General features: G+C 40.2%; 3 protein-coding genes, 1 non-coding gene and 1 pseudogene across 4 annotated transcripts; 1 reads left to right on the top strand and 4 right to left on the bottom strand.

Moving 5' to 3' along the window:
• Positions 1 to 42,464: 42,464 nt before the first annotated feature.
• Positions 42,465 to 42,570, bottom strand: LOC133833733 (small nucleolar RNA R71). Its single transcript, XR_009893098.1, has one exon. It is a non-coding gene; the product is annotated as a small nucleolar RNA R71 (small nucleolar RNA).
• A 10,862-nt stretch (positions 42,571 to 53,432) lies between these two features.
• On the bottom strand, positions 53,433 to 57,758 carry LOC133830394 (HIPL1 protein-like). Its single transcript, XM_062260367.1, has 7 exons — positions 56,909 to 57,758; positions 56,642 to 56,799; positions 55,402 to 56,199; positions 55,100 to 55,316; positions 54,711 to 54,889; positions 54,366 to 54,607; positions 53,433 to 53,961 (listed from the first exon to the last, which is right to left on the bottom strand). Exons 1-7 carry the CDS (start codon positions 56,997 to 56,999, stop codon positions 53,553 to 53,555), a joined length of 2,094 nt encoding a protein of 697 aa, XP_062116351.1. The 5' UTR covers positions 57,000 to 57,758; the 3' UTR covers positions 53,433 to 53,552.
• Positions 57,455 to 74,397, top strand: LOC133832148 (protein FAR-RED IMPAIRED RESPONSE 1-like; annotated as a pseudogene).
• Positions 74,398 to 92,805: 18,408 nt separating this feature from the next.
• LOC133828947 (HIPL1 protein-like) lies at positions 92,806 to 95,285 on the bottom strand. The gene is made up of 5 exons (XM_062258970.1): positions 94,721 to 95,285; positions 94,458 to 94,652; positions 94,179 to 94,357; positions 93,393 to 93,634; positions 92,806 to 93,258 (listed from the first exon to the last, which is right to left on the bottom strand). The coding sequence occupies exons 1-5, from the start codon at positions 95,277 to 95,279 to the stop codon at positions 92,844 to 92,846; spliced, it is 1,590 nt and encodes a 529-aa protein (XP_062114954.1). The 5' UTR covers positions 95,280 to 95,285; the 3' UTR covers positions 92,806 to 92,843.
• A 789-nt stretch (positions 95,286 to 96,074) lies between these two features.
• On the bottom strand, positions 96,075 to 101,667 carry LOC133830393 (protein EARLY FLOWERING 5). Its single transcript, XM_062260366.1, has 9 exons — positions 101,398 to 101,667; positions 100,106 to 100,199; positions 98,936 to 99,021; positions 98,388 to 98,437; positions 98,213 to 98,282; positions 98,050 to 98,131; positions 97,540 to 97,946; positions 96,900 to 97,427; positions 96,075 to 96,616 (listed from the first exon to the last, which is right to left on the bottom strand). The coding sequence occupies exons 1-9, from the start codon at positions 101,476 to 101,478 to the stop codon at positions 96,401 to 96,403; spliced, it is 1,614 nt and encodes a 537-aa protein (XP_062116350.1). The 5' UTR covers positions 101,479 to 101,667; the 3' UTR covers positions 96,075 to 96,400.
• Between the last annotated feature and the right edge of the window lie 42,512 nt (positions 101,668 to 144,179).

Genomic DNA, 144,179 nt, shown 5'->3' with positions numbered 1-144,179 from the left:
TTTGGGCTTCCTAAAAAGATCGTGTCAGATAATTGTAACGCCCTGGTTACCCCAGAACAGTTACGGTGAACCAGAAATTTGACCCATTGCCTGAGTCCTTTGGTTAAAAACGTGTTCTAAGTGTTACTAACAGGCTAAGGTGAAAACCAATTAAAAGGAAAGGATATGTTTTATTTAATACATAAAATTGTTCATGGGCCGACAAGAACATTTACAAGTTATTTATAACTCAAAAAGGTCATTACAGTTCCAAAATTTCAAACCCCGCCGACCTAAGTAACAAAAATAGGGTAAACCCCCTAGTTTCTATGAGAACTCCTTGGCCATGGTGGTCAAGCGGCCGCATATGTACACATCACCACCTAAGCTCTCCACTCAAGGCTGGGTGAGCTTTTCTTTCCCTTTACCTGCACCACATAGCACCCATGAGCCAAAGCCCAGCAAGAAAACATAGCATTATATGTAAACATCATCAAATGATTATCATTATAATCACACAGAGCTCATAGCTTTCAAACAAATGAGTGAATATCACTTGAGGTTCTGGTAAACTATACTAAGTGACTGACAAACAGGTCACTAATTCAAATGGAAGAGTGGCTAATAGGTAAGCCACTAGCCTTCAACAAATGAGTGACTGATGGGTAAGCCACACAAGCTCTTATAATATTCATCGAACTTGAGGTCGGTCCGGCATTAATACTCTTTGAGTCATTCAATGCAGAAATTCAATTAGATCTAATCTTTATTGGCTTGCGTTGAACACGCTAAGACCGTCCTGACTAATGAGTCAGCGCAATGTGACCAGTGCCCAGTACCACTGCCGAACCTGACTAATGAGTCACAGCTTCATAGTTGATACTAGCACCTTTGCCAAATCTGACTAATGAGTCAGTACCATGCACAAGTGAGCAACATTTGCTAAGTATTCCACAATCGATTCATGTCCACATTCTTACAACCATCATGCCTCATGAATAACCATACATGTCACATTTGGGGTGCAGTTTTCTTACCTCTGGTTCGAGCTAGAATGAATAAAAGAACGACCCTTGAGAACGATCAACCTTTTGGTCATTTAGCGGTTACCTGGTCATAACCAATTATGGGATTCCATCAATAAAATGAATAACAAAGGGTTCCCAAACCAAACCTAGCCTCCAAGACATCAAACACTACTAAACTGGGTAGTAGGATCGACCCCGAGGCCTAAGGCTTAAATCCCCAAGCTAAAAATCCATTTCTGGCCAAAAATGCCCTATGGGCCGGGGCCTTCCCTAGCTGCGCCGCGACTCGCCCCTCAAACAGATGCGGCCTTTCCCTGTCAAGCATCGTGGGCCGCAGCTCACCATTGCCATGCCACAACTCATTACGCAAATCAGCAAAAAAACTAGAATTTCTCCCCTGCGTTTTTCCTTGAAACCAACCCTTCAAACCAATCCCAAACACCAACCTAACACCCAATTCAACCCCTAAACTTCATCTACAACTCACCCTCATCAAAACCCAAGTTAAACATCAACCTAGCTTCCATTAATTCCAACTATCCACCAAAGAATTACAAGCTGAAAACTTAAACCAAAATAGAGTAAAACCATAAAGTTAATGTCTGAAACTCACCTCAAACTTGAAATTAAACCCCCTTCAATGGATGAACCAACCCTATGAACTCAGCTCCTTGATTTCCTAGCTTGATTCCTCACTTTGAGCACAAAAACTCCAAAGGGAAAATGAGAGACAATGATGTACGGGAAGGAGAAAAACCTTGCTCTGTTTTGTTCTGTTTTTTACAGCCAACTAAAGCATCATATAAATCCAAACCAAATGACCTAAATGCCCCTAGGTCATTTAAGGTTTCTAAAGTCATCCCAAGGGTAAAATTGGTATTTTCCACCTATCTTGTTAATCATAATTAACGCTCTCCAATTCCTGCTAATCTCGATAATCTCAAACACCAATAATTCATATCCTGTTACCCTATAATTCCCGGTAACACTCTAATCATTAAAATCACCTCGAGACTCCTCCCGAGCCTCGAACTTAAACCTGTCATGACCAGACCGCTAATTAACATACCATGGTCGTCTCATGCCGAATGGCTCGAACAAACCCACATTATAATGTGGTCTCAACATATATCACCGACATGCATACAAATATACAATTTACCCTCAACGGGCCAAATTACCATCACACCCCTGTAATTAGAAATATGGACTCACATGCATGCATTTCACATCATATTATAATATAAGCCACATATACATGCATTTTATCAATTAATGGCTTAATTAAACAAGTATGGCCCTCACGGCCTACTATTCCCGCCATTAAACCATAACGGAGAATTCGGGGCATTACAACTATCCCCTCCTTATTGAAATTTCGTCCTCGAAATTTACCTGAACAGCTCAGGATACTGACTTTGCATATCTGACTCCAGCTCCCAGGTCGCTTCCTCGACCTTGCTGTTCCTCCACAATACCTTAACCAAAGGTATCGTCTTGTTCTTGAGGACCTTATCTTTTCTGTCAAGTATCTGAACTGGCTGCTCCTTAAAGGAGAGATCTGGTTCAAGCTCCAGATCTTCGTAACTCAAAATATGGCTCACGTCAGATACATACCTCCGAAGGGCTGATACATGGAACACATTATACACGGCAGACAACGCCGGAGGCAAGGCCAATCTGTAAGCCACCTGACCAATCCTCTCCAGGATCTCAAATGGACCTACAAATCTAGGACTCAGCTTGCCTTTCTTCCCAAACCTTCTCACCCCTTTCCATGGCGAGACTCTAAGGAAAACATAGTCTCTTACCTGGAACTCCACGTTCTTGCGCTTGGGATCTGCATAGCTCTTCTGTCTACTCTGAGAAGCAAGCATCCGAGCTCTAATCTTCTCAATAGCCTCACTGGTCCTCTGAACTGCCTCAGGACCTAAGTATCTCCTTTCACCTGTCTCATCCCAATGAATGGGAGATCTGCACTTCCTACCATACAGCATCTCATAAGGTGCAACTCCAATGGTAGACTGGTAACTGTTATTATAGGAGAATTCTATCAAAGGCAGATACTTACTCCAAGATCCACCGAAGTCCAGCACACATGCTCTCAGCATGTCCTCCAAAATCTGGATCGTCCTCTCAGATTGTCCATCTGTCTGAGGATGATAAGCTGTACTGAACTTCAACTGTGTCCCCATGGCTTTCTGCAAACTCCCCCAAAACTTGGAAGTAAAAGTGGGGTCCCGATCTGACACGATCCACCTAGGTGCTCCATGGAGGCGCACGATCTCTCTCACATAGAGATCTGCATACTGATCAACTGTATATGTAGTCCTCACTGGCAGAAAGTGAGCTGACTTGGTGTAGCGATCCACTATCACCCAAATAGAATCATGCTGACCAACAGTCCTAGGTAAGCCCACCACAAAATCCATTGTGATGTCTTCCCACTTCCACTCTGGGATATCCAGAGGCTGAAATAACCCTGCCAGCCTCTGATGCTCAGCCTTGACCTGTTGACATGTCAAGCACTTAGCCATGTACTCTACTACATCTCTCTTCATCCCCGACCACCAATATAACGATCTCACATCCTGATACATCTTCGTGGTGCCTGGATGCAAAGAGTAAGGTGTAGTATGAGATTCATCCAGAATCTCTCACCTCAATGCAGTGTCTAACGGAACACATATTCGCCCCTTATATCTCAAAAAGCCTAACTCAGACACTGTATAATCCCTGGATGCTCCAGCCAGAACATCCTCTCTAATCTTGATCAACTGTGGATCACTCAACTGACCTTCTTTGATTCTCTCCAATAGCGTATACTATAGCGTACTGTTAGCCAACTGGCCCACCAGTAACTCTATACCAGCTCTGGTCATATCATCTGCTAACTCTCTAGCTATCAGCCTCATACTGTGAATCTGTCCCGGACCCTTCCGGCTCAAAGCATCAGCTACCACGTTAGCTTTTCCTGGATGATATAGAATCTCACAATCATAATCTTTTACTAACTCCAGCCAACGCCTTTGTCTCATATTCAGATCTTTCTGGGTGAAGAAGTATTTCAGGCTCTTGTGGTCTGTATAAATCTCACACTTCTCTCCATAAAGATAATGTCTCCATATCTTCAAAGCAAAAACCACAGCCGCCAACTATAAATCATGAGTGGGATATCTCTTTTCATACTCCTTCAGCTGATGGGAAGCATAAGCAATTACATTCTCTGATTGCATCAAAACATAGCCCAAACCCTGATGAGAAGCATCGCAGTAAATCACAAACTTCTTCTGATCTGTCGGAAGACTCAGAATCGGAGCTGTAATCAATCTCTGCTTCAGTTCCTGAAAGTTGTTCTCGCACTTATCTAACCACACAAATTTTTGGCTCTTGCGTGTCAGCTCAGTCAAAGCGGTAGCAATCTTCGAGAACCCTTCCACAAAATGCCTGTAATAACCTGCCAACCCAAGGAAACTTCTAACCTCAGAAGCATTCTTTGGCCTTGGCCAATCTCTGACCGCTTCGATCTTTGCTGGATCTACCTTAATCCCCTCCTTACTGACAATGTGTCCAAGAAAGGATACCTGAGCATACCAAACTTCCCACAGGACCTCCACAGGGCACACTCTTTTTTCCCTGACTTTCGGAAGTGAGGCCACCCTTCCCGTTAAAGCAAAGGTAGCCACGCACAGGTTACAGACATTCAGCCAGGAGTAGAATGATGAGTTGCTTAATGTGTCTCTCAACCTGATTGATGAGAAACGAGAGGATTCACAACTACAGCTCGCATATTACCAACATAAAATCACTCATTATTTTAATTCCAAGGTCAAAAGACGTAATTTTTGTTTGGGCGATCTAGTTCTCCGAAGGGTCTTTTTGGCGAACAAGGACCCTAAAGACGGTGCTTTAGGTCTGAACTGGGAAGGACCCTATTAGATCGTGGAAATTTTGCGTGAGGGAACTTTCAAGTTAGCTTGGCTTAGTGGAGAAACAGTCCCACGGACCTAGAACGCGATGCACTTAAAGAAGTATTATCAATAGTATTACCAACCATCTATGTAAGGCTTAGTTATAAAAGCAATTTAATAAATAATGAGGGATTGTTATATAATGTTTCCTGTTCATATGGTTTTAAATATTTTTCCCTTATAAGGTTATTCATAAATTAGTTCGTGTATTAATATTTGTAAAAGCAACCAAGAAAGTCTTCACATTCTGGTTACTTGGGGGGCATATAACCCGAGATTAATCAGAGCAAGGTTGCTGATTTAAAATCCTAGATGCAACCAGGTACAAAAATATCCTGGATATAACCAGGTCGGAATCTTAGAAGCTTGGAAAATTGATTATCCGACGGCTTCTCAAGAGCACAAGGTGTCAATAAACCTACCACAAACTAAGCTCAAATTACTTAAAACCCTGGATACAACCAGGCCCAAAACTTAGAAGTTAGCAAAAAATGAATATTCGATGGCTTTCACTAAAGCTCGAGATGTCAATAAACCTAACGCGAACTAAGTTTGAAATATTTAAAACCCCAGATGTAACCAGGTTCAAGGCCTGCCATATAACAGGTACGATATAAATCAACACATTTAATTTGGAAATAACCAAACTCAAAATATCTATCCCGATCTAATGATCGATTCCTAAAATCCCGAATGTGCAAGTATAAGAAAGCATAAACATGAGGGATAATCAAGGAAAAGACAAATAGATTAAAAATTAGGTATATGAATTAAAATTCAAGTTGTCCCGAGAAAAAAAAAACCTCGAACTGGCCCAAGGGAAATTTTTTACAAACACATAAAAATAAAAAACATAAATAAAAAAAGGCTTCATCAAGCCCCTCTAGGGCGTTCTGAGGACGTGACCTCTTCAATATCCTGCTCGCCCGCAGTGGAAGCGTCCCTAGTCTCTGACTGCTCTTGCAAGATCTGGACTTTGAATTTCTTGAGGTATGGATCCCACAGCTCGGGAGCCATGAAAGAGAAGTTTCCATCCTGGTTAAATGCCCAGCAATGGTACAACATGACTTCAATGGAGGACAGTGAGGTCGCGTTCTCCTCCTTAACAATGACCTCAACCTCTAGCTGCTTGGCTTTGGCCTCAGGAACCTCGACCTGAAGAGCAGCCAAGGCAACCTTTGTGGCCTGCTCATTTTCTTAAGACGATGCAAGGGCAGCCTTGGCATCGTGCTCGCCTTTTTGAGCAGCTATGTGGGCAGCTTTGGCAGTTCGCTCGCCTTCTTGAGCAGCGGTCAGGGCGGTCTTGGCAGCCTGGAGTTCAGTTTGGAGTTCATCATTCCTAGCCCTAGCCTGAGCTATACTGCGGTGATGAGCCGAGGCCGACTACAAAATAAAGAGACAGGTTAGACGCATACTTGGGCAAAATGAAAAGAAGAAATTCACTAAGGAACGATATCTTACTGTGAGAGTCATCCCCAAGGCGGACTCCAGGACATTCTCTGGGCTCCTCTCTTCTATCATCCTCAAATCCCTTGGGTTGGCTTTATATACGTGCTCCACCATGTGGTTCGTCGTCTCATAGAGAGTTCCCAAAAAAGTGTCGGGGATCTTCTCCAGATCCTAAGGATTGACTAGGATGCACACAGTAGTGGTGGGGACAAAAGGAGCTGGGGGATCAACTTGTATAACTTGATCCCAAGCAATCAAGGAGGAGGCGGAGGAGGAGGAATCCTTTTCTCCATCACGATGGAAGTCAGAGCTACTGAGCTCATACCTTTCCCCTTAGCAGGAGATTTGGAGGTGTTTCCTGCCGCAGGAGGCATTTTCTTTGTAAACCGGGGCTTCTTTATGGCAGAACCCGAGCTGTTTCTTCCCCCCTGGAATGTTGTGCAGAGGTCGGGAGCTCCTAATCGTTCCATCTCTTCACCTGAAAAGAACAAGAAGGGAGTTAATACACAAGTAAAGTCATAAATTTACATGAAAGAAGTAAATGAAAGTCCTACCCTCCGGGCTGGGGGAGGAGTCTATTATCACGACCTCCTGCCTTAGGATTACTGGAGGAGATGGGGAGTCTAAGTCTACAATTTCTTGGATTATAGGAGGTTCGGGTTCAAGTTCTACCTCGGGGCTAGACTCATCTACATATTGCCTAAATCCAGGGCAAAGGCGCCCTAGAGCAAAGAAGGCCACAACCTACGATTGGTTGCATACTCCTCAAAAATGGATGACCTAAAGGTTGAGGTGTTATCTACAACAAAAGTGCCCTTAGGATAACCCATATCATGATGCAATACTAGATGGTCCACACACTGGAGCAGGGTTATGTTACGGTCTGGATTGCTAGGGTGGCGGTGGACGAGCTGGTTTGGGTTAAATCTAACTAGCCAAAATTCAGCGACAGCCCTATCTAATTCCCTATAAGGGTATGGGTTACCTTGGCCGGAGGGGCCGGCTGCTGCCCCTGATGTAGCTCGTTCTAGGTCAGGGTCCCGAGCAGCCTCAGGAGCCCGCCTCTTTCTCACAAGAGGCACTTCATCTTCTTCTTGTTCCACCTCTTCAGCAGCCTCAGGGTCTCCTTCTTGGGGAGGCGGGAGCTCATGGACTACCGGAAGGGTAGCGCGTGTCCTTCTTAAGGCCAAAGTCTGGCCTTCACCGATCAATTTGCACGCCAGCATCGTGACGTCAGTCATGAGCTGGCAGTAATCCTTCTCGCGGGTCGGAAGCCCAGATAATGTGTCATACTGATCCCCGAGTGTTGCAGACTTCCCCGTCCTCGCGAATAAGGCTGCATAAAAAAATAGGAAACTCAATTAGTATAAATACAAGGAGTATTTCTATTAAAAAGAGAGAATGATTTCACGAGCTGGGAAAAGGAAGAAGACTTACAAGGACGGTTGAAGTATCGATGCTCGTAGTTATGGAACCCATTCGACATAAAGAATTGATCCTTGTAGTGGTTGGGGTGGCTGGGGAGCTCAATAACCGAGGCTGAGTTTAGAAATCTGGTGAGGTAGTAGAACCCGTCACCTCGCCCTCTTTGCTCCGGATTGGCCTTAAGACAGAAGAAGCAGAGGAAATCTGCCGAAGTGGGGACCTCCCACTGGTGTTTTAAAAAGAGGTATTTCAGTCCCGCCAGAAGTCGGTATGAGTTTGGGGGGAGCTGAAACGGTGCCAACTTCACGTAGTTGAGGAAGTCAACAAAATATTTATCTAGGGGAAGGAAGGCCCCCTCCTTTAAGTGCTCATCACTCCAGGCCACGAAGTCGTCCTGGAGGGGCGCGCAGCACCGTTCCCCTTTGAACGGAGGTTGAGCAACGAGGATGCCAGACCTGACCTCTATATTGTGACTTAGCATTATTTTATTGACCCTTCCTTGGGTCATGATCTTGGAGACAATTTTCTCTACCTCGAAGAACGTGTTAGGGTCAATCACGATCTCCTTCTCCACCATAGGTCCGAAATGAGGAAGAGGAGATTCGGAGGCGATCTCTTTTCCCTTGTTGTTTTGTTGAGCCGATGGGCCAGGTGCATTTTTTTGGGTACGCTCTTCTTGGGTGCCATTAGATCGCCTAATGAACAAGAATGACGAGTCACTTAGTAGGCGACATAAGATTTTGTAAAGGTAAAGACACGGAAGTACGGAGGAAATACGAGCTGAGTTAGTCTCAACCCGTTGCGTGATGTCACGCACTATCCTACGCTACGCACCTCAATTTCCCCAACAAACCCCTGATGTTTAGGGATCCGTGTGTCAGAAAATCCGGCCACTACTATCCTTGGGGGCGGTTTAGAGAAAAACCACCCAAGAAACGTGTTCCCTAAGCAATCTGGTTTTTGAACCCTAACCTTTCATCTTCTATACCCTGAATGGGTATTTCCTAAAATTTACCCAGAAAATACCCAGTTTCGTGAATGTCATAGTTTTTAAGAGATATTCAAAACCATCTCAGTAAACCTAAAGTTGAAACCTAAGTGCCAAAAACATCGAGAAAACACCCTAATATCAACTACAGCAAAGCATGGATGAGCATGGTAAATAAAACATAGAAATCCATAAAGAAAGAGTTTATTTGAAATTACAAGACACTCAGTGTGTTCGTCGGTTGAAGAAGTATATTTCGCAAGGCCTAGAAGACTCACTCCTGAGTAATGGAACAACTAAATGTCGGAGAGATCTTGCAACGAAGAGTTTTTGGGTTTCTTTTCTCTGAGAAAGAAGAAGGTTTGAAAAGCACAGAAGAGAGAAGATAGAGAAAGTTTTCGAATAAAAGGTGATGAATTGTGATAATTGTCTATCCTATTTATCGTAAACGCCATAAATCAATGTGAGCCATCCAATTTGGTCAGTGCAAGATCTGAGGGCTATGTTTCAAAGGACAAAACGGCAACAAAAAGTTGACAAGACCATTATTGCAGTCCTCGAAACCCGAACAGAAGCCAATGGTAGTGTTCCACGTGTCCAGTACTCGAGTAGTGGACAAGTATGGGAAATTGCAATAGAAGTCTACAAGTCCCTACTGTGTAGATTAGAAGATGATGTCGTAAACCACAAGCAGGGACTTCGGGGGCAAATGTGTATCCTAATTTCAGCACGAGTCTTTTACTCAGATCATGTACAGCTGGCAGGTAACTGCAGGTAAGGAATAGCCTATAAGTCCAGGTATCCTCCACGTTGATAGCACGGTTCTCATGACGATTGCACGAGCTAGGGATGCATAAATTGAAAAGTGCGAGCTTGTAATATTTATAAGGCACGACCTCCATGATACGAGCTCGATGGTGCATCCAGCTCGTGGTAACTTAGAGATATGGCGTGTCCTTGAATCCCCGAAGTCTCGGATAATTTATACAAGCATTTATGGTCAGCCTGTGATAGTTAATGTCCCAGATATTAGGAGATTATTTATTTTATGATCAGATCATATCCTAGTATAAATAGGAATATTCCATAATAAATGTAATATATACGCAAATCCGTGATTGACTCACACGGTTACCCAAACCTGTCCAAGGAATTTCTCTATAAATGTTGAGAATATTGGACAGAAAAAAGAGGAGGATTATTCTGAAATACCAAGACTCTATCCAAATAGAGAGAGAAAAACAGTAATAATATAGACTCGTGGACTAGGTGGATTTTAACCACTGAACCACATAAAAAGACCAGTGTTCTTGAGAGTAATTTTCTTACTTCGGTTTATCATCAAGCACTAATTCAACCTTGTTATTTTCTTGATTCACTGTTGGCGAAAAATCGCGTCAACAATTACCATTAACACCATTAAAGCATGACATTGTCTGGGTGATTGTCGCTCATTTGACCAAATCCGCTCATTTCATTCCAATTAGGAATGATTATAAGGTTTCTAGACTAGCTCAACTTTATGTGGGTAATATACTTTGACTGCATGGGTTGCCTTCCAGCATTGTTTCTAATAGAGATCCTCGATTTACATCAAGGTTTTGGCGAGCATTGCAAAAAGCATTAGGAACTGAACTTAACTTGAGCACCGCTCACCACCCTCAGACAGATGGACAGTATGAGAGGACTATCCAAACTTTGGAGGACATGCTTCATTCTTGTATTTTGGATTTTGGGGTTAGCTGGGGAGTACGCTTGTCATTGGTGGAATTCACTTATTATAATAGCTACCAGGCCAGTATAGGCATGGCTCCTTATGAGGCCTTATATGGGAGACCATGCAGATCACCTTTGTGTTGGGCAGAACCAAATGAGCATGTCACAATTGGACCTCAAATTATCGCTAGTACCACCAAGAAGATCAAAGACATCCAAGAGAGACTTAAGGTTGTTCAAAGTCATCAGAAAAGTTATGTTGATCTCACCAACGAGAATTTGAGTATGAGGTTGGTGACTATATCTTCTTCAAAAAGTACTCCTATGCGTGGTGTGATAAGATTTGGAGTGAAGGGTAAGCTAGCCCTGAGGTATATTGGACCTTTCAAGGTTATCGAGAAAGTTGGGGAGGTCGTAATCGATTGAACTTACCATCACAATAGGGGCATGTTCACGATGTGTTTCATGTGTTGATGCTGAGTAAGTATACTCCAAACCCGTCGCACATCATTGTGTATCAGGCTATCCCTCTTCAAGAGGACGTGGCATATGAAGAACAACCTATCAGAATCCTAGCGAGAGAGTTAAAGGTGCTAAGGAATAGAGAAATTCCCATAGTCAAGGTCTTATGGTGGAACCATAGAGAAGACGAGGCTACTTGGGAGTTAGAGTCGAAGATGGATTAGAAGTATCCTCATTTGTTTGATTTTCAGCTTGAGGTTGTACTTTGAAAATTTCGGGACGAAATTTCTTTAAGGATGGAAGAATGTAAACCTGATGACTTTTTCAGGTTGAAAAGTCAAAAAAAAAAAATTATTAAATTATATATATAAGTGGCGGGACCCACTTACTTTTTTATTTAATATTCAGATTTTTCTTTCCTTTCTTTTTCTTTCTCTCTCCCCAACACTCTTCTCTTCTTCTTCTTCCTTTCTTTTTTTCTTTTCTTTTTCCTTGGCTTCTTCTTCTTCTCTCGGCAAGCCATGGCAAGGCACCAGGCCCAACCACCATCGGCCACCATATTCGGTACACGGTAGCTCATCGGTTTCGCCTTGCTCCGGCGACCTCAACTACCAAGCGGCACCGCCCAAATCGTCGTCAATCGTTCGAAATCGCCATTCAAAGTTTTGGTCCATCAACTTTGACTGTGTTTTCTGGCCAACTCTGACCACCTCTCGATGAGTGGTTGGTACCATTGGAACCAACATGGAGAGAGGAACAAAACCCACTAAACCATTCCAAACAACTCACTGTTTTTCTCCGGCGAGATTTTGGGTATCTTCACCCCTTTATAAGCATTTTTCGATGACACCCGAGGTCATTTGGCCGAAGGAGCTATACTTTCGTGATGTACTCATTGAGAGGATCATTTTGATATATGCGATGCATATATTCATCGACGTTTCTGGTGCACCGCTCACTATTACCACCAACCGCTATTGTGCACTGCTTGAGTGAGGTTCTATAACTTGAAATTTTGAATATGGTCATATTATATGTCGTTGGACACGATTTTGAATAAGGAATGCAATGATGATAATCATTTGCTCATTTGATACACGTGGGGAAAACGTGATATTAAAATCGCACTAAATCACTCTAGGATCATCGTTAAATCTTAAGAGCGTCGTTTTGGGCTCGGATTTAAAATTCTAAGAAGGTAGGGACCCAACTTGACTATTGAACTTATTTTACTCGTATTGAATTGCATTAAACATATTCCAATTTGGATATTTATAAAATGTTTGAAAAATTGAAAACTTAATCTTCATGTTTTCTGTTTAGTTCAAAGGGCACTGAGTGCCAAATATATTTTTGTTCACTTATTTATGCAGGTTATGATTTTTTGGTTTTATTCAAATGCAGCTTCTATGCTGCCCAATTTTCTAAAATATAAAGGGAATATGTTTCTTTCTTTTCATGTGTACCTACATTTGGTTATATCGATGAGGGCCATAGTGATCATGATTTGTTCATGTTGTTGTTTCACGACCTAGTCTCTGTGTCATCATAGGTAGATCAGGTGTCCACTCACCTGTAGGTGTAAAGACCTAGCATCTGTATACAGAAAGTGTTTTAAGCCTCCCCTTGTGGTGGTTATCAGGTCTGGCTACCTAGTTTAGGATGTAGGTTTTTCTATGGTGGGTAACGGGAACTAGGGATGTAGTGGACGGTGTGATGTGCACTTGTAGCTATGCTCTTATGATTATTTTTGGTTTCTCTCTATTTTGGTTTATACATGATGATATATGTTTTGTTTTCAAAGCTAACCATGCAGGGGTTTTATTAAAATTTTGGGTCCATGATATTAGTTGCTTTCCTACTAAGCTTTATAAGCTCACCTCCTATATCTCTCCCATTCCAGGAACCCAGTGATGCGAATGTGGAAGGTGAATTATTAGTGGAGCCAAGGTGTTTAGCCTATTTCTATTTAGTGGCATTGTCTTATCTTTTGAACATTATATATGTATTTGATTTTAGAACCTAACGATCGGTATATCTGAATTAGCTATGTAATAGTTAGCAATGAGGAATGGTGGAGCTAAGTATTATTTTGGGTGTTTATGACTTATTAAATTTAACTGTTTGGTGACTACATAACTGTGAGAATATTATTTTTCTATATATCATGATAAATGATCATGCATTTATCACTAATATTTTTATATATAATTATAGGAGTTATTTCATTATTTTAACTTATAATTATAGTACTATTTAATATAAACTAAATGATCATTTATAAAGACTATTTTCGAACAAGGGTCAAAGTTTGACCTTTGACCACCTAAATTATGGATATTACAAATCTGTCACGGCCTAGAGCTCGGGTCGTGACAATGGCAATGGAAGAAAAAGGAAAAAGAAAATATATTTCAGTTAATCTCAACCGAATGGGAAAATGGATGGAAAATCATGCTGAAAGTAGTAGTAGTAGTAGTAGTAGTGATAATAATAATAATAATAATAAGGGATAATCGCGGCAAAACTACTCAAGTAGTTACAAATCTTGTAGTTAAATACCTATGTAAAAATTTTGACAACAAAAACTACTTAAGTAGTGGATTTCTTGCACTTAACTCATTGTTGTTAAGTCGACAGTTAAAATTAACTTCGTGAGACACGTGGCAACCTCCAATTCGTCCAAAAAAATTAATTTTAAAAATTCAGAAAAAATAAAATAAAATATTTTAAATTCCAAATGTGTTTAATTATCTACATTTGAAATATAGATTTGTTCTACGTAGAGCAGGCATTGACCCTATTGTATCTAGAAACAGTTATAACTGTATAACATTGAAAAATCTAAATAAAATTATAAAAATTTCATTTTGAATTTGATTAAAATCTAAATACAATCTAATTTCCTTTTGATTAAAAATGAAATTTTTATGATTTTTATTTAGATTTTTCATTAAATTAATGTTATTTTTTTTATTTTTTAAATATTTGTGTTTAATTTTTTATGAATTTAAAATATATTATTTATTTTTTAAAGAATTAAAATTTTTACTTTTATTTTTTTCTTGAATTTTTAATTAATTTTAAAATATTTAAAAATTAAAAAAAAAAATAGATGAATTAGAGGCTGCCACATGTCCCATGGGGTTAGTTTTAACAACTAACTCAACGGCAGGGAGTTAAGTGTAAGAAAATCCACTACTTAAGTAGTTTTATCATCAAAAAATTTACATAGTTATTTAACTGCAAGATTTGTAACTACTTGAGTAGTTTTGTCGCTATTATCCCCAATAATAATAATATTTTTATTAAAGACCAAATAACAAAAAGTGTTTTGAGGTATTTTGCTACTATTTAAAAAATATTGGTATTTTATTTTTCTTATTAGATACTTTGAGATCATTTTACTCCAAAGCCCGCTTAATATATTGTTCTACACACATCACTAATCCAACATGTGGCCCAATCCAATCTTTCATCCAACATTAAAAAGTAGGTTTATACATTTTTGGACCTTGTGTTTTATCTCATTATCTGTTTGGACCCCAAGTTTTGACAAATTAATTTTCGAACTATGTGTTTTGTAAAATAGTTCAAATGGACCCCTAAACCCAATTTTGGTCAAAGTGTTTTGAACTAAAATCACAAATAATTCACCAAACTAACAACTCTAAATAAAAATACAATCATTATACCTAACAATTGTGTTGCTATATTCAATTTTTTTCATGAAAATCGAGTTTACGGGTCTATATGAACTATTTTACAAAACATAAGGTCCAAAAAATAATTTGTCAATACACAGGGTTTAAAAATGTATAAACCCTTAAAAAGTACATACAATAACACTAAGCATTTTTGTGAAACCCTAGTCTAGGTATGTTGATGCACAACTTTATGGCATATCTTTATACGAATTTTATGTTTGATTTTTAAGTAGGGTTTTGTTCATCAATATAACCATAATTCATTGATTTGAACATAAGAATATAGAACAAACCCCCCCCCCCCCCCCCCGCGGAACTATAGCACTTGTAGATTTTTGCCCCCATAATTTTTTTTGCATAGCAAAAATACTCCCCGAACTATAACATTTGTAGACTTTTGCCCCTTCCGTCCAAAATAGTAATAGTTTGTTGACGTGGAAATTAAAAAAATATTTCAAAAATATTTTTTATTAATTAATTGATTTTAAATTAGAAAAAATAAATAAAAATTATTTTAAAAATAAAAAATTATCTTTGAATTGATTAAATTATATAAATCCAATGAATAAAAATCACTAAACATAAATAATTTTTAATCCAAATACAATTTAAAAAAAAAAATTCAATATCTCCAAACTAAATTATACTTTGAACTAAACTAAATTAAAATCTTTAATTTTTTTTTTACTTGATTATTTTCTAAATGTGTTTAATTATCTACATTTGAAATTTAGATTTTTTTGAGTTTTTAATTTAATTTAGTTTAGAAATATTGATTTTAGTTTTTTTTAAATTATATTTAGATTAATATTTTTTATTTCTATTGATTTTTTATTTATTGGATTTTATATAATTTAATAAATTTAAAAATAGGTTTTTATAAATTTTTTTATTTTTTAAAATGATTTTATTTATTTTTTCTAATTTAAAATCAATTAAATATTTTTTAACTGTCACATCAACAAACTGTTACTATTTTGGACGAAATGAGCAAAAGTCTACAAGTGTTATAGTTTATGGGGTATTTTTGCCAAGCAAAAAAATTCAGGGGGCAAAAGTCTACAAGTGCTATAGTTTAGGAGGGGAAGTACTTTGTCCAAGAATATATAAATGAAACATTTGTTTTAATTTGTTTTCATATTTTAAAGAAATTATAAAAATTTATATTGTTTTCTTCTCAAAGCCGGTTTTTGTAATGAAAATGGAAAAAGAATACCATAGAAATGATAAAGTAAATGTATTGTTTGTTAAAGTCAAATAATTAATCGTCGTAACTACACGATGTTGACTATGAGCCAGTTCGATACAGTTGTGTTGTGGAAAAAAACACATGTAGCTATGTTGTGGGGAAAAGTTGTTGAGTGTTTGGTAAATTATAGATTTTAAAGTGATGTGAATTGGAAAACGTGTATCAAAGTGTTTGGTAAACTATATGATTAAAGTGTTGTTAAATTATTAAAAGGTAAATACCATTTTGGACCTCGTGTTGTGCAAAAGTTACTGATCGGACCCTCTATTTTGTTAAATGACAATTTGGACCCTACGTTTTGCAAAATGGAACAAAATAATACATTGAACTCAATTTTGGTCAAACAATATTTTTAATATGACAATAATACCCTTGGGTTTCATCATTTAATAATTAAAAATATATATTAATAGATTTTAAAATAAAAACTAATTAAAATATAATTTTAATTAATTTAAAGTTTTAAAAATATTAATAAAAAATATATTTATTTCTCATCTCTCTCTCTCCTTCCACTCTTTCTTCATCCCGTTCTTCTTTACCCAGCTGGCCCTAAGAAAGGAGATCAAAACCAGGGGACAATTCCCAACCACAGCCAAGGGACGAATCTCCATATCCTCTCTCTCTCTCTCTCTCTCTCTCTCTCTCTCTCTCTCTCTCTCTCTTCGGTAGAAACCCAACCAACCTTAAGAAAGGAGATCGAAGCCAATGATAGTTCCCAACCCCAGCCAAGGAGACGAATTCTCATATCGTCTAAGCCTGGTGGTCAGACGCGGAAGAAAGGCGAGGGTCTAGAGCTTCGGGTGCAAGGGATGCACAGGCGATTAGATATTTTAAATCACATACAATCAGATTAGATATTACCTCTTGTAGCCTATCTAGTGTCCTCGAATTTTTTGTGTGTAAAATCAATGATCTTCCTATCCAAGTCCTGAAAGCTCACACATTGATCTTTCAGACCAATTCTCAAACACACAAAGACGTGTGTGGACACGTAGGATTCAAAAGGTTAATTTATGACTCTCTAGATGTAACACATGAGATCTACAGAGGTTTGATAGAGAGAAAAGGAATTGAATAGTTTTCAGGTTTATGAAAAACTATCACTTCTGTTTCTGAGAGAGAGTCTATCTCCAATAATAATTTCTTCTTAGGTTTATAAAGATAATTAACTAATTTAATTCATCTTTATTTTTATTAAATTAAATCTGATTAGTTATAACCTATTTAATTATTTAATTTAAATCATATTTAAAAAAGAATAATTAAATAAACAAATTATTTCAAATTCAAAATTCAAATCATAGGGATAAGAAATATCCATGTGTGGTGCCATTCACAGTGCAGTACAGTGAGTGGCGTGAGCCACGTTAGGGTTTTCTCTAATTTTCTCATTTGTTTATTTAATTAATATTTAAGATAATATATTTATCACAAAATAAATATCAGTTAATTTAAAATTAACTTTATCTGAAAATATCAGTTTTAAATGAATAAAAAAATATTTTATTCTAATTAAGATAATTATTAATCTCTCTTTATATATTAATCCAAACAAGATTAATATTTATTTTAACCTATAGTTTTGAAAAACTATATAGTTAAATAATTAATTAATTCATAATTAATCAATTGCCCATAACTATCACATAGTTATTTCATTGCCCTTGAAAATTAATTCATTTGCAATTAGGGCCTTCTCTCTACAAATCTTTCTTTTGACATCCTTACCCTTGACAGTGTAGGACAAAGGTGATATGGGGATCATGGACATATAATACGAAACTCCAATAAACTAGATTATTGATCAAACTCGTTATTCCAATAATCTTATTATTAATTCCATGATTACTCCACTATAAATATTGAATTTCACTCTAAGTAATTATAGAATTATATTTATAGAGTTTTCTCTTGTAGTCCATTGATATAATCAATAAATGTAGCTCTGTCCTCCATTTATTTGTTCGTTAATTAGAGGTTGTCAAGATTATCATTTTACCATTCTAATTACCTCTTGACCCTTAAGTACCATTTATTCACTAGCGAATAATTAATCTATAATCAAATTATAGATTTGAGCTCAATAACTATTCAGTTCCAGAATTAACCCTTAGGGATCCAATATTCAATCCGTTAGGAAAGTATGGATTCCATTATTGTAAATCATGTTCTCATCCATTCATGATATTGAATCTCCAAAATAAAAGCCATTAGCCTCATTATATTAAGAAACCTTAACGAGTGAATCAAGAGATCTAATAAACACAAATAGGAGTTCATGAATACTCAGGATTTAGACTGATCTACAAATGATCATCTATTATGATAAGAATCAAATCTTTATGTCAAACAGTAAGTTTATAAAGATAATTAACTCTTATCAGTCCTGTCATATATAATCTCTATTATATACAACACATTTACAAAGATGTCTATCCACATCAATAATCTGAATCTAGATCACTTGCCTCCCTTATGCTTTGTAAACCGCACTGGTAACCATTCATTAAAGATTCATTACTTTAATATGTTACTGAATATTTTATTCATTATATATGATCTTAATTCTCTTGTACTAATACAAGATCATATTCTCATGAATGAATAAGGAATTTTTTTGATATTATCATATAATTATTTCAAACAATAATTATAATATTCAAATATAATAAAATTATTCTTTTTATTTAATTCAATAAAATGTCTTTAGATGCTTTTAGGGCATTAGTCCTAACAGTTTGGAGCTAGGGGGTGCAAGGGATGCGCAGGCAAACATATTGTAGTGTTTAAACAAATGAGAGTGAGCTTCGTTCGAATCTAACGGAGTTTGAAGCTCCAATGGCAGACACCATTGCAAGGTTCTCTAAAGAAAATAAAAATGAAATTAAGCAGCAACTTACAAAGAGTACACGAACCAGATCTAAGGGATACATATTTTATTTATTTGTTGTGTAGCTACCTAATGTGGAATGTGTATTATGTTTATCATGGATGCAACAGAGGATAAGTGTGATGGGTGGGTGTGAGGTCTCAAATCTGACGATTACAATTTTTTTTATTTCATTTTGTAAATCTTATGAGTTTGAACTTCAGATCTGGTATTCTTGATGAAGATATTTTGTTGAACTAGATTAGTTATCTAGTTCAATCATGTGTCATTGGAATGGTGGTTTGAATTTTCTAATTGAAATTTTTGTTTTGATGTTGAATCTGGGTTTGAAGAATGAACTCAAGAACATGTTTTGAGTTTTGAATCTGGGTTTTGAATTATTTCGTTTGATTTTGAATAATTGTATTAATTTTTATTTATTGTGATGAATTTGGTTAATGTTATAATTTAAGGATTAAATTAAAGTTTTAAGTTTGGTGTTTAAGTTTAAATTTTACTATTTATTTATTATAATTATTTTAAAATTTAAATTAATCAAGATATGATTTTTTTTCTTACTTTTTTAAATTTTATATCAATTTCTTTATTAATTTTTAATTTATTAAATTAACTAACTTTAAAATCTAAGGGCATTTAATTTATATTGAAAAATAGTTTGACCAAAATAGGGCTCAGGGTATCATTTCGTTCCATTTTGCAAAACACAGGGTCTAAATTGTCATTTAACAAAACAGAGGGTCCAATCGATAAATTTTGCACAACACGGGGGCTGTAATAACCAAGGTTATTATTTTCATATAAGCTCCTTAAATATGACCATAGGTTAGTTTTTATTATAGTTTATAGTTTCACTTAAGTGGTGGAATTTTAAAAAAAAATTGCTGCAAGTTTAAATTTTTTATTTTTAGGTATGATCTTATGACTTAGAAATAAATATAATTTAGATAATTATAATTATTATAGCTAGTAATTTATGGGATTTTAGTATATGATTAAATTAGAGTATGGTATTAAGCTTTTGTTAAGAATAATGTACACATGTTTAATGGTAGCTTAAGAAGTATACATGTGGCATTAAGTCCCAAATATTTCAAATTAGCTAGTATAGCCAAATTTCCCTATGATATTATTAGGTGGAATTTTTTGAATTTATTTATTAAATATTAGAGTTATTTTAAAGAACCAAGTAAAGCCTTGTTTAGTCATAGGTGAGTAACCCTTAATTAGGAAGGGTTTGTATTTTTAAAATTTTAAAAGGTTATGTGTCACAATAAGCTTGATAAGTTGGAGATAGATTAAAGCTTGTTGAAATATTTGAATTTTAAAAAATCTTAGTCTTGGGCGTGTGGCATAGTAGTAGGATGGGTTTTGACTCATTTTTTAATTTAGATAATGAGGTGTCACACTAGACTTGAATCAAGTGAGTCTGTTGAAGATGGTTGAAACCATTTGAACTAAGAATTTGAATTTGAAATGGTCTTCATGGGCGTGTAGGCTATGTAGAGGAACAAGAATGGACTTTGACTGATTTTGAATCAAGTGAAGACTATGTGGCATGATGGGAGATGATGTAGCAACAAGGAATGAGCAATTTAGGGCTGGCTGAAACTACCTAAGGGAAGACTAAGTTTGTTGAATAGAGTTAGAGAGAATCAAGGAAAGGAGTTGGGGTTGGAGACTATAAATAAAGTCTTTCACCACTTCATTTTTCACACTCAAAACAAAGCTTTCAAGCCTCTCATTTTCGATATTACCCTCTCCCGAAAGCTCTCATCTTTTTGCCCCATAAACACACCATATATAGCCGAACCACTATAACATTTATAGTGCTCAGGAATTCATTTTTTCTTCTATTTTTCTATTAAGCCTCAAACATTATTTCCTTTATAAACCCTATAGTCGAAACACTAAACCATATCAATCCAATATATAGCCAAAATATTAAAGCTCTTGGCGTCGTTGTTGGAAGATAGGCATTAAGTACAGCATGAAGAGCACCTGCTACTGACATTGAAACGCCTCAAAAATCATCAAATATACGCTAAGTTTAAGAAATGTGAATTCTAGCTAGAGAATGTGGCATTTCTAGGAAACATTGTGTCTAAAAATGGCGTAGAAGTAGATTTATAGTGCTCAGGAATTCATTTTTTCTTCTATTTTTCTATTAAGCCTCAAACATTATTGCCCTTATAAACCCTATAGTCAAAACACTAAACCCTATCAATCCAATATATAGCCAAAATATTAAAGCTCTTGGTGTTGTTGTTGGAAGATAGGCATTAAGTAAAGCATGAAGAGCACCTGCGACTGACATTGAAACGCCTCCAAAATCATCAAATATACACTAAGTTTAAGAAATGTGAATTCTAGCTAGAGAATGTGGCATTTCTAGGACACATTGTGTCTAAAAATGGGGTAGAAGTAGATCCATCCAAGATTGAAGCAGTGAAGGACTGGCCCAAACTCGAGAGCGCCATTGAGGTGAGGAGTTTCCTGGGCTTGGTGAGATACTATAGATGATTTGTTGAAGGGTTCTCCAAAATAGCTACACCCTTAAAAAATTTAACAAGGAAGCAGCAGAAGTTCACATGGACGGAGAATTATTAAGAAAGCTTTCAACTTTAAAGGACAAGCTCATATCAGCCCTAGTTCTATGCATCCCAAATGATAAGGGCAAGTTTGTAGTATAATGTGTCGTGTCGAAATAGGTTTGGAGGCGTTTTGATGCAAGACGGAAAGGTGGTCGCATATTGTTTGGTTTTACGCCCTTATAAAACCATGTCGGACATGTAACGCGATTTTATATTGTCTATAAAATTAGTAGAGATCATTTAGTTTGAAAACCGTGTTCCTTGCTTGTTTTATTACATGATTATTGAAATAATACAAACATTTATAAAATCCTAAACATATGGATAGTTACAATTATAGTGACTAGGTCACAGTGGATTATAGTTGTAATTATTTGTTCAAAAGAACGAGTCCTAAGATTAGATCAGTGCATTGGATTTTCACTGATTAGGCAATCTACGATATGATCTACTTACACATTCAAGGTGTGGTGTCTTGTCCAAGGCATTAACCAAGTAGATAAGATCGGATGTATTTGGTTACATCAGACTAGGACCAATATTGATTATTGATTGATAAATAAGTATCGTTGTTATCGAATCTAATCAATGTCGCAACGTTGACCATAGGTTAAGTCAATCTTAATTCTGAGTGATAATTTCTACTAATTATATTATTTAAATCTTTTGACTTGTCCGTTACCAACTTACCCTACTTTCTAGCCCATACTTGCATCTTGGAGATTTAGTAGTGTAATTGAGTGGGAGTATTATTCATAGATATGAAATCTATAACTTATGTATGAAAAGTGAAAAGAAGATTTCCTTAATTTCTTTGTTCAAAAGGTTAAATGATTGAGATCTCATTTATGTGATTAAGTTCACGGAAATATCATTTATAAGGAACTTAGTGGGAGTTAAGGATAAAATACTGAAGAGGGGTAAAACGGCAATTTGCACCCAGCTCGTTAGTAAGTCATCGATAGAGGATTGAGTGACTGTAATGATTATAACAATGGATAACGTATTTATGGTTTTGAAAATACTTTCAATGAATTTAAGAGTTCAATTCCGAGTCTATAGTGGAGTCACGAGGAATTAATAAGGTAGTGAAATTATTCGTAAATAAATTCATGGTAACTTATTGGAGCTTGATTTCATGGGTCCATGGTCCCTGCATCACCTTTGAGTAAATCATCTAGAATGTCTCAATTAATTGATTTAATTATCAATTAGGATTTTTAAAGTTGACTAGGACAATTTTGGAAAATTTACAAAGATATGAGATTTAGAGAATAAAAGAGAATCTTTGGGTAAATTTATTAATATTGATAAATTGGTGTCAATATAAATAAATAATATTAAATCAAGTTTCAAATTATAATTAGTTCATTTGAATAAGGATTTAATTAATTAATTGAAAATAAATAAATAATAGGTTTTGAATTTAGGCCCGATTGGGATTTAAGTTCAAAACAAAGAGATTGGGCCCAAGTCCATTTGTGGGAGCCCAAGTCCATTTGTGGGAGCCCAAGGCTTTTATCTTTTTGTTTATTATTTTAATTAATTTAAATTTAAATTTAAATAAAGCCCATTAAGTTGCCTATATAAGGAATATGATATCTAGAGTTTTTATAAGGAAGTCTAAGTTGATTCATTGGGTAAGTGAAAATCTAGACAGTCTAATTCTTTCTTGGTCACTCATTATCTTCTGCTTCTCTTCAAGATCTATATCTCATGTGTTGAGAACCATCCCACACTAGTTCTAAGTTGATCAAAGGCTTTGTGAGGAAGACTGTGTTGCTGATCTAGTTCAATCTCTTTATATACTCTGCTACAGAAATGAATCAAGGGTTAGAGACATTGAATGATTGAGTTGTTCCAGTTCCGCTGCGTAATGTAAGTTTTTACTTTACTCTGTATTTGTATCAATTTCATAGGAACATGTTCTAGGAAATTTCATGTTTCTTTGATAATATGTAAATTTCATAAAAATAAATAAAGATCCTGAAATATGTATATCCTACACATATGCCTCGAGATAGCTAAAGGAGTACGATCAGCAGCGGTACCCGACCCGTGACTTGGAATTAGCAATGGTGGTTTTCTCTCTAAAGATTTGGAGGCACTATCTGTAAGGAGAAAATGTGAAATTTATACGGACCACAAGAGTTTAATGTACTTTTTTACACAAAAGGATATCAATGTAAGGTAATAGAGGTGGCTGAAGCTTGTAAAGGACTATGATTGTGAGATTTTGTATCATCGAGGAAAGGCTAATGTTGTGGCAGACGCGCTTAGTAGACAGAGTTGCAAAAGAATATCAACACTTAAGGGGATATCTCAACACTTACAAGATGATATTAAGAAATCTAGAATTGAGTTAATAACTAGCAACTAGCTGACCTCACGATCATGTCAACACTGATAGAGGATGTTGTACGTGTTTAAGGTCAACCGACACGTGTCAATTAGGAGTAATTAACAACAGGCCACGAAATCCTCGGGGTGCAAGTTCCTCGATGTAGTCCAGTCTAGCCGAGTCGGGGATGTCTCCAGGTGAGGCCATGCCCTGAGGTCTTCTCTCAAGCGATGATGTCTCTCAGTGAGACCACGTTCTGAGCCAGTCTTCGAAGCATGGATACCCTCGGGTGAGGCCATGACCCGAGATCTTCCCTCGGGGAGAGGATGTCTCTAGGTGAGGTCATGCCCTGAGGGGCCCTTCTCACTCAGCCATTCTCCAAGTCTAGGACTCCAGTCCTCAGATTCTAGTCTTCGGAACTCGATTTGGTGCTAGGTATCAGCCAATGCAGGTGTGGATTTTGAGATGATTGTCTGACAGCTTTTAGTGAGCCTCGATTAGTGGTGTTGAGTTCGTACACTCGACAATTGATATTTCCCACAACGCCGCCTAACATGGGAAAACGTGTGTCGCACCCTGACAGTTAGAAATATGTTCCCCATAAAGTTGGTGTGACTTTCTGCAATGGGCCCCATAGAATCCACGTGGGCCAAAGTCTTTATTGTAACAAAGCCATTTATGTATTAACTTAACATTAATACCCTGATATTTATGAGAGATGATTAACATTAATAACCCCACCCTCTATAAATAGGTCTGGGGTATATCCTTGTAAAGGGTTCAGATTTTTAGAGAGAGAAACTCTGTGCTCAGTGCAATATATACGCTGCCTAAGAATCACCATTGATGCTTGCCACTGCAAGCTTTAAGCTCACTAAATAAGAAAGACTCGTCGACTATGGCTCTTTTATAGCCTGAACCACGTAAAACCCTGTGTTCTATCCTTGTTCTTTCTTTAATCTCTCAGATTAAGTCAACAGCGAAAAAGGCTGTCAATGGATGAAATTAAGGAGAAACAACAAGAGGATGAGTTTCTTCTTAAGAAGAGGGCATCACTACAAAGTTCGGAAAATTCTGACTTTTCAAAGACAAAGGAAGACATACTACAATATAGAAACCGAGTGTGTGATTTAATGCAAGTTTTCGGTATGAGATGATCTTTGAATGCAAGTTTTCAGTCTGGTCATAACAGGGCTAATTTCGGGGCTCGGGGTGATTTAAGGATTAGAACATTACTAGGAATTAAAGGGTAATGGGATATGGTTTATTAACATTTGAGAATATTGGAAGTATCGGTAATTGGAGGGCGTTAATTTTAATTAACGAAATAGGCGGGAAAGGACGATTTTTCCCTTGGTGGTTGTTAAGGCTTTTATTTAGACTTGAGGGCATTTAGGTTTTTTGACCCTAAAGGATTTATATCAACCATAAAGTTGTAGAAAGTTTAAGAAAATAGAGTCTCCTTCACCTTCTCTCCCGTACATCATTTCCTCTCCATTTCTCTTTGAAATTTGGAGCTCTTTCTTAGGAACCAAGCCTTGAGGGTTTTGGGTTATGCTCTACCAGTGAAGAGGATGCTAAGCTAAGATTGAGGTGAGTTTTTAGCCATTAAAACCTTAGTTCTTGCTATGTTTTCTCATTGAGTTTCAGTTTGGTTTTTGAGATGGAAAGTTGGGAATTTAATGGAAGTTTTTGCTAGGGTTACTTGGGTTGTGAGGCCTAGGATATATGTAGATGATATTTGGGTTCATTTGAGGGTTTAAATGGTGTTTGGGAGCTTGATTTTCAGGTTGAAGATGGCGGAGTCGAAGGAAAAAGGTTCAGGGGCATTTTCTGTCTGGGGGTAGCGCTACAGCGCCCACTAAGGGGTGCTATAGCGCTACTCAGGTGGAGTTTGGCTGACTTGAGCGCTGGGGCTATAACGACCCGAATTTTCTAATAGGGCTTAGGGCCTTGATTAGTGTGCCTGGAGAGCAATAAATGGATTATTGTGTTAATATATGAATTAATGTGAATATATGATAGTGATGCATGTTTAGTTGAGTTAAATGTGCATGTGGGCCCTGTCTGGATATTAGAGGTATAAATGTGATAAATGCTATATAAATGTGATATGTCTGTGCAGCACGATCCGAGACAGTCCTGGGGAGCGGTTAGCCAGGAAGTCACAACGGGGTCGAGAATCCGACTCGGGGTGAGTCGAGGGGTAATTTGGGTATTAAATATATTATGGGGTTATCGGGTTATGAAAATAAATATTTGGAGATATATTTGAGGATAGAATGTCTAGGAGGGAATATTGGGGAAATTTACCATTTTTCTCTCGGGGACGTTTTGGTACCTCGAGCCTTGAGGTAACCACATAGACTTAAGTTGAATGAAACAAACCTTAGAATTATACAGAACACTTAGGAAACTGACTCACTCATTCTCTCTCAAGAAGTGGTTATCTTCTCTTTGGAGGCTTAAGGAGAAACTTGGAGGAATTAGCTAGAAGCTAGAGGGATTCAGCTGGGAAAATCTTAGGAGCTAGGATCTTGAGGATTGAGGATCAAATTCAAAGGCTAAACTCAGCAAAGGTAAGCTCTAACCATGGGAATTCAGCTTGAATTTCTGATGTGTTTTTAGGCTATGCATGTGGGTAGAACTTGATCTGTTTTTGGGTATTTTAGTTGAGTTTTGGAGCAGGTTTTAATGGGTTTTGATGTGGATATTAAGCTGGAATGTTGTGTTGATTATCTGGGATTGTTAGCTAAGTTTTGGGTGAATTGGCTTGAGGGAAAATGTAGAAAGATGACAAAGATTTCTGGGTTGGAGGTGAGGGTCGCGGCCCTAGGATGGGCATGCCGCGGCCCGTGTGCGCGCGTGGCCATGGGAGGCCAAGAAGTTTCATGCGCATCGCGGCGCTTGGTGTGCGCGCCGCAGCCCGTGTGTGTTGCAGGGAAGTGCTAGCCTCTGTTTTGAGGCTAGCCGCGACGCTTGAGGGTGGGGTCGTGGCTCTTAGAGCTAGTTTGTGTTTTAAAGGGTGTTTAGGTTTGGGAACTCAATGGTTAAGGCTCGGGATGGATTTTATCACCCGGATTGATAGAATTCAAGGTCCCAGAGGTTAGAGATATGGTTCAAAGTTATTTAATGAATTAGAACTTGATGAATGGATATTGTTAATGTGTTGTGACTAGGGTTTCGGCGAGGCTCAAGTTAGAGGACTGTGCTCGGGACATCGGTGCTCGAAGAGCTCGGGACTCAGGTAAGAAAACCCTTGTTCCTATAGAGCTTGTATGTAGGGTTGAGCCCAATGTGTTTGAATTGCAGTGCGTATCCCTTTGATTGTATTCGCTAGTATTCTGTACTTGTTTATTATGCTTTGAGTGCAATTATGTGAATGGTCGACAAGAGCCAGGAACAGTGTAGGCCGAGGTCGGCAGGGGCCGGGAAACGGCAAAGGGCCGGGAACGGCATTAGGCACGTTGAGTGCAAGGCCGAGTACGGCAAGGGGCCAGAAGCAGCGTTGCGCACGTGGAGTGCGAGTTGCCAGGGCGAGACCCTAAAAGGATACCTGAGATATCCTCACAGTGTGGAGCGCGAACCCAGGGTCTGGTAAGCGCCTGGGATGGCTAGGTCGTAAGTGTTTAGCCCATTGGTGACCTGTTTATATTCTTAGTGTATGTTTTGCATATGTTATCCATTTGTGGGTTTTCTTGCTGGGCTTCGGCTCACAGATGCTCTATGGTGCAGGTAAGGGTAAGGAGAAAGCCAACTGACCATGAGTGTAGCGGGCGTGAGGCAGCGTGTACATGTTGGGCCAGCCTGGCTGCCACAGCCAGTGGATTTTGGGAGATGGTTGTAATAAACTTAGATTTTGTTGTTTAGTCAACTTGGTTCAATTTATATGTTGTAAATGTTTCTAAACTGTATTTTGGGATCCCAGGTGTCAAACTTTTATGATTTTCGTTGAAATGGAATTATTTCTAAAGTTTTTCTTCTGTTTATGGCTTAATTACACTATTTGACCTAAAATCTCGATTAGCAAGTTGAACGCACGTTTTTAAACTCACTTAGTAATGGCTCTAAGGAAGTAAGGCATTACAACTTGGTATCAGAGCGAGCCAAGGTTATTGGTTCTGGAGATTGACCGAACATGTACACACGCTGTCAGTGACAAGCTCGACTCGGGGTTGGTTGGTAAGATTGACTAATATGTTTGAGTATGTGTTTGAATGCCCTGTTTGCCTGCTTATCTTATATAGAGCATGATGAATGAGTTAGCATATGCATGATGCTAGGGCATGGCCCGTTGTGTGTTATATGTTATATGAGTTATAGCTTGTGGATGGCTAATGTGTTTAGAAGGTCCTTTTTGGATGTTATTATCATGCCTGATGAGCGGCGTCGTTGGTTGCAGGCATATTTGTTGAGATGCCTCGAAAATCAGCTAGACTCCGCGGCAGTAGGGCCGAGGATGACAACCAGGGTCAGGACCCTCCACCTGCCCCACAAAATTGGCAAGAGATGTTTACCGAGATGGAAGCAAGACTGCAGCGAACAGAGGAAGAGTTGCAGCAGTTGAGGCAGCAGGCCCCACCTCAGGTTACTGGGCTGCCAGTGTAACAGGTTACAGCGCCAGTGCCAGTGCAGTCTGTTATGGAGAATAAGTGGGAACCTTTGTATGAGAGGTTTAGGAAGCAGCATCCTCCCACCTTCGAGGGTGGATCAAACCCACTGCGGGCAGAGTAGTGGATGAATATGACTTCCTCAATTCTGGATTTTATGAGAGTTCAGGGGAATGAGAGGGCAGCCTGTGCTAGCTACATGTTTAGAGAGGATGCCCGTATCTGGTGGGATGTGGTGGTTCAAAGAAGGGAAGTATCAGTTATGACATGGGAAGAGTTCAGAAACTTGTTTAACGAGAAGTATTACAGTGTGGCAGTTCGAGCTGCGAAGGTTGATGAGTTTATCAACCTGACTCAGAATCAATCGACAGTGACAGAGTATGCTATAAAGTTTGATAGATTGGCGAAGTTTGCGCCAGATTTAGTGCCGACTGATGCGGCAAGAAAGGACAGGTTCGTGCGGGGGTTGAATGTTATGGTTGCCCGCGATGTGAATATTACCTTGGATTCAGAGACTACTAATTATGGCCAAGTTATGGATAAGGCCCTTACAGCTGAGAGGGTCGAAGATCAGATTTGGAAGGAAAGCGTTGTTAGGCGTGATTCCAGGAGGACAGTGCCTGCTTTTGTTGGATTCAGTCGTGGTGGTGGTTCTAGTGAGCAGAAGAGGAAGGCCCCAGATTCCTTTGTTCCTCCCAGTTCAGATAGGAGGGCACGGGGTGCTTCCACTGACCGTCCGGGTGGCAGTGACAACTGGAGGAGTTTTCCAATGTGTCCGCGGTGTAGGCGACGACACCAAGGTGAGTGCAGGATCAGAGCCTGCTTTGTTTGTGGGAGTGCCAGTCATCTGAAGAAGGATTGCCCTCAAGTTAAGAAGGAGGAGCAGAAGCAGAGTGACAGTCTTGCTCCTGCCAGGGTATTTACCTTGACACAGACCGAGGCGGAGGCTAGCCCCTCAGTTGTGACAAGTCAAATCCCTAGTGCTGGTTCTCTATATACTGCATTGTTTGATTCAGGGGCTACCCATTCATTTGTATCTACTAGAGTGATAGACCAGCTTTGTAGACCTAGTGGTGTGTATGCCAGGGGATTTCAAACTTTGTTGCCAACAGGAGAATTGGTAGTCTCTAGGAAGTGGATTAGAGCATTGCCAGTAGAGGTGGATGGTAGGGAACTTTCTGTTGACTTGATTGAGTTAGAGATGGATGAATTTGATATGATTTTAGGAATGGATTGGTTATCAAAGTATGGGGCTACGATTGACTGCAAGCGCAGAATGGTGACTTTTGAACCAGAAGGGGAGGTACCCTTTGTGTTTGTGGGGACAGTTAGTGGACCGCGTGTACCAATGATTTTAGCATTGAGGGCTAGAGACCTGATGCAGGAGGGTTGCATAGGATTCCTGGCGAGCATTGTGGATACCTCTAGGGTGGTGTCGGTTGGACCGGGTGAGACTAGGTTGGTGTGTGAGTTTCTGGATTTGTTTCCAACGGATTTTCCAGGGTTACCGTCGCAGCGGGAGATTGACTTTGTTATAGAATTGGTACTAGGAGCAGAGCCAGTATCTAGGACACCTTATAGAATGGCTCCGGCGGAGTTAAAGGAGTTAAAGATTCAGTTGCAGGAGTTACTTGATTTGGGGTTTATCAAACCGAGTTTCTCACCATGGGGTGCTCCAGTGTTGTTCGTTAAGAAGAAGGATGGATCCCTTAGGATGTGTATTGATTATAGGGAGCTAAACAAGTTAACCATTAAGAACAAGTATCCACTACCAAGGATCGCAATTTATTTGACCAGTTACAGGGAGGAACAGTGTTTTCCAAGATAGATCTCTGATCAGGTTACCATCAGTTGAGGATTAAAGAGGAGGACATACCAAAGACTGCTTTCCGAACAAGGTATGGACACTATGAATTCCTGGTTATGTCCTTTGGATTAACCAATGCCCCATCAGCCTTCATGGACATGATGAATAGGGTTTTCAAGGATTATCTAGATAAGTTTGTAATTGTGTTCATCGACGACATCCTACTGTACTCTCAGTCAGAGACAGAGCACGAGCAGCATCTACGGTTGGTTCTACAGCGGTTGAGGAAGTGTAAGTTATATGCTAAGTTCAATAAGTGCGATTTCTGATTGCCACAAGTTACATTTCTGGGGCATATTGTCAGTAAGGAGGGAATTTTGGTTGACCCAAGTAAGATTGAGGTGGTCAAAGATTGGCCTAGACCGAGCAATGTTCCTGAAGTGAGAATTTTTCTGGGTTTAGCAGGGTATTATCGGCGGTTTGTTGAGGGATTCTCCAGAATAGCTACGCCATTGACAGAACTGACAAAGAAGAAGACAAGGTATGTCTGGACGGACAGATGTGAGAACAGTTTTAAGGAGTTGAAGCGGCGATTGGTCACTGCGCCAGTGCTAAGCTTGCCGACAAAGAATGAAAAGTTTGTGGTTTACTGTGATGCATCCAGACAGGGTTTGGGGTGCGTGCTGATGCAAGCTGGTAAAGTGATAGCCTATGCATCGAGACAGTTGAAGGAATACGAGCAGAGATATCCTACTCATGATCTGGATTTGGCAGCGGTGGTGTTTGCACTTAAGATTTGGAGGCATTATCTTTATGGTGAGAAGTGCGAGATATACACCGACCATAAGAGCCTAAAGTATTTCTTTACTTAGAAGGATCTGAATATGCGCCAGAGGCGGTGGCTGGAGTTGGTTAAGGATTATGATTGTGATATCCTATACCATCCTGGGAAGGCTAATGTAGTGGTTGATCCATTGAGTCGGAAAGGCCCAGGACAGTTGTTTAGTTCGAGGCAGATATCTGACAAGTTAGCTGAGGAGATGACCAGAGCAGATATAGAGTTGGTGGTTGGTCAGTTGGCCAACATCACTCTTCAGTCTACACTCCTTGAGAGGATCAAGGAAGCGCAGGGGAAAGATTCCCAGTTGAGAGGTCATAGAGAGAGTGCCTTAGTCGGAGCGACTAAGGACTTTTCCATTTTAGGGATGGGGTTATTGAAATACAAGGGTCGGATTTGCATTCCGATGGATTCTGATATCCGGCGAGAGATCTTAGATGAATCACATACCACTCCCTACTCTTTGCACCCGGGTACAACGAAGATGTACCAAGACTTGAGAGCTCTGTATTGGTGGTCGGGCATGAAGAGGGATGTGGTGGATTATGTACCACCAGTGTTAAATCACTTATCTGATTAGGATTGACTTGATAGTCATCCACTCAGGAGGGCTGGATTTCTTATCCTGGATACCCCATCATTATCTGAACTTATTTGCATGCGTGATTAAGGTTGTTATTGCTAGGCATCACTTTATGATTTGATGACATGATAATACTGATCATAAGCATATTGAGTTTTCTTGCTGGGCTTCGGCTCACGGGTGTTATGTGGTGTAGGTAAAGGCAAAAGAAAGCTGGACCATTCTTGAGTTGGAGAGCTTAGGTGACGATGTGTACATATGCGGCTGCTCGACCGCCACGGCCGAGTGTTGAAAGAGGAACTAGGGTTGAACCCTGTTTTGCTATTTAGATCGGCTAGTTGTAAATATTTTCTTGTAGTTAACCTTTAAATTATATTTTTTTAGAACCCAATGTATACAGTAAACGTTTTAGTGAAACATTATATCTTAACCAAAATTTTAATTCTTAACCCACTAATCATACTTAGTTACACGATTATGGCCAAATGACTCGATTAGCAAGTTTAGCACTATTTAAAAGGCACACCGTAATGGTCCCTGGAGATTAGGACGTTACAGCACTTTTGAAGCCCGCGTTGGTGAGTTGGAAAGATCCAACGGAATCCTGTCCAAGGACCTCGATGTAATGGCTGAGGAAATGCTCTATATCGCATGGAAAAACAACAAAGACATGGACCTGTCCTTCACAAAGGATCCCAATATGAGGACAAAACTCGAATCGCATCTCGAGGCAGACACTGCCCACAAGGCTCAAGAGATAGAGGCCTTGGCAGTGGGCCGAATTCCCAAATACAACCCCGTGGTCAAGTTGGTGATAGAGGTGCCATCAGGCGAAGGCCCCCAGTAACCCAAGTATGATTAGGCATGCGTGCCAAAACTTTTAGGGGTACAAACATACATTTTAATGTTCGAGCCCCCAAGCACTCTTGTATCTTTTCTAGTTATCCACGAATCTTTTCTTTCACTTGATTTGGTTCTTTGAATTCAACGTAACCTAATCTGACACGCGAACAAGCACTCAAACTGTTTTAAACACTTAGTTCCACAAATTCAACGTAACATGAATGTCACGAGAATAAGAACTCAAATCATTTTAAACATGGTTCTATAAATTCAAACGTAACATGAATGTCATGAGAACATGAACTCAAGTTATTTTAAACATGGTTCTATAAATTCAAACGTAACACGAATGTCACGAAAACAAGAACTCAAGTTATTTTAAACATGGTTCTATAAATTCAAATGTAACACGAATGTCACGAGAACAAGAACTCAAATTATTTTAAACATGGTTCTATAAATTCAAACGTAACACGAATGTCACAAGAATAAGAATTCAAATTATTTTAAACATGGTTCTATAAATTCAACATAACACAAATGCTATGTGAACAAGAACTTAGTTTTGGTTCTACAAATTCAACATAACACGAACACTATGTGAACAAGAACTTGGCTTTGATTCTATAAATTCAACATAACACGAAAGCTATGTGAACAAGAACTTAGTTTCAGTTCTATAAATTCAACATAACACGAACGCTATGTGATAATTAAACTCAACTTTGGTTCTATAAATTCAACATAACATGAATGCTATGTGAACAAGAACTCAGAGCTGTTTCAAATACCTAGTTCCTGTGTTTGGTCTCTTGTAGGCCCACAATCCTAGAAGTGACTTTGACGTGAAGTTTTCCACAAGTCTTTACTCGTCACCTCATGCCCCTACAACCCGAAGATTCGGGATTTTAGGGGGGTTCTGGCACGTGGAAAGACCTGCCCCTTGAGCATGCAATACTCGAGAGCTTGGGGGTTTCGACGCTGCTCCACTAGAGCTTAATTATTTTTTGGGCTACCTTTTCAAGAGGTGATGCTAACGAGACACCTAGTCGTAGGCTGCATGGGCGTCCATTCACGTCGCACAGATTAAGATTTGGTTATTACTCTCCGAGCGCGCGCTGTCCTCGGGAGGTAACCTAAATTCGTGACTTTGTTACCTTTGGCTTTTCTAAATATGGGATATAGTGATATTAAGGACGCTTTGCTCTCCGACTAGCCAAGCTCCCTATATCATGCATTTCCCAAGGCCAAGTATAAGGTACTCGACCTTCCGTTCGCATCTCGAGATCAATAGACATGGCTGGAGCTCCAAGGGCTCGGTGTCCGCCGGAGAAGACCAGTATATTCTTGCGCTACTTGGGTTATCTAGCTCTTAGGTGCTAAGCTTAGCTCTGCCTAGAACAAGCTACCTTCTAGGCTAGACTTGGTTAGTTTCCTGAGGCTTTCTATTTTCAGGATGGCGACACTAGGCCTACTCCTATTGGCTAGATAAAATTTTAGTTTCCTAGGTCGTCCCTTGGGAGGTGCAGTGCTACCCTAGACCGATGCCCCCCAAGTGATCGGAGACTGGTCTGTAGTCACTTGTTCGGACGCATGTGCTCTTATCGCAGCATAAAAATCTGACGGAAACTGCAGAAAAGGACAAGAAAAACAAATAGATTTCTTGCCGTGTTTTATATACACGGTTTCCATTACATGTGCCCGAAGGCTACAGGGGGGATAACAAAAATAAACAATGTTTGTTGCAGACACTACTGGTAATACTGGCAGAGATGCCCAGCATTCCAGGCGGGAGGAATCAGCTCCCCATTAAGTCGGGCTAATTTATATGTTCCTGGACATACAATGTTTTCGACTTGGTATGGGCCCTCCCAATTGGGTCCCAGCACTCCTGCACCTGGATCTCGAGTAGCTAAGAAGACTCTTCGCAACACCAGATCTCTGATCCCGAACTTTCTATCATTCACTTTGGAGTTGAAATACCTAGCCACCTTTTGTTGGTAGGACGCTACTCGTAGCTGAGAAGCTTCGTGTAGCTCCTCCACGAGGCCCAGGGATTCTCGAAGTAGGGCATGGTTCATGGTCAGATCATACGTATCCCATCGGTGCGTGGAGATTGCTGCTTCAACTGGGAGCATAGCCTCGTACTCGTAGGCTATCGAGAAGGGAGAATGGCCAGTGGAGGTCTGGGCAGTGGTGTGGTAGCTCCGCAATGCCCTAGGAAGCTCCTCAGGCCAAGTTCCTTTAGCTTGCTCCAGCCTTTTCTTCAAAGTGGACTTGAGTGTCTTGTTCACTGCTTCCACATGGCCATTGCCTTGCAGATGGGCTACGGAAGAAAAGCTCTTGATGACACCATGTCGTTGACAGAAGTCTGTCAGCACTTCACTGTTGAACTGAAATCCGTTGTCAGACACTATCTTCCTCGGAAGCCCATATCGGTAAACAATTTTTTTTATGATGAAGTCCAAAGCCTTTTTGGAGGTAATGGTGGAAAGAGGCTCGGCCTCAACCCACTTCATGAAGTAATCGCGGCCACTATGGCGTATTTCACCCCTCCTTTCCCGGATCTCTGCCCCAAATGGAAAAAAGCCATGGGCTGGTCATTTGAGTAAGCTCATTCGGAGGTGCTCGGGGGATGTTGGCGAAACACTGGCATTTATCGAATTTCTTGACGTAATCCATCGCATCTCCATTCATGGTGGGCCAAAATATCCTTGCCTTAATATCTTCTTGGAAAGGCTTTGCCCCCCAGCATGATCACCATAGAAACCTTCATGTACTTCTCGCAGTATTGAACTGGCTTCTGGTCTGGACACGCACCAAAGTAGGGGTAAAGAATAGCCTCATCTGTAAAGCCTATTATCCATAATTATGTACCTCGGCACTTGGTCCAGAAACTTCCGGGCTTCCTTCTTGTCCTGGGGCAACTCCCCGGAGACGATGTATTTAATTATCGACTCCATCCACCCATCTTGGGGTTGTACTGTTTCCACCTCGTCTGGAGCCACGATACTCAGAGAATCCAAGTAGTCTATGGGGACAACGCTGATTAACTTGGCGTCTTTGGTTGTAGCCAACTATTCCAGGGCATCCGCATTGGAATTTTGCTCTCTCGACACTTGCCAAATAGTGAATTTTTGGAAGTTGTGCAGCATTTCTTAAGCCTTTGCCAAGTATGCTTCCATTTTCGTGCCCTGGGCCTGGTACTCTTTGAGAATTTGGTTCACCACGAGTTGTGAATTGCTAAATATCTCAAGTCCCTCGACCTTGAGTTCTAATGCCATGCGAAGTCCATCAATTAAAGCTTTGTACTCTGCTTCGTTATTAGAGGTGCTAAATCTGAAGCAGAGAGCACTATGCACTCTATGCCCCTCGGGGGAGACCAAAATAAGTCCCGCCCCTGCACCATTTTCGTTTGAGGATCCATCTACAAACAACTTCCACACTGGTTCGACCACCGGGGTGTACTCGGCTCTCTCCTGATTCTTGGTACACTCGGTGATGAAATTGGCGAGTGCTTGTCCTTTTATGGTCGTCCTCGGGAGGTAGGTAATGTCGAACTGACTTAATTCCACTGACCATTTTAAGAGCCTCCCCAAAAACTCAGGCTTCTAAAGGACTTGTTTGAGCAGGTGGTTGGTCAGGACCTTAATTAGGTGTGCCTGGAAGTAAGGTCTTAGCTTCTGAGAGGCCACCGTCAAGCAAAAGATTAACTTCTTCATCAGCGGATACCTAGACTCTGCTCCAAGGAGCCTCTTACTAACGTAATAGACACGGGGTTGAACGCAACTTTCTACCCTAACCAGCGCGGCACTAATGGCATCCTCCGATACAACCATGTAGAGTAGGAGGGGTTCTTCGTCTACTGGCTTGGATAGAATTGGAGGGTTCGCCATGTATGGCTTAAGCTGTTGGAATGCCCGTTCGCACTCTTCTGTCCATGTAAATCTCTGACTCCCCTGGAGAATATTGAAGAAAGGGACGCACTTATAAGTTGCCTTGGAGACAAAACGACTCAAGGCTGCGATCCTCCCTATCAGGCTCTGAACATCTTTATGTTTCCGGGGAGAAGGCATTTCGATCAAGGCCTTTATCTTTTGGGGTTCACCTCAATCCATCAAGCGCAAAAAATGAAGCCTAAAATCTTGTCGGAGGCTACTCCAAATGTGCATTTCTGGGGGTTGAACTTCATCCCAAACCGACGAAGCATTGTTAATATCTCAGCCATGTCGCCTACATGATCTGGGGCGGTCTGAGACTTAACTAACTATCATCCATATAGACCTCCATGTTTTGCCCCAACTGGTTCTTGAACATTTTATTAACCAGCCTTTGGTAAGTGGCGTCGGCGTTCTTCAACGTAAAATGCATCACGATGTAACAATAGACACCCTTGTCGATTCAAAAGCTGGTGTGCTCCTAATCAGCGACATGCATGGATATTTGGTTATATCTCGAGTATGCGTCCATAAATGACAACAGTTCGTAACTAGAGGTGGCATCGACCATCTGATCTATCCTAGGGAATGGAAAATAGTCCTTCGGACAGGCCTTGTTAAGGTCCAAAAAAATCTATGCATGTCCTCCAAGTGCCATTTGGTTTTGGCACGAGACAGGATTGGACAGCCACCTGGGATATTGGGCTTCACGGATGAATCCGTTAGAGAGGAGCTTGTCTACTTCGGCCTTGAGGGCCTCTTTCTGAGTTTTGTTGAACTTCTGTTGCTTCTGCTGGACAGGAGCAAAGCTAGGGTTGGCATTCAAGGCATGGCACATGACATTTAGATCAATTTCAGAATTGGTCCATGCGAACGCATCTTGGCTTTCTCGAAGGAAGACCACTACCGCTTCTCGGACCTTCGTTTTTAAGCCTCCCCCGACTTTCACCTTCCTGTCGGGGTGGAGGTATCCAGGACTACCTCCTCTATTGGCTCAATGGACTTCTCCTCTTGAACCCTATGGTCTAACTCGTCTGGTCCCGAGTCTTGAACAGTTCGTTCCTCCGGGGTCTCGGAGCTTTCGGGGGCCTCCTCCCTCACTGTCACCACGGGAGCCTTGAGGGAGACATTGTAGCATTGTCTCGCCTCTTTTTGGTCCCCACGGATTGTGCTGATTCCCGCATCTGTAGGGAATTCCATGCACAGATGACGGATGGAAGTGACTACTCCGAACTCTACTAGTGTTGTCCGTCCCAAAATGGCATTGTATGCTGGGAGACAATCCACCACCACGAAGGTGCAGTACTTAAAGGCCTGGCGAGGTACCTCTCTGAGCATTACTAGGAGCTTTATCTGCCCCATTGGGATGAGATCTTCTCCCAAGAACCCATAAAGTGTCGAGGCGCACGTAGGTCTGTCGTAGCCTACCCTATCTTCTCGAAGGCTGATTTAAACAGGATATTCACCGAACTCTCGTTGTCTACCAGAATCCAAGCCACCATTTTGCTGGATATTTGGCTATCAACCACCAACGGATCATGATGTGTGAAATGCACTCTCCGAGCATCGTCTTCGGAGAATGTTATGACTTGGTCAGTCATTCGCAGCATTTGAGCAGGTAACTTGGTCAAAGTCATTACCTCATCATCGTGGTTCAAAGCTCGCGCATATCTGTTATGCGAGCTTCGTGAAGTGCCCCCTGGGTGAGGTCCTCCCGATATGGTTCCTACCCGCCCATTTACTGGGGGAGGCCCCTAGGCTGTTGGATGTTGGGGACCTACGGGAGTTGTCGTCGGGACCTGAGGGATGGCTGATTGGGCTGCCTGTCCGGCCACGAGTGGCTGTGCTTGATGTGGACCGCCCATAGCATACTGATGCAGGTGTCCCAGCTTGATGAGGTTTTCAATCTCATCCTTGAGTTAACGACATTCGTTAATATGATGCACTATGTCGTTGTGGAAACGACAAAATTTTCCAGGGTCCCGTCTATCCCTATCTCTTCTGATGGGTTGTGGCTTCCTCTAGTCCACATGTTGCGTCGTGGCCACGAAGATGTTCTCTCGGGAGTCCACCAAGTCAATGTATTCAGAATATTGTGAGACGTACTTCTCGCCTAAAGCGACTCCTTTCTCGGGCTGTGTGATCCCACTTCCCCTGGGTTTTCGACCCTTACCAATCCCTCCGCACCTTGTGCCACTTGGAGCTTGACTGGATTTAGTAGGATGGGATGGGGCGACAACTCCAGCACTGAATGCAGGCTGAAAAGTGATGTATCCAATGGGCACTGCCCCAAACCCTACTGGAGACATCGAGGGCAGACATGGCGCTATAATCGAAAGAGGTGGGGCACTCACCAGGCTGGGCTCCCAACAACCCTTGTTGATTGTGAACGTAAGGGGAGTATTGGACCCCCGAGGCCATGGAGCCAGGAGCGGCAGAGGCAGGGAAAAGGGCAGACACTCTGAATGCCTCGATCTAGGTGTCTTCTCAGCTAATGTACTCTTAAGCCTGACGAATGAAGTCTTTGATAACTCTACAAAATAGAGTTATTTTACCACTTTTTATGTGCTAATTGTTGCTTAATTCTTGAGTTTTTAATTAATTTATTAAGTTTTTAAGTAATTCTGCATTTATTAGTCTTATTGTAATTTTCTAGATTTTTATATGTTTTTATAGATATTTTATTGTGTTATGTTGTAATTGAATTATTTAAATTTAGTATTGTTAATTTGAATGCTAAAAATATGATTTTATTGAAATTAAATGTTATGTAAATTAAATTTTAATTAATATTTTCATGGGAGTTATATGGTATATTTTATTAATGAAAATATTTAACTTCAATTTAGTTTATAATTTATTTTGTAGATCATTTGTGGCTCTTGAAAAGCAAGGAAATCAAAGGAAAGGTGGTAATTTTGAAAGAAAATAACAAGAAAAATGGCACTTTTCTTAGGCCCAAGGAGGCCTGCCGAAGCCCAAGCCCACGAAGCCTCTCCTCCCTACCAGTCGTACGGCCCAGTATCCCCAGCTGCCCCAGCCTTCACGTGTTGCCCCTGCCTCCTGAAGCTCTCCCAGCCGAGCATCACATGATACATCTCAACAGCCAGCTATCAACCGCCTGGCACACCAAGCTTCAGCCTTCATTCAACCACCGTGGGCCTGCCTCTCCACCAGGCCCGAGTCCCACATACCAGCCCGCCTGGCCCAACTCTAAGCTGCCTTCAGCAGCTCCCAACTCCACAAGCCCAGAAGCTCCATGGCCCAAACCGCCCCAAGCCAAGCTTCCAACACAGCCACTAAAAGGCCAAAAAGTCATATTTTTCTTCCCAATGTTTTTTTTTCTTTTCACTCAAATATCAATTCACTCTTCCCTATTTTTTCTTACCTAAATAAACATTCCTAATTCATTTTTTGTACCCTAGTTTTTCACTAATCTTCCATCCAACCAAACATTTCATCTTTCCAATACCCTTACACTTACTTTATTTATCCTACCACTTCCCAACACAATTAAATTAATCAATTTATTTATTTTAATTTGATTAATTTAATCTCCATATTTTGCCTATAAATAGAGTCTTATAAGACCATTTGTGGAGCTCTTCTTCATCTTTTCAACCTCTTCTACACTTCATATTTTTCTCTCTTCTTTTCACTATTTTCTCTCTACCATTTTCATCTTTTGAAGAGCATGTCAAGTATGTTATTTTGTAATTTTTATTTCAATCTAGTTATGAGCTTCTAATCTTTTTCAAGATTATTAAGAAAATGATAAAGCAAAATGTAACTAGATAGTATTTTTTATTGTATGTTGATTTCCCATTTGTGCAACATTGTTTATGGATTTTTCTATCAAAGATATGCATTTTTCATCTATTATTGATTGTTAAAGCATATTACACTTAGTTCTTCATTATGCAAAAATATGATATTCTTTGATTAAATATTTTTCATTAAATTGTTCACATCTAATTCTTAGAGCACAAGTATCATATTTTGCCCAAACATAATCTCTTTGATTTTTTGTAGTTTCATTAGGTTGTAACACAACTAATGCTTAGAAATTATATCTTATATAAGTGAAGAAAAATCCTACCTTTTTTAAAGTAACTTGTGCTTGAATAGAAAATGTATTTTGAAAAAAAATATAGTGTGATTTATTTCAACTATATCTAAACTTGGGAATCAATATACTTATAAATACTATTGAACTTGCATTTTGTAGATTCTAATATCTTAATAATCTTATTTTACATATCTCATTTGAAAACCATTTTTCTATTTAATCTTAAATCCTTTTATTACTTGTCTTTTATTTTTCTAAAACAAAATCTCATCAAATATTTGGAACTAGGTTAGAATCTTTTTGCTTTGTTTGAAATAGTTTCTTTTGATGTTAGTCAACTCCCACGGGTTCGACCTCGTACTTACATGAACATTATATTCTGAAACAATTCGTGCACTTGCGATTATAAATATTAAAACACCCTCTTTTTGGTTCACCAATTTTTGGCGCCGTTGCCAGGGAGTTGCAAGAAAGAAACGATCTTTCTACAAGGTAAGTAACATTCTTCTACTAGTTATTTTAATTTTATTTGCACTATCATCTTAAAAAAAAGTGAAGTAAAATATATATATCTATAAAAAAAATCGAAAAAAAAAGAGTAAAAATTGAAAAAGAAAAAAAAAGAAAGTTATACATATATTTAATTATATTGTTATATATTATATTATATATATATTTCTTGGTAGTTGATGGCATTTAGCGCCTCCTACATACTTATTAGTTGAGTGCATTTGTGCCTCCTAACCATTTTTCTTTTTCTTTTACTTTTTATGTTTTTTAGTTGAGTGCATTTGTGCCTCCTACATACTTGATAGTTGAGTGCATTTTTTGCCTCCTACATACTTGAACAATCTATCTCCTCTAGTGATGGCATTAGTGCCTCCTAGCTTTTATTTTTGTTTATTATCTTAGTTGATGGCATTAGTGCCTCCTAAGTTTTATTATTATTATTATTAGTGTTGGTTGATGGCATTAGTGCCTCCTTGCTTTTATTTTTTGTTGATCATTTAGTTGATGGCATTAGTGCCTCCTAATTTTTATATAACTATTTACTATTGCTATTGTCATTTTTTTTTCTTAATTATCGCATTTAGTTAGTTGTAATTTTATTGTTTAAGAAAATACTTGAAAAAAAAAACTAAAAAACAAAGCTTGTTCTTTCAACATAAGCAATTTTTGCTTAAAGGAAATTTGGAAAAGTTCACATCCACGCTTATTAATTAACCTCGGGGAGTTGTTATTAAGTTGTGAGTAAGTGGAATCAAATAGGTCTGGGAACAAGTTAAACCAAAAAATATATATATATAATAAAAATAAAAAATAAAAAAATCATAAAAATCATAAAAATCATAACAAAAAATATATATATATATATAAATATTATAATCTCTTCTTGTTATAAGTATGCTCTGTGGTTGCGGTTCTAACTGATCTTCCACATCAGAAATTTGTTTTCTTGTGATTGTTTGTGTTACTTGGTGAAATTTGTGACATTGTATGCATCATTGGCAACGCAATTCAAAAAATCGTTTGGTGAAAAAATTAGTGTCTTTACGTGAAATTGAAAGTGTTTTTGAAAGTTTAAGCATAATGGAACAAGAACCTAATGTTGTGCAAGAAAAAACTCTTCTTGAATACTTTTCACCTATTTCATCTAATGCTCCGTCATGCATTGTTTTGCCCACTACTAATGCCACTCATTTTGAACTTAAACCATCAATCATTCAATTGTTACCATCATTTTATGGTTTAGAAAGAGAGGATCCATACATGCATGTAAAATACTTTTTGGCAATTTGCTCAACCTTTCGTTTTCAAAAAATTTCAGATGAGTCGATTAAACTTAGGTTGTTTCCTTTTTCTTTAAAAGATAGAGCCAAAGCTTGGTTAAACTCATTTCCAACTGGAACCATAACTACTTGGGATCAACTTTTTAATAAATTCCTTGCTAAATTTTTTCCCATGTCCAAAACTGATAATTTAAGAAGAGAAATCTCCGAATTTATCAAAAAGATAACGAAGAATTTTATGAATGTTGGGAAAGATTTAAGGATTTATTATTAAAATGTCCCCACCATGGTTTTGAAAAATGGAGACTTGTAAAATATTTTTATGATGGTTTAACCCCTTCAAACCGACAAATGATTCAATCTATGCATACTGGAAAAATTTTAAAATTGCAAGGGCAAGAGGCTTGGGACGCTCTTGAAGAATTGTCTGTTAATTCACAACAATGGAATTATTCTGAGCCTAGGTCTAGAGCCAACCCTTCACCGAAAAGAGAAGGAAAATATGAAATAAAAGAAGACAGTGATTTAAGAACATCATTTGAAAAATTAGCAAGAAAAGTAGAAGCCTTAGTAATAAGTCAATCTATGAATTCTCATGTGCAACCTAAAAAGATGTTTGTTCTTTATGTGCTAGTTCATGTCTTTCTTTTATTGAAACATTTTCTGAAGAGGCAAATGCTTTACATTCATATGGAAAACCTTCTTCTGATAGCCCATTTTCCAACACATACAATCCAAATTGGAGAAACCATCCTAATTTTTCATGGAGACAAAACCAACCACAAATGAATCAAGGAAACCAATTCAACATGCCAAATCCAAATCATGCCCAACCAAGTCAACCTTACCCTCCACAAAGAAAACCTTCCTTAGAAGACACCTTACAACAATTCATGCAATCCACCCAACAAATCTTACAAAATCATTCTCAATCCATTCCCAAACTCGAGACACAATTGGGTCAACTTGCTAATGCTGTAACCGAGAGAGAAAAAGGAAGATTTCCTAGCCAACCCATCCCAAATCCTAAAGGCCAATATGAAATAGGAGCTCCTAGTCATAAAGAAGAAGCTAAGTCTATTTCAACTCTTAGGTCCGGAAAACAAATTGTCAAACCCGATTACATACCTCAAGTTGAAAAAGACCAAAGTCAACCTCAAAGTTCCAACACAAATGACCTTTCAAAAGATGATGCTCAAATCCTTCCTTCCAACCCAAAAGCTCATTTTCCACAAAGATTAATTCCACTCAAGAAAGGCAACCAATATAGTGACATCTTAGAAGTTTTCAAACAAGTAAGCATCAACATTCCTTTCTTAGATGCCATTAAACAAATTCCTTCATATTCTAAATTCTTAAAAGACCTTTGCATTGTTAAAAGAAACACAAATGTTCCAAAAAAGGCGTTTTTAACTGAACAAGTTAGCTCCATAATTCAATATAAAAGCCTTGTGAAATATAAAGATCTCGGTTGTCCAACAATTTCATGCATCATTGGCGATCATTTTATTAACAAAGATTTACTTGATTTAGGAGCTAGTGTGAATTTACTGCCTTATTCTATGTATAAGCAACTTGGTCTAGGAGAATTAAAACCAACTTCTATAACACTTCAATTAGCCGATCGTTCAGTGAAAATCCCTAGAGGTATTGTAGAAGATGTTTTAATTAAAGTGGATAAATTCTATTTCCCTGTGGACTTTATTGTTCTTGACACTCAACCTGTTGAAAATGCTCATGCTCAAATACCCATCATTCTGGGTAGACCATTTTTAGCTACATCTAATGCAATTATCAACTGTCGTAATGGTGTATTGAAATTATCTTTTGGAAACATGACTATTGAATTAAATGTTTTTAATGTTGCTAAATCTGTTGAGTGTGAGGAAGTTCATGGAGTTAACATGATAGAGAGTATGTGTGAAGATGATGGAAATGACTTACTTGATTTTTGTGAAAAATACTTTGGTATGAACTTGCATATTGATGATTTTAATGATGATGTGAATTCTTTGTTAGAGTCTATACCCTTAAATGAAACCAAAGTTGAACCTTTTTCACCCTTAGATCATGTTCAATCAATTTCCAAGTCTCCAAAGTTAGACCTTAAACCTTTGCCAGAAAATTTAAAATATGCTTTTCTAGGAGAGTCTGAAACATTGCCTATTATCATAGCATCTGCTTTAGATAAAGAACAAGAAGATAAATTGTTAAATGTCCTTAGAAAACATAAGGAAGCCATAGGTTGGACTATTGGAGACATCAAGGGAATTAGCCCATCCATATGCATGCATAGAATCCATCTAGAAGAAAATGCTAAAACCTCTCAGGAATGTCAAAGAAGGTTAACTCCAAATATGAAATAGGTCGTTAGGGAAGAAGTACTTGAACTATTATATGTAGGTATCATTTACCCTATTTCTAATAGTCAATGGGTTAGTCCAGCCCAAGTAGTGCCTAAAAAGTCTGGGATCACAGTTATTGAAAATGAGAAAAATGAATTAATCCCTACTCGAGTACAAACGGGGTGGAGAGTGTGTATAGACTATAGAAAGCTAAATAATGTTACTAGAAAAGACCACTTTCCTTTACCATTTATTGATCAAATGCTTGAACGTTTAGCTGGCCATGCATATTATTGTTTTCTTGATGGCTATTCGGGATATAACCAAATCCCCATTGCCCCTGAAGATCAAGAAAAGACTACCTTCACTTGCCCTTTTGGAACCTTTGCATATCGTCGCATGCCTTTTGGTCTTTGTAATGCTCCTGCAACTTTTCAAAGATGTATGATTGCAATATTTTCTGATATGGTTGAAAGAAATCTTGAAGTGTTTATGGATGATTTTTCTGTATTTGGAAATTCTTTTGATGACTGTTTGCACCATCTTTCTCTTGTTTTAATTCGTTGCAAAGAAAAGAATTTAGTTCTTAATTGGGAAAAATGTCATTTTATGGTTAAAAAAGGAATTGTTTTAGGTCATGTAATCTCATCTGAGGGAATAGAAGTTGATAAAGCAAAAGTTGACCTTATTTCAAAACATCCCCCACCTAAAACAATAAAAGAAATTAGATCATTCTTAGGCCATGCCGGTTTTTATAGAAGATTCATAAAAGACTTTAGCAAAATTTCACGCCCATTATGTCATTTGCTGGGAAAAGAAAATGCTTTTGTCTTTGATAATGATTGCCATGTTTCCTTTGAAAGATTGAAATCCCTTTTGACTAGTGCACCTATTATTCGCCCTCCTGATTGGAATATTCCTTTTGAAATAATGTGTGATGCTTCTGATTATGCTATTGGTGCTGTTCTAGGACAAAGAATTAACAAGTTGCCTCATGTAATCTACTATGCTAGCAAAACTTTGAACGATGCTCAATTAAATTATTCTACAACTGAAAAAGAATTGCTTGTTGTTGTGTTTGCATTGGAGAAATTTAGGTCTTATTTGTTAGGATCTAAAATAATTGTCTATTCTGATCATGCTGCATTGAAATATCTCTTGTCGAAAAAAGATGCTAAATCTCGCTTAATTCGTTGGATCTTGCTTTTATAAGAATTTGATTTAGAGATACAAGATAAAAAAGGTTCTGAAAATGTTGTTGCTGATCATTTGTCTAGAATTGTTGTTGAGACTAATAATTACTCCACCACTATAACTAATACTTTTCCTGATAAACAACTCATGCATATATCTTCTTTGCCTTGGTATGCTGACATTGTGAATTATTTGGTCACTGGTGAAATTCCTTCTCATTGGTCTAAGCATGACAAATCTAAATTTTATTCTGAAGTGAAAATTTTCATGTGGGATGATCCTTATTTGTTTGAATATTGCCTTGATCAAATAATAAGGAGATGCATTCCAAATTGTGATCAAACTAAAATCATATCTTTTTGTCATGATCATGCATGTGGTGGACATTTTAGTGGTGAGAAAACTACTTTGAAAATTTTACAATGTGGATTTTATTGGCCTACTATTTTTCATGACACTTATGTTTATTGCAAATCTTGAGAACGTTGTCAAAAGTTAGGAAGTGTAACTAGAAGAAACATGATGCCTTTGAATCCTATCCTTATTGTTGAAATATTTGATGTTTGGGGCATTGATTTTATGGGTTCATTTCCTAACTCTTTTGGTAACTTGTACATTCTTGTTGGTGTTGATTATGTTTCTAAATGGGTTGAAGCTGTTGCATGCCACACAAATGACCATAAAGTTGTGCTTAAGTTTTTGAAAGAAAATATTTTCTCCCGTTTTGGCTCACCACGTGCTATCATTAGTGATAACGGTACACACTTTTGTAATAGATCTTTTGAGCATTTAATGAAACAATATGGTATTACACATAAAGTCACTACACCTTATCACCCACAAACTAGTGGTCAAGTTGAAATATCAAATAGGGAAATTAAGCACATCTTAGAGAAAACTGTCAATCCAACTAGGAAAGATTGGTCCTTAAGACTCATTGATGCATTATGGGCATATCGAACTGCATACAAAACACCCATTGGAATGTATCCCTATAGACTTGTGTATGGAAAGGCATGTCACTTACCTGTTGAGCTAGAACATAGAGCCTATTGGGCAATTAAGCAATTGAATTTTTCCTTAGACAAAGCGGGTGAGAGAAGAAAGCTTCAATTAAATGAGTTAGAAGAGCTTAGGCATGATGCATATGACTATTCCAAAAAATATAACGATCGAATGAAGATTTACCATGACAAAAACATTTTGCGAAAAGATTCTCTCCCGGTCAAAAAGTCCTTTTATACAATTCTCGTTTGCATCTCTTCCCGGGGAAGTTACGCTCTAGGTGGGTAGGTCCATACATTGTTCGCACTGTTTTTCCACATGGAGTCATTGAAATTGAAAATCCTAATAATGGTAATGTATTCAAAATCAATGGACAAAAATTGAAACCATTTTTAGAATTGAAAACCACTAAAGTGGATGAAATCCTTCTTGAGGATCCTATTTACCATGGTCCTTGATCGCTCTCATCAATTATTGATAAATGTGTGTTTTATTTATGTTTTAGGTTAACTTCTTGTTTTGATTTTTGTTTCCTTTTTGTTGCACTCTTGACAATGCTCCATGATGAGGTACGATCATTCTAAACTCTAAATTCTTTCACGCTTCAATTTATATTTGTATTTTGATACATTGAGGACAATGCATAAATTAAGTTTGGGGGTAGTGGGTTTATATGGTTACTTCTTTCATGTGTTTGAAAATTGTAGAATTTCTTTTAAAAACAAAAAATTGGATGGTAGAGTATCTATTTTATATATTAATTATAAAAATATATATATTTATATATGTTTAATATTATCTTTCTATTAATATCTATTTTATAGTTTTGTGCTTTCATACTTTATTTTCTATCTAAAAAAAAAAAATTTAAAAAAACCCATTTGGTGATATCCGTTTTTCCTATGATAATACCCTTGATTGAGTTCGATTTTAGTTTAAAAAAATATATGAATCTTTTTTAAGTTTTTTGTTTAATTCTTGGGTCAATTTTGCTTAAAAAAAATGAAATTTTGAAAAAAAAAAATTATTCATCATAATATGTGAAATAAATAGTGTATTACAACAATTTTTCCAAAATTCACATAATAACTTGATAAATAGTTTTGGACTTCTAATTTAAAATATATTTTCAAAGCAAGATTGACTATGGAATTAAATACATAAGGTTAATTTTGATTCATATTTTTTTTATAAATTATTTTCAATGTGCAATCTTTGAGGACATTTTTGATATCACCAAATAAAAAAAAGTGTGTGTTTTTAATTTTTCTTTTGCTCGAGGACTAGAAAAATATTAAGTTTGGGGGTGTGATAACTCTACAAAATAGAGTTATTTTACCACTTTTTATGTGCTAATTGTTGCTTAATTCTTGAGTTTTTAATTAATTTATTAAGTTTTTAAGTAATTCTGCATTTATTAGTCTTATTGTAATTTTCTAGATTTTTATATGTTTTTATAGATATTTTATTGTGTTATGTTGTAATTGAATTATTTAAAATTAGTATTGTTAGTTTGAATGCTAAAAATATGATTTTATTGAAATTAAATGTTATGTAAATTAAATTTTAATTAATACTTTCATGGGAGTTATATGGTATATTTTATTAATGAAAATATTTAATTTTAATTTAGTTTATAATTTATTTTGTAGATCATTTGTGGCTCTTGAAAAGCAAGGAAATCAAAGGAAGTGTGGTAATTTTAAAAGAAAATAACAAGAAAATGGCACTTTTCTTAGGCCCAAGGAGGTCTGCCGAAGCCCAGGCCCACGAAGCCTCTCCTCCCTACCAGCCGTACGGCCCAGTATCCCCAGCTGCCCCAGCCTTCACGTGTTGCCCCTGCCTCCTGAAGCTCTCCCAGCCAAGCATCACATGATGCATCTCAATAGTCAGCTGTCAACCGCCTGGCACACCAAGCTTCAGCCTTCATTCAGCCACCGTGGGCCTGCCTCTCCACCAGGCCCGAGTCCCACATACCAACCCGCCTAGCCCAACTCTAAGCTGCCTTCAGCAGCTCCCAACTCCACAAGCCCAGAAGCTCCATGGCCCAAACCGCCCCAAGACAACCAAGCTGCCAATACAGCCACCAAAAGGCCAAAAAGTCATATTTTTCTTCCCAATATTTTTGTTTTCTTTTCACTCAAATATCAATTCACTCTTCCCTATTTTTTCTTACCTAAATAAACATTCCTAATTCATTTTTTTACCCTAGTTTTTCATTAATCTTCCATCCAACCAAACATTTCATCTTTCCAATACCCTTACACTTACTCTATTTATCCTACCACTTCCCAACACAATTAAATTAATCAATTTATTTATTTTAATTTGATTAATTTAATCTCCATATTTTTCCTATAAATAGAGTCTTGTAAGACCATTTGAGGAGCTTTTCTTCATCTTTTCAACCTCTTCTACACTTCATACTTTTCTCTCTTCTTTTCACTATTTTCTCTCTACCATTTTCATCTTTTGAAGAGCATGTCAAGTATGTTATTTTGTAATTTTTATTTCAATCTAGTTATGAGCTTCTAATCTTTTTCAAGATTATTAAGATAATGATGAAGCAAAATGTAACTAGATAGTATTTTTTATTGTATGTTGATTTCCCATTTGTGCAACATTGTTTATGGATTTTTCTATCAAAGATATGCATTTTTCATCTATTATTGATTGTTAAAGCATATTACACTTAGTTCTTCATTATGCAAAAAAGATGATATTCTTTGATTAAATGTTTTTCATTAAATTGTTCACATCTAATTCTTAGAGCACAAGTATCATATTTTGCCCAAACATAATCTCTTTGATTTTTTGTAGTTTTATTAGGTTGTAACACAACTAATGCTTAGAAATTATATCTTATATAAGTGAAGAAAAATCCTACCTTTTTTAAAGTAACTTGTGCTTGAATAGAAAATGTATTTTGAAAAAAAAATATAGTGTGATTTATTTCAACTATATCTAAACTTGGGAATCAATACACTTATAAATACTATTGAACTTGCATTTTTTGGATTCTAATATCTTAATAATCTTATTTTACATATCTCATTTGAAAACCATTTTTCTATTTAATCTTAAATCCTTTTATTACTTGTCTTTTATTTTTCTAAAACAAAATCTCATCAAATATTTGGAACTAGGTTAGAATCTTCTTGCTTTGTTTGAAATAGTTTCTTTTAATGTTAGTCAACTCCCATGGGTTCGACCTCGTACTTACATGAACATTATATTCTGAAACGATTCGTGAACTTGCGAGTATAAATATTAAAACACCCTCTTTTGGGTTCAACAGTCGTCGAGACGCCGGCATCCCCTTCGATGGAGATCATCCCAGAGTGGGGATCCCGCGCAGATGCCAGCCTGCAACGCCATCAGTTGATGGCCATCATCGACCCTCTTAGTTCTTGTCGCTTCTTCTTTGAAGCATTTGATGTAGGCCTTGAGGGTCTCGAACGACCCTTGCTTCATATTGGCTAGGGCGTTGACCTCAAAGCTCACCTTCCGGACCCCTATAAACTATCTTCGGAAGGCGGATGACAACTGTTGCCACGTCTGAATGGACCCAGGTCGGAGTTTCTTAAACCATTCATTTGCTGGTCCTGACAGGGTGAGGGGGAACATGTGACATTTTGCATCGTCGGAGACATGATACACCGACATTAGCCTGTTAAATTTGGACAAATGGTCAGTGGGATCCCAACCACCGTCATAAGCTGGTATGGATGGCATCTTGAATCCTAGAGGTAGTGGGGCTTCGACGAGGTGAGGGGCACATGGCTCCACCTCCTCATCTTCCGAGTCAGACTCGTGGCCTTGTCGCCTGGCCATTCGAAGCATTATTAGCTTCAGACTCTCTAATTCGGCTCGGAGAGGGTCGTGATCCTTATTGATGCTCTGCGTCGGGAAATCCTGTCTCCAAGCGTTGAGATTGTCTCAGAGATCTGACGGGCCTCTACCAGCAAGCTCACGTACTCTGGCCTTATTGCACCTCCGAGCATTGAGGTTGTCTCGTAGGTCGGCTTGTCCTCGGAACACGCCGTTATCTTCCGAGCGGGCCACCTCTGTTTCTCCATCGGACTCATTTTCGTTTACCGAAATGCTGATGCCCTGTTTCCGATTCTGTAGGGCATTTCTCGGTCGATTATTTATGTGAGGTTGGTTGGGTCCCGAAAGGATACCAGCTCCTGGCCTCGTGCGGTCCGTGTGAGTGCGTCGGGGCAGAGGGCCCCAAGCTCCATGGGCGATGTCTGCCTGGCGGTGTCCTCGGGCCCTTGTCTCATTACCCTTATCAGTCTTCTGCGGTGCCGGGTGGCCCTCGGGCTCTTGACGAACCCTCTTATGCTTCGAATCAGGGGCATCATTGGCCTTCCTTTTACCACGGTCTTGTAGTGGTACTAAGGCTCTAACTCTTGCTGGGTGCCCGTCGGGCACCCCAGCTGGCAGATCCCGCGCCTCCGCAGCCGGGTGCTCAGGAGGCACCTCATCTATGTCGACAGGTGGCACTCCAACAGGGTGCACAGGTGGCACACCTGTTGGGTGCCCAGCTGGTGCATTTCCATGGGGTCCACTCGCAACCCTTAGGCTGTAAGAGTAGCCTTCATGGAAAGTACCATCTCCTGAAGAGCAGCGATGTTACCCTCTTGAACGTCAAGCTTCTGTTGTTGGTTAGCCACCTGCTCGCAGAGCACCACCACTTATGGCATCTCCTCTGCCTCCCTGGGCTGAGGATATTCATCCTCATAATACTCCTGGTCGACGTCATTATCCTCACCGTCAAACTCAACATACTCATCATAGTCTTCCGCCATCTCAGGTACGTCCTGAGGTGGTTGCCTACTGGGCTCTCCTTCGTCAACTCCGGTGGGAGGGGAACTTCATATGTAACGTTCCTTCGCGTAGTCACCATGATTGTGGGTGTTTCAAATGCTTTCTTCAAGCTCTCAATGAAAGCACCAAAATGTTGACTGTCTTTTTCGCAATCAACGTTTATAAAAGAGGTTAAAGAAATAGCTATATGAACACAAGTTTTTACGTGGTTCAAGTTATAAAAGAACCCTAGTCCACGAGTCTTTTGTATGAGGGAGATTGCAAGCTTTTACAGTATCTTCTCAGACAGTGTTTAGATTGCTCTGAGTACAAGTATTTCTCTCAACAAAAAATCCAAACCCTTAACAATGAGATTCCCAACCCTATTTATAAAGGCTGGGGCCATTAATGTTAATCATCAGTCTTTTTTTACATATTCTTCCTATAAATGGGGGATTAATACCTATCAATGCATTGGGCCGCATTGAATAGAGATCACGGCCCAAGCAAGATTTGTGGGCCCACTGCAATAAGATAATCACTTTATGGGGAACATGCCCCTGGTAGTGTCATGGCATGCTGTACGTATTTCCGTGTCAGGTCGCGTAGTGGGAGTGCGAGTTGTCGAATTGTACCATTAGTAACGTTGTAGGCAAATCGCCCAAAAAGGTTGTCAGGTCTTCCTCTGAGGCAGCTAGCCTGCATTGGCTGCCACCTGGCTTATTCCTAAGATTCTGAGGACTAGGTCCTCGGCTTGGAACATAGCTGGGGGCAAGGAAAAGACGTAGACTATCAAGTATCCTCAGGAGGTAACCTTACGAAGATAGTCATGTCTCTCAGGACATGGCCCAGGAAAGAGGTCGACGCCTTCTTACTACCCGGGGAAGGCAACTTCCAACCGTTGGATCGATCCCTGAGGACATATCTTTTTGGGTGTCGTCTCACGAAAAAGAGGCGCGTGTCCTTGGGTGGAAACACAGACAACAACCTTTATTGCACATTTTTAATAAAGAAAAGTACTAGAAATGATACATAGTGTAGAGCCATGAATGTGGGGAATTGAACTCCACCTTATCTTTAACAATTAATGAATTCACCACCAATCCAAGTACATTTTTTTGTTTAAATTATAGTTTGAGATATTTTTATATATTTTTCAACAATACTTTACACAAAATTATATCAAAGATAATTATTATAATTTAAATACTTACTAATAAATACTAACAAAATTAACTCACAAATCTTAAAACAAATTCATATAATTATAAACATTGAGAAAAATAATAGACTTTTATTATCATTTTAATTTATATATAATTTACAAATAAAAATTTATTATCATTATTAATGTCAAAATATGAGACTTTTTATCCTGTCGTGCTTTCGGGCTAGCTTGTTTGTGCTTTCGGGTCGTATCTTCAGGCTTGTCGTGTCGTGCTCGTGCCTGTTTTGTGTTGTGTTAAAAAATCCAGCTCGTATTTACAGCTCCAACTCAATGTACCAATTCAAACATGCAATTTTTTCCTTGGAATATTCATTTGATATATCATAACATAAGAATAACTGTAGTCCTTCTACTCATTTTCCTTAATGGTTATTAGTTTTTATCTAAACCTTTACATCTTCTACTTCTTTTTTCCCCAAAAAAATTCATGTTTCCTTCTTAAAAAACACAAGATTGGAATTAGATCAATGAACAGCTTCCTATTTATTAAGAAGTGGACTAGTCAAATAAGTTGAAAATATAATTAAACTTTGCCAAAAATCTGAGCTAAATGAAAGTTGAGACATGAAAAGAAAAAAAGGTTCAGTTGCTAATTATTATGGTACAACTGTCTCATGACATTGAGACAAACAATTCTTACTTTCTCCCACAATCTCTTCTCCATATGGCATTGAGATATAGCAATATGCTACTAGAAAACACCCATCAAAAGCACTAAGAGGGAAGAAACTAGCACCACTAGAATGCTACAATATGAGTTACTTAACCGGCTTGCATAAGAACCAGAAGGAGGAGGAGGACTTCGAGTTGTACCAGCATCAGTTGCATTTTCCTTTGAGCAAGTGTACTTACAACGGCTAGGACGAACAACCCGGTGGACACCATTGCTGGCTAGAATGAAGACATCTTTGCTGTTATCTTCCCCAAATGAGAAAATGTATCCCAAATTTGGGAGTGTGCTCCCTGGGACAGTCCCACATTCTATAGGACTGTCTGCTGAACAACTGAAAGGAATTTTGCTGGTGTTGAAGGTCCCACTGTTATCTGGGTTTTCATCAGCTGCCCATATGGCGCCTGAATACAAATCTCCATACAAGTACCTGAAAATTGGATTCATACATTGCTATGGATCAAAACGTATTGCAAAGAATGTTGTTACACATTAATTTTGAGGAAAAAGATCACTGTTCTAAGGCCACCTGTGTATTCATATTTTCTTTTTCTTACTTGGGAAGTAATGATTTGGTTTTAATCTTCACTGGTCATATGTTAATAATCATAATCAGTAGGTTATTATGACCTTGTGATAATATCTATCTTTACTTAGCAAGTTGAAGTTTATAAGTTGTGCATCTTCCTAGTTTCACTTTGTATACAGAAAACAAACACCAGTCCATATGTTCTTTGAAGCCTTAGAGAAGTAAGAATATACAAGAAAGAGCAATTTACCTTCAAATAAGTTAAAAAGAAACAAGAGAGACACCAAGAAGAAAGAGCTATTTACCTTCCATACATGCATGGATCACTCTTAGACCGATAGACATATCCTCCAATTATTGAAGCTGATCCTTCGTTTTTGTTAGTTTCAGAATGGTTGTATCCCAATACTGGGAAAATAGGGTGAATGGATTTTACGGATGTATTTCCACCAGGGGATTTTGGAGGATTGTAAGGGTAAGGACCCTCAAAAAGACGCCAACCATAGTTTCCACCCTTTGTGATGACATCTACTTCTTCATATGTATCCTGTGGATGATAGTGTTAGAAAGAGTGTCAAAACATGGTATCTGAACACGAGCAAATTTTCAGCAATCAGGACAAAATAATTATTGCTTTTAATAGTTCTAACCTGCCCAACATCAGCGCATATGAAGTAAGAAGGATTTTCTGAATCAAAACTGCAGCGCCAAGGGTTTCTCATTCCTAAAGCCCAAATTTCTGGCTGTAAATCTTTATCTTCATTGAAAGGGTTATCCTTAGGGGCAGAGTAATTACCCCATAGACCAAGTTTATCAATTTCTGCAGCACCTGATAAAAATAAAAAATAAATCACTTTCATGAGAAAGAAATAGTAACTACTCAAGTACATTAGCTTCCTAACATAATGCTTAACCAGGGGAGGAATAAGTTAGCATAGAACATGGTTTGAAAACTAAAAGTATTCTTTTTTACTTGTTTTCTTCATTTTCCATTCACACAAAATGAGTGGTTCTTGAATAACCAGTTGCTGCTACTCACTTGGTATGTTGTCAACATCAAGCCTCATGATTTTTCCAAGTAATGACTTCTTGTTTTGAGAGAAATTGTAAGGATCACCTACACCCCCACCATCTCCCATCATGAAGTACAAATATCCATCTTCTGGACCAAAGAGAATTTGACCTCCATGGTGAGATGTAAAGGGAAGGCCCATGGTAAATATCCTTCTCACTTCAACTGGTTTAGCACTTTTTGTCTGGAAAAGGACATAAGATTTACTTGAAATGGTTAATGAGATAATGAAGCTATTGAACATTTTATGAGCAAATATAGAGCTGTACCAAGGAAGGCTGGGATGAAGTGCCATTTGCTGTATACTCTGCTATAACGGTTTGATATTGACATGGCTGAGCATCATCATCACTACCTATTTTCGAAGGATCACAATTGACATCTGAATTACATGAGCATCTTCCTGTACATCCTGGCCACTTAACCTTATCACAGTTGAACGAGGCAAAGAATCGGCCATTTTGTGCGAAGTTCGGATGAAAAGCCATACCCATCATTCCAAATTCTGTATCAAAATGAACTTCATCAGTTAGATCTAAAAAAGGACTTGATTCATCAAACTCCATTGTCTCTCCTGATCCTTCTTCTGGAATGATTGCCAACCAAACCTTCCCTTGTTGACTAGAAAAGAATGCCCGGTTAGAACCATCAGGATGAGCAACCATATTGAGATAAGATCCATTGCCAATTTTCTCAAGGCACAAGCCACCTGGGGGTGTAGGGGTTTGAGAATTCTTTAGAGTAACAGGTTCACCATTAAAACACACTGATTCATCAGAAGAAGGTCCACCGAATGCACTGCAGAAATCAGCTTTTGATTGCCAGACATCAGTCAATTTGGTAATATTGGATTTGTCTGGTAATCCAGATTGAACTTGTAATGGAGGGGCAAATGGGGAGTTCAATATGGATACATTTTGACAGGTATCCCACAAGTTAGAGCAAAAATTATTCACTGCTTGGCTAGACTGAGAGGAATTTGCTGAAACAGTGGAGTTGCAAAGAAGAGGAACAGGCCAGGTTTCAGAATTAGTCACATACAGCTCACCCGAAAAAGGATCACATTTCTACATAACCAAAAAAATAAACACATGGTAAAAGTTTAACAAATTGTATCAAAATTGATACATAAAACAAAAGAATAGAGAAGAATTTTAAGGGGAGTTAGATGCTTCTCGGCATAGTTCATGGTAACATTAAGTGGGCTCCAGGCTCCAGCAATAGCAAGCAAGAACTATAAACATAATTCGATTTCCTTATGAAATCCAAATCTATCAATTGTCTATGCAATTCTATATCTAAACATACAAGTATTCAAGTAAAAAGATAGATAAACAATGAAACCAGATTACATTAAGGAATGATTAGACAACATAAATCTTTCAATTCTAGCCGCTAGGGGCAACAAGATTATTTCAGAATACAGGCTTAGCTTTATAAGCTTCCACAACAAAGTACCAAAATATATCATAAAGCTTTATTAAAGACAAGGGAAAGCAAGAGTCTCACCGAACAGAGTACTGATTTTACAAGAGAACCACAGCCAAGATCAGAGATGTTCATTGTTTGAAATTGTTTCTGTAATTGTAGATCTTCTTTGGAGTCGCAGCATGATGTCTCATTGTAAGGACAAAACTTCAGTGGCGTACTTAGAGTAAATGGTGCCCCTATATTAATTAGACCAGTATTAGAAAATTTAACAAGCAGCACAGAAATTAAAAACAACAAACTTCAAAGGGAAAAAAGAAAAAAGAAAGCAAAAGAAGAAGCACCCACGTGAATTAATGCATAGAGGAAGTGAAATGGAAAGATTAAACAGCAGCAACAAGACAAAAAGTAGCCCAGCAGTGGCCAAAACGGTTCCCATCACAACCTGAAAATGGAGAGAAGCTGTGCACTCTGCTAGAACATGCCTTCTCTTAATCTACCTCAGGGGAGCCCAATGAAAGAGAAGATTATTTGAACATTCTTCTTGTTAAAGTACCATTTATCTTTCAGTATTGGTCTCCGCTATTGGCCCCCTTGCACATTCATACTAATATTAAAACCATTTTGTCCATCATCATCCAGAAGGAGATCATTGTCAAATCTCTCTCTCTCTTTTCACCTATTTATCAGTACCCCACTTGAAATCTTCGAACAATAATTATTGGCTCTTTCTATCTGACTTTTAGCTCCCAAAAAAATATTATGCTTTCAACTATTTTTTTCTCTCCCTCTCACTCTCACAAAGTCGCAACCTTCATTAATTTAATGACAGTATGACCAAAATTATTGAACTCAAGAATTTAAGACTGAGACACCCTTTGCAGCAGCTAACAAATGGTTGACTTTGCTGAAAAAGAAACAATGGAAGTGGTTGAGAAGACCCAACTCCTTTAGCCTTTGAAAACCAACTTGTATAGATCTTGGTTGGACTTTGTTCAATGTGCCCTCCTTATTAATTGACTGTGTGGGTTAGATTCAGTGCTTTCAAACCAGCACGAAAATCAAAACGGCATGTAAAAACTAGTGTTAAAGCCCCACTTGCATGTACCACTAAAATCTAATACTAAAAAGGCCTTCAATGGCAATGATATCCATCCATTACAGAAGATAAAAACAAAGATATGATGTGTAATATGCACTACATTTGGATTTATATATATATATATATATTTTTTTTTCTGTTGAGAAAGTATCTTTATAGTAAACAAGTAAAAGAAGGAAAAGATTGTCTGCTCATGGATTTCTTCTGGATAAATATAAAAAGGTCATGCCTAGTGCCCACATGCTTATCATCAATGCATATAAGGATTAAATAATAAGTGGGTCAATGTGTTATACCATTATTTTGCATAAAAGAGTAGGCCGTTTGCCTGTAACTTGCTGACCATATAGGACAGAAAATGAACACAGCATCTTCTTGGTTAGATATGTTCCACAACTTCTGCTTTATGAAAATGTAGAAAAATGAGGGATGCTACATTTTGTTTTTATTTACACGTGGAAGACTTACCATTTGGAAAGACAACTTTATTTTTTAATTAACCAAAAAGGGCACATTATAACACTTAATTTACATAACCTACCACCTATATATACTTATATTTTCAATAGTGTCTTTCACTCTAAGCTTTTATATTTTTGAAGAAGAGGAAAAACAATGGCATAAATTAGAGCACAAAAATTACAAATATTCTATCAATTTTAAGATAATAAATATTATTTCTTCACTTTATGTATGTTATTTAGTGTTTATTCTGTTATCATTTTTATTAAAAAAAAAAAAAGAAAAAAAAGGATTTTATTTCAATGTTTCTATGTAAAAATGAGAAAAAAAAACAAGCTACAAAATAAAGAAACGCACATGACTTCATTAAGTGTGATTATTGCTACCTTAAGATATTATTTATTTTCTTTAGTGTTTTTCTTACTCTAAGTTATTTTTTTTCTTCCTGTTTGGATGTGGAAATTAGGGAAAATAAGCTATATCATAAAGAACAACTCCATAGCTTCAATATTTTATAAAGTTCCTACCAATCTTAAGGAAATGACGATTATCTCTTAATCTATTTTGTTTAGAAACTACATTTACATTCTGTTTTTATTCCAGTTGCATGATATTTTTGTAAATAATATTATTGCTATGGCATTGTGTATTGATTTATTTTTAGCTCTTTATTTTTTGTTGTTGGATTCAATAACTATGAAATTAGGTTTTGAGTAGAAAACAATAATTCCTTATTTATTTTAATAGGAAATATGGATTTAAATTTTGGTTTGGATGCATACTTGGATGGGAACAAAAATGATACTGAATGAATGGTTGATAGAACATTGAATAAAGAAAGTGAAAAAATTGTAGAACCATAAATGGGTATGGAGTTTGATTCACACAATGATACACATTCTTTTTTTTTTAAATTGTAACGCTCTGGATAACCAAAACCAATACACTATGTGTTTAAAATAGTGCAAGACTTGCTAATTAAGTCATTTAAATGAAAATGTGATCCTAAAGTCATAAACAAGTTAGGGTTAAAAGATTTTGGCCATAAACAGACAATTTCTCATTAAAACAAATATTTGGTACATGGGATCCCAAAAACAGGGTTTAAAGGATAGATTTACAAAATTCCAAAAGTTATATACAATCAAGGCCACTCTAATGGCAAAATACACGTTTTAGGTTTCTGTTCCTATACAATCCCTCGACCGTGGCAGACGAGCAGCTGACAATGTACACCTCGCCCCCAGAGCTCTCCAACTCATGGTTGAACCATCTTACCATTTCCTTTATCTGTACCACGTAGCACCCGTGAGCCGAGGTCCAACAAGAAAACCATAATATCATAGCATAATCCATAGCGATAATCAAATAATTCACAAGACATTAATCAGATATTCAACAAGTCATAGCAGACACATAACTAGTGATGACAATCAACAAATCATTAATCTATCATCTAGGTATTCAACAAGCCATATTCATCAGATTAACAACAGTAAACATATCATAATCATCATACAATACTCAAGGTACCCTCTATTTAACCCACTGACTCCGGCTCGCTTAAGGCGAGCTCAGTGATTATTTAGCTAACCCCAGCTCTCAGTGGTCGAGTCGCGTCCTGTGCGCAAAGTATCAGCTCCGACTCTCTTAGGCCGCTTATTACATGCTCACATGGCATATTATAATCATACAACATTTGTATTCAAATATAGGGAATCTCAGTCCCAACACAACCACGCAAAGGGTGCAATTTTCTTACCTTTATTTTCGAGCGGAGATAATAGAACGGTCTTGAACACGATCCTCAGTCGTGAGCCTTGGCGATAAACCTAGTCACAAGGGCCAATGAGTAACCATCAACTTCCAACCAAAATAAAATACCTAGGAGACAGAAACTAGCCTCCAGGACCTCCATTTCTACTAAACCAGGTAGTAGAAATTGTCTCGAGCGCCTAGGTTCGAACCCCCGAACCCAACAATTCTCGAAACAATTTAAGGCTATAAACCACAGGCGGGTCGCGACTTGGCTTAGTGGGTCACGACTTACCCCCAAGTTAGAGAGCAAGCACCCCAGCCAAAAGGGGAGGCGGGCCACGACTTGGCCTGGTGGGTCGCAGCGCGCCCCCTTCGACCCCAGAAATTATGGGTTTTCCTCCTCCTCCTCCTTCCCAGCCAAGAACACCAAATTGAACCCAGAATTTTCCCTATCTATTCCCCCCAATTTAACACTAAACTAACCACAAATTCAAAACTAAATTACACTTTTACATCAAAACCTTAGTTATAATACCAACATCACTATCTCAATTCCACCAGAATCAAACACTCCAAAAGTCTAGACTAATTCTACTCAAGAACATAGAATTTACCTAAATAAACTCATCAAAACTCAGAGATTAAGACTAGAGCTCTTACCTCAAATTGGAGCTCAATTTCCCAGCTGAATCCTTGCCCCAATTCAGCTTAATTTCTGGAATTCTCTTCTGTTTTCTAGCTCCAATTCCCAACTGATTCCTCTCCAAAACCTTCAAAGATCACCAGCCCAAATTCTAACTTATGCTCCTTTGTTCCTTAGCTTCAAACCTCAACAAGGGGAGAGTGAGAGAGAGGGAGTACGTGAGAGATGAGAGAGAGTGAGCTGAGAGAGTTTTTCTTTTCTTTCTTTCCTTGAATTATTCTACAGTTTTCTATTTTGTTCTAATAAAATTATGAGCATAACACTTAAACAAAAGACCTTTTTGCCCCTCTAACCTTATCAATCTTTCAAGGGTGCCTAAAGGGTATTTAGTCGTTTTGTCCCCAGTTCCCTCTAATTCCTCAAGTGTTCCTAACATTTACCAATTGATTTTGTCATCCAATTAACTTCCAACTACTTACCCAATGTCCAACAATTCCCAAATTATTCTCCAAATTTCCCAAAAATACCCCCAGGCTCCCCCGAGTCGTGTATTAATCCCCGCTATGACTATTTACCAATCCGCTCACTAGGACTGTCTCGAGCCATATGCTGCAAATATATCCACATAATAATGTGCTCTCAACAATTTATCACATATAATTACATTTATGCCCTCAACGGGCCAAAATTACAAATATGCCCTTAAAAGCTAAACAGGGCCCACATGCATATTTAATACTCATAAACATGCATTTAATCATATCCGTATAATCATATAATCATGCATGCCACAAAATCATGCATTTAATCATTTATTCACATATATACCAATTATGCCCTCCCGGCACACTAATCAAGGCCCTTAAGCCTTATTAGTAATTTTGGATCGTTACAGAAATACTCCAAGTCTATTGGATTTGGTATCTCAATAATGCATAGTCATCGGTCAAATACTTCAAGAGAATTTATTGAAGTAAGATTTGCTTGCACAAGATATGGGGTGAAAAGAAAATCTAATGCTAGTAATCAACATGCATGTTTACAGACAGGTTGTAAAGCCATATTGCATGTAAAAGGAAGGTTTGATGGAAAATGGTATGTCCACAATTTCATCAATGAACATAACCATTAACTTTTTCCAAGTCAAGCTCATTATTTTCCATGTCATAGACTCATTACCTCATCCGATAAATATGACATTGATGCTTTACATTCGGTTGGAGTAAGCACAAGCAAAATTTATGCTACAATGGCCAAACGACATGGTGGATATGAAAATGTTGGACACATGGAAAAGGATATTAGAAATCACTTGGATAAAGAAAGACGGTTAGCACTTGAGCAAGGTGATGCTAAAGCAATGCTTGAGCACTTTGTAACGCCCTACTACCCAGGGACCATTACGTTGTGCATTTTCAACAGTGCTAAACTCGCTAATTGAATCATTTGGCCATAATCGTGTAACTAGGTATGATTAACAATTTAGGGTTAAATTTTTTGGTTAAGATACAACGTTTCACTAAAACGTTTACTATATACATTGGGATCCAAAAATATAATTTAAAGGTTAATTACAATAAAATATTTACAACCAGCCGACCTAAGCGGCAAAATAGGGTTTAACCCTAGTTCATCTTTAAACCATCAGCCATGGCGGTCGAGCAGCCGCATATGTACACATCGTCACCTAAGATCTCTAACTCAAGGATGGTACAACTTTCTTTTGCCTTTACCTGCACCACATAGCACCCGTGAGCCGAAGCTCAGCAAGAAAACTCAATATGCTCATGAATAGTAATAACATGTTACTAAATCATAATAGGCATGCCTAGCAATAATAGCCTTATTCATGCATGCAAATAAGTCCAAATAATGATTGTGGGCCCTGCCCTTTGTATGGATGACTTATGGGCCCTACCCTTTGTATGGATGACTATCAAGTCATAATGAAAATAGATGGCCAATGTGTCCGTCTAAAATAAGTGACTCAAATAAGTGACAATTAAGTCACGCACTAGTGCTCCGCACCATAATCAGATGAGTGAATATCACTTTATGATTTTGGTAATCATACTGGGCTTGTGGCCCTAATCATATGAGTGATTAACACTTTGAGATTCTGGTAATCATGCTGGGGTTTGTAGCCCTAATCAGATGAGTGATTAACACTTTGAGATTCTAGTAATCATGTTGGGGCTTGTAGCCATAATCATATGAGTGAGTCACACTTTGGGCTCCGCACCCTAATCAGATAAGTGACTGATGAGTGAGTCACGAACTTGGGCTCAGCACCCATAGCCATGTGATGTTGCAGTCACCTGAGCCTTTTAGACCTGGCTCTAAGTAACTAGATTTTGACTAGACAAGCGCTTTTAATTTTCATCGAACTTGAGGTCGATCAAGCATTAATGTTCATGATGATTCATTCAATGCTTATGTTGATTAGATCTAATCATTTCGACTTGTGTTGAACACATCAATTTCGTTCTTGACTCTTAAGCCAATACCATACGACTCGTGCTGATTTCTGACTCGTGGATCAGTGCCATACACAAGTAAGCAATGCAACCAAGCATATATCATATGTCAAATATCCAAATGAAGGGCATTCAGCATGCTTACTTAACAATCACTAGCATAATGATGATCATGCACATTTACAAAGACTCAAGCTCTGATCAATTCCATATTCAATATTCATGTCATGCCTTAATCACATGTATCTTATGCATCACATGCATCACATACTGAGTGCAGTTTTCTTACTTTTGGTCCAAGAACAGGTTACCAATAAGCAAGCCACAAGCATGATCCTGACTCCAAGCCCCTAGCGATGACCTAGTCACAGCCATAAACGGTGTTTCAATGAGTTCAAGTTCCAAAACCCAATCCCGGGACCAATCCCTCACTCTCGGGACCTCCAATCCCACCAAACAGGGTGGTGAGATCATCCCCCGAGCCCTCAGGTCAAAACCCCAAAAAGTACAAAAAAAACCACATTCTAAAGGCTATGTAGCGCTACAACGCTACAAACAAACCTAACTCCCCCAAATCAGAGCAACTAGCGCTCTAGCGCTACCACCTTAGCGCTACAGCGCCAAACTAGAAATCTGGGTTCTCAGCTTCGTGTTCTTCGAGCTTCAAAGCTCCAAATCTGACCCCAACCTATCCAAATCTCAAAATTAAAGTTCCCAAACATCCTAATCTCCCAAAACCAATAAAACCCAAGCTTCAATTCATCCAAAAACTCATCAAAACATAAAATCCAATCAAATCTTAAAAACTTAGAACTTAAAACTTGAATTACCTCTGATTAAGCAGTTTCCCAACCAAATCCTCAGACTAATAAGCTTCTAATCTTCCCTAGAATCACTATGCCTCGATCATCGCTTGAATCCGAGTCCTAGAACTCAAGTTTCCTTTGAAAAGGCGATCGGGTGTCGAAAATAGAACTTTGAGGGAGAGAGAACGTACTGAACGTTCTTTTATAATTCTAACAAGCTACTACAAGCGTAAGTAGCCTCAAGCAAATCCTAATGCTCGGGCACCCGAAAATGCCCTCGGGGGTAAAATAGTCAAAACTCCCTGAATTCCCCCCTGATCTTACTAACTCCCAATTTATCATCAAATATTATTTCCCATTACCCAATATCATAGTAATGTGCTAAATACCCCTTGATTCTTTTCGAGCCAAATATAAATCCCGTTGTGACTTTCCCACTAGCTTACCTCCTAGGATCGTCTTGTGCTGAGTAACTCTAGCATAACCAAACAATAATGAAGCACTACACACATGCCACATATATGCCAAATATGCCCAAAATGGCCAAACTATGAAAATTTCCCAATTAAACAAAAATGGGTTCACATGCATATTTAATAAACCTAAACATGCATATAATCATTTCATTGCATAATAAATCAATTATGGCCCTCACGGCCTCCTAATCAAGGCCCTAAGCCTTATTAGAAAATTTGAGTCATTACAACTATCCCCTCCTTACAAAAATTTTGTCCTCGAAATTTATTTGAACAGCTCGGAATATAAATTATGCATAACTGATTCCAGTTCCCAGGTCACTCCCTCGACCTCACTATTTTTGTATCATACCTTAGCTAAAGGTATAGGTTTGCTTCTCGGAACCTTGTTCTTTTTGTTAAAATCTGAACAGACTTTTCCTTACAGGATAACTTAGCTTCAATCCCCAGATTCTCAACTCAACACATGAGTCTCTTCTATCCCATGTCCTCAACATGGAAATATAAAATACATTGCATACAGCCGATAGTGCTAAAACTAAGGTCAATCCAAAGGCAAACTAACTGGTCATATCCAGGATTTCAAACGGTCCTACCAATCTAGGGCTCAACTTGCCCTTATCTCCTCACCCCTTTCCATGGTGATACTCTAAGGAAGATACAGTCTTCCACTTGGAACTCCATGTTCTTGCATTTCAAATCAACATAACTTTTCCATTTACTCTGAGAAGTGAGCATCCAAGCTCTAACCTTTTCAAAAACCTCAATAATCCCCTGAACTACCTCAGGATCCAGATATAACATCTCACCCATCTCATAAGATGCCCTTCCAATTACTGGATAACTCTCTCTGAGTTACCATCAGTCTGAGGATAATAAACTATATTAAATTCCAAATGTATACTCATTGCCTTCTGCAATCTTCCTCAAGACTTGGAAGTAAAAACAGGTTCCTCATCTAATAAGATAGACTTCGAATTCCATGAGGGCGTACTACCTCTCTCACATAGAGATCTATATACTGATCAACTGTATTACTCGTCCTTACTAGAGCTAACTTAACAATACTGGTCCATAATGACCTAAACCAAATCACACTATCCCACTATCCTGGGCAACCCCATTGCGAAACTTATCGCGATGTTTCCTTATTTCCATGATGGAATGCACAAAGTCCATAATGACCTTACTGGTTTCCATTACTCTGATTTGACCTGCTAACAGGTTAAGAGCTTCATCATGCATTCCATTACGCCCCTCTCCATCCCAAGCCATTACTATAAAGATTTCATATTCTGGTACATCTTCATGATGCCTGGATGAAGAAAATAAGAGGGTAATATGGGATTCATCCAAAATCTCCCATTTAATCCCAGTGTCCATCGAATCCCGAGTCCAATCCCTTTACCACAATAAACTCATACCTGACACTGCATAATCCTTAGCTAATCTAGCTAAGACATTCCCCTCAATCTTCCTATTTGTGGTTCACTTAACCATTTTCCCTTTGATCCTCTCTGAAAGAGTAAACTCAAGTGTACAATTGGCCACCTGGCCCACCAGTAACTCTGCTCTAATTCTGGTCATACTCCTCAAATAACATGATGCATAGGCAATCACTTTTCCTTGTCACTGAGGTGTCATAACAACCTACAAACTGGTTATGATCTGTAAGAAGACTCAGTACTCTTTCCCAAAACACATGTAATATCCTGCCCGTCCAAGGAAACTCCTGCCCCTAAGGCGTTCCTTGACCTTGGCAAATCTCCGCAAAGAATATACCCGAATAGCGTCGATCAAGACGATCACAAATCCAATTTAGATAATCCTTGAATACCCTATTCATCTAATCCATCAAAACAACTCAGCACTCTTAGTGCCTTTATCCGATATAAAAACAATCTTCTGTTTATCCTTCTCCTTGATCTTTAGCCGGTACTCACCAGATCAAAGATCCTCCTTGGAGAATACCATCTCACTCAATAATTGAGCCTTTAGTTCTTATAGTTCTGCCGAAGCCGTACCATACAGTACCCTGGACCTAATTCCATTCCTGGCACCAATCTAATCACCATTCTATCTCTTTGTATGAAAGTAATCCTGACAAATCTCCTGGAAGCACATCCAGAAACTCACAGACTAATCCAGTCTATCCTGATCCCATGGCACAACCTAAGTGGTATCCACCACACTAGTTAAGAGTTCTATGCACCCTCCTGCAATAGATCTCTAGCTCTAAATACAGATGTCATAAGCATACAAAATCCATGCACAGTGCCAACACAACAAGGGTTTCCCACCGTCAAACTTAAGGATTACTATCCTTTCCTTACAAACTATCATTGCCTCATACTTGGTTAACCAATCCATATTCAGAATCATACTGAAGTCAGTCATAACCAACCCTATCAAGTCAACTGATGAGTCCTCTCTCCACCATAATCTAACTCATCACGAAATAACCATGCAATATGCATAACAAATCTATGCTCTCTAGATGCAACAAATAAAGAACAACATGGCACCCAAACTAGTCAGCATAATACAAAAATCAGAACTAGAAAGCTGACCTGCCACCACTGAGGAACTAGTCTCAGTCTCTGAACCTGACTGCATCGGAATGAACACTCGAGCTAGAGTCGAGCTATCCACCCCCTTTTGCTCATCTATCTCTCGACTTGGGCAATCCCTCTTGAAATGCCCAACCATTCCACATAAGAAACATGTCTTTGGTCGGCATCCCTTCAAATGACGCCTCTTGCACCGAGCGCATATTGGGAAAAATCTCCAATCCTTGTTCTTGCTCGCTCCAATAAACAGAGGTGTCACTACTTGAGTGCTACGCTCTCCAACACCCACTTTCTCAATCTGATTTCCTGTACACTCAATAGCAAGAGCCTTCCCTACCACCTGAGCGTAGGTAGAGATTTCATGCACTAAGGCAACTTTAAGGCCCTAAGCTACTCTGGGATTCAATCCCTGGATAAACCTTTCCTTCCGAGCTACATCCGTGGGTACCATATCAAAAGCAAACTTGGCCAACTCATCGAATCTGTAAATATACTCGGTTACTGTTGCATTTCCCTGAACGAGGTTTAGAAACTCATTCATGTTAGCAGTATTGACAGCATCACAATAATACCTTTCATTGAACAGCTGCCTAAATTCTTTCCAGTCCATCACAACTATGTCTCGTGTCTGGGATACTACTTCCCACCATGTCCGAGCATCATCCCGCAATACATATGTAGCACAGATCACCCTATCGTGACCTACCACCCCCATACTGTTGAGAATGGAACTGATCATGCTCATCTATTGCTCAGCTCTGAATGGATCTAGGCCTCCCTCAAAGACTGGAGGGTAATATTCCTAGAACCTTCCCCAGAGAAATTCCCATCTGTTCTCAACCATAGGCTGAGCCAATACTGGTGCCACTTCTGGCATAGCAAAGGAAGAGGTGTTCCCTGACAAATTTTGCTGCTGCTTCAAACACCTAATCTCTTCCTCTTGTCTCTACAATCTTGATTGCACATCTGTAAACAGCTGCTGGAAATTATGAGGGGTACGTGAAGAACCCAAACCCTGGTTGTAATTTCCAGCCTCTGTATATCCATCACCAAGTCTCATTATCTGTCTTGGATACATACCTTCTTATTGAATATGTAGTTAATAACTTGACCCATTAAACATGATGAGCATATTCAAGAGCCTTCCCCACTAGAACAATCATACCATACTACAACCACAAACCACTGCAGTGCTAAAAACATGCCCATAGCATTCGTTCATCAATTCATAACCCCTGCTCTTCCAACATTCACACCATGCCTCCAACTCCAGCATGCAAATATCATATATATATAATCACGGACCAGGTAATCATATAATCATATTAATAGTAAAGAGTCAGTCTCTATCAGAATCTCATGCTCCCTAATACAATATGCAGGTAAAGCATTTACATTCTATTTAAGCAGTTAAACACATAACCACATAAATAGTTACCATACCCTGAGTGAAGTTATCTTTAGTGACGAGTGTACATGCCCAGCTTGTCTTCAGGAACCCTTAACCTTGGCTCGCTCTGATACCAAGTTGTAACGCCCTACTACCCAAGGACCGTTATGGTGTGCATTTTAAATAGTGTTAAACTCGCTAATCGAGTCATTTGGCTATAATCGTGTAACTACGTATGATTAGCGGTTTAGGGTTAAAAATTTTGGTTAAGATACAACGTTTCACTAAAACGTTACTGTATAAATTATGATCCCAAAAATATAATTTAAAGGTTAATTACAATAAAATATTTACAACCAGCCGACCTAAGCGGCAAAATAGGGTTTAACCCTAGTTCTTCTTTAAACCATCGGTCGTGGTGGTCGAGTAGTCGCATATGTACACATCGTCACCTAAGCTCTCCAACTCATGGTCCAGCTTTCTTTTGCCTTTACCTGCACCATATAGCACCCGTGAGCCGAAGCTCAGCAAGAAAACTCAATATCCTCATGAACAGTAATAACATGTTACTAAATCATAATAGGCATGCCTAGAAATAATAACTATATTCATGCATGCAAATAAGTCCAAATAATGATTGTGGGCCCTGCCCTTTATATGGATGACTTATGGGCCCTGCCCTTTGTATGGATGATTTATGGGCCCTGCCCTTTGTATGGATGACTATCAAGTCATAATGAAAATAGATGGCCAATGTGTCCATCTAAAATAAGTGACAATTAAGTCACGCACTAGGGCTCCGCACCCTAATCAGATGAGTGAATATCACTTTATGATTTTGGTAATCATACTGGGCTTGTGGCCCTAATCAGATGAGTGATTAACACTTTGAGATTCTGGTAATCATGCTGGGGCTTGTAGCCCTAATCAGATGAGTGATTAATGTTAGGAGTATGTCCTAAAAGCATGTAAAAGACATTTATTATTTCGATGAATAAATAAATACAATGGTTTATTATTTTTATATTTAGATTATTAAATTATTGTTTGAACAATTTTGTAAGTATCACAAAAATTCCATATTCATTATTGAGGATGTGATCTTGTATTAGTTTGAGAGAATTAAGATCACATGAATGAATAAAAATAGTCAACAACAACAAATTGAAGTTATGGAATTCTTTAATTGGGGTTGTAAGTACGGTTTGCTGAGTATCATGATGATATAAATAATCTAGATTCGGATTATTGATGTGGTAAGGCATCTCGGTAAATGTGCTTTATATAATATGATTATATATGACATGGACCGATATGAATAAAAGTCTTTATCCAAAAACCATTTAATAATAAAAACTTGTAATTCATATCATAATTGATGATCATTTATAGATCAACCTAAATCCTGAGTGTTCATGAACTCCTGTACATGTTTATTAAATCTTTTTATTCATTCGTTAAGGTCTCTTCATAGAATGAGGCTAATGACTTTTGTTTTGGAGATTTAATATCATGGATGGCTGGGAACATGTATCAACAATACGAAATCTAATCTTTCCTAACGGATCGTATATTAGTTCCCTTAAGGGTTAATTCTGTAACTGAATGATTTTGAGCTCAAATCTATAATTAGATTATTGATTAATTCTTCACTAGTGAATTAATGGTACTTAAGGAATAAGAAGTAAATTAGAAAGGTAAAATGGTAATTGTTCCATTCTAATTTATGAACTAATTAATTAGTGGGTTGAACTATTGTAAGATAGTTATATCAATGGACAGCTTAGAATAAGATTTCTGTAAAAGTATATCTATAACATAAAGAGTGCAATTCTGAATTTAAAGTGGAGAAATATCAGAATTAATAAATTAACTATTATAATTAAAGAGTTTAATTATTTAGTTACCATTTATTGGAGCTTAATGTTATAGGTCCATGGTCCCCGAAATGACTCAAACAAACACTGACAAAGGTAAATACAAAAATGGGCAAAATGACTTATTTGGTAAGTAAAATATTTTTCTATGCACTAAACATACTTATTGTATAATTATGTGTAATTAATTAATTGAGAATTAATTAATTATTTGATTTAACAAAAATATAATTAATTTATTTTTGGGATTTTTGGTATTTAAATAATAAGAAAAAAATATGGAAAAATCACATGCCTTCCTTGGCATGTGGTACACGTGTAGCACAGTGCTCAGTCACTGTGCTACATGCATAAGAAGCTCTTGTTAGTTTCTTGGTTCCACAATTTTAGTTATTTAAATATTAAATAAATAATGAGATATTATAATATGATTAAAATATTATTATTTAATCAGAATCTTAATACCTGATTAGTTATTTTCAAATTGTTTAAAATATCTAATATTTTATTTTTAATATATTGGATATATTAAATATAGGATATCAGTTTTTCAGAACGATACTTTTCAGGGATAGAAAATATATTGTGAAATCTCTCTAAGAGAAAGAGAACAGTGATACAAGCATATGTCACTGTTCTTCACAAACTTAGGTCCAAACTTTATCAGATCTCATGTGTTGAGAACATCTGATAAATAGATTTTGCCTATTATTTTTGTATAGCGTGCCCACTCTCGTTCTTTGTGTGCTGAGAACATTTCAAAAGATCTTGGTGTGAGATCTAAATGATTTTTGCCATACAAATAGATAGCAGCAAGGAATGACTTGAGGTAATTTTCTATTCGTATCTTTGATTCAATATATATATGTATGTGAAGAAGTAGATCTAAAAATCTTGTGGGGTTAAATTAACAATTTTGATTGTATTTTTGCTGCGTATAATCTCTGATTTGATCTATAAAAACCAACAATTAACACTTTGAGATTCTGGTAATCATCTTGGGGCTTGTAGCCCTAATCATATGAGTGAGTCATACTTTGGGCTCCGCACCCTAATCAGATAAGTGACTGATGAGTGAGTCACGAACTTGAGCTCAACACCCATAGCCATGTGATGTTGCAGTCACCTGAGCCTTTTGGCCATGGCTCTATGTAACTAGCCTTTAGACTATACAAGCGCTTTTAATTTTCATCGAACTTGAGGTCGGTCAAGGGTTAATGTTCATGATCATTCATTCAATGCTTATGTTGATTAGATGTAATAATTTCGGCTTGTGTTGAACACATCAATGTCGTTCTTGACTCTTAAGCCAATACCATACGACTCGTGTCGATTTCTGACTCATGGGTCAGTGCCATACACAAGTAAGCAATGCAACCAGGCATATATCATATGTCAAATATCCAAATGTACGGCATTCAACATGCTTACTTAACAATCACTAGCATAATGATGATCATGCCCATTTACAGAGACTTAAGCTCTGATCAATTCCATATTCAATATTCATGTCATGCCCTAATCACATGTATCTCATTCATCACATGCATCACATACTCGGTGCAGTTTTCTTACCTTTGGTCCAAGCACAGGTTACCAATAAACGAACCACAAGCACGATTCTGATTCCAAGCCCCTAGCGATGACCTAGTCACAACCATAAACGGTGCTTCAATGAGTTCAATTTCCAAAACCCAATCTGTAACACCCCACGTCACTATGGCTGCTTCCTGGCCCTACAAACAAACACGAGTCTTTCCAGCGTGCTTTTTCCTCACTCGCACGCTTCTTGGGAAAACTTCCTAGGAGGTCACCCACCCTGAGATTACTCCAGGTCAAGCACGCTTAACTTTGGAGTTCTCAAGTGATGGGCTACCAAAAAAAAGATGCATCTTGTTGATATAGGTAGTACCCATCAATCCATTTAAGCCCTCTTCAACTGTGTAGTACCATACCTACATAGTCTTAGAATCATCACACTTGACCTTCCCTAGGTGGTGTGGGATTGCACAGATTTACCCAATCTTTCCCCTCACGGATCACGGGATACTGACTGTCACAATCACCCCCCTTAGGGGTCCGACGTCCCCGTCGGCCACACTTCCGGCTGGGTCAAGGCTCTGATACCATTTGTAACGCCCCACGTCACTATGGCTGCTTCTTGGAAAGACCCGTGTTGGTTTGTAGGGCCAGTCATCATTCCAAGAAGCATTGATGTGGGGCGTTACACAATCCCAACACCAATCCCGCGCTCTCGCGGGACCTCCAGTCCCATCAAACAGGGTGGTGAAATCATCCCCTGAGCCCTCAGGTCCAAACCCCAAAAAGTACCAAAAAAACCACATTTTGAAGACTATGTAGCACTACAGCGCTACCTTTGGGCGCTACAGCACTACAAACAGACCTAACTTCCCCAAACCAGAGCACCTAGCACTGTAGCGCTACCACCCTAGCGTTACAGCGCCCAAACCAGAAATCTAGGTTCTCAACTTCGTGTTCTTCGAGCTTCAAAGCTCCAAATCTGACCCCAACCTATTGAAATCTCAATATTAAAGTTCCAAAACATCCTAATCTCCCAAAACCAATAAAACCCAAGCTTCAATTCATCCAAAAACTCATCAAAACATAAAATCCAATCAAATCTTAAAAACTTTAAAAACTTAGAACTTAAAACTTGAATTACCTCCGATTAAGTTGTTTCCCAGCTAAATCCTCCAGCTAATAAGCTTCTAATCTTCCCTAGAATCACTATGCCTCGATCCTCGCTTGAACATGAGTCCTAGAACTCAAGTTTCCTTCGAAAAGGCGATCGAGTGTCGAAAATGGAACTTTGAGGGAGAGAGAACAAACTGAACGTTCTTTTATAATTCTAACAGGTTACTTCAAGCTTAAGTAGCCTCAAGTAAATCCTAATGCTCGGGGTCCCGAAAACGCCCTCGGGGGTAAAATAGTCAAAACTCCCTGAATTTCCCCCTGATCTTACTAACTCACAATTTATCATCAAATATTTATTACCATCACCCAATATCACAGTAATGTGCTAAATACCCTTTGACTCACTCCGATTCAAGTATAAATCTCGTTGTCACTTTCCCATAGCTTACCTCCTAGGATCGTCTCATGTTGAGTAACCCTAGCATAACCAAATAATAATGAAGCACCACACAAATGCCACATATATGCCAAATATTCCCAAAATGGCCAAAATATGAAAATTTCCCAATTAAATAGAAATGGGTTCACGTGCATATTTAATACACCTAACACATGTATATAATCATTTAATTGCATTATAAATCAATTATGGCCCTCCCGGCCTCCTAATCAAGGCTCTAAGCCTTATTAGGAAATTCGGGTCATTACACACTTTATGCGTATGCAAGAAGAAAATCCAAATTTCTTCTATGCCATGGATTTGGATGAAGAACAACGTCTTAAAAATGTATTTTGGGTAAATGCTAAAAGTTGTGATGATTATAAATTTTTTGGAGATGTTGTCTCATTTGATACAACTTATATTACAAACAAGTACAAAATTCCATTTGCTCCATTTATTGGAGTGAATAATCATTTTCAATCTATAATACTTGGATGTGTGTTGCTTGTGAATGAAACTACATCAACATTTGTTTGGTTAATGCAAACATGGCTTAGAGCAATGGGTGGAAAAGCTCCATGCGCTATTTTAACTAATCAAGACAAAGCTATGAAAGCTGCAATTAAGATTGTTTTCCCAAATTCAAAGCATCATTTTTGTTTGTGGCATATATTAAAGAAGATTCCTGAAAAGATTGGGCATGTTGTAAAAGAAAATGCAAATTTCATGAAGGTATTCAATTACTGTGTTTACAAGTCATGGACTGAGGAAGACTTTGAAAAGAGTTGGAAGAATATGATTGAAACATTTCAACTTGAAGATCATGAATGGCTTGCAACCTTGTTTGAAGACCTCGTGTATTTGATACCAACTTATGTGAGAGATGCTTTTTTTGTTGGAATGTCTACAACTCAACGATCTGAAAGTATAAATTCTTTCTTTGATAAATATGTGAGCAAGAAAACTTCATTAAAAGATTTCGTTGATCAATACAAGGTGGCTTTCCAAGATAGGCATGAAAAAGAAGTTTATGCTGATTTTAATACATGGCATAAAAACACAACTTTAAAATCCCCATCACCATTTGAGAAACAAATGTCAACAGTCTATACACATGAAGTTTTTAAGAAGTTTCAAATTGAGGTTATGGGTGCATCTGCTTGTTTTTCAATGAAATAAATTGATGATGATATCTTGAAAACTTTTAAAGTTCAAGACTTTGCTAGAAATGAAAATTTCATAGTAAATTGGGATTCAACGTCAACAACTATAACTTGTTTATGTCGCATGTTCAAGTACTGCGGATTTCTTTGTCGGCATGTAATTTGTTTTCTTCAAGGCCTTGGCATTTTCAATGTGCCACCACATTACATAATGAAACGATGGTGCAAGGATGTAAGAATTTTATACTCAATTGTACAAATTCCAAAAGATTTACAATCCAAGAAGCAACGATTTGATGAATTATACAATGATGCAATCAAATTGAGTGAAGAAGGGTCAATGTCTTTGAAGAGTTTCAACATTGCATATTATGCTTTGAAGGGTACACTAAAGAAATGTGTTATGGAGAATCATTCATTAAAAAACTCCATAAATTCCAACTTGAAGTCTCATGATCTTAACAAAGAAAGCATTGATAGCAATCTCATGCATGATATTTCACTAAAAGATCCACCAATGTCAAATACTAAAAGTGCTCCAAAAAGGTTGAAAAGTGGAATCGAGAAAAAAATGCAAGAGAGGCCAATCTAAAAAAGGTATGATAACTGTTTCGATAAATATAAATTCTATGACACCTTAACTTTTTTTCATACTAATTTATGTGAGTTTTATTATATTAAAGGCATTGAAGACTACCTATTTACCGACATTTTCGGAAACTATATTAATGAAAAGTAAGCGAGATTAATGGTAAGGAATTTAGAAGATAAAAACAGGATTTTTACGTGGTTGGGGCGTTAATGAGCCTTAGTCCACGAGTCAGTTGTATTAGAGCTTGGAAAGCCTTTTACAATGGACTTTTTCTCTATGTTTCAACAGAGTAACTGTATACAAGTCGAAGAGAGATCCCTTCTCCAATGCTCTGTCACCTGTATTTATAGGCTCACAGGAGCACTGGGCTTAGGCCGGGCATGACCCGGGCCCATCAAGGATATAAGTACCCTTGGCTTCTCTATTGGAAGCCCAATACAAATAATAAAAATACAAAAGACTAAGAATTATCAAAGCCCGGCGGGGCAGCCCAAGAACTATATTTCGCCTGACAAAATAGGGCTTTTGGTCTGGGCATTCCGAGTTACGAGGCAGATTCAGGGGACAAAGTCAGTCAGTGCACTGGCAGCGTAGGTCTGAACCAGCAGCGTGCAATCCTGAGGTGGCCTTTTCCGCAGGTGAAAAGTGGGGACAACCCCCACGCGTTATGGGGCGGCTTCAGGGTCATGGAGGCCTTTTCCTGCCAACTCGGAGGGCTTGACCCGGGTTCGTTTACCTCTGTCCCTCTTTGTTTACGACAGGCCCGGATCATTTACCAGGCTCCGGGACCGTTTTGCATACACCTTGACCGTAACCCCAACTGGCTATACGTCTCATGTATGATTGTCCTGGATCATCTTTCCTGGACACCGTCCGGGTCTGGACCCACACTTAGGTTGTCGCTCCCGGTCATTCCCCTGCTAAGCGGGCCTGGGTTGGGCCCGAATCCAATTGCCCAGATTGTGGGATTGGACCACCGTCTCGGGCCCGAGGCAGGAAATGGGGATAACATTTACCCCCCAAGCCTTCGCCTGGGTCTGCGAGGTGGAGGCTTGCCTTGCTCCCAGATACTCCATGGTTGCCTTCCCAGCTCCTGCTTAGAATCGTGGGTTCGTGGCAAAGGGCAACGACGCTGGATGCACGTGGGGCCCGAACCATTTACCAATGTTCGGGTCCGTTTACTGATCTCCCGCTTCGCGGTGAGGGATACACGTGTCGCCAAGCGACTGCTGCAACGATGGCACTTGACCTCGAAAGGTCACCAACCACCTCAAGGGTCGCTAGGCCTAGGCTACTGCGTCAGCACGGATTCCAAAGCGTCCCATCCGCACGGGGGTCCTTCATTAATGCTGCTGCGCTGAGGTGGACCGTAGGATGGGGCGACCTTTGAAATTCACCTCTCCTGGGACGTTGGATTGAAAAGGTGAGGATCCAGCTCTCGAGTGCTCATTAATGCCCCTGCACGATTTTGGACCGTCCGATGGGGGAATTTCTATCCGCTGGATCAGAGACCAGGATTTGGGTCTCTATAAATACTCCTCAGACATTCATTTGAAACTTTTACACTCTCGAGCCATTTCAAGAATTGAGGAGCTGTTTATGTCCGATATCGCCGACGACATCTTTCACCGCCTGCTCACTCTGCACCATCGCCTGTTTCCAACAGTCCCAGTGTCTGCACCTCCGCCTGAGCGCACGTCCTGGGCCTGCCCTATCGATGAGTTGTTGAACCGCCTTCACTAGTTCAAGAACGAGGTTCTGCCGTCCTTACCGTCGAACAACCACCATCTTTCACGGCCAACTACTCACAGTAAGTCTTTCTGTCCTTCTTGGTAAATACATGAACGTAGGCTGTCTTTTTGTTCATATGCTTAGGTTCTAGAACTTGCTTACGCTTAGGAATAGTGATAGGAATGCCGCCTGGTCCGGGTTGCTCTGGGTTCGGATGCTTCCTGGACAGATGGTGGGGCCTATTTAGTAGCCCATTTTTCGTTCCCGATTTGGGTCTCGTGGTTCTCTGGTGAACCCGGACCTGATCCGGAGGGGACTCCAAGCAGTCCGTAGGAGGCCCCCCGTACCTTAATCGAATTTCTTGGGTTTTGGTATTGACTGCTTGGTTTTCTTTTCTTTGTTCCCAGATCATCAGCCATGACAACGAGCGTCACCCTTCATTCGGAGGAGGAAGTCAACAGGGCCCCCGTCGCCCTCTCCGGGTCCCGGACCCCCAAAGGCAACAGATGGGAGATGGACACATTGTCGAACTTGTTCCGGAACTACCGGATGATGTACATCCTGGAGAATCGCCTGGGCATAGAGTCCACTCCCGGACTCTTCCACAACTGCCTGGCCAGGATAGAGGAGCAGGCGCATACTTCCGTAGAAGGGTTCGAGGCCTGGAGCTCTGGCCACATCAGTGCAGGAGCCACTCTCCCGCTCCACGACTACTTCGTGCGGTTCCTGACCTACGTGGGAATCGCACCCTTCCAGCTTCTGCCTCAAGCCTACCGACTGCTTGCGAGATGGCGTGTCTTCTGCGCCGCGAAGGAGATCGCGGAGCTGACCCCCGCGGGAGTCTTGTATTTCTACAAGATGGAACCGTAGGTCAGTGCCAAGGACAAGACCTTGGACGGCTTCTACAAGCTGAAGCTACGAGGTAGCTACCCCGCTCCCACAAGCTCCTGGAAGCATCCCCCGAACGTTCATCATTACTGGTTCATGACGTATGGGTTCCTTGTGGAGAAGAACCCCACGCTGCTGCTGGACTTCCAGCGAGTGGGTACGTGCTTCCCCGATCCTTAGCTGGCTAGTTTCTCTTTTTTTTCTTTTTCTCATCGTGTTGCTTCGGGTGGCAGGACCTTTTGCCGAGACTCCTCTCACCTATTTCATCCTGGAATGGAGGAGGTTTTACTCTGGGCTGAGCGCGAAAGACCTGGACGTAGGGGGCTACGTCAAAACGGACAACCTCCGACTGGTCGGGATGCTCGTGGCCCACCAGACTATCGTCGTCCCGAGCCTTCAGGGAATCCAATGCGAGAAGATTGCCGTCATCAGGGAGCAGCTGGCCCTGGAGCATATCGCGGAGGTGGAGACTGCGGCGCGAGTGGATGCGGCCAAGCGGAAGAGGGACTTGGCCCAGACGGAGGCGGCCGCTTCACAGGAGCTGGAATCCCTCTTCGAGGAGGCCCTGCCGAACATGGGTACCCCCGGGGCTAGCGTATCAGGGCGAGGTAACTCACCCTTGCTCTTAACTTATGCTCCCCGAGTTGGGGACTTAGCTAGGGATAGGCTAGCACTTTGAGGCCCCGCGTTCGGGGCTGACGGGGAGATGAGACCTTCGTCTCCCGTCCCTGTAGGCTCGAAAGTTCTCATGTTCTCGTCCGGGTTCCTTCAGTATGAGAATTTCTTGAACATGGACGACATGGGGGATCGAGTCTATTCTTTCGTGTTAGATGAGTTGAGGCATGCCCAGGGCTTAAATGAGGGTTCGTCCCGGGTCATTCTTAGTTTCGATTTCGATTTTCCTGTTTAATCGTACTAACTCTTTTTTATTTTCATTTGTTGCAGGAGATTCCGACATGTCTACCCCCGTGGACGAAATGAGGCAACTCCTCGAGGCCCAGGCCGCGAGGGCGGCCAAGGTCGCGACCAAAAAGGATGCCAAGAAGAATCCAGAGGCGCCGGGCTCGGACCCATCTCTCAACAAGGAGACGCCCGGGGCGGAACCTCGACCTGACGAGGGTGCACTTGCTGCGGTCCCTGTCATGGCCGTGGACCCGGCTGCAGTCCCCGGCCTTGCCCAACCTCTCCGGTGATCGATCTGGAGCCAGAACCCACGGTAAGCCGGAGTTCCGGGAAGAGGGCCCTGGACATGGGTGCTGCGGAGGCCGATACCGAGAAAAAGAGGCCCCAAATGAGGCGGGCTGGCTCGGCCGGTAAGTCGCATGGGGAAAGCCGCCTCGCCGCGAAGGAGATTCCCGCATTACCGGCCCTCCCCATACATCCGGCACTACCTGAGGAGGGGGAAGTCGCCATGCGGGATGAGCAGTCCCGACTAATTTCTTGGACCTGGGAGAGTGGACGGGACTGGAGAGACGAGACATACAAGGCCCTGACGATTCGTCGTCAAGTTGAGTTCGCTGAGCGCCCGGCGGCTTTTAGCGTCCCCCAGCCGATCGTGGATCGGCCAGCTGCCGAGACGGGCTTTCGCCCTAAGTTGGGGCAGGACACGGCCCCATTTGCGGCGGACTGATTGGACCAGGTGGGGAACACCATGTCTAACCTCCAACTTAAGCGGTATGCCACGATTGCCAACCCGGACATGCTATTCATCTCCCAGGCTCTCCGCCATCAGGCCACCGCAGTAAGTTTACTTCGTGTCTTTTTCTTCCCTCTTTTTATTTGTTTATAAGGATTCCTCTTAACTTTGCTTTGTTCCAGGATGCTCTGCTGTCCCATCAGAATGCCGACCTGGTGGCCGAGGCGGCCATGAAGATGGAGACGCTCCAGCTAGAGCTGGAGGCGGCCGTGAACCAAAGGGAGGCCGCCAAGGAAGCCCTGGCTAGGGAGACGGTCCAGGCTCAGGAGACTTTGAGCAAAGCGGTTGCTCAGGCAAACGAGGACCCCACAGAGTTCGACCGAGTCAAGGCCGAGCTTAAAGAGGCCGTGTCCCGGAAAGAAACCGAGGCCAACGAGAGGGCAGCCTTTCTGGAGGTGGTTGCGACTCAGTCTGTCCGGGACGGGGAGAAGATCCAGAACTTGGAGATCTGGGACTGCGAGCTTGACAGCTCTCTTCGTGAGGAGATGACGGTGCATGAGGAGGCCCGTCGCGGAAAGGAGCAGGCAGACGACTTGCTGCACGTCACTTTTGAGGAGGCCATCTACATGGCTTGGCATAAGGACAAAAGCATGAACCTTCTGATCTTTCCCGACCCGGAATCGAAGAGGGTTGAATTCGAGGCCAAGGAGAAGGAAGACGCGGAGCTTCTGGAGGATGAAGCCTAGGCCCGGATCTTCGCTTTGCCTCTTTTTTCTTTCTTTTGTATAATTTTGTAACAACTTTTTTGGACGCGTACGCATCCAAGATAATTTGTATTGCTTTCTCCGGTTTATCTTATTTTTGCTATTCCTTTGAAACTTCCTTTTATCACCGTGCATGACTGATTATGAAGGTTTGGTCCCGGTTCAAATGGTCTGGACTAGACCCACTGACTTAACTTCGAAAACCTGATGGCCTAGGCCAATGAGGTTCAAATAGTTTACTGTGAAACCTAGTTCCCTCATTCTACCAGTCGCGGGCCACGGCTTTGCCCTGGGGCATACCGGATGTTCTTCTCTCCCAGACATCGATCGTACGGGGTGGGACCAGCCTTAGGCTTGGTCCTCTTTTAATTTATACCCCCGGACATCGTTCGTCCGGGGTGGGACCAGCCTTAGGCTCGGTCCTCTTTTAATTTATACCCCTGGACATCGCTCGTCCAGGGTGGGATCAACCTGAGGCTTGGTCCTCTTTTAATTTATACCCCCGGACATCGCTCGTCCGAGGTAGGACCATCCTTAAGCTTGGTCCTCTTTTAATTTATACCCCCGGACATCGTTCGTCCGGGGTGGGACAAGCCTTAGGCTTGGTCCTCTTTTAATTTATACCTCCGGACATCGCTCGTCCGGGGTGGGACCAGCCTTATGCTTGGTCCTCTTTTAATTTATACCCCCGGACATCGTTCGTCTAGGGTGGGACCAGCCTGAGGCTCGGTCCTCTTAATTAATACCCCCGGATATCGTTCTTCCGGGGTGGGACTAGCCTTAGGCTCAGTCCTCTTAATTAATTTATACCCCCGGACATCGCTTGTCCGGGGTGGGACCAGCCTGAGGCTTGGTCCCACTGGGTTTGTATCCCCCGGACACCGTCGGTCTGGGCCGGGACTAGCCTGAGGCTTGCGCCCCGCCTGGTATTTGCTCATACCCGGGATACCCCCCAAAAGTGAGCGGAGACTGGTTTGGGGTCACTTGAGTAAGATTTTAATTGATTGATAACGTTTCTTTATGGCGTTTTGCACACGCCATTTTTATTATTCAAGGGATCACCCTGAGGCGTACATTATTTACAACGAAAATACAAAATTGGAACACATTCTCCTGACTACTGATAGTATTTACGGAGATGCTCCGCGTTCCAAGATCTTGGGACTTCCGAGCCATCGAGCCGCTTTAAGCGGTACGTCTCGGGGCACACATCATGTTGGATCTCGTACGACCCTTCCCAATTCAGGCCTAGAACCCCTACTCCCAGATCTTGAGTAGTAGGGAAGACTTTCCGCAGGACTAAGTCTTCGGCTTCGAACCTTCAGCTTTTTATTTTTGAGTTGAAATGTCGTGCGATCTTGCCTTGGTACATCTTCAGCTGTACTTGCGACTCCTCCCGGATCTCCTCGATGAGATCTAGTGATTCCTGGAGTAAGGCATGGCTCTGAGTGGGATCATACGTGTCTCTTCGATGAGACGGGATGGTCGTTTCGATGGGGATGACAGCTTCGCATCCATAGACCATGGAGTAAGGAGTGTGCCCGGTGGATGTCCTCTCAGTGGTCCGGTAAGCCTACAACACGCGGGGCAGCTCTTCGGGCCATTTGCTCTTGCAGGCCTAGAGTTTTTTCTTTAGCGTCCCTTTCAAGATTTTGTTGACGGCTTTCACCTGCCCATTTGCTTGGGGCCTGGCAACCGCGGAGAAGCTTTTGACGATGCCATGTCTCTCACAAAAATCTGTGAAATGGATGCTGTCGAACTGCTTCCCGTTATCAGATACAATTTTGTAGGGGAGACCGTACCGACACACTATATTGTTGATGACGAAATCCAGGGCCTTCTTTGAAGTGATCGTGTTCATGGGCTCTGCCTCAACCTACTTGGTATAGTATTCCACGGCCACGATGGCGTATTTCACTCCTCCTTTCCCGGTCGGGAGCAATCCTACCAGATCGATCCCCCACACCGCGAAAGGCCAGGGGCTAGTCATCAAGGTTATCTCTGTCGGCGGGGCCCGCGGGACCTTCGAGTATCTTTGGCACTGTTCGCACTTGCGGATGTAATCAATACAATCTTTCTTCATGGTCGGCCAGAAGTATCCTTGGCGCAGAATCTTTTTGGACAGATTGGGCCCGGCTGTATGATCTCCGCAAAAGCCTTCGTGCACTTCGTGCATGATGGCGCTTAGTTCTGTCCCGGACACACACCTGAGGTAAGGCATGGACAACCCCCATCGATAGAGTTTTCCATCCATCATGACATATCGGTGGACCTGTTACTGAAGCTTCCTGGTCACAGCCCTGTCTGCTGGCACCTCACCAGTTGTCAGATAGTGGATAAGAGGTCCCATCCAAGATGTGGAGTGGTCAATGGTGTTGACCGTGGGGGCTCGGATGCTTGGGATGGGGAGATGGTTGACGGGGACTAGCCTAGCCAGTTCTACTTCGACGTCGGTGGCCAGCTTTGCTAGTGTGTCCGCGAACACATTTTTCTCTCTGGGGATCTGGCGGATTTAGTGCTTTTTGAACGCCTGCAGCATCTCTCTCGTCTGAGTCACATAAGCTGCCCATTCTCTCTCCTTTGGTTTGATACTCCCCCGAGACTTGCCTGACGACCAGCTGAGAATCAGTGTAGATCTCCAGGTTCGTGGCCCCTACTTCCCGGGCCAGGCGCAGTCCGGCCAGCACAGCTTCGTGCTCAGCTTCGTTGTTCGATGCCTTGAATTGGAAATGCAGGGCGTTTTGCAATTGGTGTCCCTGGGGTGATACCAAGATGATCCTGGACCCGGCTCCATTCTCATTCGAGGCCTCGTCCACGAACACCTTCCACATGGGCGCCGCGGGGGCCACGGGATCACCTTCTTGGGACATCCCGGAACACTCCACGATGAAGTCGGCTAGGGCTTGCCCCTTGATGGATACCCTAGGAATGTTGTAACGACCCAAATTTGCTAATAAGGCTTAAGGGCCTTGATTAGTGTGCCTGGAGGGCATAATGGGAAGTATGTGTGAATTTAATGATTAAGATGTAGTTATGATTTAAAGTATGTTATATGACTATTTGAGTATTTGAGATGCGTGACTATGTGTATTATGTTATGTGATAATTTTAGCCCGTTGAGGGCATAAACGTGATAATTATGTTATGTGATTTGTGCCACGTGGGTGTGGTGATGTCGATGTGATGCACGTGCCGAGACGGTCCTAGAGAGCTAGATAACTCAAAAGTCACAACGGGATTTTATACCTGGCTCGGGAGGAGTCTAGGGGTATTTTGGGGATTTTGTAATTTAGTTCTTGTGAGATAATGGTAACTGGTAATTTGGTAACCTGTGTAACTGTTAGTAACCATAGAGAGTAACAGGTTTAGATGGAGAAATGGTAGAATTGTAAGGAAGTAGGAATGACAAAAAGGGCCTTGAGTTTTAGTTGGAATGGGAAATAGATGGAAGGGTAAAATGGTCATTAGGCAAGGATTTGGATTACATTAGCTGAAGGAGAAGGGAATATGTATTACACTTGGTTATATTTTGGTTTATGCTGAATTTGGAAGAAAGAGCTAGAAAGAAAGGGGCTGAACTTGTGACCTAGGAGGAGATTCAAAGGAGTTTGAGGCAACCAAAACCAGATTTAAGCTAGGATTGCTCAAAGGTAAGAATTGTACTCTGTTTAAAGTTGAATTTAAGTCTGAATTTTCAGAGATTGAATGGGAAAACTTAAAGGGAATATGGCTGGTTTTACTTGGAAATTCAACTAGGATAATAAAGAGGAAAGAGGTTGAGAGCTGGAATTGGGAGGAGTTCAAGCTGAGTTTGATTGAGGTAAGAATCGTTAGTATGTTTAATTTTCGTAACTGGTGTGGTTTAAGACTTTTGAAGCATGATTTATAGTTTTGGAAGCCATGGTTAAAGTTTTAGGAATTTGAAACTCAAGATAGGATCTTGGGGTGTGCTTGTGTGATTGGGGTTGTTTATGACGTTTATGGGTTGTTAGAGGGTTCATTTGGGGTTCTGAATTGATTTTTGGGCTTAGGTATTTGTTTGGAATGGTTTAGGCTCGGGAAAAACGCAAGGAAAAACCCAGATTTCTGGGCTCGCGAAGGAGCGCCGCGGCGTGAGGCTGTCCCTGGGCAGAGCAAGCTCTTTGACTTGCTGGGCGTCGCGGCCCTATAGGGCAGCGCCGCGGCGCTAGGCCAATTTCAGAACATGAGATTTTGCAATTTTGAGCCTTTGCTCCGGGGGTTCGGGGGATGTCTTCGGTGCATTGTTTTAGGGATTTGGGGGTTCCAAGTGTGTGGGATTGGTTCCGGGAAGTAGTTTTGGATTGGTTAGTGATAAAGGATGTTTCATTTGTGTTGTGACTAGGTCTTTGGTGAGGCTCAGGATAGAGGACCGTGCTCGCGGCTTTGGGGCATCGGAAGCTCAGGATACAGGTAAGAAAGCTGCACCTGATTATGTGGCTAGGTTAGGACTAAGTGTTCCCTATGTTTGTATGCATTGTTATGTGAATGTGATTAACCACGTGGACACGATGGGACTAAGAGCTCCCTACATTTGTATATCATGTCATGAGATGGTATTATTATGCCATGGGACATGCGATAACCAGCCTAAGAGTGTCGAAATCAATATTTGCGCACAGGGCACGGCTCGGCCACTGGTAGCTGAGGCAGCTTATTTATCACTGAGCTCGGTTAAGCTGGCCGGAGTCAGTGAGTATTACACTGGGGGCGGCTCGAGAGAGCCGAAGACAGTGTATTAAATAGAGGGTGTGACTAAGGGCGCTGACCCTGAGTATCATTTGATGATGTGATAAACTGTTGATTGTGAGCGTGAATATTGTGTTGTGAATGTGATTTATTGGCTGTTTGGATGACAAACTGTTATTCTGTTGTGAGTTAATACTGATTGGATAAATGTTATGAAATGTTGAATTCCTGGTTGAGCATTGTGAAATATTTGATAAGTGTTGTTGATCTTGCTATGTTATCATGCTTTCTTGCTGGGCCTCGGCTCACGGGTGCTACGTGGTGCAGGTAAAGGCAAGGGTAGGCTGAATCAACCATGAGTTGGAGAGCTCTGGGGGCGAGGTGTACATCGTCAGCTGCTCGGCCGCCACGGTCGAGAAATTGTACAGGGACGGAAACCTAAAATGTATATTTTGCCATTAGAGTGGCTTGAAGTATTTGTAACTCTTGGAATTTGTTGTAACTAAGACGCCTAAATCCTGTTTTGAGTTTCCATGTATTAAACCGTCATTTTTAATGAAAATAGCCTGTTTGTGACCAAAATCTTTTATTCCTACTCTGATGATGGTATAGAGTTCACACTTTGTCTAAATGACTTGATTAGCAAGTCTTACACTATTTTAAACACACAGTGTAACGGTCTTAGTTAACCAGGGCGTTACAAATGTAGGCTATATCGAACTGACTTAGTTCCATGGCCCACTTTAGGAGTCTTCCCGATGACTCGGGCTTCTGTAACACTTGTCGCAGGGGGTGGTTAGTCAAGACTTTTATGGCGTGGGCCTGGAAGTAAGGCCGGAGTTTTCGGGACGCCATCAGCAGGCAGAAAGTTAGCTTTTCGATTAGTGGATATCGAGACTCGGCGCCAAACAATCGTTTACTCACGTAGTACATCAGGAGTTGGGTCCTTTCCTCCTCCCGTACCAATGCGGCGCTAATCGCGTGTTCGGTCACTGCCAGATAGAGGTACAAAGGCTCCCCGTCCACCGGCTTTGCCAGGATCGGCGCTTGGGCCAGGTGCTCTTTCAGTTTTTTAAAAGCTTCTTCGCATTCGACTGACCATTCGAACCGTTGGCTTCCTTGAAGGATGTTAAAGAACGGAATGCACTTGTCCGTGGCCTTGGAGACGAAACGGCTTAAGGCGGCTATCCGCCCGGTCAGACTTTGCACGTCCTTATGCTTCCGGGGAGAGGGCATCTCAATCAGTGCCTTGATCTTATCTGGATTGGCTTCTATTCCTCGGAAGCTCACTATGAAGCCCAGGAACTTCCCGGAAGCCACGCCGAAAGTACATTTCCTAGGATTCAGCTTCATCCCGTACTTCCGAATGACTGCGAAAGCTTCAGCCAGGTCGTCTGAATGCTTCCCGGATGTCTTGGACTTGACCAGCAAATCGTCGATATAGACTTCCATGTTTCGCCCCAGCTGGGCCCGAAACATTCAATTGACAAGCCTTTGATAGGTTGCCCCAGCGTTCTTCAGTCCGAAGGGCATGAAGATGTAGCAGTATATTCCCTTGTCGGTTTGGAAACTGGTGTGCTCCTGATCTGCCACATGCATGGAGATCTGATTGTAGCCGGAGTAAGCGTCCATGAAGCTTAAGATCTCATACCCGGATGTCGCATCCACCATTTGGTCGATCCGAGGAAGCGGGAAACAATCCTTCAGACAAGCCTTGTTGAGATCCGTGAAATCGATGCACGTTCTCCACGTTCCGTTCGGTTTCGGCACCAGAACGGGGTTGACCAGCCACACGGGGTATATAGCCTCGCGTATGAAGTTGATTGAAGACAGCTTCTCTACTTCCAGCTTGAGGGCCTCGGCCCTCTCCATTCCCAAGGGCCTGAATTTTTGGCAGACCGGGGTCACGTTCGGGTCGATACTCAATGCGTGGCAGATGATGTTGCGATCGATCCCCGTCATATCCGAGTGAGACCAGGGCAAAATATCCTGGTTCTCCTTAACTTGGGCGATTATGGTGGCCCGAACCTCTGCCGGCAGATTTTTCCCGACCTGGATGACCCTGGCTGGATCGGTGTCGCTAATGCACACCTCCTCAGTCTCGTCCATGGGCTCCAGGACGCGGTCGTCTCCTATCCTTGGGTCCAGGTCATCTTCTTCCCGGATCACTCTCTCAGCAGGTGGGGGAGGAACCAGGTCGACGATGTCCCCAAAGGGCTCGTCCCGGACCATGTATATTAGTCGGGCGGACACGTGATAGCACTTTTGGGCGCTCTTCTGATCCCCCCGGACAGTCCCCACCCTCCGTTGTCGCAAGGGAACTTCATGCAAAGATGACGGATGGAGGTGATAGCCCCGAACTCGAATAATGCGGGCCGATCGAAAAATGACATTGTAAGCAGTGGGGCAATCCACCACTACGAAGGTGCAGAATTTGAACGAGTGCTGTAACTCACTCCCCAATGTTACGGGCAACTGGATCTTCCCCATGGGGAGTAACGCGTCTCCGTTGAAGCCGTAGATCTGGGTTGGGCACGATGCCAGATCTGATTCAGTCAAGCCAATCATGGTGAAGGTGGGCTTGAACAAGATGTTGACGGAGCTCCCGTCATCTACCAGCACGCGGGACACCAACTTGTTGGCGATCTGCGCATCTATGACCAGCGGGTCATGGTGCGGGAAATGGACGTTGCGGGTGTCGTCCTCCGTGAAGGTGATAGGGAGGTTCATCAACTTTGGGCGCTGAGCCGGGGCCTGGACCAGGGCACACACCTCCTGATCGTGGTCCAGCTCGCTTAGGTAGCACTTTTGATCGTTCCTGGACGACCCTCCCAGGTGAGGTCCACCCGAGATGGTGGCCTCATGTCCGTCCACGCGAGGGGGTGCCATCCCGGATGGATAAGGCATTCCAGGGCCGGGTGCTTGCGCGACGGGGGACCCCTGAGGGGTTTGCACCATTGGACCCTGCGCATATCCTCCCTGAGGCGGATATGCCCTGGGCGCATCCTATACCGCGGGTTGTCCAGGACCTGCTGACAGGCCCGGGACTCCCACGGGCATCCTGACCCACTGGTGGAGATGCCCCAGCTTGATGAGATTCTCGATCTCATCCTTGAGTTACCGGCACTCTTCGGTCGTGTGGCCCACATCCTTATGGTAGGCGCACCGTTTGTTGGTATCCCTCGGATTCCTCCCCCCTTTGAACATGGGGCTAGGCTTCCGGTAGTGAACCTCCCTCTCTGTGGCCAGGAAGATGTTCTCCCTGGTGTCCACTAGATTGGTGTATTCTGAATATTGGGGCTCGTAGCCCCTTTTTCCTTTCTTAGTCGGCTCAGACCGATTTTGGCCTTTGCCAGATCTCTTCCCCTGGGAGGGGTTTACGCTTGCCTCCGTTACCCCTGCCTCCGACTGTTGGGCCCCGACGAGGGCAACGTTGTGACTCGCTGGCGCGGCTCCATATCCGGAAAAGTGGGAGGAGTGGACTGGGGCATACCCTGAAGAGGCAGAGTAGTACACCGTAGGGGTGTAGGTAACCCCAGGCGTAACGGCCGATCCCGGGGCGATCGGGGGCGTGGCGTAGGATTGCACCGGGAACTGCACCCCGTACCCCAGGAACGCCTAGGCACCGGGCTGTGGCGCCGGAGGCCATCCGAAAGCCTGGATCTGAGCCTCTTCCCAGTTGATAAATCCTTGGGCCCTCCTTATGAATTCTTCCAAGGTAGCCGCCTTGCTATGCTGCATGTCATCCCAGAAAGGGGACCCGGCCCGGATTCTGGACTGCAATGCCACCAGGCGCTGTCCGTCATCCACCTTAGTCTTGGAGGCTTCTTCAGTGAAACACTGGATGTAGGCCCTCAGTGTCTCCACGGGAAGCTATTTGATATTGGCGAGGGTGCTGATTTGCATATCCATCCTCATGGCGACCACGAACTGCTTGCGAAACGCCGACTGCAGCCCTGACCAGGATTGGATGGATCCCGGCTTAAGTCTCTTCCACCACTCCTCGGCGGGACCACCCAGAGTGATCGAAAAACAGAGGCATTTTCCATCATCACTCACGTGGGCCAAAGTCATAAGCCGGTTGTACTAGGACAGTTGATCCCTGGGTTCGGTGTTTCCGGTATAGGCAGTGAGGCTCGGCATCTTGAACCCCTTGGGGAGCACAGCGTCCAGGATGTGCCTCGCGCAGGGCTCTTTTTCCTCTTCACCGGAGTCAGTATCTGCTCCTTCCTGCTTGTAGACCAGACGGTCTGTGACCTTTTTCAAAGCGGCCAGCTGCTCCATGAGCTTTCTGGCCGTGCCATCCTCTAGGGGGATTCTTTCGTTCCTCCTGTCGTTGATGTTGTTCCTAAGGTCGCCACCTCAGGGGAGGATCTTTTCCTTACGGGCTCGCTCTTTCCGAGCGTTTAGTCCGTCGCGTAGGTCTATCCGGGACGTGTCGTCCCCTGAAATAAGGGCATGACGCTCTTCGCTATGTGGGCGCTCCCGGCGATTTTAGTTTACCGAGGCACTGGGGTGCAAAGACCTTTCCCTTCCATCTCACCCTGGGGCGTGTCGGGGCCGCGCATCCCGCGGCCGCATCCCCTGCGGATCGGTCGGGTGGCCCTGTCCTGGGACGGGGAGCACCTTCTCTTTCCTAGGGAGCAGCCGGGAACAGGTCCCGGCTTTCGTGACGGGGGTGTCCTTCTTTCTGGTCTTTCCCCCAGCCTTCTTTTTCTCCCGGTCTAGGTTTCCTGGGACTGGCTCAGAAAATTGTTCCGGGGGAGGGGTCGGCCTCACGTCTTCGGGGACCCCGGCTCTGGCTTGAGGAGCGGGCTGTTGCGCTCCCGGAAGCGGGCCAACTGGGGGATTGGTCGCCGGACCCTGCGCGGCTATGAATGCCTGCAAGGCCTAGAGGGATTCTTGCATCCGCCGATGCGCCCCTGCCTGCTCAGCAATCCTGGCCTCCTGGTCCAGGGCTTGCTGCCTTAGTCTAGTCACCTCCAGGTCCTGTTGGTTGGGATTTCCTCCTAGGTACTCGGGATCCGCAGCTTCGTCGTGGTATTCCCCCTCATTTTCCTCCTCTTCATAATATTCCTCCTTGTTCTCCTCTTCGTACTCTATCCCACCCTCATAGTCTTGTGACTCGTCAAGGTGAGATGTTTGAGGAGGAGCGTTCTCAGGCAGATTCTGAGTAAGAGGCTGGGAAGGCAACGGCACTCCATTGCCCTGCTCTGGGTTAGTAGGGTCGAAAGTGGTGTGTCTTGTATTCACCATTGTAGTAGAGGTTTGACGTTAGCGCTAGCTTTCTCAGGCTCTCAATGAAAGCACCAAAATGTTTACTGAGATTTTCGAAAACTATATTAATGAAAAGTAAGCGAGATTAATGGTAAGGTTTAGAAGATAAAAATAGGATTTTTACGTGGTTGGGGCGTTAATGAGCCTTAGTCCACGAGTCAGCTATATTAGAGCTTGGAAAGTCTTTTACAATGGAGTTTTTCTCTATGTTTCAACAGAGTAACTGTATACAAGTCGAAGAGAGATCCCTTCTCCAGTGCTCTATCACCTATATTTATAGGCTCACAGGAGCACTGGGCTTGGGCCGGGCATGACCCGGGCCCATCAAGGATATAAGTACCCTTGGTTCTCTGTCGGAAGCCCAATACAAAGGATAAAAATACAAAAGACTAAGAATTATCAAGGCCCAACGGGGCAGCCCAAGAACTATATTTCTCTTGACAAAATGGGGCTTTTGGTCTGGGCATTCCGAGTTACGAGGTACATTCAGGGGACAAAGTCAGTCAGTGCACTGGCAGTGCAGGTCTGAACCAGCGGCGTGTAATCCCGAGGTGGCCTTTTCCGCAGGTGAAAAGTGGGGACAACCCCCACGCGTTATGGGGCGGCTTCAGGGTCACAGAGGCCTTTTCCTGCCAACCCAGAGGGCTTGACCCGGGTTCGTTTACCTCTGTCCCTCTTCGTTTATGGCAGGCCCGGATCATTTACCAGGCTCCGGGACCGTTTTGCGTACACCTTGACTGTAACCCCAACTGGCTATACATCTCCCGGACGATTGTCCTGGATCATCTTTCCCGGACACCGTCCGGGTCTAGACCCACACTTGGGCCATCTCTCCCGATCATTCCCCTGCTAAGCGGGCCTGGGCTGGGCCCGAATCCAATTGCCCAGACTGTGGGCCTGGACCACCGTCCCGGGCCTGAGGCAGGAAATGGGGATAACACTACCAAATTATCTCATAGGGGTATTGGAAGCTCTTCAGAGACAATAAAAAAGAACATTGAAGTTTTACCTTCTCCTATAAACCAAGATTTATATTAGATAATAAGTAATTTATTTGTTTTTTTAAGTTATGTTTTATCTTGTGCTTGTATGAAGATTATTACATGTTTTATATGTAGGACGATTAACATACTAAAGTTTTTGTCTAATCCACATTCTCAACATGAGAGTGTTTTGGATAAATGATGGGATAAATATGAGAAGGTGAATTATAATAATTTTCTCTCTTACTAATTATATTTTATAGCTATTTATAATTTGCATCTCATGTTTTGTCAAATAAATTATGGTGCAGGTTCAAATATTTTTATCTTGAAGAAATATTTTGTCACCACAAGTGGTCCTTTAAAGAATTTATATATATAATATTGAAGAATTTTTTGTAAAACAGAATTTTAGTGAAGACATATTGTATTTTTATTATAAAAGTATGAATGTAAAATATTTATGCATGAATTACTATCTTTTTTTTTTGTGGATATTATTGAGATTTCTATATATATAAATATAAACCCATTATCACTAATTTAGGTAGGAAATATATGCATATAAAAGCAATATGTATTCTAAATTTACATTTGATTATCTGTTGTTATATCATCTAGTGAAAGTTTTTTAAAGTACAAATTATAAAGTAAATGAGTTTATGTGTGAGTAAATAATAATAATAATAATTGGGTTGAAGGTATTTCATATTTTCATTTTAAAAATAAATTCATTGTAATAGAGTCAAATAAAATAATATATTTACCAACAAAATGGCTAAATGATTTGGGACCTTAATAAAAAGAAGAGAATAATATTGCTGAAAAAAAAAGAACCTTACAAAAAAAAAAAGAGAAAAGTCTTCACGTGTAACTAAAAACAAAATGTCTGTAATACTCTTTGAAAGTATGCCTGAGCATAGCATCCCTTGTAGAAAAATACTAAAAAAAAATTCCTTTTGAGGTCAACCGGGAAAAATGTGAAAAGATGAGATTTTTTTTCCTTTATAAAATAGATTTCCAATAAAGAAATTAAATAATCAATAGAAAATGTGAACTAGATAAAAAAAAAAAAAAAAAAAAAGAGAGAGAGATTTTGCCTTGTGAAAAGGGTCCCAATAGAGACCTTAAGAAGAGGATCCTAAAGACTTTTGTTTGCTGCTGATTTCCTTGATTGGCTTGGCTTGTTCCACTGTTTCGAGAGGAAAATATATTCTGAAAATTCAGCAGCCAAGAAAAGAATTCCCCCAATAACAGAAGATACCCTCTTGATTTTAATTTACACTGATTTGTTGACATTGTAACCAATTATTACCATTATTAATTTTTATTAGAAAAGAACAAATAAACAAAAAAACAAATAAGAGAAAACGAGGTATGACTACTGCAGTTTGGTGAAAAAGATTGAAGATATTGAGAATTTTGATACAAAACAATCTTATTTAAAATTTTAATATTTATTTCTGTTTTAAACTCTATCCTAAAAATTTGCTTGCACGTTGTTATGAAAAATGACCAAAGACAACGAAGGTTGTCTATTAAAACATAAGCCACAAATCTAAATCTCTGATTTCTTAAGAAACATTGACCAAATATTATGGGCTGACACTGTCTTATATTCATGCGATTGAAACAAATCAAGCTTTACTGCTTTGCCACTAACTACGATTCTTCACCATCTTTTAAGATATGGTTTCTTGTTAAGTACATTTTTCACACCTTTAACATTTGCAGTTGACCAAATAAGTCTATATAATATATATATATGTATATTTTAATAAATTATCTTGTTTCTTAGAATAAGCCAATGGAGTTATTTGGTGAGGAATAGAGAGAAAGTGTTCCTTTGCCTTAAAAGCCTAAACATCCAGTGTTTACATTATTTTAGTTACCAAGATGAAACCCAAGAAGGAAAAGAAGGAAAAAGATAAGAAAGTTAACTTCTTTGCCTCCTTTAAGCAATTTTATGGAGACATTGGATATAACATGATGATCTTTTCTAGTCTCACATTTGGCTCTTTTACTTTCTTTGGCACATGTAAGATTGCATCTGCTTGGTCTTGTAACTCTGTAAACACCAGTGCTTGCTAATATATAAACATCTTTTTTGTTATCTTCTCCCCAAGAGAAGACATATCCCAACACAGAATGAGAAACACTTGCAACCAAAGTCTCACATTGAATCGGAGAATTGTAAGCACATCGAAAAGGGACAGTGGCCGTGGTGAAGTTTCCACTGTTTTCAGGACTTTCTGTGCCAGCCCAAATAGCTCCAGCATACAAATCAGTGAACAAGTACCTTGAATGTTTTTTGATAGAAATAATGATAATAGTTATAACAAAGAATGAAGAAAATTCTAGAGAAAACAATGGTAATGTAATTTGGTTAAAAATAACGTGAGAATTTAGATTGAGTAGGAGGAAAAATCAAACCTTCCATAGAAGCATGGATCAGTCAGTGACCTGTAGAAATAGCCACCTATGATAGAGGCAGACTTAGCACTAGAATTTATCTGAGAGTGAGTATAACCCATGACAGGAAATATGGGCTTTATGGATTTGGCAGAAGTGTTTCCTCCTGGGGACCTTGTTGGATGGAACAGAAAAGAACCTTCATAAACTCTCCAACCATAGTTGCCACCCTTTTTTATTATGTCAACCTCTTCATACTTATCCTGCAAAGGAAATTTTAATTTTGGCAGGGTTAAAACAACCGCATAAAACAATAAAATGGCAAATAAGAGCTTAACAATGTCCTATTGTGCCAAACTGAAGTTAATTAGACATGTAAGCTATCTGTAATGAAGGACATGTAAACTATCTGAACCTTTAAAAAGGAAAAGTGTTTATATTTCAAGAGCTTTAGAATCTGAAGTGAACAAAGTTAAATAACTTGTTGTGACAGAAATATTTGGCAAGAACTCTAGAAATGAACAATTGGGAATGTTTAACAATGACTGTGCCTGCTTAAAATTTGTATGTTCTATATGGAAAATAAGGTATAATCAGACAGACTATTCAGATTTTGTTTTTTTTTTAATCTTTGATAATGATATCTGATTCAAAAGCAACAAAACTAGAATGAATACCAATGAAGGAGAGAAGTTGACTGATCTTAAGTATGATGGAGCAAAAGTTCTAAGGCTGCAAGCAATGGTGTAGAAGAATGAAACAAAACTTCCAGAAGAATAGCTATTGGAACAACTATGATCTAGAAACCTGGCCACTATCTCCGCAAAGAAAATATGAAGGCCTTTCTGAATCAAAACTACAGCGCCAAGGATTACTAAAACCCAATGCCCAAATCTCAGGCTCCAGGTCATTGTCATCAATGTACGGGTTATCTTTTGGTATGGAATAGTTTCCCCATAGGACTCGTTTGTGTATTTCCTTTGTACCTGATAAGTAACAACAGAACCATAAGAAATGTCTGACAAAGAAGTAGGCTGAGCCACAAGTCAAGTCATATACATAGGACTTGTTGATTCCAGGACTTACTTGGTATATTGTCTATGTCAATCCTCAGGATTTTCCCAAGCAAAGATTTCTTGTTCTGTGCAAAATTATAAGGATCATCTCGTTGATAACCATCACTTGTCATGAGGTAAAGATAGCCATCTTTGGGTCCAAATATAATTTGACCAGCATGCCCATCCTTGTCAGGAATGGCTAATGTAAATATCCTTCTCACTTCTTTATAACTCTGCTCCTGAACAATAAGATTAGATCAACACTTGTGATAATTGATAAGAAATACAAACGGCTGAAATTAATGAGTAAGAACTGGAAAGGCTCAACCTTGGTCTGATTGGAAGTAAACTCAGCCACAACAGTGTGATATTGACATGGTTGAATTCCTCCTTCTGTACCAAGTTTTGAGGGATCACAGTTCACATCTGTATTGCAAGAGCACCTCCCTGAACAGCCTGGATTTGTCATCTTATCACAGTTGTAGGAGATAAAGAAACGACCATTTTGCACGAAGTTTGGATGAAATGCCATGCCCATTAGACCATGCTCAGGGCCAAAAAGCACTTCATCAGAGATGTCAAGAAAAGGTTTGGATTCGTTAAGCTCCAAAATCCCATTACAAAATCCTTCATCGGGAATAGTTGCCAACCATACCTTACCCTCCTGGTTGGAAAAGAAGGCTTTCTGGGAGCCATCAGGATGAGGAACCATGTTAAGATAAGCCCCATTTCCAATCTTCTCAAGGCACAAACCCTCTGGAGGTGGAAGAGCTTTTACTTTGTTTAGTGGAAAACAGCAAAGAATAAATGGTAAGAAAAATAGTAAAGGGAAACGAAGAAAACCACTCATTTCTATGCACTTAAAAGCAAATGAAAAACCATCATTTTCATTACATACAGTAACTCTCCTAATCTTAATGATAGGAAAAAGAGATGCATATGGCCAGATCAGTTGGAGTTCATTGTTTTACCTCTTTTTTCACACCGATTACTGTGCAGTGTAGTTTAGCTCTATTCAAAAACCTTTTCTCTTAGTTTATAGAAGTTCTTAAATAACGTTCTTAAACCACGTTATTTAAGAAAGCAAAGTGTTTACGTGAATAATATTATATTGAACATGCAGCCATATCAAGTAAAGTTCACTTAAACTTTGGTGATGGAAGGTACTTTTTAAAGGAGAACAAATTAGATCTCTTTAAGCAGAGATTGATTACTCGAGGCTGTTGTCTGCTTTTCCACAACACTAGTCCATTTTCCTTCTGATCTGCATGTTTAGGTGTGAGCGTATAATTTGGTTACTTATCTGATATTTCTGTCAACAAATTCTTGAACTTTGTCTATATTAAAATGTCCAGAGCATTTAGGTCTTGGTTGATGAGGTCTTAAATTCAAGTGCGAATATAATTTTAACTGGTGTAATGCATATAAAATTGCATTGAACATTCTTCCACCTGATTAATATTAATATATATATATCATTGCCAAGGGTCCAATATTAAGCAGCTTACAAATGCTTGTCCCAAAACTATAGCGGTACAGGAAGAGAGGAAAAGAACAGTCCCTCTTCCCTGGTAGAGTACTTGTAATTACATCCGTTTAGTATGGTATTAAGGAATGAAAATAAATAATAACTAAAAACTAATGCTAGAAAAACGAGAAAAGACGAGTACAATTTCATAAATCTCTTCCAATGTACATCTCCAACTTTTCTGACAGATCTACAGGAGAACATGAGCAATGGCATAAGTTACACTTATCTCATGATTCATTAATTGAGTTAGTTTAAAATGTTGTCATTGTAAACTAGACCCTAGTACAAGAAAAGTTTCCAAATACAACGGCCAGAGAAATTAAGGTATCGACACTAATAAATATCTTCGGTCAATCCCCTGTTCCACTAGCAAACAATTAACATCTTTCTTTCCTCTTTAAGAGCATGACCCCTCCGCCTCCAATCAAACTACCCATTATCTAACTTTCAAGTGCACCAAGTGCCTTCATGTCCTCCAGGAAAGCCATATATGAGTCATCAATGCTCTGTGGCTTTGGAGCTGATGATGAATTTGTTGCATCTGTCTTCACAAAGGATGCTGCTGGTTTTGAGGCTCCCACCGTGGTCGATAGTGATTGTTTAGGTTTTGTTTTGGGGGCAGTCATCTCTCTTCTTACTCGAACAGATGCAGGAACCTGAATCGAAATCCAGAAAATTACTTTGAAGTCAAGGAAGAGGGAATGTCTCATCAAAGTTCCAAATGAAACATACTAATATAGCAGAGCGTGAATGCAATAGAAAAGCTAGTAAAATAGAAAAGCATGAATGCACAGCACTACCACCAACAATTCATCATCATTGTTGCCACAAACAATTGCATATCAGTCCTTTATGACCACAAAGACACCATTTAATGTAACAGCTACAAGCAAGAGACAGAAATGGAATATGCATTCAGTGGCAGAACAAACAACACACCATGGATGTGAGTTCTGGTGTGTGCTGAGCTAGCGGTCTCTTAACAACAGTAGGTGCTGCAGATTTGATATATGATGGCTTCTGGGGTACAGTAGGCCTGTTAAAAACATGATCATCATCCTGAAAGGAGGGAGGAGGACCAGGTGGAAGGGGCGGCCTCATCATTGGAGGACCAGGAGGAGGACCGTATGGTGGCCTGCTGATAAGAGGGGCCATCATTCCTGGGGGAGTTGGCCGGTTTGTAAGTCCAGGGGCAGCCATTGGCGGCCGCATATCTGGGGGAGGTGGTGGTGGAGGGAAACGTGATATTCCAGGGGGTAATACATCAGGCGATAAAGTTGAGATCATGGTGGGTCCAGGCACAGCAGAATGTTGCCTAGGTGGAGGTGGGGGTGGAATTTTTAAAAGATCCTTGGCCAGCGAAGGATTATTGCTTTCAGCGTCGGATGCTGGACCTTCAGAAAGATTACTTGCAGACTTGGGAGGCATCCCAGGCAGAGGGGGAGGTGGAGGAAGTAGATTATGCACCTAGAGGAAAGAGAGAGAGACAAAGAGAGAGGTGTCAATTTCATAGTTTCTTAAATTTCTATAAACACGGATAATCACAAATCACAATAGGGTGAATGGAACAAAGGCTTACCTGCATAACCTCCTTGGACGTAGGTTCATCAGACAGAGGTTGATTTCTCTCCCTTTCATTTCCAGCAGTACCAGGTGGAGGAGGCTGTGTGGACTGTTGAAGAGGCGGAGGAGGGGGAAGTGGAGGGCGACTTGCAATTTGTTCTCTAGGTGGGGGCCCTGGAGGTGGGGGTGGAAAAGGTAGTGGAGGTAATGACATGTTTGTTCCTGCAGGCAACGGTGGCAATGGAGGTGGAGGAGGTAATGGCAAAGACTCGGGCAAAACATAGCCATCACCAGAACCATTGTTAGCAGCATCTGGAAGAGGAGGAGGTGGAGGAGGTGCAGGCAAAGCACCTTCATCTAAATCTGTTTGTGATGATGATGCAGCCCCACTGGTTGAAGCATCAGATAAAGGAATTCTAGGGCCTGTATTTCACATTCCATAGCAGAAAATGACGGTGAAAAAGAGAGCAACAAACCAACATCATAGTTATATTTAAGCCAGGCAAGATAAATAAAATAAACACACCTATTGATGATTTATACATTGGAGGTTTTCCAGGGGGAGGGGCCCCAGTAGGATTAAGGGTTGGGTGGTAGTAAACAGAATCCTGCAGCAAAAGAAAAAAAGGGCTCAGAAGTGAAAAGGGGAACAGTTTAAATAACCTCTAAAAAATTATTGCGCATCTTACTTCAGGCGTAGGGTTCTTGACTCTCTCTTCCTCTTCTGCAGTTGTTCGTCTTCGAGGAGGTCCCAAATGACTGAGCAAAAAAGAAACTATAGTCAGAAACTCAAAATAAACAGAAAATATATATATAAAATATTCAACACTAGCACAATGTACCAGGAAGAAAGAAATCACACACCTGAACATCACTGGGGCCTCACCCTTCTCCTTCATTTTCTCTTCATATTCCTATCCGAAGAGCAAATAAGACTTATAATCCCATAGAAATAATAATTTATCCTATGAGCTCCAGGAGAAATTTGTTAAAGCCATTGTATTGGTATGTATAATCATGATCCCGAGAATTCTTTTTATTAAGAATAAAACACAAAATAAATTCAACATCTAGAATTATATACATACTAAATAAAAGACACGTGTTACTATGCTTTTAAAGGCTAGAAAGGAAGACCACTTCTCACAGTATGTAAGACTTGATGAAACCAAGAACTACAATACAACTTCAATCCACCAATAGAACACCTGAACAACAATCTAGAAAACACTCTTCAGTGTAGAAGTTAAATTGAGATGTTCTTTGAGTTTCACTGCTATCCGAAAAACAATGCATTTGTTTTCTATCCCTTTTCTTTCAGTGTTATGAAAAAGCCTATTGCATAAAATAACATGAAAAATAGTACAGGAACAAAAATATTAAAAAAAAATGTTACATATATACATCATTACCTTCCTCTTCTTTAGAACAAGGTTCAGTGTGTCCTCTAGCTGTCTCTTCTTGTGTTTCCTTGCCTTGTCCAGAGCACCATCAGCCTCTGCAGCAATTAATATGAAATTACATATATGAGTAATAGAAGCTACAAAATTAAGCAGCATATTAAATTAAAACAGCAAGCAAGTGGTAAAAGTGAACTGTCAAAATTGAAGGCAAAGGCTTAATCTTTTTTTTCTAAAAATGTAAATATAGACAACAAATTACTTCTCTTTTTTCATGCTTCATTATAATAATCATACTTCTACTTGTTTCATTAACAGATGATGGTTTCTACATGTGATATAATTACATGAAAGTATATTACATAATCAAAGAATGTTCAGAAGTTATCAACAATGCACTCTTAAAAGTCAAGTGTTTCATAAATAGGGTAAGAAGGTTTCATGGGTTACTGCAGTGTTTGCATTACTTTAAGGGCTATGGCTGGAATGAAATAAGAGATTATTTGAAGATGAGAGTAGTGGTGTTGACAGACAGCCTATGGGAATAGATTAGGCAATGGGTTGCTCTTCGGCTGCATAATGTGACTGAATTTAAAGATATTCCATTCTCAAGTTTATTAAGAGAGTAAAATTATATTAGGTAACTTTTGTTTATGCACCATGTTCTTGTAAGTGATACTGGCAGATTTCCCCATACCCTTCCCTTGTATTCTTTGTTTCATATTAATACAAGGCAGTTTTTTTAGAATTTACTGGTCAACAACACATCCATGTACAATGAAGCCAGTCAGGGTTGAGCATAAGAAGCAAAGCATTCATCAGCATCCAAAATGTTTTGTGTAAAATGAATGTAAGTTCAACCAGCCTTTTAAATCACAAAACATTTTAATCTAAAATAAATACCTTAACATTAACCTCAAAAAATTGTTAATTATTATTTTTCTAGAGAAATAAATAAATTAAGAAAAAAAGCAATACAAACACCCTCTAAAAATGATACCATGAGAGAGAAGCTAGCAAAAGAAAAGAACAAACTCTGATTTTCAACTACCAAAACTCATTTTGTCTTGTGTCTCTCAACATTTGAAGGACTGATTTTCAACACAGTTCACCATAACAGGAAAATAAAGATGAAGTGGATTGTCAATCATAGTTAAGAAATTTACAGAAACCATGACTTACTCATCATATTCAACTTGTCAATCTGCTCCTTTAGTGATTCAGGGTCCTTCTTCAAAATTCCCACCTCCCTCACCTTCTTTCTTTCTTTCTTATTCTGTTAGTTACAGATAAAACAACTTAGCAGCATCAGAATATGGATCAAAGTTCAAACCAAAAAATGAACCCATTGCTAATACAAATAAAATTATATGCGAGAAAATTAATATAAGACAAATGGACTCCTGTGCACAACAGCATAAGCAGTAACTAAGAGCATGTTCTGCATGAACCAAGCAACAGTATAAGTAATTCAGCAAAAATAAAATCAACATTATAAGTATCCTAACCAAAATTCAGTAGCAAAAAAGCAATGACATTATCCAATAAACGTAGACTACACCCTATCCAGTCAAATAGAGGCTAGCTCTGAGTGGGTGGGTGAGTGTGTGTGACTGATATGGAGTTGAATTTCATAAATGTATTAATTACATAAATATATATTATAATCTACTACACCCTCGAAATGAAACCATTAACAAGAAAATGTGAGCTCGTAGTATTTAAAAAACCAAAACGCTGCTCAATACTGCCAGCCTGCCAATTAATGACTACCTTTAACATGATCAACTTAAATTAAAACATTCTCACTTCTTATTTCAACAACTGAAGGAGAAAGAATCTGAGCAACATTAGAACAATAGGGAAAAAATGATACGATTACAAATATTAATTCAGTGTGTTTGCCGGTTAGGTTCACAAGTGATAGACTGATAGTAATAAATATTATCATATTGAGCTTTTAGTGCATCAAACAGTTTTTTGCACCTATTTGCCTGTCTCTAACCAAGCAACATGATAACAGCTTTAAAAACTAAATCATCAAGATCAACAAGTAACACTGCCAACATAGTGGGTAATTCTTTAACCATGGCAATTTTAAATTGGAAAAATTAGTGGGCAAAAAAATTGCAAAATTCCAATTTTAAGAGGAAAGAAAGAAATAAAGAAAAAACCAGCAAAATCACAAATGCTTTCAAATTTAAGTTTTGTATCACTAGATACACATACACGAAGATGGCCTTGGTCAAAATTAAATTATAATAAGTTCTCAATGCCTAAATCATACCATTCTATTATATGTGCATTAATTTGGTGATTGGATACATACATGAGATAAAATGCCCAATCCTATCCTTCTCCTATCCACCTAATTTCATTGTTTTTTTTTTTTTTGTTCTTCAGAATTTTGCCCAGCAAACAAATTGAAAATTCGACTATTAAATGAAAAAGAAAAGGTGGGGGAGAAAGCATACCCTTTTTAATTCCTTTTTGCGAAGCTCCTTTCGATAAGCATCCGTAGGATTCATCACCTTACCTCCCTTCGTCGTCTTCATGTTTACCTCTCTAGCTTTCGCTTAAAACCCTAATCTTAATCGCAATCTTCTTCGATTTCTCTAATCGCACCCACAACTCACAGAGCCCAGACGTCAGTGGAGAGCAAGAATTTCTTGTGTTTCTTTTTTAAAATGTTGGGTTTTTTTAAAGAGAGACGATGAAGAAAAGCTTTCCTTTCCTTGGATATATCTAGCTCCAAATATAAAGAAACCCCAATCGGGTCCGTCCCCGATTTATTAACATGGGCTTTATTTGACCCAATGTTTCTAACCCAACATTAAATTTGAAAAAAAAATTGACCAAATATGGAAATTTTTTGAGAAATTATATTTTTTATAAAAAATTTAAACTATGTATAAGAAAATTTATGTTTTGTGTAGTGGTTATTTTGGTCGATTACTCATTTGAACATTTTATTTTTAAAAATTAACTTTTAGACCTCATATTTTGTCAAAAGATTAAAATAGAATAGATAGATTGATTATTAATTAAACACTGTATTTTTTTTTTATCAAGAAGAATAATAGAACTTCATTGATCAAATGAACAAAACAGATTACAGTCAAAGACTCAACCACAAGCAGGGACACCTGCCTAAGACAAAACAGACCAGCAGCTAATTACAATGAAGATGCCGAATATACATTTGGTCTTAAGCCGAATTCTGTCTATTGGACACTAAGTAAAATCTATATTTAGTTGTATATTTAACTTCCTGAACTAGAGTCATTACAGTTGACGAATAACCATCATAAAAAGCATCTATTTCTGTTTCTCCATAAACTGTAAATGACAGCAGCAAAAACCATATTAACAATGTTAGATTTAACTCCACTTCGAGTTCTTGTCAGCCAAACCATCCAGCAATTAAAATCCAGAGGCCAAGCTGCAAACCCCAACCAATTAAAGATATTGTTAACCAGCCGAGTGGAGAGACTACAATAAAAAAAACAGATGAGAATGACTCTCAAGACAACTCTCACAAACCGGACATAACAGTGAAGTCATAGGAATATGCAACCTATTGAGATTGTCCCTTGTTAACAACTGCGAGTTAACCACCTGCCAAAGTATAAATCTGTGTTTAGGGAGAATGATTTTACTCCAAATAGTCCTAGAATACTCAACTCTTTTCTGGATCAAAAGACTATTATATAAACTAGAAGTCTGAAATTTCCCTTGCACACTAGCAGATAATATTGCAGCAGGTCTAAAATAGTCCTTGAGACGACAAAGTTTCCACCAGTACCAGCTACAATCTCCTTTCATTTCATAATTCCAGATGTTGACTCCATTCAGATAAATGGAATTAATCCATTTAACCCATAGCAAATCTGGTTTGGTAGATAAAGCCCAAACATACTTTGCTAAAATAGCTCGGTTCCAAATTGCTCCATCTCTGAATCCTAAGCCACCATAAGCTTTAGGGAGGCAAACCTTTTGCCAAGAAGGGATGTGTAACTTGCTTCTCTGCCCAGAAATGCCCCACAGAAATCCTCTACAGATTCTTTCGATTTCCTTGACTATGCTTTGAGGAACCACAAATATTGTCATCTAATAGTTTCGAAGCCCAAGTAAAACAGAGTTTATAAGTTGAATCCGGCCTGCAAATGAGAGATGTCTACTAGCCCAATTCTGAATCTTTAACTGAAACTTCTGAATTAGCACCTCACAATCTGCATGTCTCCATTTTGTTGGCCTCATTGGAACCCCAAGGTACTTTAGCGGAAAAGTACCTTTCTGAAAGATTAATCTCAAGAGCAATCTGGGATCTATCAGAGGTTGAAACTCCACCAAAAAAAATTTGAGATTTTCCAGAATTGATGCAAAGACCAGAAGCAGTAGCAAATTCATCAAGAACCACCTTAACACTTCTAACAGCTGGGAAAGTACCCTTACAAAAGATAAGCAGATCATCCGTAAAACACAGATTAATAAGCTTAAGACTTTTGCACATCGGGTGAAATCTAAAGGGGGAGTTAAGAGCTGCATGTTGTAAACTTCTAGTCAAATATTCCATGATGAGAACAAACAGTAGAGGTGACATAGGATCACCCTGTCTCAGCCCTTTCTCTCATTTAAATTTGCCTTGAATTCTTCCATTCATCAAAAGAAAATAGGAAGTACTCCTAACACAAGACATAACCCAACCTATGAATTTCATAGGAAACCTAAGAGCTTTTAACAGGTCCTCAAGAAAAAACCAATCTACAGTATCATAGGCCTTGCTAAGATCTATCTTAATGGCACATCTCGAAGAAGTAGAAATTCTCCCATAGTTTTTAATAAGATCTTGACAAATCATTATATTATGGGCTATGGTGCGACCTTTAACAAATGCTCCCTGATTGGTCTGAACAATATCAGGAAGAACAACAGCCAGCCTCTTACAAATCAACTTAGCCATGCATTTGTACAACGTGGAGCAGCAGGCAATAGGCCTATAGTCTACAACCCGAGAGGGATTAGCTACCTTAGGAATCAACGATAAGGTAGTTTCATGAAGCTCAGAAGGGAAACGACCAGATTCAAAACACTGAGATATAGCAACACAAACCTCATCACCTATATCACTCCAGACAGCTTTGAAAAAACCTGAACCATACCCATCAAGACCTGGGGATTTGGTAATTGGAATACTAAATAAAGCCTCCCGAATTTCCTTCTTAGAGAATGGTTTCAAAAGCATCACTTGCTGCTCAATTGAAAGCTTCAGATCCATCTCTATATTATGAATATTAACCCTGCCTGTAGCCGAGCTAGGACTGCCCAAACATGCTATGAAATGACCCAAAAAATGAGAGACAACTTCTGAGTAATTTTCAACTAATTTCCCTTCTGCTGTTATGTAAGAGACTATCCCATTCTCTGCTTTACGTTTCTTTAAAAAAGCATGAAAGAAAGAGGTGTTCAAATCTCCCTGTCTTAGCCAAGTGATTTTACTCCTCTGAATTAAGAAACTCTGATACAATTTTTCCTAAACCTAGAAGTCTTCTGCTGCTCTCTTCTCTGCCTCTTGATAACATAAATCGTGGGGGTATGCTTGAGCTTGCATCTGAGCATCTTGATAAGAATCTTTAGCCTTATTATAATTAGCCTTTAGATCACCTATTATGTCCATATTAAAGGCTTTCAAACAATGTTTGAGTCTCAGTAGCTTGAGATAAACCGCTTTGAAGCCAATAGCTTTAATCAGGGTTCTCCAGCTTTTTAACACCAGATCAAGAAATTCATGGTGTTTTGTCCAATAGTTGTAAAATCGAAAGATCTTAGACCCTATCTTCTCAGAATTCTGAACTCTAACAAGACAAGAGCAGTGATCTCAGATGACTTCCCATCTAAATATGGCTGTAGACTGAGGAAATAAATCATACCATTTTTCATTGATCAGAACATGGTATATTTTAGAGTAGATCCTAGCTGCACCATCTTGGTTGTTAGTCCAAGTAAAATATAAACCAACATTCTTTAATGGCTCAACAAGAGCACCTGCCAGTCACTTAATAGAATCAACTAGTTCTAAGTCTGATATTGGCTTGCCTCCCGATCTGTCCTTGCCTGAAAAGGGGGCATTAAAGTCCCTTAAATATAACCAAGCTTTATCCAAATGAATAGGCCTTTGTAACCCTTCCCAAAGACTTCGCCTACCTTCAATCGAATTAAAGCCATAGACAAAAGTGACACCAAAATCCTGCTGCACACCAGTCATCTTCACCAAACAATGAACAGCTTGAGTGGACTCCTCTAAAATGATGACTCTAACAGATAACCTTCTCCAAACGATTAATAGACGACCTTCAATGACGGAACTTGTGTGATAATCCCAATTCGGAAACTGACTTTCCATGAACCTACTTATTTTACTACCCTTCATTTTAGTCTCTAAAAGACCACAAACTCCCACTTTATTTCTACTACAGAGGTCATTTATTGGGCTATGTTTATATGAACTATTTAGCCCTCTAACATTCCAACTTAATATATTGCAGCTATCCATTGGAAGGGATTGGAATAGAATTACCTTCCTTACCACTCACCAATGGCTCTTGAAGCACCACAAACTTGTTTGAGTTCTTATTCTTATGACCTACATTATTAGCATGAATTTCTGACCTCTGTCCCTCCTTTACTTGAACAGCAATACGTTTTGGGGTAAGCCAAGGTTGGTTAGCCTTAACTCTAGTATCAGTCCCAGCCGGATCCTCTTCATTTGGTAATATAGTCACATCTGGATCTGCCTGAATTTTGTCAACTTATGAACTAGCCTGAGTCACACTTTGCTTCATCTTTCCATCCTTATGTTTGCCAGGTCCCTGCTCCTCCTCCGAATGAGGTTCTGGTTCCTTCCTAGCCCACTGAACTTTCTTATCTTTCCTACATTCTACCATTGAGTGACCAAAACCAGCACAGGTCTTACATTTTATCGGCAACCATTCATACTCAACCCCCTGCTCCATGATTTGGCCATGTTCATTGATGAATTGTATGCTTTTCGGAGGGTTGTCAGTGACTTCCATTTCGACCAATACTCGAGCAAACTGAATACGTGAACGCTCCCTTGTAAACTTGTCCACCATTATTGGCTTACCTATTGTGCTCACTAATGCACTGAGACATTTACTACCCCAATATTGGAGCCCCAAATCTTGAAGAAGAATCCAAAGAGGAACAGAACGCACAAGACGAACCGCACTCAGATCCGCCGTCCAAGGCCGAACTATTACCGGTTTCCTATCAAAGTTGATAATACCATTTTCTAGGACATGATCCCTTGTTGCATCATCATTAAACTTTACCATAGTTAAACCCATCGTCATTCTTGCTATCTGAGCTATCCCTAGATGACCCCAAACCCTCTTTATGAATCCTTCAAAGACAGCCATAGGTGGGTTGGCACCTAGCACCATGCATATAACTGCCGAGCTCCAATTTGCGAATTGCATTTTAACCTCCTCAACATCAACTTTAGCAAACTTCCGTCCCTCTCTATACATCGGTTCTGTGAATTCAAGTTTCTGGTTCGAAAATGATAAATTACCTGCCTTGAATTTTTGCCATTGTTTTTGAGCGGAAACTTGAAAGTAGCCCTCATCCACCTTGTCCGCCCACGAGGTCTACTTAGAGGTCGAACCAACCTGTCCAATCCCTTCAGTTTTAAATCCCTGGGTATTGTTGTCTCCCGACCCAAAGATCTCGTCAATTTGACGATTCAAGTCCTCTTCTGTAGCCTCTTCTTCTTCACCAGTTACAGCAAACTCTTTGCCCTCATCCACTCGATTGTTGTCCAAGACACGAATTGGAGACTTCTCTTCCGGACTTAGCTGGTGATCTTGCTCTCCTACCGGAGAAACTGGCTTACGCAATGGCTTCTTCTTCTTCGCCATGGGAGAGAAAAAACCAGCACTCAGCCTTGAATTAATTTATATAATTAAATTAATTTTATAAATATATATATAATTTATGTTTTTTTTATAAGAGTTTACACCATTTCGAACCTTGTATTTTAGTCGATTACCCGTTTAGACCCTTTATTTTTTTTAAATTAACTTGTGGACCTTGTATTTTGCCAAATGTTAAAAATATAATTATATAGATAGATTATTTGAGCTGCGTGTATTTCAATTGATTACCCGTTTTGATGATTTATAGTTAAAAGCTAAAATTTAGACAACAAAAGGTTAAAAATATAAATATATAGATTATTATTAAAATAAAAAGAGAAAATAGAATGAGTTTTTTCCAAAATTAATTAATAGCCACAAATTAGAAAAGTAAAATAAAAAATGAGAATGACGTTTATTATTATAGTTATATTTATAATTTAATTAAACAATTGTCGTAATCAAATTTCTAATCAAATTTGAATTCAAATTAAGTAAAGATATATTATAAATTTAATAATTATATATTTTAGTTTTTATTCTTTAATTATTAATTAATAATCATAAATTTGAAAAAAAAATTAAAAAAATGTAATTGAAAGAGTGTTGAGCAATTTTAGAATGTCATATCACATCATTGATGCTCTCATTTATATAAATATATAGGTGGCTTAAAACAATGACATCAAAGAAGCTAATGTCCTCATTTTTAAAATTGTAGAGAAATGAACATTTTACATTGTTGATTACCTAAATTGTATTTTTATATCATTTTTTATTTATTTAAAAGTGTTTGACTTTAATATAGTGGTATATATATTAATTTTGTTTAATTAATTTTTATTTTAAAGTTATATTGATTTTTTAAGTTTTTTATGGGTTGCTGGTATATTATTTTCCAACTACTATATATGTTTTTTGTGGTATGATATATCTTTTTTTTTATGATATTTAATTTCTATCTTATTATACATAATGATAGTATATAATTTTGTATCATATTATATACAATTTAATGTTAGTATATAATTTTGTTAGCACAGTATATACATTTTTTAGTAATAATTTTATAAATTTTGTTGGTACATCATTTTTCAACTCAATATATGTATTTTGTGGTATGGTATATCATTCAACAACCTATAAAAAATGAAAAAAAAAATCATAATAACTTTAAAATAAAAACTAATATACATTTACCATAATATTAAAATATTTAGAATATAATAGTAATTTGCTAAATGACATATTTGGTAATATGTAATATTAAAAATGTGGTTATGCTATTTTACTACAAAATTAAAAACATTGTTATTTACTTACTTACACACACAATTAAAGATCATTTTGCACCAAGCCCCATTTTTTTAAGCTTTGGTAAACATGGTAGTTTTTTTTAAGTTTCTTATGACATATTTTTTAGGAGTTTTTTTCCTATATATTTGTAAAACTTTATTTGTGTACCATATTTTAATTTTATATTGTTTTAGTAGTTAGTTTTAATATGTTTTGAGGTTATTTTTATAATTGTAATCTATTTGCAATATTTTGTATCATTCATATTTTATAAAATATTTTTTTACATTTCTTTTTGAAAAAAAAAAACTAAGCCGTCTTCAATATGCTTTTTATTCTCATTTCTTCTTCTTATTTTCTTTCGTTTTTTATTTTCTTCAATATTTTTTCTACAGTAACTGGTTACCACTATCAAAACAATTTTGATTTTTTTTATGTGGTAGTAATCGTATGCCACTGTCAATTTATTTTAGTGATGTGTGGTAATCGATTACCACTATCAAAATCATTTTTATTTTTTAAGTAATGTGGTGGTAACTGGTTACAACTATAAAAATAATTTTGATTTTTTTAGTAATGTATCATTATCAAAATATCAACGGAATTGTAACAAGTTACTTAGTCAAATTTGGAAAAAAATTTAATCTGAAAAAAAAAGAACCAATTGCGATGGTAACCAGTTCCTTATCGAGATCTGGAAACAAATAAAATCCTAACAACAAATCTAAATTGATCATAATCGTAACTGGTAACAACTAGGTTTGAAAAAAAAATTAAGTTTGAAAAAAAATCAGTCGCTATGTGTTATACCCAAAAAATAGGAGAATGCATCCTAGGAGGCTAAGGAGAGTGGTCCTAGGAGACCCCAAGGAGGATGTGGTCCTAGGAGACCCCAAGAGAGTGATCCTAGGAGAACTCAAGAAAGTGGTTTTAGGAGACCCCAAGGAGAAAGTGGTCCTAGGAGACCCCAAGGAGAAAGTGGTCCTAGGAGACCCCAAGGAGGATGTGGTCCTAGGAGACCCCAAGGGTGTGTTTGAGGTAAGCCTCCCAAGGTTTCCTAAGTGTTGGCTTGAACGTGTCCAAGGTAAGTAGCTAAGGAGGAGGAGTCCCATGCAAGCCAAGAATGGAGACTTAGATTTTGCCAAGGAGAGCCTACACAATGTTCGATCGGACATGGTTGGGAGATGCTAAAGGGGAGTGCCTCAGGCTTGTCCAAGGTGAGATGTCAAGGAGGATGCCTTGGACCACCTTGGTCCAAGGAGAAGGCAAGAGGAGGATGCCTCGGACCACCTTGGTCCGAGGAGAAGGCCACAAGGTCCGAAGGGACCTTGAATGGAGGAGGTATGCTCAAAGTTGTCCGATGTGAGAAACAAGAGAATTGCCTCGGACCTACCCAAGGTGAGGAGCCAAGCTTGCATGACCTTTGGTCCGAGGAGAGCCATGCATATACCACTTTTGGTCCAAGGAAAGCTTGAAGGAGTAATCAACATGCATGTGAGACTACGTCAAAATCCCCGGAACAACTCTAATAAGAATTGGTCTAGGCACCTGGGAATCTCTCATTTCTCACTCAAATTGAGGAATCAGTTGTATTTTAAACATTTATTGTAATATAAATATAAGATGAATAATAAAATATCCCTATCGTAAGGGGATATCAGTTGAAGATCCCAGGCCTATAAATAGAGAGCTTATGGGATGAGAGAGGGGTTCTTCTTCTGCTTCTTCTTTCTAGAGAGAGAAAGTTGGGTCTGAGTATTCTAGAGAGATAAAGTGCTGATATTTGAGAGAACTCTTGTATTTTTGCAATCTGTACTGAAGAAACTCAGTTGGCTCAGTCCATCTGATCTTGAGTACAGATCTATAAATCACAACTCTAAGTGGATTAGGCTATTACCAACAATCGGGGCTGAACCACTATAAAATCTTGTGTGTTATTTACTTTTCTTTATTAAACTGTCTGTTTTCGTTTACATTCTCTTGAACGTTTGTCGTATTTGACGTTCTCACGTCGTTGGCTAAAAACGCAGTCAACACTATGGTACATGGTTACTTAGTTGCATGTGAAAAGAAAATCAGATCTAAACAAAAAAAATCTAAATTGATCATTATCGTAATTGGTTATAACTAGGTCTGAAAAAAAAAATCAAATATGAATAAAAGAATCAGACATCATTGTATTTGGTTACTTAAACAGGTCTGAAAAAAAAAGTAAGACTTGAACAAAAAAAACTAAAGAAATCGTGATGGTAAGTAGTTATTGTTAGGGCTGGAAGAAAAAAAATATAGATATAATGTGCAAAATAAAATTTAAAATGCAAAATGAGATGTGAAAAAGAAGAAGAACAACAATAACAACAAAAAGAATAACATTAAAAGAAGAAGAAGAAGAATAAAAAGGGGTGGAGCTGCATCATCGTCAGGGGGTGGGGACTACGTTGCCGGCGGAGGGCGGAGAGCTGAGAAGAAGGAACCAAGTGGGAGAGGAGAGAAGGAGAAAGAAGAAAATGAAGAGAGATGTCGTGAGGGAGAGAGGAGAGGACGAGAGCATGTGAGAGAGTTTTGTGTAAAAATATGGTAATACATTTTTTATATTTTATGGAATTCCCATGTTTTAAACCTTTTTTTTTTTACAAAACTCGCCATATTTTGTGGCATTTTTTTTATCCACATATATAGAAACTCGCCTACTTTTTTCTCATATTTATGTAAACTTCTCAAAGAAAAATTAATTTTTTATAATACAAAATGCAACATCCTTGTTAGCTAAGATCGTTACACTGTGTATTTTAAATAGTGCTAAACTCGCTAAACGAGTCATTTGGCCATAAACGTGCAACTAAATGTGATTAACGGTTTAGGGCTAAAAATTTCAGTCAAAATGAATAGTTCTTTCGTTAAAATGCTAAGTTGTACATGGGATCCCATAATAAACGTTTACAAAGTTGTTTGCAGTTCCAAAAGGGTAATTACAACTAAAAATTTGCAACCAGCTGACCTAAGCGGAAAAAATAGGGTTTAACCTTAGTTCCTCTGAGAAACTCCGACTGTGGTGGTCGAGCAGCTGCATAGGTACACATTGCCACCAAAGCTCTCCAACTCATGGCTGGTCCAGCTTCCTTTTCCCCTTACCTGCGCCACATAGCACCTGTGAGCCAAGGCTCAGCAAGAAAACTTAAACATACTCATAAGCAGTTAATAACACGTTACCAAATCATAATAAGCATGCCTAGTAATAATAATCATACTCATGCATGCATACCATTCATATAAATGACTACAACGTCATATGGGGTCAGCTACCCTAATTAAATGATTAATGAATCATAATGGGGCCCATTGCCCAAAATACATGATTACCAAATTATATTTGGGCCCAGTGCCCTAGGATATGGGACTAATAAGTCACCCCGGGGCCTATTGTCCTATCCTCCGTATAACCATCATTGGAGCTGACTCAACGTACTTGGCGCCTAATTTTCCACGACCATTGCGTTGGACAAGCATATGATGCGCTCTTGATTAGGCCTAACCAAAATGACCAGTGCTTAACGCACTATTGCTGCCCCTTATAAGTCAATGCTTTTAAACCAGCGCTCAGCGCTATTACCGTCCTTGACTCATGAGTCAAGCCTTTCTCAATTAGATAATGCTAACATGCATTCATTATATAAAAAATATCTAGATACAACGCATTCATCATGCTTAATCAATCAATCACGGGCATAATCATAATCATGCACATTTACAGGGGTCCACACCCTAATCAAGACTATATTCAACAACCGGGCCAAGCCCTAATCACGTACATCACGTATTGGGTGCAGTTTTCTTACCTCAAGTTCGAGTGTAATGTAAAATAAGAACGACCCTCGAGCACGATCCTGATTCCGAGCCCCTAGCGATATCCTAGTTGTTGGGAAAACTTATACATGATCTTTATTTATTTTCATGTATATCTAATATTAAAAAAATTTATATGAGATAGCCTAAAATTGAATTCAAAGAGAAACAATAAATAGAATACTTACAGTATACACAGTGGAATGAAAGAGTCCTTCCTTCAGAATCTCTAACTCTTGTATCCTCTCTGTCGCAGAGTATTATCAAGAAACTGAACCGATCTTCTATTTTCTTCACAATCTTCCAATGTATCCTTAGAATCACCTAGACTAGTGTGGCAAATTCTCCACACATGAGATAGATACAGAGAAGAAGAAGAGAAAATAATCAAAGAGGCTTAGAAAATGAATTGCGTTTAGAGAGAATTTAAAACTATAAGAAAACCAATGATTAAACTTATGTTTTGACTTCTCTCTAAACACTCATTTTATAGACTCAATTAGACCATTTAATTTAATTAAAAAATCAATAAAATAATAGCCAATTTGAAGCCCTAAGTCGAAATTATCATGGGCTTTAGGCCCGTGAAATTTCCCATTTGATTATAAGCCTATTGGACTTAAAAACAAGGCCTGTATTATTTTCTATTGATTTAATTAATGAAATAATTATTTAAATCATTTATCAAATTAATTATTTATAATTTGAACTTTGATTTAAACTTATTTATTAATTTAGATACCAATTTATCTTAATTAATAAATCTGCCATAATTTCTCTTTCATTCTCAAAATTACATAACTCTGTGAAACTATCCAAAATTGACCTGGTCAACTTTGATAATTCTAATTGATAATTAAATCAATTAATTGAGACTATCTAGATGATTTTATCCAAGGTACAATGGGGACCATGGGCCTATGAAATCAAGCTCCAATAAGTTATCATAAATCTAACAAATAAATTTACTAACTTATTAATTCCTTGTGACTCCACTATAGACTCAGAATTGCACTCTTGAATTCATAGAACACTCTATAATAAATATAGATACGCTATTAATTATCCATTGTTACAACCACAATTGTCACTCAATCCTCTATAGACGGTCTACAATGAGATAGGACTAAAATATTGTTTTACCCCTCATTGTATTTTATCCTTAAAACACTTAGTTCCTTGTAAATGATATTTCAGTAAACTAATTTAATTACTGAAATGAGATCTCTATCATTTAACATATTGAACCAAACTAAAAGGAAACCATCGTTTCACTTCTTCATTAGAAACTATAGATGTTCATATCTATGATTAACACTCCCACTCAATTATACTACCAAGTTCCCAAGATGTAAGTATGGGCTAGTTCGTAGGGTAAGCTGGTAACGAACAAGTCAAAGAACTCAAATAATACAATTAGTTAGAATACTAACCACTCATAATTGAGATTGAATTGACCTATGGTCAACTATATGATATGACTAAAATAGATAATAATGGTATGTTTACTTATCTTATCAATTGTCAATATCGGTCTTGTCCAATGTAACAAATACATTCGATCTTATCTACTTTGCTAATGTTCTAAAAAGAACATAACACTGTAATGTGTAAGTAGATCATATCATAGATTGGCAAGTCAGTGTAAATCTTGTGCATTGACTAATCTTAGGACTAACTTATTTTGAACATATAATCATATTTATATTCCACTGTGATTACGTCACTATAAATAAGATTAGCTATATGCTCGGGATTTAATAGAAGTTTATATTAAACAAATAATCATGAAAATAAAACATGTGAGAAAAGTGATTAACCAAGTCAAAAAAATGATTTCTATTCTTTTATTGATAATAAAATGAGATTACAAAGAATTTGGGTTTTAATTAGGGCATAAAACCCCAACAAACTCCCACTTGCACTAATTGAAACTAATGCCTTAATTCTACTAATCCAATTTCCTTGATATGCTTATCAAATGTAGCTTCTGGTAGTGTCTTTGTAAACAGATCCACAAGATTGTCTTCAGTTGCAATCTTCATAACCTTCACATCTCCCTTGGCCACATATTCTCGAATAATGTGATACTTCCTTTCTATATGCTTACTCCTCTTATGACTTCGAGGTTCTTTCGAGTTGGCTATCGCTCCTGTATTCTCACAAAACAACACAAGCGGTTTATCCATTTCTGGAATAACACCAAGATCTGAATAGAACTTCTTTAGCTAGACTATTTCCTTAGCTGCTTCTGACGCGACTATGTACTCAGCCTCCATGGTGGAATCTGAGATTGCAGACTACTTTACGCTTCTCCAAATCACAGCTCCACCCCCAAGAGTAAACACCATTCCAGAAGTAGACTTCCTATCATCGACATCAGTTTGAAAATCTGAATCGATGTAGCCTACAGGGTTCAGAACACCACCCTTGTAGACTAGCATATAATCCTTAGTCCGTCTCAAATACTTCAGGATATGCTTAACTGCTATCCAATGCTCCGGTCCTGGGTTTGACTGATACCTGCTCACTACTCCCACTGCATAGCAGATGTCTGGTCTAGTACACAACATGGCATACATCAGACTTCCAACTGTAGATGCGTAAAGAACTTTTCTCATTGCATCTTCCTCTTCAGGAGTCTGGGGAGACTGTTTCTTTGAAAGATGAATTCCATGGTGGGACGGTAGACGCCCTTTCTTGGAATTTGTCATTGAGAAACGTTCAAGCACTTTATCTATGTAAGTTGCTTGAGATAGAGATAAAAGTCTCTTCTTTCTATCCCTAATGATCTGGATACCTAGAACATAACTTGTTTCACCCAAATCCTTCATTTGGAATTGAGTGCTCAGCCAATTCTTCACATCTAATAATTTCTTAACATTGTTTCCAATGAGTAAGATATTATCTACATAAAGAACCAAGCATACCACTATTTGATTTGCTTTCAGTTGGTAAACACATGGCTCATCAATATTTTGTTCAAAGCCGTAGGTTTTGATTATTTCATCAAGCCTAAGATTACAGGAACGAGAAGCTTACTTAAGTCCATAGATTGACCTATTCAACTTGCAAACTTTTCCTTCTTATCTAGACACTTTAAATCCTTCTGGCTGATCCATATAAATGACTTCGTCAAGCTTTCCATTAAGAAAAGCTGTCTTGACGTCCATTTGCCAGATCTCATAGTCGAGAGCGGCTGCTATAAATAGGAGGATGCGAATGGATTTGAGCATGGCTACCGGACTAAAAGTTTCCTCATAGTCCACGCCTTCTCTTTGGGTATAACCCTTTGCCACTAATCAAGCTTTATAAAGTCTCGATATTTCCATCAACACCTTGTTTCTTCATGTAGATCCACTTGCACCCAATGGCCCTAAAGTCACTAGGTGCTTCCACAAGATCCCAGACGGAATTTGAGTACATGGACTCCATTTCTTGTTTCATGGCTTCGAGCCATAGTTCCTTTTCAGGGTTAGCCATTGCCTGTTTGAAAAACAACGGATCATCATCACTAGTGTCACCAACAACCATATTGGTTTCACCATCCAAACCATAGCGAACTGGGTTCCTAGAAACCCTCCCACTACGACGAGGCTCCGTGACTGTTTGCTCAGGAACAGTGGTACTTTCTTCATTTAAATTGACTTGCGTCGGTTGGATGTGAAGAGTGGGAATTTCATCATCAACTTGCGTTGATGACGATGGAACATTGGTTGGAGTCAATTCTTTAACCATCTCCTCTAAAACTACTTTGCTGCGAGGTTTAAAGTTCTAGACATAGTCATTTTCTAGAAAAGTAGCATTTGTAGAAGTAAACACTTTCTTTTCTGAATGACTATAGAAAAGTCCACCCCGAGTGCCTTTAGGATAGCCAACAAACATGCAAACTTCAGTTCACGGTTCTAGCTTTCCCTCCTTTTTCCTCAGGACGTGAGCGGGACACCCCCAGATTCTATAATGGCGTAAACTAGGTTCACGACCATTCCAGCGTTCTAAAGGTGTTTTGGGGATTGATTTTGACGGCACGACATTGATAATGTCGTTCGTGGTTTCAATTGCATGTCCCCAGAACGAAGTTGGTAGAGTTGAGTAACTAAGCATGCATCTAACCATGTTCAATAAAGTTCTGTTCCGACGTTCTGCTACACCATTTTGTTGCGGAGTACCTAGGGTAGTAAGTTGTGATAAAATCCCAAGTTCAGTTAAATGATCTTGGAACTGCATATCCAAATATTCTCCACCTCTATTAGATCGCAAGATCTTTAACATTTTACCTAATTGGTTCTGAGCCATTGCTAGGAATTCCTAAAACTTTGAAAATATTTCTGATTTCCTATGCATCAGGTAAAGACATGAGTATCTAGAGTAATCATCAATGAAAGTGACGAAATACTCAAAACCGCCCTTGGCTTGTACATTCAAAGGTCCACAAACATTTGAATGCACAAGACCAAGTGGTTCTTTGGCCCTATCACCCTTTGCAGAGAATGGACACTTGGTCAGTTTGCCTTCTAGACAAGATTCACAGACAGGTAATTCACCTAAGGTGAGTTCCCTCAAAGGTTCGTCCTTTGTAAGTCTTTGAATCCTATCATAGCCGATGTGACCTAGTCTCAAGTGCCATAAATACATCATATTATTGTTATCGGTCTTTTGACGTTTATTGGTCCTAGGTTTAGCTACTTTGAATAAATCATTATTAAGAGCGAGGAGTTCGTAGGTCGCAGAATATAAAGCTCGTTTTCCAAACATGCAATACACAATTGTGATCCATTGAAAGAAATAGATATATTAAAACCTGTGAAAGTCATAACAAATTGTTCTAATTGCAACATGGAAACTGAAATTAAATTTCTACTAAAATCCGGAATAAAAAATACATCTTTTAAAATTAAAAATTTATTTCTGAACTTCAAACGAGCTCTTTTTCTAGCTTGGACCGCAACGAATGCTCCGTTCCCAACTCTAAGCTTTAAGCCGCCTTCGTTCACTTCCTCCCACGATTCAAGAAACTGTAAAGAGTTACAAATATGGTTAGTAGATCCAGAATCAATAATCCAAACAGAGTTATCATTCTCTAAAACACATGTTTCCAAGATAAATGAACTATAATCATTACCTTTGTTTTTATTTGCTAGAAACTTGGGGCAATCTTGTTTCTAATGCCCCTTCTCTTTACAGTGAAAACATTTACCTTTACCTTTCTTGTTTTTCTTATTTTTTCCCTTAGGCATATGTGCACTTGGTTGTGCACTCGCCTTTGCAGCCTTTGCAGGCTTGGGGTTGTTGTTTTGTCCACCTTTCCTCTTGTTTCTAGCTTTCGAAGACGAAGCTGGGTTAGCTTCAGCTTTAGCTAGATCAACAGCAACATCAGTAGTCTTATTTTCTCCTCCTTTACTAAGTCCACCCATGATAGGCTCAAAATTCTGAAGCTCATTCATGAGCTGCGTCAGACCATAGTTGAGTTGATCACGAACGTGCAGACACGGTGCCATCATGTACGTGTGGAGACGGTGTTATCCAAGCATTTACAGTGCTATCAAGAACGTGCGGAGACAATGCGCATTCTGGGGATTCCTCAATCATGACGAACTTGGAGTTGTCACCAATCAACACAATGTTGATGTTTTGCTTCCATTTAAGGAAGTTTTCTCCAGTGAGTTTCTCCATCAAAAGTTGAGAAAGGATGGGAGTAGACACAGCCATAACTCAAAACTACAAATTACCAATATAATAGAAATCAATCACATTTGCTCAATAAAACTTCTATTCACACATGTTTTAAGAAATTGCACAACATATACCAAAAATATGTAAGATATGAGAAAAAATACCAAAACAATCATATATCTATTTCTTTAGGTTTTTATCTAATCTATGATATCCTTGTCCCGGTTGGCGAGAGTCAAAAATACCACTAGTTAAATAGAGTTGTAAACTCATTTGATAATGGACACCACTATTAACAACCTACTATTCAATCGAAATAAGAAAACAAAATCTCTTATTTTATGAGCTAGACCCACGGTTTCAATAATCATAGATTTAGTCCTAGTAGTCACCGTAGGGGTGAGTCTAGTAGAATTTGACCTATAATTATCTATCTTTCGAAATCTAACCTTGTCAAAATAACTAATGAACACCTTCCGTAGGGGGACAAATCAAAGCGCCTCGAAGCCCCATTAAGCTATTGACTATGTTAAACCAACGGTGGAGATCGAATATAATTCTTAAAATAAGCTCATTATAAAATTAAAAAAAAATGTATTTTTATTATTTATTTTTAGAAAATTAATGACTATGGTTTTCCCAAAAAAATTAAACAGATTAATTTTTTTTAAAAACCAAAGTCCTATAATTTCTTATTAATTATAAAGTGTCACATTGAAACAAATTCAATTAATTTAGAATTAATTTGTTGCTAATCAATATTTAGGTTTAACTAATATAATGAACCTATACAATTAAGTCCAACTCATGTAAATGAGCCTTAACAATTGGGCTTGTATGGAGGAGGGCTGGGTCCAGTATGTCGTTCCCACTACAAAGGCCCCCTATCTTCCATACAAAGTCCAAAAGACATGAATTTAAACATTCGTTTTATTAATTGTTATTAATTGATTAGGTCCACTATAGTCATGCAAAGCAAATGGGCCTTCACAAGTGGAATCACCCACAAGAGAGGAATTTAAATTTTACATTTTCTAATGGGCCCAAATAAAACCTATCATTTTATGAATATTTTATTTGGCAAAATACCATATATCTAATAAACATATGGGTCACTATATGCATCTAAGCCCAATTGCAAAAATACCATATATAGTGCAAACAAACATGTTATAATTGGATGGGCCTAATCATGTTACTATATGAGTGTTATCCCCGTTTCCTGCCGTGGACCCGGGACCGCGATCCAGGCCCACTAGCTGGCAATTAAGGTTGGGCCCAGTTCGGGCGCATTGGCAAAGAGTATGATGGATATCGACAGCCCAATTCTAGGCGAGGCCCAGAAGGCGTCCGGGGAGTATTGTCCGGGACGGTCATCCAGGAGGCGGTACAACTGGCTGGGGGTACCATTCGGGATCGATGCGAACGGTCCCGAAGCCTGGTAAACGATCCGGGCTCCTGGTGGATGATCCGGGCTTGCGGTAAACTGAGAGGGACATAGGTAAACGAACCCGGGTCCCCAAGGTTGGCAGGGTAAAGCATCCGTGACCCTGACTTCGCCCCATGAAGTGTGGGAATTGTCCCCACGTTTCACCTGCGGAAAAGGCCACCTCGGGATTGTACGCCGCTGGTTCAGACCTGTGCCGCCACTGCTCTGACCGATCTTGTCCCCTGAATCTGTCTCGTAACTCGAGATGCCTAGACCAAAAGCTCCAATTTGTTGGATGATAGATACGGTTTGGGCTAGCCCAATGGGCTCAAGTTAATGTTTTTCTTTTATGTTTTAATTCTTCTGTATTGGGCTTTCAGTAGAGAAGCCAGCAGTATTTATATCTTTATTGGGCTCGGGTCAGCCCGGCCCATGCCCAGAGCACCTGTGAACCTATAAATACATGTAACAGAGCACTGGAGAAGGGACCCCTTTTGAGCGTGTATACAGTTACTCTGCTAAAACTAAGAGAAAACTCCATTGTTATAGATTCTCTAAGCTCTAATACAACCGTCTCGTGGACTAAGGCTCATTAATGCCCCAACCACGTAAAAATCTTGCTTACAACTTCTAAACCCTTTCTCTGTAATCTCTCTTATCTTTTATTATTATAGTTTTCGAAAAACTCGGTAAACATTTTGGTGCTTTCATTGAGAGTCTGAGAAAGCTAGTGTTGACATCAAACCTCTACAACAATGGTGAATACAAGACACACCAATTTCGACCCTACTAACCCAGAACAGGGCAATGGAGAGCCACTGCCCACCCAACCTCTTCCTCAAAGTCCACTTGAGGACACTCCTCATCAGACATCCCACCCTGACGGGTCACAGGACTACGAAGGTGGAACGGAGTACGAGGAGGACTATTACGAGGAAGAGGAGGGGAATGAGGGGGAGTACCACGATGAAGCTGAGGATTCTGAGATCCCAGGAGGAGTGGACCCCAACCAGGAGGATCTGGAGGTGACTAGACTGTGGCAGCAAGTCCTGGACCAAGAAGCTAGGATTGCTGAGCAGGCGGAGGCATCTCGGCGGATGCAAGAGTCCCTCCAAGCCTTGCAGGCTTTCATAGCCACGCAGGGTCCGGGGACCAATCCCCTAGCTGGCCCGCCTCCGGGAGCGCAACAGCCCGCTTCGCAGGCCAGAACCGGAGCCCCTGAAGATGTGAGGCCGACCCTTCCTCCGGGGCAGGCTCCTGAGCTAGGCCTAGGAAACCCGTACCGAGAGAAAAAGAAGGCGGGGGCAAACACCCAAGGGAAAAACCCCCCCATCCAGAGAATCGGGCCCCGTCCCCAGCCGCTCCCTAGGAAAGAGAAGGTGCACCCCGTCCCAGGACAGGGCCACCCGACCAATCCGCAGGGGACGCGGCCGCAGGGTACTAGGCCCCGTTATGCCCCAGGGCAAGCCGGATGGGAAAGGTCTTTGCACCCCAGCGCTTTGGTGAACAAAAATCACTGAGAACGCCCGCGTAATGAGGAACACCACACCCTTAGTTCTGGGGACGACACGTCCCGGGTGCACCTGCGCGATGGATTGAATGCTCGGAAAGAGCGGGCCCGTAAGGAAAAGATCCACCCCCGAGGTGGCGACCTTAGGAACAACATCAATGACAGGAGGAATGAGAGAGTTCCCCTAGAGGGTGGCGTGGCCAGGCAGCTCATGGAGTAGCTGGCCGCCTTGAAAAAAGTCACGGACCGCTTGGTCCATAAACAGGAAGGAGCGGACACTGACTTCGATGAGGAGGACAAATAGCCCTGTGCGAGGCATATTCTGGACGCTGTGCTCCCCAAGGGGTTCAAGATGTGGAGTCTCACTGCCTATACCGGGAACACCGACCCCAGGGATCATCTGTCCCGATACAACCGACTTATGACCATGGCCCATGTTAGTGATGATGACAAGTGCCTCTGTTTTTCGATCACTCTAAACAGTCTCGCCGAGGAATGGTGGAAGAGACTCAAGCCAGGATCCATCCAATCCTGGTCAGGGCTACATTCAGTGTTTCGCAAGCAGTTCATGGCCACCATGAGAATGGACATGCAAATCAGTGCCCTCGCCAACCTTAAACAGCTCCCCGCGGAGACACTGAGGGCCTACATCCAACGTTTCACTGAAGAGGCCTCCAAGACCAAGGTGGACGATGGGCAACGCCTGGTGGCATTGCAATCTGGGATCTGGGCCGGGTCCCCCCTCTAGGATGACATGCAGCGTAGCAAGGCGGCTACCTTAGAGGAGTTCATAAGGAGGACCCAGGGGTTCATCAACTGGGAGGAGGCTCAGATCCAGGTGTTCGGGTGGCCGCCAGTGCCTCAGCCCAATGCCCAGGCGTTCCCGGGGTATGGGGTACAGTTCCCGGCACAGCCCTACGTCACTCCCCTGATTGCCCCAGGTTCGGCGGCTATGCCCAGGGTTACCTACACCACGCCTACAGTGTACGGTCCTGCCTCTTCAGGATACGCCCCGGTCCAGTCTGCCCCTTTTTCCGGATATGGAGCCGCAGCAGTAGGGTACAACGCCGCCCCCATTAGGGCCCAGCAGTCCCAGGCGGGGGGAACTGAGGCAAGTGCAACCCCCTCCCGGGGGTATAATAAGGACCAAGCCTCAGGCTGGTCCCCCCCGGATGAACAATGTCCGGGGGTATAATCAAAAGGACCAAGCCTCAGGCTGGTCCCGCCCCGAGCGAACGATGTCCAGGGGTATAATAAGGACCAAGCCTCAGTCTGGTCCCACCCCAGACGAACGATGTCATGGGGTATAATCAAAAGGACCAAGCCTCAGGCTAGTCCTGCCCTGGACGAACGATGTTCGGGGGTAATGACTATCAACTCCCTAATAGCCTAGGCAGTTGGGTCCTGGATAATAGGATTAAAGAGAATTGATAAGTTAAAGTCAGGAATAGTCTAGTCCAGGCCGTTGGAACTGGGACCAAATGCTCAGATCATTCATGCACGGTGGTAAAAAAGAGAGCAACAAAAAATTTTTTGGATAAAACACCAAAAACTGTCTTGGACGCATACTCGTCCGTAAAAATATTACAAAATAAAAGGAGCAAGGCGATGTGAAGATCTGGGTCTAGGCTTCGCCAGGTCCTGGTCCCCCCGGGACGTCTCCATCTGCCTCTTCGTCATCCAGGAGCTCCGTGTCAGCTTTTTGCTTGGCCTCAAATTTGACTCTCTTTGAATCAGGATCAGCAAAAAGCAGGAGGTTCATGTTCTTGTCCTTGTGCCAGGCCATGTAGATGGCCTCCTCGAAGGTGACGCGCAGCAGGTCATCCACCTGATTTTTTCCATGGCGGGTCTCCTCATGCGCCGTCACCTCCTTGCGAAGTAAGCCATCCAGCTCATGGATCCGGGCCTCCAAGCCTTCGACCCTCTCCCGGTCCTGGATGGACTAAGTCGCGGCTGCCTCCTGTGCGGCCCTTACTCAGAGAATCTCTGCCTCTAGAAGAGCTATCTTCTCATTAACCTCGGCCTCTTTCCGGGACATGGCCTCTTCAAGCCGGAGAGTGACCCGATCGAACTCTGCGCGGTCCGCTTCGGCCTGAGCAACCGCTTTTGCCAGGGACTCCCTTGCCTGGACTGTCTCCCTGGCCAAGGTCTCCTTGGCGGCTTTTCTTTGGTTCATGGCTGCCTCCAGCTTCAGCTGGAGCATCTCCATCTTCATGGCCGCCTCGGCCACTAGGTCAGCATTCCGGTGGGATAACAAAGAATCCTGGAACAAAGCAAAGTTAGAAGTCCTTACTAAACAAGGAAATTGAGAGAGACGATGCAAAGCGAACTTACAGCGGTGGCTTGGTGGCAAAGAGCTCGGGAAATGAACGGCATGTTCGGGTTGGCGATGGTGGCATATCACTTCAGTTGGAGATTGGACATGGTGTTCCCCACCTAATCCAGCAGGTCCACCACAAATGGGGTCGTGTCCTGCCCCAGCTTGGGGCAGAAACCCGTCTTGGCAACTAGACGATCCATGATCGGCTGAGGGGCACTGAAAACCGCCGGGTGATCAGTGAATTCAACTTGACGACGAATCGCCAGGGCCTTGTAGACCTCGTCCCTCCTTTCATGGCCACTCTCCCAGGTTTGGGAAATAAGTTTGGACTGCTCGTCCCGCAAGACGGCTTCCCTCTCCTCAGGTAAGGCCGGATGGACAAGAAGGGCCGGTGTTTCCGGAAGGTCCTTCACGGCAAGGCGACTTTCCCCAAAAGACTCTCCAGCCGAACCAGCCCGCCTCGTCCGGGCCCTCTTGTTCCCAGTTTCTGCCTCCGCCGCGCCTGTCTCCGTGGCCCTTTTCCCAGAACTCTGGCTTACCGCTGGTTCCAGCTCCAAATCGATCAGCAGGGGGTGGCCGGGTCCACGGTCGTAATCGGAACCACGACAAGTGCAACTTGGCTGGGTCGAGGATCCGCTCCTAGCGTCTCCTTGCTATGGTGGAGCTCCGGGCCTGGCGCCTCAGATGTTTTCTTCGCAGCTTTCCTTACCGCGGCCTTGGCAGTCCTGGCAGCCCGAATCTCGAGGAGTTGCCTCATCTCGTCCACGGTGTCAGACATGTCAGAATCTTCTGAAACAAACACAAATAAAAAGGAGTCAGTACAATTAACAAGAAAACAGAGAAGTCAAGACTAAGAGTGACCCGGGACGAACCCTTATCTAGGCCCCGGACATGACTCAATTCATCTAACGCGAAAGAGTAGACTCGGTCCCCCATGTCATCCGGGTGTAGAAAATTCCCGTACTGGAGGAACCCGGACAAGTACATGAGAATTTCTGAGCCTACGGGAATGGGAGACGAAGGTCTCGCTTCCCCGTCAGCCCCGAACGCGGGGCCTCGGTGTGCCAACCTATCCCTAGCTAAGTCCCCAACTTGGGGAGCATAAGTCAAAATCATAGGTGAGTTACCTCGCCTTGATACGCTAGCCCCAGGGGTCCCATGTTCGGTAGTGCCTCGTCGAAGAGGGCTTCCAGCTCCTCGGAGGTGGCTGCCTCCCTCGACTAAGCTAGGTCCCTCTTTCGCTTAGCTGCGTCCGCGAGTGCCGCAGCCTATACGGTCCTGATGTGCTCCAAGGCCAGCTGCTCCCTCAAAGCGGGATCTTTCTCGCATTATATCCCCGAGAGGCTTGGGGCGTTGATAGTTTGATGGGCCGCGAGCAATCCGATCAATCGGAGGTTGTCAGTGTTGACGTAGCCACCCACGTCTAGATCCTCCGCGCTCAACTCGGAGTAGATTTTCTTTCGCTCCAAGATGAACTGGGCGAGGGGAGTCTGGGAAAAGGGTCCTGCCACCCGAGGTGATGTGGTGAGAATAAAAGAAAAAGAAGACAGGCAATATAATGGACCGGGAAACCACTTACCCACTCGTCGGAAGTCCAGCATCAGTGTGGGATTCTTCTCTATGAGAAACCCAGATGTCATGAACCAGTATTGTCGGACGTCTGGGGGATGCTTCCAGGCGCTGGTAGGAGCAGGGTAGTTGCCCCACAGTTTGAGCTTGTAGAAGCCGTCCAGGGTCTTGTCCTTGGCACTGACCTATGGCTCCATCTTGTAGAAGTACAAGATCTCTGCGGAGGTCGGCTCTGGGATCTCTTTCGCGGCGCAAAAGACGCGCCATCCTGCAAGCAATTGGTAAGCTTGGGGCAGAAGCTGGAAAGGCGCGATCCCCATGAACATCAGGAACCGCACGAAATAGTCATGAAGCGGGAGTGTAGCTCCCGCACTGATATGGCCCACGCTCCAAGCCCCAAACCCATTCACGGAGGTGTGGGCCTTCTCCTCTTTCCTGGCCAGGCGGTTATGGAAGAGTCCGGGAGTTGACTCTACGCCTAAGCACTTTTCCAAGGCATACATCATCCGGTAGTTTCAGAACAAGTTTGGTACCGTATACATGTCCCATCTGTTGCCTGTGGGGGTCCCAGACCCGGGAAGAAGGACAAGGGCCTTGTTGACTTCCTCCTCCGAATGAAGAGTGTCGCCCCATGTCATGGCTGGTGATCTAGGAGCAAAACAGAAACAAACCAAGCAGTCAGTACCAAAACCCAAAAAAGTTGGTTAAGGTACGGGGGCTCTCCTATGAACTGCTTGGAGGAGTCCCCTCCGGATCAAGTCCGAGTTCACCAGGGATCCACAAGGCCTTGATTGGGAATGAAAAGTAGGCTACTCCTAAGTCGGTCCATCACCACTTGTCCGGGAAGCATCCGGACCCGGAAGGGCCCAGAGCAGCCCGGACCAGGCAATCTTTCCCTAGAACTAATTCTAAGCACATACAAGTTCTAACAGCCTAAGCAGATAAGCGAAATGACAGGAAATCTACGTTTGTATATCTATATAGGCAAAAGGCAGAGGAACTTACTATGAGTTATTGGTCGCGAAAAATGGTGGTTGTCCGGTGATAGGGACGGCAGAATCTCACTCTTGAATTGATGAAGATGGTTTAGCAACTCATCAAGAGGGCAGGATGATAACGTATGCTCGGGCAAGGGTGCAGATGCCAGAACCATTGGAAAAAGGCAACGACGCAGAATGAGCAGACGGTGGAAGATATCGTCGGCAAGCTCGGACATAAACAAATCCTTCGGGTTCTTAGACCGACTCGAGAGTGTAAAGGTTTCAAATGAATGCCTGAGGGGTATTTATAAAGACCCAAATGCTGATCTATGATCCAGCGAATGGGATCGATCCCCCATTGGACGATCTAGGATCGTGCAGAGGCATTAATGAATCCACTCGAGTGCTGGATCCGCTCCATTTCGATCCAACGTCCTAGAAAAGGAGGCACTTCAAAGTCGCCCCATCCTACGGTCCACCTCAGCGCAGAAGCATTAATGGAAAGCACCCATGCGGATGGGACGCTTCGAGATCTGAGCTGAGGTGATAGCCTAGGCTTAGCAACCCTTGAGGTGGTTGATGACCTTTTAGGGTCAAGTGCCATCGATGCAGCAGGTGCTAGGCGACACGTGTACCCCTCGTCACGAACCGGGACATCGGTAAACAAACCCGGACCTTGGTAAACGGTCTGGGCTCCGCAGTCGCCTGACACGCGAGGCCCCTTGCCACGGACCAACTATTCTAAGAAGGAACTGGGGAGATAGCCGGGAGTATCCAGGACCAAGGCAAGCCTCCATCGCGCAGGCCCAGATGAAGGCTTGGGGGGTAAATGTTATTCCCGTTTCTTGCCGTGGGCCCGGGACCCCGATCCAGGCCCACTAGCTGGCAATTAAGGCTGGGCCCAGTCCAGGCCCATTGGCAAGGAGTATGATGGATATCGACAGCCCAATTCTGGGCGAGGCTCGAAAGGCGTCCAAGGAGTATTGTCCGGGATGGTCATCCGGGAGGTGGTACAACTAGCTGGGGGTACCAGTCGGGATCGATACGAACGGTCTCGAAGCCTGGTAAACGATCCGAGCTCCTGGTGGATGATTCGGGCTTGCGGTAAAAGGAGAGGGACATAGGTAAACGAACCCAGGTCGGGTCCCCAAGGTTGGCAGGGTAAAGCATCCATGACCCTGACTTCGCCCCATGAAGCGTGGGAATTGTCCCCACGTTTCACCTGCGGAAAAGGCCACCTCGGGATTGTACGCCGCTGGTTCAGACCTGTGCCGCCACTGCGCTGACCGATCTTGTCCCCTGAATCTGTCTCGTAACTCGAGATGCCCAGACCAAAAGCTCCAATTTGTCGGATGATAGATATGGTTTGGGCTGGCCCAATGGGCTCAAGTTAATGTTTTTCTTTTATGTTTTAATTCTTCTGTATTGGGCTTCTGGTAGAGAAGCCAGCAGTATTTATATCTTTATTGGTCCCGGGTCAGCCCGGCCCACGCCCAGTGCACCTGTGAACCTATAAATACATGTAACAAAGCACTAGAGAAGGGACCCCTTTTGAGCGTGTATACAGTTACTAAGAGAAAACTCCATTGTTATAGATTCTCTAAGCTCTAATACAACCGTCTCGTGGACTAAGGCTCATTAACGCCCCAACCACGTAAAAATCTTGCTTACAACTTCTAAACCCTTTCTCTTTAATCTCTCTTATCTTTTATTATTATAGTTTCCGAAAAACTCGGTAAACAATGAGCAATTCTATGAATTTATGCAAAAATACCACAATTAATTTCATTTGCAAAAAAACCACAATTAATTATCTAGAATTTATCATAAATTTGAATTAATTAAATTTTTACAAAAAAAAAGTTAATTTAAATGAAATTTATCAACAATTAACAATAGTTAATTTAAATTTCATTTATCAACAATTAATTTTGTTTAGGTTAATTTGAAAAAAATTATTGATTTAATTTAAATAGGATTTATCAACAATTAACCAAAGTTAATTAAAATCCCATTTAATAAAAAAATATTTTATTAATTGGCTGAAAAAATGATATTTTTCAAAATTTAACCAATTTTAAATTTTAAAATCAATATCTTAACTATATTCCAAAAATATCTTGTGTTGTTACAACTATTAACTAATATTTTAACCATTTAAAAAATATATATATAAATAGTTATAACAGCCCTAAAATATCTCAAAATAGTTAAACAAATTAAAATATCCTTAAAAATATCTAACTAACAATATTCAAATTTCAAATAATTTAAATATTAAAAACTATAGAATAAAAAGATATTTATATTTTCAAATAAAGATTTAATAAAAAAACCAAGAATTTAAATGAAAATATCTTAAATATCTGATATCATAATTATAATATTTTAATATATTAAAATATTTAAAATTAAGTTGTTAGTCTATTTTTAAATTTGAATTTGAGTCTTTGTAGAAAATATCTAATTATTTAAATCTCAACTAACAAAAATATCTTATTTTTAAAAACAATTTTAAATACATAAAAAATATGATATTTTTGGTTTTGATTATAAATAATTTATTTCCACAAATTTTATTTTTTCTTTAATTTTCAAAAAAATAAAATAAAAAAAAGGATGAAGAGTACCCGGTACGGGTACTGTTCATTGCTGGGCTGCAGGTGGCGCCCGTGCGGGGCTGGTGCGCGGCTGGGTGTGCACGGAGGCACACGATGTGCGTGCGCATGACAGTAGTGCAAATTTTTCCAAAAATTTTTTTGAGAAATTTTTCAAATCAAAACCATTTTCTAATAATTTTTAACATGTTTTACACAAAATAAAGCATATATAAAAATTAATTGCATAGAAAACACAACAAAATAACTTAAAAATTGCTAAAATTCACATAAAATCAATATGCTTCATAAAAATATGAAAATCATCCAATTATTCAAACACATCAAATAATCCAATTTTAAACATGTTTATGTATGAAAATAAAGATTACCAAAGGCTCTGAGGTCAGTTGTTTGGAAAACTTATACAAGATCTTTATTTATTTTCATGTATATCTAATATTAAATAAATTAATACGAGATAGGCTAAAACATATTTCTAAAATTGAATTCAAAGAGAAACAATGAATAGAATACTCACAGTATACGCAGCGGAATGAAAGAGTCCTTCCTTCAGTTTCTCTAACTCTTATATCCTCTCTATCGCAGAGTATTATCAAGAAACTGAACCGATCTTCTATTTTCTTCACAATCTTCGAATGTATCCTTAGAATCACCTAGACTAGTGTGGCCAGTTCTCCACACATGAGATAGATACAGAGAAGAATAAGAGAAAATAATCAAAGAGGCTTAGAAAATGACTTGTGTTTAGAGAGAATCTAAAACTATCAGAAAACCAATGATTAAACTTATGTTTTGACTTCTCTCTAAGCACTCATTTTATAGACTCAATTAGGCCATTTAATTTAATTAAAAAATCAATAAAATAATAGCCAATTTTAAGCCCTAGGTTGAAATTATCATGGGCTTTAGGCTCGTGAAATTTTCCATTTGATTATAAGCCCCTTGGACTTAAAAACAAGGCCTGTATTATTTTCTATTGATTTAATTAATTAAATAATTATTTAAATCCTTCATCAAATTAATTATTTATAATTTAAACTTTGATTTAAACTTATTTATTAATTTAGATACCAATTTATCTTAAATAATAAATCTGCCATAATTTCTCTTTTCTTCTCAAAATTACATAACTCTATGAAACTATCCAAAATTGACCTGGTCAACTTTGATAATTCTAATTGATAATTAAATCAATTAATTGAGACTATCTAGATGATTTTATCCAAGGTATAATGGGGACCATGGGCCTATGAAATCAAGCTCCAATAAGTTATCATAAATCTAACAAATAAATTTACTAACTTATTAATTCCTTGTGACTCCACTATAGACTCGGAATTGCACTCTTGAATTCATAGAACACTCTATAACAAATATAGATACGCTATTAATTATCCATTGTTACAACCATAATTGTCACTCAATCCTCTATAGACGGTCTACAATGAGATAGGACTAAAATACCGTTTTACCCCTCATTGTATTTTATCCTTAAAACACTTAGTTCCTTGTAAATGATATTTCAGTAAACTAATTTAATTACTGAAATGAGATCTCTATCATTTAACATATTGAACCAAACTAAAAGGAAACAATCGTTTCACTTCTTCATCAGAAGCTATAGATGTTCATATCTATGATTAACACTCCTACTCAATTATACTACCGAGTTCCCAAGATGTAAGTATGGGCTAGTCCGTAGGGTAAGATGGTAACAAACAAGTCAAAGAACTCAAATAATACAATCAGTTAGAATACTAACCACTCAGAATTGAGATTGAATTGACCTATGGTCAACTATATGATATGACTAGAATAGATAATAACAGTATGTTTACTTATCTTATCAACTATCAATATCGGTCCTGTCCAATGTAACAAATACATCCGATCTTATCTACTTTGCTATTGTTCTGGAAAGAACATAACACTGTAATGTGTAAGTAGATCATATCATAGATTGGCAAGTAAGTGTAAATCCTGTGCTTTGACTAATCTTAGGACGAACTTATTTTGAACATATAATCATATTTATATTCCACTGTGATTACGTCACTATAAATAAGAATAGCTATATGTTCGAGATTTAATAGAAGTTTATATTAAACAAATAATCATGAAAATAAAACATGTGAGCAAAGTGATTAACCAAGTCAAAAAAATGATTTTTATTCTTTTATTGATAATAAAATGAGATTACAAAGAATTTGAGTTTTAATTAGGGCATAAATCCCCAACACTAGTCACAACCAAGTATAGAATCCTGTCAATAACGAGCAAATAAAGGCTTCCACACCGAGTCCTAGCCTTCAAGACGTCTAATTCTACTAAACCGGGTAGTAGGGTCGATCTTGAGCCCTTAGGTTTGAGTTCCCGTACTCAAAACCTTCCTTGGCCAAAATCCTCTATTTGCGCCGCGGCGCCCCACAATTAGAGTCGCGTCTCTCACAAACATAGATCCTAGCCCCTAAATTCTTTGGACACGGGCCGCGGTGCGACCTTGCTTCAATATACTGCCCAAACTCCTGAGTTTATGAGGGCTGCAGCGCGACCCCGCAAACCCAGCTTTCTCTGATCCAATTCCTCCCAAAACTCACCCCAAAACCGTACCAAACCCACCACTCAATCTTAAAACATCTCTAGAATGTCCCAGGCAACAAAACCCACTTTTCAAATGGATTAAAAACTCACCAACCCATAAAATCCAAATCAAAACATATGAAACTTTAGGAAACAGAAACTCATAAATTCAAAGCTTAAATTACCTCTGATTAAGTTGTTTTCCAGCTGAATCACCAGGCTATCAAACTTATAATCTTCCCTAGAATCATTATGACTGTAACCTTGCTTGAATCTGAGCCCTAAAACTCGAGTTTCCTTCGAAAATGCTAACGAACGTCAAGTGAGAGAACCTGTAACGCCCCAAACCCCGGGGACCGTTACGGTGTGCCTTGTAAACAGTGCTAAACTCGCTAACCGAGTCATTTGGCCAAAATTGTGAACTAAGTATGATTAGCGGTTTAGGGATTAAAAACTTTGGTTAAGATGTAACGTTTCACTAAAAAGTTTAATTTATACATTGGGATCCCGAAAATAAAGATTCAGAGTTTATTACAGAAAATATTTACAACAGGCCGTTCTAAGCGGCAAAACAGGGTTCAACCCTAGTTCCACTTTAAACCTCGGCCGTGGCGGACGAGCAGCTCCATATGTACACATCATCACCTAAGCTCTTCAACTCAAGGATGGTCCAGCTTCCTCTTGCCTTTACCTGCATCACGTAGCACCCGTGAGCCAAAGCCCAACAAGAAAACACAATAAAGCATGATATAATATCAACAACAACCATAATAACCATTCAGGACTATCAGTCCAAGCAAATAGGTGACAATAGCCAAAAGTCACAATAATGAGCATCGCTCCTTCTAGCCATGTGACGATAGGGTCACCAGGGCTTAACTGATAAGTGATTCTTTCTTAAGTTTGATTAGGACAGGTGCAAGGTGATTAGTCACCAACATAACCTTCCTCACGACTCTAGAGTCGAAACTATGGACAACGTCCCTTAGCCATGTGACAAACGGTCACCGGGGTCATATACCTTGGCTATAGTCATCTGATCATAGACCAGGCAAGCGCTTATAGTTCTCATTGACCTTCCGGTCGGTCCAACATTAATACCCCATATGAGTCATTCAATGCCGACCTTTATTGGATCCAATCTTTATTTGGCCCGGCGTTCACAACGCACTGCCACTTCTGACCCTTGGGTCGGTGAAACATGACCAGTGCTCAGCCTGTGGTGAACTTAACTAATAAGTCACAGCTTCACAGACGGATCTGACACCATTGTCGATTCTGACTAATAAGTCAGCGCCATACACAGGTAAGTCATGCCGCCAAACATATATCACATGTCTATTATCCATAAACAAGGTATTCAACATGCTTACTTAACAGGTATTAGTACAATTAGGACTATGCATAAACACAGAGGTTCAAGCTCTGAACAATATCATACCCAGTATACAAAGCATGTCCTAATCACATGTTTCTCACGCATCATATGCAATATATCCTGCAATCAACGTGCATCAATACCAGCCATGCATGCCACGCTTAATAACCAACCAACATGCCACACTTAATAACCAACCAACATGCATCAAGAATAGCCATGCATGTCATACTCAATAATCAACCAACATGCATCATAATAGCCATGCATGTCATACTCAATAATCAACCAACACGTACCAATAACAGCCATGCATGTCACATATACACAGGGTGCAGTTTTCTTACCTCAAAGTCGAGCTAGAACGATTAAAAGAACGACCCTTGAGAACGATAAACTTCTAGTCCATTAGCGGTCACCTAGTCATAACCAAATATAAAACCTCATCAAAATGAGTAATTAAATACTTCCAAACCCAACCCAAGCCTCCGGAATATCAAATCCCACTCAACTAGGTAGTAGGATCGATCCTAGGCCCTTAGAGTTAAGTTTCCATCACAAAAACACACTTTTGGGAAGTTTTTCCCTTAAGGGCCGCGGCCCTACATGGACCATGCCGCGGCCCGCCCCCCTGACAAAGCCTTCACCACCTTCTTCAAGCTAGGGCCACGGCGCCCAAGAACAGGGCCGCGGCCCAACTTCGCACCAGCCATTTTTCTTCGTTTTTCCACTTCTAAAACCTTCCAAAAACCCATCTAAACATCTCCAAATCATCAAATCAATATTACCAAACTTCTCAATGGTCCAAAACCACCAAAACCTGAAGCTCAAACCAACCAAAAACTCAACAATTCACAAAGTCCAATCCTAAGCTTAAAAACTTAAGAAACTCAAAACTTAACTAAAAAAAACAGAGCACACCTTAAATTCATAACTAGAACTCACCTCAAACACGGTTTTGAATCCCCTTTAATGGCTGTGACAAGTTCCCTAGCTTCCCCCTTTGATCTCCAAGCTTAACTCCTCAAGGTGGCTCTCAAAATTCAAAGAAAAGGATGAAGGAAAGTTTGTACGGGAGAGAAAGGAAGAAAGGATGAGGTTAGGCTCTGTTTCTACAGCCTTCCAAACCCCCAAAAACTGATATAAATCCTTAAGGTCAAAAGACCATAATGCCCCTAGACCAACTTAAAAGCTTCTAAACACTCCCAAGGGTAAATTCGTCATTTCCAACCTATACCGTTAATTATAATTAACGCTCTCCAATTCCCGCTAATCTCAACATTCCCAAATACCAATAAATCATATCCCATTACCCTTTAATTCCCGGTAATGCTCTAATCATTAAATTCACCCCGAGACTCACCCCGAGCCCCGAACTTAAACCCGTTATGACTAGACCGAACACTTACATCTCATGATCGTCTCATGTCGATAGCTCGAACCAATCCACCTTATAGTGTGGCCATATTAATTAATCACAATCATGCACCCAAAATATACAATTACGCCGACAGTGGCCAAATTACCCTCATAATTAACATATGAGCCCATATGCATGCATTCACCATCATATAATAATATAATTCACGTAAACATGCATATAATCATTAAATACTATAATAAATCAATTATGGCCCTCCCGGCCTCCTAATCAAGGTCCTAAACCTTATTAGGAAATTTGGGGCATTACAGAACCAGAGAGAGAACGAGAGTGTTGAACGTGTTTTCTGTTTATGACATGTTACTTTGGGTTCAAGTAATCTTAAGCAAACCCCAAGGCTCGGGGTACCCAAAAAAATCCCCAAGGGTTAAATAGTCAAAATCCCGATAACTCCCTCCTAATCTCACTAACACAGAATATATCCTCGAATATTCATTCCCATTACCCAATATCTCGGTAATGTACTAAATACCAAAAATACCCCTTGACTCACCCCGAGTCGAGTATTGGTCCCGTTGTGACTTTCCCGCTAACTTGCTCCCTAGGATCGCCTCGTGCCGAGTAACCCAAATATATCCACATAATAATGTGGTCTCACACATATATCACATATATGCCAAATATACCCATAACGGGCCAAATTACGAAAAATTGTCATTTTGACAAGAAACGGACCTACATGCATATTTAATACACCTAACACATGCATATCAAGTCATATTATAATATAACTCACATAATCATATAATGATACACATATATATATATCACATAAACACAAAATTTCCATAATTTGTCATCCTGCCCCCCTAATCAAAGTCTTGAGTCTTATTAAGTAATTTCAGATGTTACACAAAATATATTTTTATCACACTTTTATAGCACTTTTTTATATTTAGTGTTTTTAGTATAATTATTTCTATATTTTCATAGATTTAGTTACGGTTTTACATGTAATATTTCTTCTTTGTTTGTCTCTTTTATTCCCTAAAGCCAACAATGGCAGTTCGACCATTTAACGATCATTGGTGACATATGCTTCATGATTGTTCTCCTTTTGTCCATGCGAGCCTAACCCCTCGAATCTAATGAGTCAAAACTATTTCAAGGTTGCACGTGGTGTTTTGATCTTTCAACAAAACTTTTCCATTCGACTATCCACAACAACAATGTCTCTTGCCAAAACCAACCACACATATGAGTTCCTATCATTGACTAGAGTAAGGTCCATCCTTATATTCCTTCGAAGACCGCCAAAGAGGATGAAATTTGAATGTCAAAAAACTTCAAATCTAGAACTTCTCTGACTCGATCAGATTCTTCCATACAATGATGATTCATACAACCACCCTGAGACTCATCACGACATGGACTTCAAAACTCAATACTTCATTTCCATAATCATCGGGGTTCATGCAACGTCGATGGTACACGTTGGAGCTCCGACCATAGTTTATATTGAAATATCATATAAATACCATATCATTTAAAATAAAATGAAGAAACCTAGTATATAAATCAACTCTAAACTTTGTATTACCATAGATTTTAAAATAAGAATTTTTCCCGTTTTGAATTAAAATTTTAAAATTTCACATTCTATAAAAAAACTCATGATTAATATTAACTAGTAAATAGTGCTGCACTTCCTGCGGGTTATTTAGATATATGTATTTTTAAAAAAAAAAATACAAGTACCGCTTAATTCTCACAACTATACCTTTTATCATTGATTTTATTAGTTTTTTTTATATAAACCCTTTTAACTCATTACTCTAATTTAAAACTAATTTCTTTGATTATTTTTTATTCAAATATTGTGTAAATTGATAACTGAGCCCCTCCAGTGGCTCGGAACCCGAATCCTGAAGTTGCAATAAACAACCCAGAACCTGTCCGGGCAAACTCTGGGCCATCTAGGCCCAACAATGGAAGACAGCCACCGTAGCCCATAAGTCATCCACTGTTACCAATAAGGTACCCCTCACCAGTCCAAGAGGTCCCCCTACTTGCACCACGAAGACCGTCTCGTAGTGGCAACCAAGATGGAAACCGACAGGCCAGACCAAGACGAGGAAATGAAAGGGAGGCTACCCGAGAGCACAGAGCTCCTTAACCTTTAGGAAGCCAATTTCAAGATCACAATCTGCTGGGTTAGGGAGATCAACTGGGGACCCACACCGTAATTATCGAGCCTCACGGCCATAAAGGGATGCAAGCTTTGCAAGCAGGAGCTTTGATTACACTCGGTCCATGAGCATTTATAATACCGAGCCTAGACATACATGGAATTGGGGGAATCATCCTAATTTGCGGGATCACCTGATCCATAACCGGGAAAGAGATGATCCCCCGAACCCTGATTTGCGAGACCATTTGAACGGTCATAAACAATCGGCATATAACCCTGTGCCGAGACAAGGGACTAGGGTTGTTATAAATGATAACCAGCTCCCTCAAGCTCAAGCTCAGGCTCGACCCCTAGTGGATCTAGTCCAGGAAAGGATTGATCAATTGGGAAGGGCATTCAAGCTCCTACAAGATGAGCGGAGTAGAGATAAGGATGAAGAGGCCGATGAGGAGCTCGAGCTTTTTGCCCGGCACATTTCCAATACCCCATTTCCACAAGGATTCAAAATGCCTCATGTAGCACCATTCGATGGAAACTCAGATCTGTACAGTCATCTAAGCACCTTTAATACCATCATGCGAGCCAGCAATGTTGGCTACGAGCTCAGGTGTATGCTGTTTCCAGCTACTCTAACGGGACCAGCAAAAAACTGGTTTGAAAAGTTTCAAAGACATTTGATCTCATCTTGGGATCAATTAGCAAAAGAGTTTGAAAGGAAATTCAAAGCTATGGTTGGTATCAAGCCTGAAGCCTTAGCCCTGACCAATGTCATACAACAACAAGAAGAGTCACTAAAAAGTTACCTTACAAGGTTTAACATAGAAGTGGCTTGAGCCCGAAATGTTGATGATAATGGCCACTTGATGGTTGTTAGAGCTGGTATTTTACCAGAGAGTCCCCTTTGGGAAGATTTACAGGAAAAACCCATTAGGTCACTAACCGAGTTCAATCGGAGGGCCCAGAGGTTTGTAAATGTAGAAGAGGCAAGGTTAGCATTAAACCTCACCTCTTAACCCATAACTACAATGACAAACGTCAACTCTGCCTTGACCTCGGTGACCCCATCAACTTTGAAACCCTCCGGGGATAACCCTTCTAAAAGGAAGAAGAACGAAGGGAATAACCCTGAGGCTGATGGATGGAAAAAGAAGAAAGGAGATAAATATTTCTCCGTTTACACAGTATATACTGAGCTTAACAAGGCTCAGGAAAAAATATTTTTGACCAGTGAAAATCAGGTCCCGTTCAGACGACCTGATCCCATGCAAAATCAGAAGGCAAAAAGGGACTCAAACAAATACTGTAGATTCCAAAAAGACATCGGGCATACTATTGATGAGTGTCACCAATTGAAGGACGAGATCAAAGGCTTGATCTCGAGAGGATATCTCTGGCAATATGTTAGAAACTAAAATTCCAATCAAGCGTCAACAGGCCAGAGGGCAACAGCTGCACAACCTGCCCAAAACAATAACTCCCAAGTTCGGAAGGATGAACGACCCTTTTTGATTGATGGAGAGGATGTAGTAACCATCTCGAGGGGACCGCACATTGTAGGTTCGGGCAGGAACGCCCAAAAGAGATATGTAAACGAGCTCGAGACTGGATGAAGAAAGGAGTTGATAAGGTTTTTAAACTCAAGGCTTCAGTATCTATTCTGGTTTATCAAAAGAAAAGGTTATTAGATATCCATTCAAAACCCAGGTTTTCAAATATCTGGTCCTCGATGGATTGGACGGAAAAGAAGGGAAAAGCGGACCTAACGAATGAACCTAAAACACGAGCTCCAAAGCAGTAAAGGGTTGAGACTCAGCCCATTACATTTACTGAAGAGGATGCGTCACACGTTTAATTTCCTCACAACGACCCCTGGTCATTACTCTCCAACTCGCGAACAGGAGGGTACACCGAGTCCTGATTGATAACGGGAGCTCTGTGAATATCCTTTACAAAGCCACTCTAGAAAAGATGGGACTCGTGCTTCGTGATTTGAAAGAGTGTGTAACAACATTGTATGGTTTTTCAGGAGAAGGGATTGCCTATACGAGATCCATTGAACTCCCCATAACCTTGGGAGACTATCCAGTTTCAGTAACCAAGATGATGGAGTTCGTAGTGGTGGACACCCCGTCGGCCTACAACATACTAGTCGGGAGACCCGCCCTGATTAGGCTGGGGGCAGTATCGTCTGTCAGGCACTTGGCCATCAATTTCCTGACTTCTAGTGGCATCAGAATGTTGAAGGGAGACCAACTCGCTGGAAGGGGGTGCTACAACATTTCCATGAAGGGAAAGAATCAAACAAGTGCACAGACACTTGTAATTGTTCAGGAGACGGATGGGTACGTCTTCAAAATAGATGAGGAGATCGACCCCAGAGTAGAAGAAATGGCCAATCTCGAACCCCTGGAAGAGCTCGAGGAAATGGATGCAACGAAGGTGGTAAGAATCAGAAAGAATCTTCCCGAAAAGGCAGAATAGCAATTAATTTGCTTCTTGAAAGAAAACCAGGACATGTTTGCATGGTCACACTCAGACATGGTAGGAATCATTCTAAATGTCATAAGTCATGCACTAAACATTGACAAGAGCTTTCCCCCGAAGCAGCAAAAACGAAGGCTCCTGGACGATGATAGAAAGAAGGCCCTTAAATAAGAAGTCGATAGGTTAAAAGCAAATCGATTCATACGAGATGCCTTTTATCCAGATTGGATCGCCAATCCAGTGTTGGTCCTAAAATCAAACGGTAAATGGTGAACTTGTACTCAGATCTTAACAAGGCGTGCCCTATTGACTGTTTCCCCTTAACTCGGATAGATCAACTTGTAGACGCCATTGCAGGTCACGATATTATGTCATTCATGGGAGCGTATTCTGGATATAACCAAATTTCCATGCATGCACTAGACCAAGAACATACAAGCTTTGTAACTGATAAAGGGTTGTACTGCTACAACATCATGCCTTTTGGGCTAAAAAATGCTGGAGCCACATACCAAAGGCTGGTGAATAGGATGTTTGCCGAGCAGATAGGAAATAACATGGAAGTTTATGTGGACGATATTTTAGTCAAATCTAAACATAACGATAACCATGTGGATGATCTCACAGAATGTTTTACTGTACTTCAGAAATACAACATGAAACTTAACCCACAAAAGTGTTCATTTGGAGTGTCTTCGGAAAAGTTTCTTGGATTTATAGTAAATGCGTGGGGAATAGAGGTTAATCCATACAAGATTAAGGCATTAAGCAATATACCCTCACCTCGAAAACATAAGGATGTCCAGAGCCTAACTAGACGAATGGCGACTTTAAGTAGGTTTATCTCGAAATCTACAGATCAGTGCCTTCCGTTCTTTAATCTTTTGAGAGGGGGCAAAAAATTTGAGTGGACAGAGGAATGCGAGCTCGTATTTCAGAATCTTAAGAAACACCTCACCAAACCACCAATCTTGTCCAAACCAATCACAGGAGACCGAGCACGCCATAAGTGCAGTACTAGTGCGAGAAGAGGAAAAAAAATACAAAAACATGTGTACTATGTCAGCAAAAGATTACTGGGGGAAAAATCAAGATATCCATTAATGGAAAAACTGGATCTGAGCCTGATACACGCATCTCGAAAACTCCAACCTTATTTCCAAGCACACCCTATTCTCGTGTTGACCGACCAGCCATTGCGACAAGTTTTGTCCAAACCAGAAGCGTCTGAAAGATTGTTAAAATGGGTTGTCGAGCTCGAACAATTCGAGATCACCTACCACCTAAGAGTAACTATCAAAGGATAGGCCCTGGCAGACTTCATTGTCAAATGTATCGGGATCTCAAACGACGAAGTTGTAACTCTGGCCCAAGAGTTGTGGAAAATTTATGTTGATGGATCTTCTAATGAAAACGGATCGGGGGCAGGTATCATATTAATTACCCCAGCAGGAAATCTATTCCACTCAGCTCTAAGGTTTGGCTTCGAAGCATCAAACAACAAGGCTGAATACGAGGCATTACTAGCAAGACTTCGAATAGCCAGTAAGCTCAAAGCAAAGGCTATACATTGCTATAGTGACTCACAACTAGTGATTAACCAAGTCTTGGATGAATATCAGGCTCATGGCATAAAAATGGCCGCATACCTAGAGATAGCAAAAACTGCACTCGGACAGTTTGAATTCTACGCTGTAGAGCAGGTCCCCCGAGAACAAAATTCAAATGCAGACGCATTGGCCAAGCTCGCCACAACTAACGAGGCCAATACACTGAATGTGGTCCCAGTGGAGTTTCTTCCAACCTCGAGTATTAACGATCCTGACGAAGAAGATGTATGCATGATTGACTCACAACAAACCTGGATGACCCCAATAGTTGACTACCTCAAAATTGGAAGTCTCCCAGCAGGCCGAAACAAGGCTAGAAAGCCGATGTATTAGATCCCAAGATACACTATTGTGGAAGGAAGGCTGTATAGAAGAGGGTACTCTATGCCATTACTCTGATGTGTCACTCCACCCGAGGCAAAGAAAATTTTGGAAGAAATCCTTGAAGGATTTTGTGGAGACCACACTGACGGGCATAGTCTATCCAAGAAAGTGATAAGATAGGGGTATTTCTAGCCCACAGTCAAGGCTGACTTGTTCGAATGTATCAGGCGATGTGATAAATGTCAGCGGTTTTCCTCGGTCCCATGAGCTCCACCTACCGAACTCACCATGATGAGCTCCCCATTGCCATTTGCAGTATGGGGAATTTACCTCATAGGTTCATTGCCAACTGGAAAGGGTGGAGTGAGGTACGCTGTGGTCGCGGCCGACTATTTCAAAAAATGGACTGAAGCTGAACCATTGGCCACTGTTACCTCGAAGAAAGTCTTAGATTTTGTTGTAAAAAATATCATCTGTCGATATGGGATGCCCAGAAAAATAGTGTCAGACAATAGAACCTAGTTCGACAGTGACCTTTTTACCTATTCTTGTGAGAAAAATGGGATAATAAAAAGTTTCTCCTCCGTGGCCCATCCCCAGTCAAACGGCCAGGTTGAAGTAGTGAATAAAACCTTAAAGAGCTCCATAAAGAAAAGGTTGGAGGAGGCAAAAGGGAGATGGCCCAAAGAATTGCCTCAAGTCTTGTGGGCTTATAGAACCACTGCTCGAACTTCAACGAGACATACTCCCTTCTCCCTAGCTTATGGATGCAAGGCCATGTTGCCTATTGAGGTCGAAATCCCTACAATACGAAGCCATGCATACAATTGGGCCTCGAACCAATCCCAGCTTAAAGAAAGTCTAGACCTTATTGAAGAAAAATGAGATGAAGCACAATTGAAAAATACTGCATACCAGCAGCGAGCCACTAGATACTTTAACAAGAGGGTTTGAGATAGGAAGTTCGGATTGGGAGACTTAATACTGAGGCGTGTATTTTTAGCTACACGATATTCGTCTGCCGGGGTACTTGGACCTAACTGGGAAGGACCTTACCAGATTGAGTCCATCATTAGACCTGGGGTGTACAAACTGGCAAGGCTAAATGAAGAGTTGGTGCTGCGAGCTTGGAATGGCGAACATTTGCGACCTTATAATCAATAATATAGGAATGATGTTTCCATTGCAACCAAGCAAGCTTATTTTTTTTTGCTTTTCATCAATAAATTCTAAGTTTTGTTAAAAAAAGTTGTATTCTTTTTTAATGTTGTATTTGTTTTGTAAACCCTCTTAATTTAATAACCTATGATCACACTCCCAGGATATTAAGGGGGGGGGGGGGGGGAGGGGCATAAGTGGTATATGATCATACCATAGGTTTGAAAAAATAAATAACATAAAATAAAATGTCTGGATCATTAACCCGACATGAAAGTTTATAAGTGTATACAAGAGCTAAATGTCTGGACCTTTAACCCGACATGAATGTTTATAAGTACACACATGAGATAAAACTGTCTAGACTTAACCCGACAATAAATTTTTTAAGTGTATGGATCACTAACCAAACACGAGCTAAATTAGTTTGGAACAAATCGACCTAAGCAACAGTGAAAGAAGTTGGAATTTAAACCAACTGTGAATTAAAGTCGATCCCAAGGTTGGAAAGTTTTGCCAAATAAGTCTCGACCTCGTAACCTAGAGGATATACTCGAGGGTGAGAAAAATGGACTAAAATGCAAGATATAACTAAACTATTAAAATTACATGCCAATTAAGTACTTTCGAGTGCATGGTAAAAGTAAGGTTCGACCTTGACATTAACGAAGTCTAACGTGGATACTCTCAATAAAACTGTGCATGAGTGCATTGAAATTCAAGCTTAAATCCAACATATGTTTTTGCAAATAAAAAAATATAAAAACAAGCCTTTAATATAATATGCTTGAAATATTTCGATCCAGAAATGTAAAGCATAATATTAATGCAAAAAGCTTAAAACAAAATCCGGTGCATAAAAAGATTTTCGAGCTAGAAAATTATGTGCATAGAGATTAAAGTAATTCTTTAATAAAAGTAGCTCTTGATAAAGCTACATATTGTCTTTGCCCTAAGGCACATGCATATAAAAAAAATTATTATTACAAAAATTATAATGGGACACAGGCCATGATCTCGCCTTCATGCCTCCCCACCAACAGTGTCGGGCACCTCCGCCGTCTCCTCAGCTTCGAGTTTGGCCTCCTCTTCTTCAAGTCGAGCTTGCCACTTGTCAAGAAACTAAGCCTCTAAGTTATCCAAGATGCTGGTATCAAGGTCATGGTTGTTGACCTAAATTCAATACATCGCCATGCCTACGACGTGTTCTTTCTTAGTCTTAAACTCCTCAAGAAGGCGAGCCTTCTCACCTTCGATTATGTTGAATGTTGCCCTCTTTTCCTCCTCCAACTTGGTGTTCAGCTCCTGAAGTTCCTTAATTTTGGAGTCCTTTTCTTGGATCTCGAAATTTTTGGCCTCAACTTCTTTCAAGGTTACTACCATAGTTGACTCAAGGTTAGACACCTTCTGGGCAGTCTCCAGGGTAGCCTTCAACTTCAGCTCTAGCTCAGACACCTTCAGAATGGCTGCCTCCCCCATTTCCGCTGATATCCTCGCTGCTTTGAGCTCGTTCGCGAGCTTCAGCTGGGCATCCCTGGCCTCTTGAGCATGTGCCCTGCTCGTTGCCACCTCATTGTTCAACTTAAAGTTGTGTTGAACAAAAGAAGCAAATGCCTGTACACAAGAATAAACACGAGTTATTAAAGGACATTATAAGTCAGTATAACGCAAAAAGGTTACAAAAAAAGTGACTTACCAAGGAAATGAGCTCGCTGCCTTTGTCAAAGACAATGTTGGCATCGTGGCATGAGGTGAAAAACTTCCACTGGGGGGCGCTGAGATTGCTGAGACTTTGGCACATGCAGGACAAGACATTCGAGCCCAGATTTACTCCATGCGACCCAGCAGCATTGTCGACCACATATTCCGGGACGTGGGTGGAGATCGTCCATAATCGTTCCCATGTGGGAGCTTCTTTTTGGGCAGTGAGAGCTCGATTAAAGACTCAGGCCAGAGGAAGAGACAGGGGGTTTGGGGGCGCCACCTCACCTCAGGAACTTCAGTTGCTACCCTAGCCTTGGGAGTAGATGCTGTAATGCCGCGAATTCTTCGATATGGTTGAATGGCGGGATTAGTAGGCCGGGAGGGCCATACTTGTTTAATTATGCCATTAAATTATATTATGCATGTATATGTGAATTATATTATGATATGATGTTATATGCGTGCATGTGGGTCGACATTTGAATAATTATGCTATTTTGATAATTTGGCCCATTGAGGGTGAATAAGCGTATTTGGGTGCATAATGTGATTTGTGAATGAGATTCCATTATTATGGAGATATATTCGAGCTATTCGGCATGAGATGGTCATATATAATGGATTAGCAGTTTTGTCATAACAGGGTCAATTTTGGGGTAATAGGAATGTTTATTTGATGATAAATTGGGAATATTTGAGATCAGGGTGAAATTTGGGAGGTTTTGACTATAATGTCCCCGGGGGTATTTTTGGGACCCCGAGCACTAGGTTTTATCTGAGGTTACTTAAGCTTGAAGTAGCTGTCAGATAGAACGTACGGTTAGAAAACCTCTCGTTCTCCCTTTCGATAGTTCATTTTACCGTTTGAGCATTTCGAGGATATCTCGAGTTCTAGGAGTCGGAATCAAGCGAGGATCGAGGCATAGCGATCCTAGGAAAGATTAGAAGCTTATTAACTGAAGGATTTGATGGAAAACAACCCAATCAAAGGTAATATAAGTTTAAATTTTTGAGTTTTCCGAGTTTCTAAGCTTTGAATTGGACTTTGTAAATTGTTGAGTTTTTGGTGGGTTTGAACCTTGGGTTTTGAGAGTTTTGGAGTTTTGGGAAGCTTGAGGACTTTGTTTTGATGATTGGGGATGGTTAGGTATGATTTTGGAAGCTTGGAGAAGTTGAAAACACGTTTGGGAATGGCCTAGGGTTGGGGGCCGCGGCCCTGGCTCGATGAGGAAGAAGAGGGGGTTCTGTTTTGGTTGGGCACCGCGGCC

The sequence above is a fragment of the Humulus lupulus genome, chromosome 4, assembly GCF_963169125.1.
Source record: "Humulus lupulus chromosome 4, drHumLupu1.1, whole genome shotgun sequence".
NCBI lineage: Eukaryota > Viridiplantae > Streptophyta > Magnoliopsida > Rosales > Cannabaceae > Humulus > Humulus lupulus.
This window is presented reverse-complemented; position numbering and strand designations above follow the sequence as displayed.

Bases quoted from the DNA above. Each gene is read 5' to 3' on its own strand.
- LOC133830394 (XM_062260367.1), bottom strand. From the start codon at position 56,999: ATGGGAACCGTTTTGGCCACTGCTGGGCTACTTTTTGTCTTGTTGCTG. The intron at 54,890-55,099 runs GTGAGTAGCAGC...TATTTTTATCAG, and splicing joins TGATGTTGACAACATACCAA to GTGCTGCAGAAATTGATAAA. The intron at 54,608-54,710 runs GTTAGAACTATT...TATCATCCACAG, and splicing joins TATGCGCTGATGTTGGGCAG to GATACATATGAAGAAGTAGA.
- LOC133828947 (XM_062258970.1), bottom strand. From the start codon at position 95,279: ATGAGTGGTTTTCTTCGTTTCCCTTTACTATTTTTCTTACCATTTATT. The intron at 93,635-94,178 runs GTTTCTAGATCA...TTTCCTTTGCAG, and splicing joins TTTGCGGAGATAGTGGCCAG to GATAAGTATGAAGAGGTTGA. The intron at 93,259-93,392 runs GTTTGATTTTTC...AAAACATTCAAG, and splicing joins GATCCATGCTTCTATGGAAG to GTACTTGTTCACTGATTTGT.
- LOC133830393 (XM_062260366.1), bottom strand. From the start codon at position 101,478: ATGAAGACGACGAAGGGAGGTAAGGTGATGAATCCTACGGATGCTTAT. The intron at 100,200-101,397 runs GTATGCTTTCTC...TGTAACTAACAG, and splicing joins GCAAAAAGGAATTAAAAAGG to AATAAGAAAGAAAGAAAGAA. The intron at 97,428-97,539 runs GTAAGCCTTTGT...TCTTTCCTCTAG, and splicing joins CGTCCAAGGAGGTTATGCAG to GTGCATAATCTACTTCCTCC.